Consider the following 144,179-nt stretch of genomic DNA (forward strand, 5'->3'; position numbering starts at 1 on the left):
ACTGGGATCTTGCGCTGCCGTACGCACATTTGCTTACGATTCTTCGCACCATGACGCTGCCGGTTACTCTCCATTTTTTCTGCAGTTTGACCGAGAACCAACATTGCCTCTAGACACCGTCATACCATCCCCTGGAGTACCGACCAGTGAATATGCCATGGACGCTATCACTCGGGCCGCTCACGCACGCGAAATCACCCGCACTCGCCTTCTGACCTCTCAAGAGAAGCAACGGCGCTTGTATGACCAACGACACCACGACGTACACTTTCCACCCGGTTCTTTGGTCCTGCTATGGGCTCCGACCCGTCATGTTGGCTTGTCAGAAAAACAGTTACTCACTACACAGGTCCGTACCGAGTTCTTCGTGAGGTTGCTCCTGTAACATATGAAATTGATCCTGCCACCCCATCGTCTTCATGTGCCTAACAGGCTACCGATACTGCACATGTTGCGCGCTTGCAGCCCTACAACTCTCCTAGTGACGTTGACATTTAGATGCGCCGAAACGGCGCTTGTGACACCGGGGGTTATGCTACATGCATATATATTGATATTCTAGGCGGCGACGCGCGCGTGTGCCTGACGAGGAAGACGAAGGGTTGTCTCCAATCAACCGCTGGTGGACCGGTCACGCTATTACCGCTGGTTTTGAATACATCTAATCCCCAGCCTCGTCGATACGGCGTCTCTTCTTTTCCGTAACAATATATATATATATATATATATATATATATATATATATATATATATATATATATATAATATATATATTTGTTATGGCGTTTATTAGCCGGCACACAGCGAGTCTACACAATGGCGACAGTAACGGCCAAAACACGGGGGTCTCCGCGCGAGCGGCGTTCTCTTTGGGCAGACCCACTAGAAAGCACATAAGAGTTCGACCCACTTCAGTGTTCGGCGGCTTCTGTACAATTACCCCGGGGTCGAAGAGGGAGCCGCCAGGCGACCTAACAGCTTGTCACTACGAGCGGGTCATAGACGCTCCACGTTGACTATGTCGCGCCCGCGGCGGCGCATGTCCGAAGATTGTTCAATTGGCTCGATAAGATAGTTGACCGGAGATGTGCGCTCGATCACACGGTAGGGACCTTCATATTTCGGGAGTAGTTTGGAAGAAAGTCCAGCTACAGAGGTCGGGATTGAGAGCCATACAAGGGAACCAGGAAGGAAGGTGGGCTCAGAAGTGGCGGAGCCATCACGAATACTCTTCTGCCGCTCTTGCTCATGCGTCGTAAAAGTCTTGGCAAGCTCGCGACACTCTTCAGCAAGCCTGGCGGTCTCGGAAATAGGTGTACACTCAGATGGATCCGGCGTGTACGGGAGTATCGTGTCGATGGTGTGTGACGGGTGCCTTGCGTACAGCAAAAAGAAAGGTGAAAAACCAGTCGTGCTCTGAGGGGCGGTGTTGTAGGCGTAAGTGACGAAGGGCAGTATGGTATCCCAATTCGTGTGGTTGGCGGCGACGTACATCGACAGCATGTCGCCGAGGGTGCGGTTAAAGCGTTCGGTCAGACCATTCGTCTGCGGGTGGTAAGCAGTAGTTTTGCGGTGGACAGAATGGCACTCCGTGAGAATGGCTTCGACGACTTCTGACAAGAAGACACGGCCTCGATCGCTGAGAAGCTCCTGGGGTGGACCGTGGCGCAATATAAATCGATGTAGTAGGAAGGACGCAACATCACGCGCAGTAGCCGCAGGGAGAGCGGCGGTTTCGGCGTATCGCGTTAAATGATCTACGGCGACGATGGCCCAGCGGTTGCCAGTGGACGTCAGAGGAAGTGGTCCGTACAAATCGATACCTATGCGCCCAAACGGACGGTCAGGGCAAGGTAGCGGTTGCAGACCGGCTGGTGACATGTGTGCGGACGGTTTGCGGCGTTGGCAAGCGAGACAGGAGCGAACGAACTGCTGGACGTAGCGGTACATCCCGCGCCAGAAGTAGCGTTGTCTAATGCGATGGTAGGTTTTGAATACCCCAGAGTGCGCGCACTGTGGATCAGAATGGAAGGATTCACATATCTCCGACCGCAGACTGCGGGGTATCACGAGTAGCCGGCCATCGGCGTCGTAATTGCGTCGGTGTAGGAGGCCGTCACGAATGGCGAAATGGTGAGCTCGACGACGCAAGGCACGCGTGGATGGCGTTGCGGACGGATCAGAGAGCAAGTCGATCAGTTGGGCTATCCAATTATCTTTTCGCTGTTCGGTAGCGATGATGTCAACATCAATGGCAGAAACAACAACCGAGGATACTGAGCAGAGCACGTTAGCTTCAGGCAGAGGGGAGCGCGAGAGGGCGTCGGCGTCAGCATGCTGGCGTCCGTTGCGGTAGAGGACGCGGATGTAGTAGTCTTGTAAGCGAAGAGCCCAACGGGCGAGGCGGCCTGAGGGATCCTTCAATGATGACAGCCAGCATAGTGCATGATGGTCAGTGACAACATCGAATGGGCGACCATACAAATAAGGTCGAAACTTTGTAAGAGCCCAGACGATCGCCAGGCACTCTTTTTCCGTGACGGTGTAGTTTGTCTCGGCTCTTGTGAGCGTACGGCTTGCATTTGCCACAACATAATCAGGGAACCCGGGTTTGCGCTGCGCCAGGACAGCGCCGAGGCCTACACCACTGGCGTCCGTGTGCACTTCTGTTGGGGCCGTAGGGTCATAGTGGCGGAGAATAGGAGGAGACGTCAACAAGTGGCGGAGCTTCAAGAACGCGTTGTCGCACTCTGACGACCACGAATTGAGGGGCCCGTTACTTCCGAGGAGCTTCGTCAGCGGTGATATAATCGTGGCGAAGTTTCGTATAAAGCGTCGGAAGTATGAGCACAGGCCCACGAAACTACGCAGTTCTTTGACGGACGCAGGTTTTGGGAATTTGGCCATGGCCCGAAGCTTGGCTGGGTCAGGAAGAATGCCATCCTTGGACACGACGTACCCTAGGATGGTGAGTTGGCGTGCTGCAAAGCGGCACTTCTTCAGATTTAGTTGCAAGCCGGCATTGCTCACACGTGCGAAAACTTCTTTTAGACGTTGGAGATGGGTGGAGAAATCTGGAGCGAAGACAACAACGTCATCGAGGTAACACAAGCAAGTGTGCCATTTCAAGTTGCGCAGTACGGTGTCCATCATGCGCTCAAATGTCGCAGCTGCATTACACAGACCAAACGGCATGACGTTGAATTCGTACAAGCCGTCGGGTGTGATGAAGGCAGTCTTCGGTCGAGCGTCATCAGCCAGGGGTACTTGCCAGTACCCCGAGCGCAGATCGAGAGAAGAAAAAAATTGGGCTCCGTGAAGGCTGTCAATTGCGTCGTCGATGCGCGGCAGTGGGTAGACATCCTTGCGAGTGATCTTATTGAGCCGTCTGTAGTCCACACAGAACCGCACAGAACCATCTTTCTTCGCAACAAGAACAACAGGAGACGCCCATGGACTGTCCGAGGGCCGAATGACGTCGCGTCGGAGCATATCGTCAACCTGCTCGTTAATTTGCCGGCGTTCAGGAGGCGACACGCGGTATGGACGTTGCCGTAATGGTGGATGGGCACCAGTGTCAATACGATGCGTAACAGTGGACGCGCGACCGAGAGAACTTCGCCCGACATCGAAAGAAGAACGGTATTCTTGCAACAGGTCTAGAAGCTGAGAACGCTGCACTGACGTAAGGTTGTCATCAATGAATGGGCCAAATACATCAGGAGATGATGGGTCAGAAGTAGAAACAGCACTGATGGTACGTGAATCGGGACAACGCGAGTCTTCGGGTACGTCCAGGACTTGTGCGTCGTCGACTGCATCCACTCTGCCGAGACATTCCCCTTGAACCAAGGTAACAGTGTACGGGGATGGGTTGGTCACAAAAATAGCGGCGTTGCCTTGGGTGATTTGCACGGTCGCGAAAGGTACTAGCAACCCTTTCCTCCTGGAAGCACGGTAGGATGGCGAAACAAGTGCAATTGTGTCGGAGAGACCGGTGCAGTAGACCGATACGCCCATCGTCGAGCTTGGAGGCACTATAGTATCGTCTTTCACAAGAATCTTGTTCAGTGTCGAGGGACCGTCTTCTGGCGTCAAATGCGAGAAGGGCGAGAGTTCAATTTCGGCGGCGGCACAATGAATGACGGCGTCGTTGCGGGAGAGAAAATCCCATCCCAAGATGACGTCATGAGAGCATGCAGGAATGATGATGAATTGGGCGACATACAGAACGTCCTGAACGACAACGCGAGCTGTGCAGCCTGCTGTAGGATTGATACGATGTGAGCTAGCGGTACGAAGGGACAGTCCAGAAATCGGCGTCGTCACTTTTCGAAGCAAGCGGCAAAGGTTTTCGCTCATAACTGATACCGCAGCTCCAGTGTCAATAAGAGCAGATGCATGAACACCGTCCACAAGCACGTCAATGACATTAGATGGGCGGCTCTGAGGGCTTTCACAATGCGATAGCGTCGCAGTCCTTGCCTCTGGGACTGCGACGACTAGTTTTCCCGCTCATGAGCAGAAGAACTTGGCCGCATGGGGGACAGAGACCGACGTCGTGGAGACGGCGACCTTCGAGCAGACGGACTTGGGCGAGACGACAGTGGCACAGACGGCAGTTCCTCGTTATACGAACGGCTAAGGTGGCCAGCAACAGGAGAAGTGGGAGCCGGCTGTAGTCGAGAGCAATAACGGGGTACGTGACCGGCGTAACCACAAGCAAAGCAGATGGGCCGGTTGTCGGGTGTGCGCCATCGGTTTGCCGGGGTGGGTCTCGCCCGGAACGGTGTCTGGAAAAGCTGCATGGTGGGCTGAAAATGAGGCTGAGGGGTTGCGCCAACATATGCAGCCGGCATACCCGCTGCAAAGGACGGAGGTCGTGCGGCAGCTTCGGCGTAAGTCACTGGTGCAGGCGCTTGAACGACTGGAGGTGGCCTTGCGACCACTTGGGCGTAACTTGGGGGTGCAGGGGCCGGAAGTTGTTGTGGGTGGTACGCAGGCATGACCTCCGCTATTTCCTGCTCAATCGCTCGGCGGATGGGTGGAAGAATGGTAGTGGCCGATTGTTGAGCAGCCGGTGGCTGGGCAAAGGGCAGGAGAGAGAACTGCCGCGCGATTTCCTCACGTATGAAGGACTTGAGATCTGCCAGCAGTGCCACCTGATCACAGCTCGCTTCCAAGCCTGCAAGCCCTGCATCTCGTGGTGTGGAGCGACGGGTCATCGAACGCTGCCGGCGGAGCTCCTCGTAGCTCTGGCACAGCGTGATGACCTCAGCTACTGTGCCTGGGTTTTTGGCAAGCAGCATCGTGAAGGCATCATCGTCAATGCCCTTCATGACGTTCCGGATCTTGTCTGATTCGGACATGCTGTCGTTCGACTTCTTGCACAAGTCCAGGACATCTTCAATGTAACTGGTGAATGACTCACCGGCCTGCTGAGCGCGTTCGCGTAAGCGCTGCTCGGCTTGCAGCTTGCGAACGGCAGGGCGGCCAAAAACGTTGGTGATAGCAGTCTTGAAACCGGACCAGGTTGCAAACTCGGACGCGTGGTTGGTGTACCACAAACTTGCAACGCCCGCAAGGTAGAACACCAAGTTTGTCAACTTGCCGTCCTCGTCCCATTTGTTGGGGACGCTCACGCGCTCGTAAATGGCGAGCCAGTCCTCCACGTCAGTGCCATCGGCGCCCGTGAAGATGGGTGGATCGCGGATCCTGGGGACACCGGGACATGGGGGTGGCATGGGAGGAGGCGTTTGCTGAGAGGCGTCGTGGGACATGGTAGATTGCAGCGTACGTGAGCGTAGTTCCAAGGGCATCGAAGGGGATCGTAGCACTCTCCAACAATTTGTTATGGCGTTTATTAGCCGGCACACAGCGAGTCTACACAATGGCGACAGTAACGGCCAAAACACGGGGGTCTCCGCGCGAGCGGCGTTCTCTTTGGGCAGACCCACTAGAAAGCACATAAGAGTTCAACCCACTTCAGTGTTCGGCGGCTTCTGTACAATATATATATATATATATATATATATATATATATATATATATATATATATATATATATATATATATATATATGGGATATGGCATAACTCATCCCCTGATGAAGGGAGGACCCCTCCCGAAACTGTTGGGAAATAAATATATTTATCCATGTTGACAACGCTCCCGTTGTGCCATATCCCCCATACCTTCACAAAGACTAACTGGCCCATTGAATTATTACTCCCACTATATATATATATATATATATATATATATATATATATATATATATATATATATATATATATATATATATATATATATCCCTTTCTGACGTGCAAAACGAATGAGCCGGGCATGAAGAAGAGGAGCAATACAAGAGCTGGCTCAGGTTACAGACGGGATCACTACGCGACCGTCAACCTCCCTTGCAAGTCAACATGCTTATACCTTAACCGTTGCCGTTCTGTGGCGGGCGTTCCAGGTAAGCCGACCAATATCACGGAGCCACTACCACTAGGTCTACGCCGAAGCTGACGCATCGTTCGGCTGCTTTTAGGCCTACCGGAAAGTCGAATGTTCAGTAACGGTGACCCACACTCATCTTCGACTCCGCTGTCGTGGACAAAAGGAATCTGGTGGCGACTTAGGCCTACCGGAAAGTCGAATGTTCAGTAACGGTGACCCACACTTATCTTCGACTCCTCTGTCGTGGACAAGAGGAATCTGGTGGCGACACAAGTCGTTATGGTCTTTGTCAAGAAAACCCGGTGAGTACGTGGAGGAATGGCTCCCCCATTACAAGCAATAAAAGCGCGTGAGCAACTGTAATGGCTGCAATACCACAGCTCTGAGAGCATGTCGCTCTCTTCCCGACATAACACTGTTGTGGTTCGAGAACTGTGAAAAATTACTAACAACCTGAGATCTCTTCATTAACGAAATCATAGAACGCTTAGGAGATTTGACCATAAAAAGAAGGCAGCCAAACTAATACGTGCTTCCTCGTAAAACTTGCACTGCGTACGTAGAAATGATGCTCCAAGATGGTCAATCATCATTCGTCTGAAGATGACAAAGTTGGGCACTTTCGGTGAGTCATGTCTGAGGATCTTCGCAGCTGCTTGAGCGGTAACGATGGTCTCGCTCTAGCCTACTGTTTTCAGCCATCTTCTGAATTCCGGTAACCTGCTATTGACACATCTTCCTATTTGGCTTATTTAAATGTGCCCACCGGACAGAGGTACCGAAGAATAACTAATTTCTACTTTACATTCTACGGATCGCGATTCATGCTGCATTATCAGCGCTTTTGACATTTTGCGTTGCGATAGTTTCTATGTATTCGGCTACATATATTAATTAACTTGTTCGTGGCTGAAAAAACTTCCCCAATGTGAAACCTATTCGCTGTGTTTTTAAGCCATGGCACAAGCCTGTGTATGTAGGCGATGATAGAGGTTTTTTTTAAGGTTCTCTCATCCCATTAATCGCTTGGTCTTTCGGTTTTATTGCTTGTAGTAGCTTCTGAGCAACATTTTGAGGTATGTGTAATCTACATGAGTACATTTTTCGTCTTTTGTTGCGGCTCCGCTAGTCTGGTCATGCGACAGAATTGATATGTAAAAGATTTTCATTGCAATAAGATGATAAGATGTAGTAAGTAGGTACCTGTGCTGTTTGCGCTTTTTCCTTCCAGTTTACGTGTCTGTGAGCGCCTTCTCCTGTTTTATTATGCCTATGGACCTGCATCTGTTGTTTCCTCTCCGTTGGACATGTGCGGCGTCGATGACTGCAAAGTCCATCAGCAGTGACAGCGCCGACATTCCCTTTCCGACGGCATGACACGACTGACGCACATGTAGGAATAAAACCATGAATCGGCTTATACCCATTGTCACATCTGTATAAGCACCTGTGTTTGTTATTCAGGTTTTCATACATCATATTCGATTGACACTACGTAAGTTTTTGATATGCTCATAAATGCAGTTACACATGTGACCACCATAGTTAGGAGGAGAGGTAGTGTTACGAGTCTGATTTCATATAACTCACTAAATGCTATGCAACTATTGTGGAAAACGGCTTCAGGAAAGAAAAATAATGTTTTGAATATTGTACAACACCTTTTGTTACGTAAATTGTCCTACTTTCCTGTTTCTCTTTCAAGTAATCATAATGAAAGTGTTTTGAAGAATAGAACGACAACCGCAAGATGCTGAAAAAATTTCGCCATCTCGATGCAATAGTTGCAATGGTGCTTGCACATGTAATGATCCATCCGAACACTGGTCAACAAACACCTGCCATTCAAATAAAGTCAGTGTCACACTTCTCTACCAGAGTTGTACTACGTGGACAGCTTGTTCAACAAGCGTCACTTGGGTTTAAACACCTTCTGATGCCCCAGAAAAAAAAAGGTGTGCTAGCCCATGGATCATGAGGCAAGAAATACTCTACCTTTACGTTGCGTCTGCGGAAAGTCGTTCGCTCGTAACGCCTAAAGAGCATGCAATATTTCCTTGCAATGCATCACATAAATTTTGCTGTGGAACAACTGTCATACACGTTAGATCGGACAATTGAACCATCTTCAGATGGCTGCCGACATTCAAGTGCCGATAAGCATGAAGGAAGAGAAGGAAACATTCGGTTTTTGAGAAACTGGAAATCAAACAAGCAGCACTCTCATTTAGGACGAAAAACTAATTAGCACTCAAAGGCATGGAGATTAACTGAGATTAGGAAGCAAGGTTCGCTTGGTATAATCATATAATTTGATGAACCAATATTGGGTTTGGCTCACGAACACGGTGCGGAGAGTAATCGAGTGAGCATCGAATGCTTGGCTCATTGAATCTGTAAGCAGAACTGTAATGCAAAAAGCGCTTGCTATCTTTTGAATCATCTTTCTTGCTTTTTTATTCACTGTGTTGTACAGTGTTCAATTTGCAATGACTCGATTTATAATGACAAACTGCACTCTGATAACTCTAATTGTTTCACTTTTATTTGCTTTGTTGTCATAAGTTCATTATAAGCGGAGAAAATTATGGTTTGACGTTTCATAATAAAATTTTGTGCCGAAAGCTCAGTGCCTGAAGCTAAAAATTTTAAAACGCATTTTTCGTAGTTTTCTCACATTGGCTCAATCAATTTTTCTAAAACGTTGTATGGTAGATCTACAGCACAAACACATGAGAATATACTGTGCCTTTATCGACTAGAATCCAGGGAGGACCTAGTGGACGCTTTGAGAATCTATGACGTCGTACTATTTAGTGCGGAAATCTCAAAGTGACGTCTACACTCGCATTTTCTTTTCGCTCGTTTTCTCGTTCACCAAGCGTCGAGCCGTGGTAAGAGTCGCACTTTCGGGATCGTAAAACAGTGCTTGATTAATACGCGAAAAATCAATTTGCTTCCTAGTGTCTCTTCAAAAATTTAACTCCCTCCCACCTGGGCTACGCCGAAATTCGCTGGCGTGCATCCCAGCAGCGCACCATCTCTGACGCCCCGAAGCGACAAGAATATGTGTGTGTACACATTAGCTGACACACTTTTCTAACTGTTGACGTCACCGTAAGTTATTCAGTTTTGACAATATATTTATGATGTGTTCAGTCTTACGTTCGCGTATGGAATCGCTTTTCTTGGTACTTTGTCATGTGAACGCAAAAGGTTGAATTGAAGTGAGCCCCTTTGCAGAGGCAGCCGTTATCGCTGCGGTTAACCTTCGAAATGACCTTGCTTCACAGCCACTAATTTAGTGAGTTCTCTGCCACCATGCCCAGCTTTGCAGAAATAATACGTTTTTACCTAAAACCTTCACTTCAATTCATTACCTTAAAGACCCCTTCGTAGGGGTAATATTAAGAGGTGGGAATACATGAGTAAGTGATTTGCATGAACATGACCAAAAATAAAAAAAACTGAAAGAGAAAAATACATGCGCTATGCATTTGCATAATACTTAACTGAACACTGAAGACCAAAAATACAAATGAGTATATAGGGTGATGTGTTCATTACGTGAGCACAAATACCTATATACCTAAAAACTACAAAGTCAAACTGAAATAAAAATCACTGCATATTTACGAAGGGAATGATGATGAGTGAGGCGAACCGTCCATCACCCGTCCCTGCTTCCGTCCGTCCGGTCGTTCTTGCTTCCGTCTTATTATGCTTGCACCAGTCATATATTTCGTCATCAGCTGACGTAACGTAACACAAAATTTGGTATATGTGGAACTAGCAAAAGGGCCGCAAGCGCATCATGAAAGGCCCAATGTACTCCAAGGTAGCGTTGACGTGCGCTCGCTCGGCACAGCGAAGCTACGTTAGAAAAACACGAGCACTCTATATATAGTCTGACACCAGGTGCGACCAGCGTCCGTCGGCGCAACCTGATGGCAACCGGCGTGACATGCGACAGGCTCCATTTCGTGCCGATGCATTATCCAGACAACATTGCATACTCTCTTTTCGTGACGGAGGGACGCCGGACGCGCTGAAACGCGCATGCGTCAAAGCAACGCAGCGTGGCGTGCACCTGCAGGACTGGCGCTTGGCGTGGCAACGCCGGCGTGACGCGACGAAATGAACACCGCCGTGCACGCGCACCACGTCATGTCAAAATGTATTGCCACCTTGACTGTGGCATGTAGTCATGTTCTCACATTACACGCGTGTCATAATTATCATGTATGCACCAGCCACATACCTTCGTCATCCATTGACGTCACGTAATACCAAATTCGGCATATGTGAAGCAAGCAAAACGACTGCGAGCGCATCATAAGTGTGGCGTGTAGTCATGTTGTTACATGACATGCATGTCGTGATTGTCATGTTTAGATGTGTCATTTACCTATGTCGTCCGTTCGCGTCACGTAATACCGGGTTTGGTACATGTGAAGTTAGCGAAATGGCTGCGAGCGCATCATGATCGTAGCGTGTAGTCATGTTGTTAGATGACACGCATCACAAGTTTATTGTTTCCACCAGTATCTCACTTTTGTCATCCATTCACGTCCCGTAATACTAAATTTGGTATAAGCGAAATTAGTGCAACCCCTCCAGCGCATCATGAGCGTGGCATGTCATCATGTTGTTACATGATATGCATCTCATGATTATCATGTCTGCACCAGCCGCATACCTTTGTCATCCATTCACGTACTGTAACACCATATTCGGTATATGCGACGCTAGCGAAACTGCCTCGAGCACATCATGAGCGTGGCATGTAGTCATGTGGTTACATAACACTCATCTCATGATTTTCATGTTAGGGTCAGTCGCTGGAGTTCGCCATGCAATCATGCCATACCTTATCAGTTTTTCAACCTGCCATGTAATCGAAACCACTGTAAGAGCTGCAGAATCATGAAATGCAAATCATGGCATTCACGACATAATTGACATACAGGTCATAATTTTAATGTTATCACAAGTCCAATATGTTCTTCATACAGTCATGGTATGCCATACCAAGTTTGGTGTTGATATAATTATTAGAACGGCCAGGACAGCTAAAAGTCGTAGGTGGCTAAATAGTTAATAGATAGATGTATAGATAGATAGACAGATATATATATATATATATATATATATATATAGATAGATAGATAGATAGATATATAGATAGATAGATAGATAGATAGATAGATAGATAGATAGATAGATAGATACGCTCAAAGTCGCCGAAGTTCGCTAAGAAATGTTTCGCATTTAATAAAGATTATTATTTGTGTCATTCATTGCAAAAAGTGCGCCGTGACACTCTCCGTAAACGCACACGAGCAAGTGATGGCAACGACCTGGTTAGGCAGGTTGTTGCACACTGCGGCAGCATGGCAAAAGTATGAGGTGGAAAAGGCACTAGTGCGCATGCAAGCGTGGCCCACTAGAAAATTGCGTCGTGTTCAATGAGATGTTTTGGCAGCTGAGATGATATAGGGTGGTTGTTTAAACGAGGCGTGATAGAAACTGTGGAAAAGTGAAAGGGTAGCACTGTGCCACGCGCGTACAAAGAGAAAGCAAATTCAATTCTTTTAAAGTGGGATATGCTAGCGTCGTATTAATAATTAGATTGAATAAACTTTGTGGTGCAGGTTCGTACGGCTTCGAGTGCGTTGATGAGATATGTGGGATGAGGATTTCATACGGCGAATGCATATTTAAGTTTCGGTATGACTGTTGCCTGGTAGGCCACTAGTTTTACAGCTTTGGGGGCGCGTTTGAGATACTGCTTGAGAAAACCGAGTATTTTTGGGCAGACGAGTAAGGGTCACTGAGGGATGTGTGTGCATCAGGATTGGATGTTCAATATGGTAACACCCAGGCACTTGTATGACTGCTCAGCACACACAGGAATGCGGAAAGTGGTGTATTGGTAACGAATTGGTACGCGGCGGCGAAAAAATAGAACCAGTGTGCACTTATTAAAATTAAGATCCGTTAACCAACGGTCGCACCATTGTTGTGAATATTGCTGTCGTTCTAAAGTAAGTCTTGATTTTATGGGTGAATAATTGTTGGATTAATGTCGCAGTCTTCTGAGAACACGTGAACGTTACAAGGCACGTGCATAGGTAGGTCATTTATGGGAACGGTTTGTCAGGAACGCTTCTACCATAACCAACAGTCGGGATAAATATTCGCAAAACAAAGTTTCAGTAATAGGCGTTCGGTTGGCACATTATAGAATACTTTTGTGAAATCTAAGAATATCGCCTTTGTTTAGAGGTCACCATCTAAGTTGGTGTGAACATGATGCAGAAAAATGGCCAGTTTCATTTCGCAGCAGAATTGTTTTAGGGACCCATTCTTTGAAAAGTGAAAGTATTTGGTCGAGTCAAGAAACTGCATGATATCCGTGTTTATTGCATGTTTCACGAGCTTACAGGGCACACTCCTTAATGAAATGGGGCAATAATTAGGCGGTAAGTTCCTGTCACTTGCTTTGTACATGGGAACGACCCTCTCCACTTTCCAGTAATATGGTATTTCACCAGTCAAAAGTGACTGTGAGTTTAGCATTGATGTCATCATCGCTGGGTGATAATGTCAATTTAAGCTTGTCAATTAACGATTACACATGACCTGGCAAAAATGTAGTGGTTGGCATAACTCCTGTTGTATTGAAAAATGGGACGTGGTAGGCTCTTTTGTAAATACGAATAGGCTGCATTAAAAAGTATTGCGCGCTCTATATCGTCGCGCCTTCTTCATTCTAGAGCGTTACGCTGTGCCCATCTTGAGGATTTATCACCTGCCAGAATTTCTTTGTGTTAATAGTTTCCGAACGTCTTCCTCAAAGAACGTACCTGTTGCCCTGCTGTAAGGCGTGTGCGTTCAGCAGCGTAGTATCTTACTCATGCAGAAGTGTTGTTTCTGCATTGTGTAGCGCGATACAAGCGTTATGTTTGTTTTCTAGTCTTTTAAAAGAGTTAATAAACTGTGGTTTTTGTTCATGCATCCCAAAGGAAGTTTTTGGTGTACACCTATTTGCTAACATGTTTATTTTTTCTTTGAATATCACCCAAAGCTCATGAGTGATGCGGTTATGAAAAGTATCTTCAAACGAAGGTGGAAAATTTTGCAAATGTTCACACATTGCGTAATCATTACCTTTGTTGTGTAGGTGTATTGTTTTTGATTATAAGTGATGCAGTTCTTGCTCCAAAAACTGCATCGCCTAGATTTCGGACGAAGGTTAGAGGAGAGGCCGGCAATCTCAAGCGGAGATGAGGAGCGATGGTGAACGGCGTCTGGTTGACCGGACTTTTTTGCAACACACACACACACACACTCACACACACACACACACACACACACACACACACACACACGTATATATATATATATATATATATATATATATATATATATATATATATATATATATATATGTATATATATATATATATATATGTATATATATATATATATATATATATAGTAGCAGGTGAGGACACGAACATACGATATGTAAGCGTGGGAGTCAGTTCTTTGATTTTATTTATTTTTGCGGGACCACTGGATAGTTAGAAGATAATAAGTATAATGTCTACATGCAGGAATACATCGTATAACTTTAAAATGAAACTATCGAGCTCCATTTCTTAATTTTTTTTTCAATCTACAAAATTTAGCTGCTCAGTATATTCGAGGCCGCTCAGTTCTGCTCGTTCAAGTAACCTATTCTCTGCATGCTCGTATTTTGATCGGCTGAGATTTTGACGCGTTGCAGGCAGGTTCTGCGGTGTTTCTTGTAGGCGTCCAGAAGTGAGGAATCCTTGGGGCCCCACAAGGTGTGTGGCCTGACCGCTTGCTTAATATCCTGGAAAAAAATGTTGATTTATTGAAGTGTGCTGAAGAAAATCTTGAAAGATCCCGCGTATTGTGGGAACCAATTCAGAGGCCAAGCTAGTTGTTACAATAATGCTGGTAAGCGATTGAAGGCGAGACAAGACTGATCGCTACTTCTACCAGATATTTATTGCGACACAAACACGCGATATAGGTAGTCTCTTCGCTCATCAATTAGTAACGTCGCATGCTTAAGCACTGGGCTGTTTTTATGCCCTTGGTGGTTTCAGTTGTATTTCCACGCTCTTTCTGTTTTTTTTTCTTTCAAGCCAGCGATGAAAGGCTATGTTAGCGCGCATATGGAAACTGGGTGACAAAGCAAAAGTATTTGATATCGAGCAAAGCATCTTTTGACAAGCATCATGAACGATCTCTCAAAGACAAAATAATTGGGTGAAAAATGTGACACACGTGAAAAGAACACTACCGCGAGTATGCCCAGTTACCATTTCATGAGGGATGCGACTACATGTATGTCGTGTTTGCGTCACAGCAAATATCGGTTGAAAGTAGCGCTTTGTGTGTCGTCTTCTTCTTGACGTCATTGTGCGCTTGCTGGTTTCATGTAGAAAGCAACGTCATGCAATATAGTCAGCCAACGCCTCCTTTATTTCTTTTAATGGCAATGCAAACGTGCGCTCTTTAACGAGAGCCGTTGGTACGCCATAGTTGAAGGCGTGGTTTCAAGGTGACGCGACATATAGGGTAGAGCTAAAGCCCTTAAAACTTCGCAGAGCAGTGACACACTCGTTCGGCGCCCTCGTTTTTCCTCGGTCTCCTCACAGTCGAATTCTCTTTTCAGACGTGTTGCCGCCTGCCTTGCTGCTGCGTAGCAGGCGCCCTTTCGCGAAGAGAACGCTTGCTCGGCAGGCATTGCGCTGAGATCAATCGCGACAGCCGTCTAACTTATTCTAAACGCCAACACAACACTCTTAAGGAGTGTTGTGTTGGCGTTTAGAATAAGTTAGTTTACACATAGCAGTCATTGGCCAACACTCTTAAGGAGTGTTGGCCAATGACTGCTATGTGTAATATCACGCGCAGCGCGTGCGTGTTATGAAGCCTTGATCGAGTCACTTGGCGTCCCAGTGACCAGATGTTAACGCACCACCCTTTAGTATGTATGTTATTAAACATAAAAATCTGGTCGTTAGTGAAAACCCCAGTTTTTTGTTGGCCCATCGTTTTGTGCGTCCCCGAATAAGTTTTAAAGTGTAAATAGCATCACTCAAGCGCTCATTTGCGACTGCTATGACTTACCTTTCTTTAAGCTGGCGACATAGCGCCCCAAAGGGCAGTGTGACTGTCTTTCCTTACTCAGAGCTTGGGGGTGCGAGCTTCACCATGTGTAAGGTACACGACTGTCATTCAGTCCATGGAAACAAGACCTCGCGTTGATGATGTCGACGTGGGATGGCGATGTGGCCTACGGCCAATTTTACCGTTCGGTGAGGCTTCTAAGGCCTTAATAATGTCTAGGAAGGTGTACATCATTCATGTACATTCAAACAGCTGTGGTTGTTTCGTCAAGGGGCTAGATGCACCAATTATATTTCGGAAGTGTGCCTTGTAAACGTATCTCACATACCAACTAGATCGCTGAAAGAACGAGCTAGCGTATAAATGAACTAGCATGCCAGCGTACGCGATTGCGTCGCGAAAGCTCCTCTCGCGGATATAAACCTTCAGATGAAATAGCAAATAAACTATCACGCGCAATGGCACGTATGTGTGAGGTTCCTAAACAATGCACACATGAATCGAAGGCATGCGTGCTTTGCGTGAAAGAGCCACAGAGTGATTTCTTCTGAAATATACGAGGAAGCAACAATAACGAGCGCAGACTAACAATCTTAATGTGAGTTGTTGCACAACAGGTTTGATTATTGAAAACAGCAGTGTGACATTTCTGAAGTTTCTCAATCAGAATTTCAAGCGTCTTTCCGTGTACATGCTAAGCGCACAAACCAGTAACGCAAACTTAAACCAGTTGGCGTATAAGGACAACCAGAACACGTGAGCATGTAATATTGTTTACAAAAAAAAAAAACAACCCCGCCCCCGCAGAAGCGTTAATGAAACGTGAGTGGAAGATCGGGACGTCCTGCACAATTAACTGCGACTTGTCTGCGGCGTCAGAGCAGGCATTGAATTGAGCAAACATCGAACCACACTCATAATGAAAGACGCGCAAATTACTTTGCCAAGTGAATTCGAAAATGTCGGCCTGAAGTTCTCAATTCTGATGCTATGCAGCCATGTCTTTTGTCGCAACTAGTTGCGCTTAACCAGCGGTATCATAAACTGCTTTTGGCCGTCACTAGATTTGTTCTGGCATCAGATCTATTCACGGCAACGAACAGCGACGTCGTTCTTGGGTGAAAGGTGTTTCACAGCACAAAGTGCACGTAAGAACAAGTTTGTATTCGTCAAAACAGATGCGCTGTGACCCTAGAAGGGGGGAAGTGATTTAAAATGAAAAGAAGGGATAAGTGAGCCCCGTAACTGTCTCTCAGGAGCAGGACACCTCAACAGTAGCTCACGTGGGGTGGGGTATGGAGGGAGTAAAAGGATTGGATTAAAAGGTAAAGAGATAGAGAGAGAGAAAGGAAAGAGTGAGGCGCCGGAACAGCTAATGACGGAAGTGGGGAGAAGATACAAAAGATGGAGACAGTCGCAGGAGTCCGTGGACGGAGACCATTGGCGAAAGCTCTTGTCGGTGACAGGTGATGGCGTAGGGCGAGTCCAGCCGGCCATATTCACGCTGTCGTCGGGGATTGGCGTCAGGAGATGGTGCAGAGCAAGCCCAGTAAGCCAGCGCTGCGTTGTCGTCGGAGATCGTATGGGTACAACCAGTCGGCACGAAATCCAGCGAACGAGGCCCGCCCCTAGAAGTAGGTGCCTCCAGAAATTATGGTGATCACGAGTTACCGTAAACAAAGGAACACAGCGAGAGGTCCCACATGACGGCATCTGGCTAATACCAACGCGGTGCTATCCTTGGAGAGACCAGAGAAAGGCTAAAAGAGAGGGGGCGCGTGAATAACCACATACGTCTCTACTTTGCGAAGTTTAAAGGGCTTTAGGTAAAGCTGCCTGCGTTACACGTGCATCTTAATGCTTTTTCACGGAGATGCGATAGGTGTGTTTCTCTCGCTCCGTAAACATCAGTTTAATAAACGTTCTCAGATCTGTACACAAGTGCACAAACTTAACTTCATATGATCTAGTAATCGTTTGTTTCGGTGAGTTGGTTCATGGTCAAACTTTTCGGGTGCAGTGCTGTGAAACACACGGACAGGAAGATTCATGGCAAATGCAGCCGTCACAAGTCAGCGCCCGTTAAGTCTGCTATACTCGGGGACAACTTTTTGTGGCAATGAAGGGAAGGAAGGCTACGTGGGCGGAACTACTGCTCCTGTACTCCTCCACGATCCCAATGGGCATTGGAACTCCCTCGGACATCCGAATAATGCCTGAACGTCCACGTCATAAGCAGATGTCCATCTGAAGGACACTAATGTCGGATGAAATTTTAGCGTCCGTTTGGCTTTCTCCAGCGGACGCCCCCGTGACATAACAAGAATGACGTATTGTAGGTATATATATATATATATATATATATATATATATATATATATATATATATATATATATATATATATATATATATATATATATATATATATATATATATATTATAAAATATATATATATATATATATTAAAATATATATATATATATATATTAAAATATATATATATATATATATATATAAATATGAAAGCAGATGCGCTTTCACATAACAACTGTTTATTGTGCCGACGTTTCGACAGGACCCCTGTCTTTTTTCCTGTCGAAACGTCGGCACAATAAACAGTTGTTATGTGAAAGCGCATCTACTTTCATATTTATAACCTTGCGGCAACCGAAGTTATTCTTCTGCATATAAGCCTTATATATATATAGAATGAAGTCTTGATAGTCTTCGTTGCGACAGCGTTTGATTGAGGAAAGACCTCGCAAAACGAACGGACAGAGCCAGTACACAGACGATGACGGTGATGATGGCACAGAGTGGCCATGAGGAAGAGGCTAGCAGATGATGGTGATTATAATTATGCAGGCATGAGAACAATGTAAGTAACAAACGCCCACAATATATATATATATATATATATATATATATATATATATATATATATATATATATCCACACACACCGTGTCCCGCATCGTATACTTTGTATTTGGTATCTCTTTATGAAGCCATATCAGTCGCAATATATTCTCGCGTGTATATCAACAATTGTATATTTTTATTTTACAATATATGAATATTTTGTGCCGGTTATTACCACTGTTGTTCATTTGTTTGTTCCGAATCGCGTTTAATGTGTACCTTGAATAGAAGCCTCGGAAATTTTTCGCGTTTAAAGTTCCACGTTTCTTTCCTTTTTTTAAAAATCAAATTATTATACGCTTTACGTATTCATTCAGTCTATATGTACATATATTTACATATTTCAATGTCATAACAAAGCTTTTTCGTCAGCATTAAGGAATTAGGATGCGCAAATGCGGTGTGCGTCTGCGCGGCTGCAAGCGCTCTACTTGTTTGGACGTGTTATTCGCTGCTCGACCGACGACCGCCTGACCGCCTCTTGAAGGGTTGTGTTTGCGTCGATTTCTCTCGTGTGTGAAGTGTGCTTGCGTTCTGTGTTCGTGCTTTGTGTTCTGGAAGTGCTGCTGTTTACGAAAATGCGCTACACTCTGGCGAGGACGTGTGGCTTCGTATCGTGGAGCACTCGCCAGGTATGTACTACATTGCTGCTGTCGGCGCTCTGTTAGCACCATGTTCGCCACCTTTTTCGTACCATGTGCATGATAAGTGACCTTTTGTGTACGTGGCGAGCCCGTTTGTCTGTAGCATTTATTCAGGGTGAAGGCAAGGTTGTTCGAACTCAACCATGGACGATTGTTTTTTGTATGGAGTGTGAAGCAAGGATGCACACACAGCGGGATTTCGGTGGCAGATTTGAGCTGAGTTGGGATGGCGCCCGCCTCTGTCGGCATTGGTGTTGGAGCGGGCCCTGCTCGTGAGTGGCCACTATTTTTGTTAATAGTTCTGGGGCGTTTGTTAGCTCTAGGCGTTATCATGGCTAGGGCGCGTAAGCCCGCCGTATTTATTGCGCGCTATTGAAGTGAACGTGGCTACGGCAGTTTGATACGCTGTACATTTTATTTTGAACTGCTACAGTATTGTTATCCGTCATGACTACTATCAGAGAAGTTTTTTTATCCTTGCGAGTGACCGAATGTATGCCGGTGTGTGCATCCGTGCCGGCACACGCCTTTATAAACTAACGTGAAATACTTGAGTTGATGCGTGTTCATGTGCAGCGTGTTGCATCGTCTTATGTAGGGCTCGCGAAGGTGGCCTTAAGCTTAGGTAGTCATGCTGCCTGTTTAGTAAAATTCGAACTTGCGGTATACACCTGCAACATAGATTACCCGATGCGGCCACAACCCGTGCATTTTAAGCTATTCGTTAAACGTGAACTGCATATTCGAAGGAATACTTCATGGATAAATGCCGCTGAATCGCTATACCTTACAGTGCGAGCACAAATTCGGTCATTAGTTAAAGTGTTCGAGCACCACAGATTTTACTCCATTTGTTTTCGCTATGTTTGGATTTCGTTATTTTGTTTTGGTTTAATAAATATTGTATGCGCCTCGCCCAACCTTGGTGTTGAAACCTTGCTAAACGTATTTTCACGTTTTTTTCATTAGGCAGCCTGTGATGCTTAAGTGAGGCGTGCTGCATTTTTAGCCAACAAGAATAATTTAAACTAATCACCATAATTTAGCAGCAAACATTAGTAATTTAGTGGCATTATAGATGTAATCGTTGCAATGTGAGCAGCTTAAAAAACGCCACGTTAGTTGCATTTGAAGTCAAATTCTTATTTTAGTTTTATATGTTCTCTACTATGGATAATTGATGAACTTGCATACCATCTTGTGTGTGTTGAAGTATTATTGAATTTACATTTCAACGCACTATGCTCGAGTGGTATAAGCATGATTTTGACACATGTGTGATGTGAAAATTGCCTATTATTTCCTAAAGTTGCGACGGTGTTCGCCAAGAACATCATGAAAGTTTATCTTGTAACATCTCTAGTTTGTGTTCATCCTGCTAGTTTAAGACACATTGTTTCAAATCATTCTAAAAGACTAAAAATGCGAGTTTTGCCGAGAGACTCATGTCTTTAAATTGTTTTTTCTCTGTTTCCATCGCAGCCTATGCACGTTCCTTGTGCAAACTGAATGTTAAAGAATTCTGGACAAGCCTGTCATCAGTGGCAGCTTGTGGAAACATTGGCTGCAGATGTACAACAGCTGCGCATGGCTTCTGTTTCCTATGAAAAAGGAACTTCACTGAGCCACCTGGTTGCTTTATTCAAGTAGCTCACATATTCAGGATGCTCAAAATTGAGCCTTTTGTTTTTCTTCTAAAGGTCAGTGCTGAAGGTATGTGTGTAAAAGCCACCTTTGCAGATAGCTATGTGTTCAAGGGGACACAATGTGCAACAATACTTATTACTGTCAGCGATGCCGTTGAGTAAGCTGCAATATTGAACTTATTAAAGACTGCAACAGGCCCCTATGCATGTAATAAAAGTTTGAGCCAGTGACATTTCTGCAAAGATCCAAAAAGTTTGTGCATGCCTGTGCTTAGATACCCTGCAAGTAAGTTTAGTTGCGGCTCGCATCATTACGCACGCAGGAGAGTGAGTACTAGCACACAGCTGCTACTCATTGATGGGCCGCGTATAATTTGGCCTTGGGTCGAAGTCATAGGCAAACATCATAATATTTACCCTTTTACTACCGGGTGGTGATAGCTAGCAGTGACTGCTCGTCCCACCAAGGAGTAATAGTTTGCTGATCCTCACTGCCTTGCATGTGTCTTGATGAAAAGCACAATTGAACTTCGGAGCGGGATATATCGAAGCATAGACATGCTCGAAGAATTGTTTCAAGTCGTATTGTGTAGAAACACAACAGCCACAGACTTTTCTGTGCAAACATACCCACTTATTTTAGCCAGCACAATTTTATTATTCTTAGTTTATTAGGCAGCTGACAGCGTTATTGTGTTAGAGTTCCCTTGGTGACATAACTGGTTTAAAAAGGTGGTTTTCTATTCTTAGGGTTGAATTTTACTGCAAGTAGAAAGCACATATCTGAATGAGTCTGCGCTGCTTCCAAAGTTTTACACAGCATACATTTTTTTTCAAAATCTACTTAGTAAAGTGCCTCAAGACTTGTGTGTCATGTGCAATTAGTAACTGTTAAAATTGAACTTTTTGCATTGTGATAACGCAGTAGTAGATCAATGATTTTATTTTCGTTCTAAAATTTGCTAAGTATTTTATTTTAACGTGTTTTTGTAACATTAGTTTATTGTCTTCTGGAATTCAATGACATAAGTGCAATCAAGCGGTTCGCTACAGGCATACTTAATCATACCTAACTTTGCCAATACCTACCCATGTGTAATACGTGACAAGTCTATAGAATTAAAGGGGAATGGTGACATTTTTAAAACAACATGATGAAATTTGCTGGCCTCATTTTGCGTAATATTTAATAGGAGTTCTAATTGCAAGGTTTGACTTATTCAAAACCATAATATATGATTATCAAAAATGCCATAGTGAAAGACTTCAGAAATTTTGACTGCCTGGGAAATGCACCTATGTATAACTCAAGCCTTTCTTTATCAATGAAAATTGCGGCCACCATAGCCAAGGTTCAATTCCGCGGCCTTCAGTTCAGCAGTCAAATGTTACAGTAAGTGTATTGCTGGTTGGGAGCTGTAGTGTTGCTTTCAATGATGGATGCTAATTACTGCAGTTTGTTGCCAACCAGGTATCTCTGCTAGTGCGCTGACGGCGTTTGTCACATTCGTAATATACTATGATGTCAGATTCCTAATTTATTGCAATATTGAATGGTTGCCACATGAGTAGGTTCTGATGTTATGATTGTCCTGTCTTTTATACTCTGTAAGACTGCATACATTTGTCATTTGCCTATAAAGCCTAGCAAGTCACTGTGATATACTTTACATAATATTATACAACAGATGACTAATTGGGGTGTGCAAATCTTATCTAAGTATACTCTCCATAGTGTTTCGAATGCCTTGAAAGGAGGATTCTGGTCAGAAATTACTGTTGTGATGAGTTTTTTACGTAAAAAATTTGTTTTTGTTTGAGAAATAAATGTATTCTCAATGACCTGGAAAAACGCTGAAAAAGTTAAAAAAAACTTTTACAGTGACAATGATATGTTCAAGCTTTATGGCGCTAAGGCTGATGTGTTAACCTTATTTGTTTTCAACCACCAGCTGATGTACATTACCTGCTCAAATATTGTCTGTAAAATGCTCTAAACTGCGCAGTGTAGTTGAAAAAGTAATTTTGCAGTTTCACATGCTTGTTGATATACATTCCACCTATAACAGCCTCCATTAGCAGCACCATACAGGCTATCAACTGGCCTAATTTCTGGTTTGCATAAAGGTAGGCTACTTATAAGACATATACAATACACAAACTTGAGCAGACATTAACATGGTAGCAAAATTATGGCAGTCGGAAGACTTACCAGATGGTTACATATCAAATACATACGGGACAGTAACAGATGGGGCACATACATAACGGATGCTATGAGGAGACAGGAAGTCGGCGGCCAAATTGTTACATCTTGGAGACATACAGATTGCGTCCTCACGCTGCCTCGGGGAAATGTGATGGCACAAGTCATGATGCTTTTCAATTAATGGCAGTTCCAATATATCAGTTTCCAATGCATAGAAACATGTTCTTTTGTATGAATAAATAAATGTGAAAAAGTTACAGTTAAATGCGAAAATGTGAAAAATTGTTATAGTTCGTAAGTTCTCACAGGAAGTGGTGTGTGAACTCTACGACATATTCATTGGGTAAATCACCAACTAATATTGGACACATAGTTGGACATTCATTTTTATTTACTATGGTTGATTTGTGCAGCTGGTCATATAAATAGAAGAGGTGCGGTGCAAAGACAAACACGGGAACAAATAAAACACAAATGGTGTTTGTCTCGTTGCCGCAAGAATGTGAACGAGACAAGACAAACACCATTTGTGTTTTGTTTGTTCTTTCGTTTGCACCGAACCTCCTTTATCATATATGACCAGCTGCACCAAGTAAGCATTATTAATAAAAATGAATGGTCGACTAGGTGCCCACTAATGGTCTGTGATTTACTCAATGCTTATTTAGCAGAAGTTAGATTACAAAAACAATACAATAAAACGGCCTATATGTCCGTTGAACATCCGCATATTCGCCCTGGACACCCACAGGACTCCCGATGGACCGCCAGTTAGTATGCGCATTAGAGTCCTGCGGATGTCCACTGGACGCCGATCGGCGATTTGCGGACGACCGGTGGACGACCGAGACATCCGGAAGCGGTTGTCCAGTGAACGTCCATCGGTGTTTAAATTCCCAATGAGATGTAGTCCGCTTCGGCTCGCGTTCCGAATGACAGCCGCGTTCATATAGTTCCACTGCACACAATGTTATACGCCTGCTTACACAGCCATTTGTGAGAACAATTCGACACAAGCTAACCTTTGGCGAGTCGTGGGAATAGCTGGAGGGCGACGAACGCTCACCTAAAGACGAGGACGCCATTTTGGTAGTGAGGTGCACGTAAAACGTGCGACGTTTTCAGAGGCGCAAAAACGCGAAGTGACTTTTCAGAAAGCAACAATTAAATAATGCTATCTTGTCGGCGCCTGCAGCGTCTTTTTATAAACAGCATCTAGTACAAAATAGTGTTGTTATTTTTTTACTACTTTAACACAGAAAACACGGACGCATTCGTGGCACTATATTCTAGAGTGGTGGCACAAGCCCACTTTGCCTCCGTAGCCTTCTCTTCATTGCCAGAGAAAGTTGTTCCGAGTATAGGAGTCTTTGCGTCCATGTGTTTCATAGCACCTCACCTCAACAGTTTTACTTGACGTAATTTCTGTCGTGAGGTAGCGCATAAAGGGTTCTCTACACTATGACCACAAAGCACTCGTGGAGGCTAGGTGATGGGCGAGAGCTGGAAAGCTCTACAGGAAAGATTGGTGAAGGGCGAAATAGGGTGCATATGGCTGGCATTGAAAAAATATAGGAGGCGCTAAGTCAGCTAATACAAGTTTTTTGTTTCATTATTTAGCTTTGAGTCAAGTATTACAATATGGCAAGGCTAGCTGACTTTCCGTATTGTTAAAGTTTCAACACAAAGTGTGTATGCACAACTGCGGGGTGTATGCAAAGGGTGTATGCACAACGCTTATGCAAAACTTGCGCAGGCGTTGAATTGACAAAACTGGACGATTCTGAAGACTGTCCTGATTGATTCTACGCTTTCGCTAGGTGGTGCATGTTGCTTCAAAGTCATCCTTTAGCTTTAGTTACAGGTGATGCTGTGCTGTTCATACGTTGATTCTTAGCGTAGAGAGGTACAAGCAAAACCGCAGTCACAGACATGACGTGGGTGTCCCAACTATAGAGACCAAAACTAACCCTGAACCCCAGCGTTTGAACCTCTCGTATACCTATGGGCACGTTGTCGTTGGCCTTCCATTGCTTCGGGACCTTCTTGTAGCCGCCGTTACTTTTTCGGTTCTCTAGTATTTAGCTCTTCGCTCTCGGTGTTTTTGGTGCGCCGCTGCCGCTTTGCAGCCATCATTGTTGGTCTAAGTGCTTTGATTTGAGTGGACCAGTGGTGTAATTCATCCAATTCACGTGGCACATTTCTAGGGCTAACTGTTGACTTTTTGTTTTTTACTGGTAGTGGGCTTTCCTCAACTTGTGTGGCACATTCCCTTCTGTGATGTTATTTTGGTTAGTCGTACAGGAAATGATTAGCTAAACAGCTTCGCAGTTAAAATTATCATTGCCATTTTTTTGTCAGCCGTGAACTCAAAGCACCCAAGCTTTAGCATTACTAGGTGGATCAACGGCCATATCTAAGTACTTGTTTAAATGATGTCCGCTTGACTGGCACTTGCCATGCTCTCCATAACACAAGGAAAGACACACGCACTCACGCACACACACGCGCGTAGTACATAACACGAGTGCGCTCTGTCTTCGTCTTCAAACGGCACGTCGCAAGTGTCAACTATGTATGTAAAACCATTTAGCCCCTAATCTGACATTTCTATTTGTGCTCTAGCCAGGCACATTAACCACAAGCTGATGTTTAGAGCGCAGCTTGAGGCCAGACGTTACGTCTCCTCTCGCATTAAAGAAGAGAGGTAAGTTTTGTAAAAGGGTACCTCAGTATATGATGTACTGATGTGCATATAATAAGCAGCATGGCACGCGTAGTTTAGTTGCTTGTAATAGCTTACATATAATGTAAAGGTGAATGTATGGAACATAATTTGTGCCCTGTTTAGTTAGTAGGGGTGGGGTGGAGGGAGTAATTCTACACCCACCCTTTTCCTCTGCTGCACGCATGGCAATAGTGTGGCATAATAACTGGGGGAAGTTTTCTGGCACGGACACGTCTAACGTGAATCACGTTTGTATGTAATAGTCTGATTCCGCAAGGACGTCATATTCATCCGAAACATAGTTTATCGCCCATCGCTGAAAGCAGCCTTTTAACACTTTTCACGTATCTATTGAATGGCTTCCCTAATGGAGTTTATTGCTAATGGAGTTTATTGCTTTACAAATTGACCGTCACAATTTTTTTGAGAATCCACCCGAATATATACACTAAAAAAAATTGGAGACTTGCAGCATGCTGTAATTACTTTCTCTTATTCTGACGAGAATATTCGAAGCTAAGCAGAGGCATGGCACGGGAACAATAAGGTACGTGGCGCGCTGCCCACTATTTTTTTCCTTCTCTGTTTTTTTTCAAATCATCCAATGACTGTCAGTTTGTGTGAATTCCGTGGCAATGGGAGTACACGGCATCATTTGTCGGGAGAATAGTTAGCAATCATCGGGTGATATAGAGAATCAACTGTAACTTTCGGGCTATGTGCTGCACTATAACCTTCGGCGCGCGTGTTGTCAGGAGCCTCGATTTCGTGCGGAGAGTGTTTTCTGACTACGCTGCGCACTGCGTCATCACTGCACACGGTGCATCCGTGTTGCAGGGATCCTTTGAGTGTGGTACCAGTACTCAGCTAAAAATATTTTTCATCGAGTGTGAAGCTGATCTAAACGAGTGTACTATAGCTTTAGTAATGATCGTTATGGTTACGCACAAGACTAAAGTGAGAATGCCATTTACTTTAATCGCTGCACTATGCTCAAGGGGCAAAATGCGCGAATAGATGACGTACAGGCTCGCTCGCATAAGCGATTGCGCCGTTCGTTGCGCAAAGCGTTGCGCTCATAACAAAGTGGTGCTAGCCTACGACGTTTTAGTGTGAAGCTGGTTAAGCTCAAGGTAAAACGTTGAGTGTCCGCGAAAAACCCCCGCGTTGTTGCTTATCAGGCACGATTGCATATCAGTCACGCCCTTCACACAGCCACTGCACCGAGTTTGCCCGCTGTGCCAGCTGACCAACGAAAGGCATACGCTTCTACCACGGATGCCACACGTTAACACGTTAGTTGGGACGCTGGATTAAGGACATCTTTGCATGGTCTGTGACCTGTTCGACTCTCCTTGGTCCCCACGAAAGAAACACCTAGTATCGGAAAAAGTCACGCTAAGCCCCTAAGATCAAGCAGTTTCGACATTTGTTAAGATTTACATAACACGTGTAAACTTACTTTCTAACCCTACTTTATTTATTTTTGTTTTTAGTGTGTCATGTACTTATCATTAGTGACCCTCGTTCTGGTGATGGTCTCACTGGCAAAATTGTGAGCACAGAAGGACTACTGTACTAGGGAAACAATGAAATAACTGAAAGCTGATTGCACCTTGGCTGTTGTGGACTCTCTACCTTACGCTGCACAATAGCACCTGTCGTTATAGCGTGTTACTGTGAAAAGAACGGGTGCTGCACCAAAGTTAATGTTTGTATTATAAAACTTACTTAAAAGAGACTATGTCTGAATTTCAGTATGCTTGTTATCCTTCTTCCCCCGCGCTTCTGTGCACAGTGTGCGTAAGTTTAAAATATGTTCAGTTCTTTAGAAAACTGACACGGGAATGTTTTAATTTTTCAGTGTATAAGTATTTACACAACGCCCACAGAAAGCTGACCCAATCACGTTCTAGTATGCTGCTTTGGGGGAACAACTGCCATTTGTTGCCAGAGCACGACAGCGCACTATTTTGCATGAAATGTCTCATACCCGATTGTTTTTCCGGTAAACAATGATGCTGACGACACCAATGAGGACCAGGCAAGAGACCACAGCCAGGCTGCCCAAAGAGTTCGCCCACAGTGGGAACTGGTAGCTCCCCATCATGGGAGTGTCGCTCACCACAGGACTGATGACTGTCATCTGGTAGAGATGCGAATAAAACGTCGCCACTGAATCGGCTTCAATATGCCAATCCAAGCTTGTAGCTAGTTACGGAATGCCTGGTGTTTATTCGCTAGGTAGTTTAGGGCCTTGCTTCTTTGTATTGTATAATAGTGAACTTTCTATTATTCGTATTGCCACTGACTGTTTTATGTTGTCGTGAACAGGAAAATTTATTAATGTCTCAGTCTTAAAAAACACTCTAGGCTTGCATTCCTACTATAGGCTGTATATACGACCTTCTTCTTGTTCGCTCGAAATTTTGACCATTGTTGATTCTGCCAATTATACTTAGTTTAGGAATACACCTTTAGAACCCCCGTGGTGTAGCAAGTGTGCCAAAGAGTTAGCAGTAAGATGAACAAACCACTACAAAATATAATTTATATGGTGCTCACCAGGAGAATGAAGGGACAGACGAACCTCCACAGAAACAGGGACGTGCTGCTGACGCGAGTGCCGCGGAGGAACTCAATGTCTCTGGAGACGTTGTGAGGACCTGCATGTGATTGTAATGTTTCAGTAAAGTCTAACAGCAACAAAGTTTTTTTCGGCTTCAAAAAGGTGGCCATATTCCTATGAAAACGTTTTGTAAGCCGATCCAATTATTTCGTATGTTTCCTTTTGGAAACTTTGTGTTTTCCGTGGAAGTCCTACAGAACCGTTCAGAAATATTAGAATAATATAGGAACTGTTTCAATGTGTAGGAGATTCAATAAAAATTGCTTTGTTTTAAACAGGGAAGCTTTTATGTGGCGCTCCATGACACACGGACACGAGAAGGCACAAAGGACATCTGGACAGCCTTGTGTGGTGTTTATATGTAACTTCTCGTGTCCGTATGACGTTGTGTGCTACATGAAAGCTTTTCAAAGGAATCACCATTAAGCCCACTTTGCAACTTTCAAATAGTAAAGCAAAATTAACACCTAAAGCTTCATTCACGACACATCTATGTTATCGATGGCGCAATACAAAACTGAATTAGCTGCTTATGTGCGAGGAAGGCCTCACAATTTTGGATGGTATCAAAAGATGTATGAAAAAAAGGACCAAACGGCGGCGTTGCCAATGACGTCCGTTTAAACAGTGAGTTTTGGTGCTCCTTTCATGAGCACGTTTGTTCTTTTGTTCTTAGAAGTTGGTTACCTTTGGCTGGCAGACTTATTATTCCTAATTCTTCACCAGGACTGCCTGGCATGTATTACACAAGGTAATGGTGTATTTTCAGTTATTATATGACCTCATTTATTATTGCAGGAAGATCAAGCATTGAATGTTTGAGACAATGAATATTACATTTGTAGTCCTTGGTGTCTGGCTATGCAGTGCCATGGTAGCAGCTTTATTGGGAAGGGGGCGAAGCTAGATACCGAAGCGATTGCGGCTGCCGTGTCTCGGCAAGGCAGAAGCTAGGGAGTTTCAACCACCTCAAGTCTCTCTTCTTTATTTGGGCAGCAGCTGGCCAAGACCGGCGTGACGCTACAGGTTCAGCGCTGTCAAGGCTGCGGTTGATGTGATATGCTATATTTTATGACACCTCACTAACCGCAACAGTGGCGGAGTGGAACCATTTTCTGCGTAGAGTAGACCACATCAAGTCTCAAAGCCTAACTGCAATAAATCTGAGGGTTAGAAAGAATATCGCGTTGTCTGAAGATGTGATGCGTGTGTCCTCATAGGCGAAATCCTTGTGCCATTGTAGTCAGTGTTCTCCCCAAACTGCGGCATTGGTTGAAAATTACTGGGAAAGGCTCTTACATGGTCACCTAATGCGTATGTTGAGCATACAGCAGATGCTGCAAAAACAGTGAAAAAAAGAAGAAAATCGATGCCACAGAAACAAAGCAAAAACTCAGAGAAACGCACCGAGCCTTCTCAGATTCCTATTGGCACGCTTTTCAAGCTGTTTCACTAGCCTTACCAGCATTGCGAAGTTTTGACTTGTTTTTGACAGGTGTATTTAGCAAATAACGAAAGCTATTTTCCAGAAAAGCGCTGAGCAATTTGCATGAGCAATCAGGCCGCTGAAGTATGTTGCGTACAATAGAAAAGGTATTGCACAGGTACATGTTTTGAAATAAACCGGCAACGCTTCTTGAGCAGGATCAGAAAACGCTGCCGATCGGTAGTCGAGGCTCGCGGAAACACGCCTGTCAAATATTATAGCACAGCATGTGGCCTAGAAGTAAAATCAAATTGTCAAAATCAGATAAAAACACTTTTTAGGCATTGGACGCTACATGCTCGAAATCAACGTTCCTGATTCAGCTGCCACCCAGTACAGAAAACTTCGTGCGTCTTGTGTGGCGAGAGATGAATGCAGCGACTCCATCTGCGCGCCAGGCTTGTTTTCATGGGAAGGTGCGCTTCACAGTGTCACTAATTCATGCCACCGTGCATGAAGAACTGGCGAATGCAGGTATTCAGCCCATATGTGCCTTAAGTCGTGCCATGGTCAGCCCTCGGTCATGCTACTTCTCACAACCGACTTATTCCGGGTACTATTATCCGAACCAGTGGCGCACACTTGATGATAGGCTGTTACATTTTAACTGCAATGGGGTAGGGCACAATTCTCGATGTTGTCGCTATCATCAACCATCGTCTACTCGTGCACCATACCACCCAGAGGACACTCGATTTTCCCCTTTGCACACCCACGAAGAACCACCAAACATTTAATGCCCGAATCTTGGCCCCACGTTACGACCACTCGCCGTCGCCACAAACCCATCAATGTTCTCGGTCACGCATGCCAAAACGCTCCCCTTCGCGTTTGCCCCGCCATCTCTTCTCGGAAAACTGACCAATGCAGCTCGTGAAGCTGATGCTGCATTGACTTATAGACTCAGAAATCCTTAACTCTGGAAACTCAAGAAATCTTCTTGGAAATAGAAGTAGATGGCGTGCCTGTTTCAGCACTCATCCACGCAGGTGCCGAATATCGGTCATGAGCACCAACCTTTCTCGTCATATCCGCAAAGTCCTTGCGTCCATATAATCACCAGCTGTTCGTGTCACTGACGACGGTACGACTACCGTCCTTGGAATGGGTACGGCACGTGTGAGCATCGGTGACCACCAGACCTCAGTTATCTTTGGTGTTCTAGACGAGTTCCCCCTGACCTCATTGTCGGCCAAAACTTTCTAAGCATTCATTTTGCCCTTATCGACTTTTCTTCTGGTCTGTCACAGTTAGAGCTTTCTGCTATGTCTGCACACACTATCGTGCCACCACCCCGTTCATCTGCACTACAAGTTCACTGATGACCGGGTACCAAGACTTAGGTTTTCTTTACCACGGACCCAACTGTACGTGATGGCGACTACCTGATTACCACTTCCTTGGACGTCCTTCAGATGCGACATGTAGCCGTGCCTAACTTGTAAAGGCGCGTGTAAACAAGAGGGACACGACAGTGACACGACCCTTACGAAGACACAAGGCAGACGCAGACGGTTGGCTCACATGTCGCCTGCAAAGAAGTCGCCAGACCGCCTGGTCACACTAGGCTGACGACGGCGACGACTCCTCAAAAGACAGCATGTCGTCATCGTGTAACATGATGACAGACCGAAAACATCAGCAAAACGCATCGGCAGACCTGTTATTGGCGTGTAATCGGGAGATCTGCAGCTGAGAGAACATTTGCCCATGTCTCTGCTTCAAACGACTACGCAGTAAGTAATCTTGAAAGAGGTAACAATGCCCTCTCGAAAACTTCCACAGCGTTTGAATAGGCGTCTTGCGCACCCCCCAGAAATCCTTCCTTCGCTACTTTTTGCTTGTCTCCCCACCTCTTCCCTCGACGCTGTGGAAAATTACGAGGGCTGCACCGCATAGCCGGAGAGGGACAATGACACAGCAGGAAGCATGACTGAAAATGAGTTGTAAGTGTGGAAGGTTAGTCGGTGTCTTCCTATGGGCCTCCAGTGCGACTAGAGGATTGACCGACAAACTGCTGTGAGCACGACAAGGCGCGGCAGGAGTGTTCAAGAGACCATCAGCGAACTGTTCGTGTCGTTGCAGTCTGAATTGAACGACGACAAAACAGAAGACACTTACAAAGAGAGTCAAAAGGCCGAAATCGGTGTCGTGCCCCTATATTGTAAAGGCGCCCAACTGTCTCTGCAAACAACGCTTTGATACCTTTGCTGAACTAAGAACATTGCCCACAACTCCTTCCGGAAGATATGACGCTGGGTACAATATTACCTTTCGACACAGTAAAATTCGCGTTTCTTCGCTACAAAGAAATAAACATTATTTTAGTTCTAACAAGCAAATTTTTGACCACGTAGATTAACGCACATTGACGGACAGGGCACACAGAATAGTTCATCCACCATAGGTTTGCCACCAGAAGCACCGCAGGCCGGTTTTTGCGATTTTCAATAACTATATAAAAATATAAAACCAATTTCACGAGAAAAACAGGGTTAGTTCTAGTCGCTTTAAGGAACATTCTTTCCACCCGTGCAGACTTCTTATTTCATGTTCTGGTCATTTCTCAGTGTCTTTGAAGAATAGCGCGACGTAACTCTGTGTTCTCTGTATAACTAAGCTTGGTAAGAAAGAGTGTAAAATCGGTGCCATAAGGGCACTTTTTATCACAATGAGGGCAATCTGGATCGCTTTTGTTTATTGCGATCAACTTTATGACAGCTGCTACATGGCCCAAGCTAATCCTGTTCAAGCTTGGGTCAGATGCATTGCACCAGGTGTTGCTTGCGTGCCATAAAGCGCCCCGGGCAAAACTTGGGGTACAATTTTTATGGAGCCACTTATCAACAATGATATTTGTACAAGAGCTGCTCGAATGTCAAAGACTTTGCGTGACACTACAAAACTAATTTTCTAAATATATCGTGCAATATTGAGTGTGTGAGTGAGAAATTATTCGAAGGCAGAAAGGTCGGCCCGAGCTGATCGTTCGATAGAGTTTTTCTTGCACTTACCAAAGTTGCCGTGTGAGATTCTTAACCTTCGGTTTTATTTCTGATGGCTCCCACTCATAGCTATCCATTTGCAGGAAAGCATCAACCGCGTTGAATGCGCCAGAGTTTCACTTTTGGCACCTTATGTTTTCCAGTCGCTCCTGGCAATGGTCGATTACAGGAAAGAACACTTCATTTAACCACGAGGTTCGTGCACGCTGCGACGTAGTCAAAAGGATTGCGACACTCATAATCAGTTTTGTTCGCGGTGCTGCAACAGCTCCGACGGTGTGAGAGTTGAACTAAGCGCTGAAGGCAATGATCGCCTGCTTCCCGTCTGCTTCTCCCATAACTACGTGTTGTCGCTGCGAATCTTAATGTATGCAGTCTTTCATCATCATCATCATCATCATCATCATCATCATGTGCAGAACAAAGACCTCTCTTATGTTCCACCAGTCAACTCAATCCTGTGCTTGCTGCTGCAATTTATATTACCAAACTTCTTATACTTATCTGGCCACTTAATTTTCTGTCTACCCTTAACCCGCTTGCCTTCTCTAGGAATCAAGTTAGTTACCCTTAGTGACCAATGCTTATCCTGTCTACGTGCTACATGCCTGGCCCATGTCCATTTACTCTTCTTCATTTCAACTATGATAGCCTTAGCCCCGGTTTGTTCTCTAATCAACTCTGCCCTCTTCTCATCTCTTAAGGTTACACTCACCATTTTCCTTTCCATTTCTCGCTGCGTCGTCCGCAATTTAGGCTGAGCCCTCTTTGTAAGTGTTCAGGTTTCTGCTCCGTAGCTAAGTACCTGCAAGATGCAGCTGTTATATACATTGCTCTTGAGGGATAGTGGTAATCTACCTGTCACGATTTGAGAGTGCTTGCCAAATGTGCTCCACCCCATTCTTATTTTTCTAGTCATTTTGATCTCGTGGTTCAGCTCCGTGGTTATTACCTGTCCTAAGTAGACATAGTCTTTTACAACTTGAAGTACACTATTAGCAATTTCGAAACGCTGCTCTCTTCCGAGGTTGTTGTACATTACTTTCGTTTTCTGCAGATTAATTTTAGGACCTACCTTTCTTCTCTTCTTGTCTAACTTCGTAATCATGATTTGCGATTCGTCCCCTGAGTTACTCGGCAATGCAATGCCATCGGCGAAGCGCAGGTTACTAAGGTACTCTTCATTAACTCTTATGCCCAGCTGTTCCAATTCTAGGCCTCTGAAAACCTCCTTTAAGCATGCGGTAAACAGAATTGGGGAGATTGTGTCCCCCTGCCTTGCACCCTTCTTCATTGGTATTCTGTTGCTTTCTTCATGAAGCACTATGGTAGCTGTTGATCCCCTGTATATTTCCTCCAGGATGCTTATATACACTTCATCGACGCCCTGATTCCACAGTGTATGCAGTACGGCTGATATTTCAACTGAATGAAACGCCTCCTCGTAATCTATGAAGGCTATGTATAGTGGTTGGTTATATTCGGAGTATTTCTCTATTACCTGATTGATAGTATGAATGTGGTCGATTGTTGAGTAGCCTGTTTGAAATCCTGCTTGTTTCTTTGGTTGATTGAATACTAATGTTAGCAATTACCTTTGTAAATAGCTTGTATACCACAAAGAATAAGCTGATCAGTTTTTAATTCTTCAAGCCTTTGTAACGTATTTTTTATGCATTAGGATGATATTAGCATTCTTCCAAAATTCTGGTACTCTTACCGTCAGACACCTTGTAAACAGGGTCCCTAGTTTTAGGGGCGAAGCTCCTTAAGACCTCACGATGTCCGCCGTCTCCCGTCTGTCCGTAACACGTCTTCATCTGTCTGACATATATGAACCACTTTCCACGTAACGTTCAACTTATAAGCAACAGAGGGCGTTGGTGGTAAGCGTTTTGTATTTAACCTTCAACTTATAGGCAACAGAGGGCGCTGTGGTTAATACCTCCAAGCTGCGCGGACGTGTTTTCGCGCGCTCCACCTGTTCAACGGTTTCAAGGTCGTGCAAGGTTGTGTAAGGTCAGTTGGTGCAGAAGCAGCGTGCAACCAAAGATAAGCTTCTATTCATTTCTTTGTGTTTGTGAACACCATAATTATTTTTTCGCTCCTAATCAATAATTAGCGTTGCGAGCACTGTAGGTGTGGGACACGGGCAACGTTGTAGTGACGTTGACCACGTGAACGGGCTAGGCGGCTGTTTTGAAGAAGGTCGGGGCGCTCGGTTAGTTGTTAAAGAGCTAGAGCCGAACACGAAGGGAACCTAGTGAGAGGCTACTAGCGAAATCGAACACGTATGTAGGTGGTGTAGGCGGCAGCTTCAAACAGTTGTTGAGTTAGGAGAGTTAACGGAGGTGGCTGTATAGCGGTATTAGGGTTGAACGTAGGCCTGTCGGGCACTCGGTCCGATGGTCGAGCGGGCGATGGCTAAGGAGGCTAGGAAAAACATGAGCGAGTGTGAGCTGGTGCAGTGCGAAGAATGCAAGCGCTGGTGCTACTTAGATGAGACAGCATTCACGAGTTTGCCGACGCACAGAAGGCGAGCTTCGTGTGCAGGCTTTGCGAGACCCTGAAGGCGGCCCTGCAGCGCATGGAGGCTACCATCAAGGGGTTTCAGGGGGAGCTTAGGGCGGAACGGGAGCAGAGGATAGAACTCCAAAAAGAGCTCGGAGCGTCGCGTGAGCGGGAGGAGGCTACCGGCAGCCTATTAGAGCAAATGAAGGGCTACCTTCAAAAAGAACGGGAAGGGCAGACCGAGCTAGAACAACGGGTAAAGGAGCTAATGGCGCTTTGCCCCGGCCCCGAGCGGTGTGAGACGGAAGGCGTGGGTAGCGGAGAAGGCGACAGGCGGGAAGGAACACGCGAGAAGGGAGGTCAGGGGGCCGCAGTGTCTGGCCACAGCACGGAGGCTCGAAGAACATACAGCTCGGTGGCGCAGCAGTCTTCAAGCAGGGCAGAAACACAGGACAGACGGCAGAGAGAGAAACAGGTGAAGCAAACAGAGGCACCATCAAAAAAATTGCCCGCAGCTTCCCTCGGGGGAACACTGAGGAGGATGCGGAGCATATAATTGGTTAACGGGGTGTTAAAGTGCGACTTACTTGGGTCGATGGCTAAATTGGTTAACGTGGTTGTGAAATGGGGTGTTAAATTGCGACTTACTTGGGTCGATGGCTAAATTGGTTAACGTGGTTGTAGGAGGGGGTGTTAAATGAGTGAACACGGACACACGTATGCGAAAGGGCGGCGCTGGTCGAAGGGACGTCGATCATTGTGTTTGTGGATTCGTTGGAATTCATTTCACCGCGACCTTGGACGTCGACGCGCCGTACAAACCAACCGACAAGCGGCAACTGAGCGAGCGAGCGCCGACCTTGAGTATATATACAGCTCGACGGCGCATGCACTGTCAGCTGTTGAATGTTCTCGAAGCGCGACGCCACATGCGCGTCCACTGGAGAATCAGGAGAATTGTAGATGTCGAACGCGGTGTGTAGAGGAGGAAGGGTGCACAGATGGTGGAGGAGTGAAGCACGCGCGGTGTGTAGAGGAGGAAGGGATGCACAGATGGTGGAAGAGTGGGCGACGGCGCGACGGCGCATGCGCGCGCGTCAGCTGTCGAATGTTCGAGAAGCGGTGCGGACGGCGCGGACGGCGCGGACGGCGCACTACAAGGCGCGAGTATAAGATGCTTCCGCATCTAAAACAAGAAGCTAGCGATTGGAGCGTAGAAGGGTCCTAGTGGTGGAGGACTCTAACGTGGCCAGGGTTAGGGATGGCGTCTTCAATACAGTGAAGGAAGATGGGAGAGTCAGGGTGGAGGCACAGTCAGGGAAGAGCATAGTGGATGCACTGGCAAAAGCTCAGGAGGTTGTAGAAAACAGCATGAAGGGCGAAAATCTAGTCATTATTCATGCTGGGCTCATTGATGTGTTGAAGGGCAAGGATCAGAACCTTCAGAGAAAGGTAGAGGATGGAATGCGTAAGCTCCGAAAAGCCTCTGGGAGTGTGCATATGACCATATGCACAGTCCCAGAGGTCTGGGGGCACCCTCGTGGGATAGAAAGGAGGGTAGTGGAGGCCAAGTGTGTGATCAAAGGTTTGAGCCGGCAACTCGGATACAGCCTAATGGAAGTTAACCAAGATGTGTACGAGCCCGGCGCTCGCCCCTTTGCACAGGACCGCATTCACTACGGTGGTGCGACACGCAGGAGGGTCAGTAACAGAATGGGTCGCCAAGCCATGGCTTTTTTAGGGGGACCCAGAGCCCTGAGGCCAACAGTATAGCCAAAGACGGACCTAAAGGGGCACGAATATTCAAGCCACACGAAGTCCATGAGAGAAGAAATCGACGTAATCACAAGGGCCAAGCTAAGTCAGACATAGGCTAAATTAACATGCAGGGTGGCAGGAATAGGTTAAAGTGGGAAGAGATAGAAGAGCAGTTGAGGCAGGAGAAGCTGATGGTATATGGGGTTGTGGAGACACATCTTCGGGACCTGGAGCAACCACCCTGCAATCCGGACTACATATGGGAATATTGCAATAGAACAGAAGGCAACAAAAAGGGGGGTGGAATTGGTGCATTTATACATAACAGCATGGGTTGGCAAAGAGTCAAGCAGGGATGCAAGAACATTTATGACTGAAAGGGAAAGTGGCAGGGCAAATGACACTCCTTGGTTTCGTGTACTTGTGGACGGGAGCAGAGGCCAGAGAGGAAAACCAGGCAATGGTAGCCGAGGCCAGAGTAGGAAAACCAGGCAATGGAATCAAATGGCATTCAGGAGTTAGGAGGAGAGTGCGAGATAATTATACTAGGAGATATGAATGCACACATAGAAGATGTAGATGGGTATACTGACTCAACAGGTAAAATGATAATGGATATGTGTGAAAGCCATGATTTGATCATTTGCAACAGTACCGAGAAGTGTGAAGGGCAAATAACATGGGAGGTAGGAAGGCTGCAGTCAACGATAGATTACGCACTGATGTCTCATAGGATGTATGATAAGCTCAGGGGAATGCACATAGATGAAGGTGGCTCCAGAAGTCTGGGTAGTGATCACAAACGTATCAAGCTAAGTTTTGGAAGAGCAGCAAAAGTGGGAAGGAGACAAGATGAGCAACTACAGGAAAATTTTTATTCAGAAAGGCAAATGGAAATTGCTACTAAACAAATTGAGAAAGCAATCTCTGAGGATAATAAGAATGTGTGGACATACACAAATCTAATCAGACTGTTTGGGACAGAGCTTGCTAAGGCACATGACAAGTCACCTCGGTAAAGAAGACACAAGCCCAAGAGTTCGTGGGGTGAGGAAGTTAAGAGAGCCGTAGCAAAACGCCAGGAAGCCTCTAGGGAACGCAGATATGCTAAGCAACGGGGTGAATCGACGGATGATGTTGAAAGAAAATGGGAAATCTTTCTAAGCTCTAGAAGGGAAGCATCCTTCCTGATCGATGAAAAGATTAGAAGAAAGGGTGCTCAGTGGCTGGCAGAAGTACATAAAAAGGACAGAAAGGCAGCTGTGAAATTTCGAAACTATCTAAACTCCCTAAGAAATGAAACAAACCGAGAGCAGAGGTTTGTAACTACAGCTCAAGGTGCTAGGCTAGAAGAGGACGAAGCTATTGAATATATAAGAACAAGGGTGACAGAAAATTTCAACAAAGAAGTGCCTTATGCACCGCAATTCACAGGAATGGATCAAGTGGCACAATGGCTCCATTTTCACAACAAGAGCGGGAAAGGGCTGAGAAGAGGGTTCCAAGTAATATATCAACAGGTCCAGATGGCATTCCAGTTATGCTGATAAAGACATTGGGTCCCATGTCTAAACAGACTTTGAGAGAGGCAGTGAGCAGAACAAAAATCGATGGTGAAGTATCTGATGGATGGAAACTTAGCAGGATGAGCATGATCTATAAAGGAAAGGGGGAGAAAGCTGACATAAACAACAACCGTCCTATAACAGTGACATCAGTGGTCTACAGGCTGGTGATGCAGATTATGAAAGAAAGACTGCAGGCATGGATAGAAGATGAGGGGTGCTGGGGGAACTGCAGAATGGGTTTCGGAAACACAGGAGGTTGGAAGACAATTTGTTCCCACTGACGCAGTGCATCGAAATAGCAGAAAAGGAACTCCGGCCCCTGTGGCTAGAATTTTTGGATATCAAGGGAGCGTATGATAGCGTGGTTCCAGAGGACTTGTGGAGAATACTAGACACACTAGGTGTGGAAGATGGAGTCACTAATGTTTTGAAGGAAATCATAAAAGTAACAAGGTAGTTATAAAGTGGGAAAAACAAGTATCCAAGGCCACAGAGGTGAAACGGGGACTTAGGCAGGGGTGTCCACTGTCAAACTTGTTAATCATGATGCACCTACAAAGATTAGAGGCCGAATTAGAGGGAAGTGAACTTGGCTTCAACCTGTATTTAGTCAAGCAAGGAACACTCATTGATCAGGCACTACCAGCATTATTGTACGCAGATGCTATAGTGATAATGGCCGACAACAAGGAAGATTTGCAGAGATTGATGGACATCGCGGTAATGAGGGAGATAGGTTAGTTTTTGGATTCAGCAAGGAAAAATCAGCAGTCATGATTTTTAATGATAACGAAGGTAGTGAGCTTAGAATACCGGAGGTCACACTAGAGATAACAGACAAATACAAATATCTGGGTGTATGGATAAGCAATGGGACCGAGTACCTAAGGGAACACGAAATATACGTGACGACTCAAGGTAACAGGAATGCAGCAGTGATGAAAAGTAAGGCACTGTGGAATTACAATAGGTATGATGTTGTGACAGGAATATGGAAAGGGGTCATGGTTCTAGGGCTGACGTTCGGCAATGTGGTCTTGTGCGTGAGATCAGATGTTCAAGCAAGATTAGAAATTAAGCAACATGCAATAGGTAGGCTTGCTTTTGGAGCTCACGGGAATACACCAAATCAGGGAGTACAAGGTGATATGGGACGGACATCATTTCAGGGCAGGGAAGCTAGCAGCAAGATAAAATTTGAGAAGCGATTGAGAGAAATGGGGGAGGAGTGTTGGGCTAGGAAGGTTTTCGGCTACTTGTGCATGAAGGATGTCGATACGAAATGGAGGATGCGAACCAGGAAATGAACTAGTAAATACTAAGAAAACAGCAGGTGGCCAAACCAAAAAGAACAATCGGTTAAGAAGAAAGTGAAGGAAACAGAGACTGACATGTGAAGAGTTGGCATGACTAAGAAGTTCGCACTAGAGATCTATCGAACCTGTAAGCAGGAAATGGCCAAAGAATGAATCTATGATAATACTCGGGGTAGTTCTCTACTGTTTGAGGCCAGGACGGGTCTATTGCGTACCAAGACATATCGGGCCAAATACGAAGTGGCAGACACAGTATGCAGTGTGTGTGGAGAGGAGGAAGAAACAGCTGAACACTTGATAATGTTCTGTAAAGGGCTTAACCCTATAGTTCAGGATGATGGCGCAGAGTTTTTCAAAGCACTGGGGTTTAGGGACAGGGAGGGCGAAATAGACTTTAAGCGGGTAGACTTAACTAGAAGGAGGTTAACTGACTGGTGGCTTAAGTCAAGGCACAAGTGAAAATTAAACCCTTCACTGCAAAGTAAGAATTCTCAATCTCACTATTTAAAGAAAAAAAAAGATAAATCTAATAGTTAGTTCACTAAGTATTACGGCTAGGTGGCGTTACTCGCCGCCCGATCTAAATGGTACAGCCACATCCATCCATCCATCTATCCGTCGATGTGATGGCGCTGCTGTCAACGCTATATATATATATATATATATATATATATATATATATATATATATATATATATATATATATATAACCGCGTTCTATAGAACACATTCTCTTCTCTCGTATGGACGAAGACAAACGCAGGAAAGCGCGACGTGCTGAGTATCAGCGTCACCGTCGTCGGGAAGCTACTGCGGAGACAAAAGAGAAGGAAGCGGGTGCGAAGCGGCGACGGCAACAACTAAGTTCTACACCACAGACTAGGGCCAAGGAAGCAAAGGCTAAGCGGGAAAAATGCCAAGCTGACGCGCAGTTGAGACAACTTGAAGCGGATGCAAGGCGGCAATATGATAGCTAATGAAGCTGTGATTATGAAGTCAAAACGTAACCCAGAACTCGGAACCTCATATCATCTATAAAGAAGAATCACCGCTATATCACAATCAGTATCAGCACTATCTCTTTCAATAAAAAATATATAAGTATCACAACGACAACTAGTCTCAGTACTATCTCAAGTTTAATCACAATAATCACCTCAGAAAGCTTGGCCCTATAATTATCTTCAAGCAGCTTGAAATGCAGTGATTTTTTTCTAACACAATCTGTCCTCCATTTTTCAGCAGGTATGATGTTACCTGACCTTCACCAGCAGCTTTGCCTCTTTGCAGGCTTTCCAAGGCTTTTCTGACTTCTATCATTACTGGGGGGGGGATGTCATCTGGGTTACTGCTGGTTATTATATTGAAGTTGTGGTTGTGCTGGCTACTGTACAAATCTCTGTAAAACTTCTCCGCTAATTTTACTGAGCTATCCATATTGGTAGTTACTTTGCTCACCTTGCCCCTTAGAGCATACTCTGGTTTTCGCCAATCCCAAGTTTTCTCTTCACTGCTTTGACGCTTCCTCTTTCCTTCAGAAGTTGTTCAATTCTCTCCATGTTATACGTTCTTACAACGGATACCTTACGCCTATTGATCAACTTCGAAAGCTCTACCAACTCTATTTTGTCAGTTGTACTTGAGGCTTTCATTCTTTATAGCTTCTCATTGAGATTTTGTTTCCTTGGTCCACTTGCCAGTGTTCTGACTAACTACAGTACCTCCAACTTCCACTGCACACTTTGTAATGATACTCGTCAGATTATCATTCATATCGTCAACACTAAGGGTGCTTTCCTCTTTAAGAGCCAAGCACCTGTTCTGAAGAGAGACTGTGAATTTCTGTACTCTCCCTCTCAGTGCTTGCTCAATCATTGGCTTCTTGCGTATCAGTTTCTTTCGCTCCTTCTTCATGTCTAGGTGAATTTGAGACCGTACCATTCTATGGTCACTACATCATACCTTGCCAAGCACTTCCACATCCTGCACAATGCCTGGGTGTGTACTCATCATACAGTTTATATTGTTCTTATTTTCGCCATTGGGGCTCCTCGATGTCCAATCACGGTTACCTCGCTTTCGGTATAAGGTATTCAAAATCCGTAATTTATTGCGTTCTGCGCATTCTAATAGTAGCTCTCCTCTAAAGTTTATTGTACCGATGCCACGATCTCCAACAGCTTGGTCTCCAACCTGTTTCTTTCCTACTTTTGCATTCAAGGCTCCAATCAACGGTGTTTTTACCTTACGCATCGCCGATTACATGTCTTTGCAGAAGCTTTCAACTGACGCGTCATCATGGCTAAACGTAGGCGCCTAAGACTGTACCACCTTCATTTTGTACCTTTTATTAAGTTTAATTGCGATACCTACCATCCTTTCATCAATGCTATATATTTCCTCTATGTTGCCAGCTCTCTTTCTGTGGATAGGGAGCCCCACTCTCTGTTCTCTTCTTTCAGCCAAGGCCCGATGGCAATGAACGTGCCTGTTCTATAGCACTGTAGAGGCCTCATCTGTCCTCTTAACCTCACTGAGCCCTATTACATCCCATTCAATGCCCCCTAGCTCTTTGAATAATACAGATTGGCTTGCCTCACTAGATAAGGTTCTGGTGTTAAACGTTTCTAATTTCAGGTTCCAATGGCGGCCTGCCCGGATCCAGAGATTTTTAACACCCTCTGCTACGTTGCAGATCTGACCACCGCCATGGTCAGTTGCTTCGCAGCCGCTGGGAACTGAGGGCCTTCAGTTAATTGACCTATGTATGTGGGAGGTAGCGGCCATATACTGCACCAGGGTGGCCAAGCCTTCTCTGGTGAGGGAAAGCGTTACCGTTGCGGCCACAAGTGATGCCGCACCCCAGGCCTCCTGATGCATTTCCATCACCACGCGGACTTTTTAAAATCCAGTCGGAAACTGCGTGACACCGAGATTCGAACCATGGACCTCTTGCATGCGAGGTTGATGTTCTTACCACATTGTAATCGCTGCTATATGTCATATATTGCTCCTATTGAAACAGCGAAGAGTTTGCTTTTTTAAATTTCTAGCTGTTTTAAAGAGTTTTTATTGAGCTAAACGAGAATTTCTCGTTCATAGCGCTTTGAACAAGCTCGCCCAGTAGGTGCAGATGACAGCGAAATTGAAATTTCTCACGCAGATCGTGATGCGCGGATCACGATAGTTTTGATCCCGATCACGCATGATCGCGATTAAAATTGACCTTGTGACACTGGGATTATGTGCTGACGTCACATGCACAATTTATCGCATATCAACTACGCAAGCAGTGCTTGCCTTAGTACGAGTCGACAACCATTCTGTAAGAGGAATGAGCGTCCATAGACCTACGTTATAATACCTGCTGATTGATCGATTGATATGTGGGGTTTCACGTCCCAAAACCACCATATGATTATGAGAGACGCCGTAGTGGAGGGCTCCGGAAATTTTGACCGCCTGGGGTTCTTTAACGTGACCCAAATCTGAGCACACGGGCCTACAACATTTCCGCCTCCATCGGAAATGCAGCCACCGCAGCCGGGATTCGAACCCGCGACCTGCGGGTCAGCAGCCGAGTACCTTAGCCACTAGACCACCACGGCGGGGCGATATACCTGCTGACCATCCACTAAATTTATTTAAATATTTAATGGGATTTAACATCCTAAACCACCGTAAGATTATGTGATACACCGTAATGGCAAGCTCTAGAAATTTCGACCACCTGGCGTTCTTTAACGTGCACGCAAGTCAGAGCACACAGCCCTACAACGTTTTCGCCTCCATCAAAAATGCAGCCGACTTAGGCGAGATTCGATCCCGCGACCAGCGGGTCAGCAGCCAAGTACCTTAGTCAGTAGACCACCACGGCAGGGCGTCCGCCTGATTTACTACACGCCTAATACTATAAAAAATTGTAATCACTTATGCGCGAAATTGTAAAAAAATATGGCGCATTTCTCTGTCATAGGAATCGGTATAACACGAAAGAAAACGTCTCCTCCCAGTAATAGTTAGTTTAGTGTGTATTGGTGTAAGAAGGCTTATACAATGCCTGATGGTGTTTGGCAGCTAAAGCACCATTTAACGTAAATGCATCTACATGGACGTTTACCAATACTTCTTCATACTGACAACTAGCATCCATGATTGACGAATAATTAGTGATTAAACATGCACTCCGGTCGTGGATATCTGCGGAAGCTGAAGTAAACGCTAAGAATGGGACAAAAGAAAGCGGTGCGACAGCCAGAAGAACATGACTGATTGTACGCAAAACGTGGGCTAAGATCGCTTACTAGCGGCGTATTAGAGTTATTGAACACCACTGTCCGACGAGAGGGAAACGCGATGCGCGTAGTGTCATTCCTGTAGCTCAGCCATGATTTTTGACGGGGCGAACATAAGCGAGGAAGTCGGAGACATCCTGGTGAAGAAAGCACATTGACCTATTTGTTCAGAATTGCTTTTGATGTGCAAGAATGCTGTAAGCCTTGCCAACGCTTTGGGTATACTTACTACCAGGCGATGTATTAAAGCGTTGACAAAATTGCGCTCCTATTAGAAAAGAACCCAGCCGCATGGATGCATAGAATTGACGCCTGAAAGAAAGTGATCGAGGTTGTCTCAGTCATGACGCATTGCTACACTTTACTAAGACGACTGCGAGAAGGCAGTGGTAGATATAAAAGGGCTGTTTTAAAGCCTACAATTGTGACAGTGGGGCAGTGGATAGGGTACCCGGCAGCTGTTGTTTCTGACCGAGTGGTCCTGGGTTTCGATAAAGTTTTTTCTCTCTCTCTCTCTCTTCTGGGTTTCACTCAAGTTCACAGAAGTTTTTCAACAAGAAATAAATGGATGCTGGCGTCCGTCTCGGTTTCGCTGACATATTAATTTGACGCATTTTGTAGCAAACTTCGGCGATTTTGAGCACCGAAATTTGCTATCTATCTATCTATCTATCTATCTATCTATCTATCTATCTATCTATCTATCTATCTATCTATCTATCTATCTATCTATCTATCTATCTATCTATCTATCTATCTATCTATCTATCTATCTATCTATCTATCTATCTATCTATCTATCTATCTATCTATCTATCTATCTATCTATCTATCTATCTATCTATCTATCTATCTATCTATCTATCAAACCCCCTACGCCTTTTAGCTTTCCTGGCCATTTCGATAGAGATATCAATACCAAAATTGATTTGGCATAACACGACTGTGCGACGAGCATTAGTGACTGGTCATCACATAAAATTTATGACATGTTTGTCATGAATGTCATGATTTACATTTCATTGTATTGCTGATCTTGCGGTTGTTTCATTCACTGGACGTACTGCAAAACTTGTATAGTCACATGACTGCATGGTGAACGTAAGAGACAGACGCCTACGTAAAAATCATGACTTGCATGACATGTAAGTACTACACGCCACGCTCATGGTGCACTCGTGGTCGTTTCGCCAGCTTCACATATACGAAATTTGGTATTGCGGGACGTGAACGGATGACGAAGGTATATGACTGGTGCGCACATAATAATCATGAGATGTCTTTCATACAAAAACAAGACTATGTGGCACGCTCATGGTGCACTCGCGGTCGTTTCGCTAGCTTCACACATACTAAATTTGATATTACGTCACGTGAATGGACGACGAATATATATGACAAGTCAAAACACGGTAAAAAGCACGTGCGTGTCTTGAAAATTATGACTACAAGCTACCCTCAGCGCGCTCGGAGCCGTTTCACCATCTCCACATATACCAAATTTTGTATCACAAGACGGCAATAGACGGCGACGGTAAATGGCCCGACGAAACATAACAACCACGACATGTGTGTCATGCAAAACATGACTACATACTATGCTCACAGCGTGCTCACAGCCTCATTTCGCTAGCTGCACATTTATCACGTGACGTGAGTAGACAACGAAGGTAAATGACACGTCCAAAATCATAATCACAATAGGTGTGTCATGTAAAACATGACTACATGCTAGGCTCATGGCGTACTCGCGGCCGTTTGCTATGTCGACCTATGCCAAACTTGGTATCACGTGACTGTAATAGATGACGAAATTAATGACACATCCAAACATGATAATCATGACATGCGTGTCGTGTAAACACGACTACTTGCTACGCCTATAGCGTGCTCGCCGCCGTTTCGCCTGTTCCATATATACCAAATTTCAAATTTACGTGACGTGAAAAGATAACGAAGGTATATAGCGCGTTCAAACATGATAATCATGACATGGAGGTAATATACAGCATTATTTAGGTCTGCCTCGTGACGTCGTGCTGATTTTAAAGTGACATATGAACTTTCATCATTTGTGGTTCGCATATAATCTATTTCTACTGTACGAGGGATGTGCCAATTTTTTTCCCTCGTGTATATGACGTCGCAAAGTACATAAAACAGATTGCAAAACATCTACGTGAAAAAAAAAGTCACAGCTTCGCCGGAGAGGCGAAGCAATGAACGTGATAGCAACAAATTGAAAGATCACGTGCAGAATAGAAAGCGGATCTAAACATGCCCCGCGTTCCTTACACACAACTGACGCACAAAACGTACTCACAGGTATGGATGCACACGAATAAGCGTCTTATTTGTTAGTTTGCTGTGTCTGGAAAGAACGCGCTTTTCGCAAAAGGAGACTGCAACGATTGTAGTGACCTTTGTGCACCCGGTAACTGCAGCAGAACTGTTCCAAGTAAAGCCCGAGGCAAGCCAAGGCGTATGACCTTCCCCTCCTCGCCACCGCGAAATAAGGGCGTGTGAGGGAGCGTCGCTCCCCTTCTCCAAGCCGGGCAAAGTACGCGTTGGAGATTAGGGCGGGCGCCGCGCGCTCATTGCACCATCTCGCTGTTAATGCTGAAAACACAATTCCCCCCCCCCCCTCTGAGAGGCTCAGGAGCAGCGGTAAGTGGTAAATATAAGTAGCTTGCCGTTTGAACAGTGGAAGATGTGCTCCATAGTGGCTCAGTGGTTTACGCCTCGCTTTGGCGACGCAGAGGTCCCACGTTCGATTCCGCGCACTGGTGTGCTTATTGCGGATATTTTTCTTGCGTTTTTATATAGATATAATTACGTATACATATACGGTTCATGAATTCAACGCCCACGTTGACGACGACGCCAGCGGCAAAATTCTGCGGAAAGTCTCCGTATGATTGCTATCACAATAAAAGTTTCAATTACAGGCGGCCAACGTACGAGCACCCACTCCACAGCGCGTGACGCGAAACTACTTGGGCACGGAGCGCACGTCATCCAACTTGCTCTTAGCTCAGTAACTTGAGCGCGTTTTTGTCCTCAGAAGCGAGATGGCGCGAAGAGTGCGCCTTGTGCAGGCTGTAAAGGTCCTCGCCACGCACGTAGCGACGTGCGCGTGTATCCGGGCGCGTGTACTAATCTCGACCGGATACTCTCAACGCCTCGTGCTTCCACCACAAGTTTGCTCCGAAGTTACAGTGTCTGAAGAGAGCACAAAGGTGACTTCAGTCACTTCCGTAGCCGCGTTTACCAAAGGGGCTAGCTGCTCACAGACGAAGTAAGAATTGGGATCGTTCGTGCTGGTCTGTGTATTTTTGTATGTTCGTTTCGTGCGTCTTTCTGTTGCTGTGAGAGTTGTTAGTCGGCGCTTTTCCTGTTTATGCTCATTTCGTTCATCCTTTCTGCTTGAAGTGCGTGCTGCACATTTTGAGCTGCTAGCCGTCGTTGACGTGGCTTTCGAATGCGTTGATGTAGCATTCATTCCTTGGCCCTTGTTCAACCATGCAAAACACACACTGAACTGCTTCTGTGAAGATACTTTTCACTTTCATGTTATACTGATTCCCAGACGTAGGGATGAGTGACGCATTTTGTTGATCTGATGTTGTTTTATGTTTGTCAATTCTTTGACGCAAGTGGGTCACTGAAGTCTAGAGGACCTTGCCACAAAACAATTTAGTGTTAAAAATTGTCGGAACAAATTAGAGGATCAATATTTTACAAAAAATATTATTTGAGAAGTGTAATAAGAAGTGCCAATTGAAAGCAGTTGGAACTTCAACACATCCACTTTTGTTATTCTGGTTCATGAATTTTGCGCTATTTGATAGTTCAATGGAGTACGAACAAGCACTTCGCCACTTTTAGCGCACAAAACTATTACATTGAAAAATGAAGTATAAGAAACAGTAGCAATCCGCCTTTTACAAAATGCCACAGCGCATGTAGCCCTCCTTTAGCGAGAGTGCCGCAGAACACCTCTTGTTCTCAAAGGCTTTTTTTTCTACTGATACTGGTTCTCGCGGCCCCTGCCAAAACCCTACCAAAACGGCAAAGGGCAGCCCAGGAAATTGAAAAAGACGGTTAGCAGAGCCCAGAGACGAAGATTTTATAAAGCCCATGGACTAACCATTGCCACGGCGGTTAAAAAGGTGGTGTACAGGCAGCTCACGTGAGAGAGACCATTTGGCAGAGCATTCTACAGCATAAGACATAACTTTCGCGCCAATAATTATATACAAACCGTATATCCAGACGACGGCCACGATTCCATACAGCGCAACGATGGGGACAGCCAGGCCGCCGACATAAGCATCGAGCAGGTTGACGATGTAGAAGCCATTCTGCATTAGTTTTGAAAGTTCTTGCATAAATAGAGAGAAGGGCCGGCAGACATTTTTTTCGCTGGTGACAACTATGTTTCAGACTTGAAAATGCATTGTGCTTCGAAAGTTTTAGTGTCACACACATGTCAAGAAACCGGTTTACTGTCTTCAATTCTTACCTTACTACATCTATATTTTCAATGAAGTGCCTTTAAAAAGCATGATAATAATAAGCTCTTGGCAGTACTGATTTCGAAAGTAATAAAAACTGACTCTTATTGTCACTATACAGATACATATAGAAATACAGCCATATGTACAATGAGCGACGTGCTGACCTATAGGTTTCACGGTCATTTTGCGTGCCGACACCATTTTTATAAAGTCGAGGTTTTTAGGGCCTACAACAAAGAAAGATTTCTCATCGACTGTAATGCATAATTTGTGTTCAATTCACAAAATTTCAGACTTCAATCTAGGTCTCCCCGTATTTAAGGTTGAAGGCCGGGTGAGTTGGTGATAGTTCATGTTTACTCATGAAGCAGCGCACGGAGGCAAGCACAAAATGAACGAAAAGAACCCTCGAAAATTGTTTGTTGCACAGAAAGAACATGGTTATTACACAAGATGATACTATGCCACGTGTTACAATGACGATCAAGTTACAGTACATCTTTTAAAAAGCCCACTCAAAAATCACGCAAACTATTCGATGCTTCTAGCGATGTGTAATGCCTCGACAACTTCTCTGATTACCTGATATGTGTGAATACAATGTATTTCAGTCTCAAGGAACAGCAAGGAGCAGCCACAAATTAAGCAATGCTATCTAACGTAAGAGTAAGCATTTTTTGAACATTCTCAATGGTTCTCAGTAAGCCTTGTATTTAGCTGTAAGTTCGGTGCACATATTTCCACATAACATGGGCACACACCATACCCCCGCATTTCAGCACTTAAAGAATTGAGAAACATACTTAACGGAGCACCCCGAAATCTATACCTTTTGACGATCGCTTTCTATCCAGCCTGACACAGACTTTTCCGAGTTATTTTGGCACAGCAAAAAAAAAAAAAAAAACGTTATGTAGGCTGTATCTGCCGCCTACATTCTTTAGAATATGCGATATTTTGAGTGCATACAGAATTGAGACACATTTCTTTTTCTTTTTTTTAAAATAGGTATATTTTGGAAGATACTTCATAGATAAACTCCTGCATACACGTCGAACGAATTTGTGTGCTGATCTGCGCAGGACATGCTTGTCGTAACCACCAGTATCAGATCTAATAACCTGTCTATTGAAATTATTGAAAGGGAATTTATTAATGACGTCTAGTAACAGGCACAGAGTCGGTACAGATAGAATCAGAAGAACGACCTCAGCACCCACAGCTCGTGCACAGCGCTCAAGCTTCGCACCAATAGACAGTCCCACCGATGATCGCCTTCCTCCTTCACCACTACAACATCCCAGTGGTGAAGACAAGCCGTCGTGGTGACTCAAGGTATCGAGAGAATAGGATGGCCGTAGCAGTTCCTGAGGCAACTGACGTGGACCCTATCGCGACAAAGACGGCGCTTTTCCTTGAATGGCTCAAGTGGCTCAATTACATAGGTGACAGAAAAGGGGCCCTTCATGACGCGGTAATAGCCGGTATATTTCTGTGCAAACTTGAGAGTCAAGTCAAGAGAGTGGAAAGGCAGTCGGAGCCACACGAGAGCGCTGACGGGGAAAGTGTCCTGGACAAGATCACGGTCATGGCGATCTCTTTGAAAGGCTTCATTATCTATGGTTATTGGGCGTGCAAGCTGACGACACTCTACAGCATATTGTCATGGAGTCGTGACGTGGTTGAAGGCAGGAGACTGGATGGTGAGCTGAAACTCTTTATTTCCCTGAACCTGTGCCCGGCAAACGGAAAGTAGGGCTACAGTAGCACGCTTGATCTGATAGCGGCGAATGCAGCGTCAGCCATTGATGAACTGACAAGCGGTAAAGAGTCAGCATTTATACCCTTGCCATCGAATATTCTAGCGTTACCGCTAGTGGTGACGTAGGTTCCCGAATAATCTGTGACGTTCTCGAAGTGGGCGTAATCTTAACAAAATGATCTACTGAAGCCTAGAAGCTTCTCGAACATCGTAGGCATGGTTTGCGCTGAACGTAGTTTAACGGGGTGATAACAAAACTTGAGGAAAGGAACGTGACATCGCCCCCATCTGAAAAAGGCATCGTCCCGATGCTTTAACAAAAGACGAAGGTAGAATAATAGAGACAATAAAAAATGAGTTCATCAACAACAAAATACAGTCTTTTGGTTCGCGCACGGAATGGCTTGAGGCGCATATGGACGACTTCAGGTCGAGCACGGCGCCGTTGAGAGTTCGTAATGCCGTCTGGAACAATCTCGTAGTCAAGTGGGCCGAGATGTTGAACTACTCTGTACGGTCCGAAGTACTGTCGCAGACGTTTTTCACTGAGCCCGCGTTGGCGTATCAGCGTCCATACCCAGACACGGTCCCCGGGCTGGTACTCAACGAAGCTTCGTCGAAGAATGACTGTAACGACGGCTGTCAATCGCCTCCTGATTCTTGAAGCGCAGGTGGGCGAGTTGACGAGCTTCTTCAGCGCACTGAGAGTAGGCGGCGACGTCGAAGTGGTCTTCGTCAGTGACGTTTGAGAGCATTGCATCGAGCGTCATTAGAGGTTTTTAGTTTGACGTTTTTACGCTCCGCTTAGCAGCTAAGCGGAGCGGGAACGCGAGTGCGCATGCGCCCTCCGCTATGGCTTTAAGCGGGTTACCGGAGCGGGGAATACGGTCCGAAGTACTGTCGCAGACGTTTTTCACTGAGCCCGCGTTGGCGTATCAGCGTCCATACCCAGACACGGTCCCCGGGCTGGTACTCAACGAAGCTTCGTCGAAGAATGACTGTAACGACGGCTGTCAATCGCCTCCTGATTCTTGAAGCGCAGGTGGGCGAGTTGACGAGCTTCTTCAGCGCACTGAAAGTAGGCGGCGACGTCGAAGTGGTCTTCGTCAGTGACGTTTGAGAGCATTGCATCGAGCGTCATTAGAGGTTTTTAGTTTGACGTTTTTACGCTCCGCTTAGCAGCTAAGCGGAGCGGGAACGCGAGTGCGCATGCGCCCTCCGCTATGGCTTTAAGCGGGTTACCGGAGCGGGGAATACGGTCCGCTTACGAGCAGCCTAAGCGGAGCGCGGTGCGTCGCTGCCGTTTTTCCAAGCGGAAGGGAGAAGGATAACGCGCGCGCCCTCTCTCGTGCGTGCAGCAACTTTGCTCATTTCAAGATGGCTTCCTCCAGAGATGGCACACTTTCCGCGAGTGCTGTAGCTTCGCCGTCACCTGCCCGGCGCAAGCCGCGAAAACACAGTTTCAACGATGAAAAATAAAAACGCCGCCACCACACACGCGTCAAAAGCGCAAACAACACACAGTGAATGCTTGCAATAGATCTGGAACGAAACCTTGCTGGCTTTTGAGCGGCTACTATCAAATCAGAGGTTGCTTATTTGTCAAAAAATAGACGGTTAATGCATTGAAAGTAGATTTCTAAATACTTCATGAAAAGATAATTTATACGTTATTGATGTGCTTTGTATACGTGAAAAATATGTTTTTATTTTTGTTTACCGACGATGAAAACGACCAGAGGGCGCTGCATCTGCGAAAGGTCCGCTTCGCTGCCGGCAACGAATAACTAAAAGAGAAAAATCAGCCACCGCTCCGCTGCGGCTTCGCGGGTGCTCCCGGAGCGGGGCGGACCACAAAAACGTCAAACTAAAAACCTCTATTGCCGAGCTCCTGCCATTGGCCAACTTGCATGGCGTGATCTGCGTCGTTTCTTGAACGGCTGTATATCAGCGATGGTCTTATTAATAGACGTTCATTGAGGCCGTTGGTCTGTGGATGGTAGGTGGTGGTCCAGCGGTGACTTGTCTGGCTGTATCTCAGGATCATGGTGAATTGTGGTCAGCGGTGACTTGTCTGGCTGTATCTCAGGAAGGCTGAAGTTGACCTGGTGAATAAGGAAACTTCTTCCGCTGCTGACACAATTACCATGAGCGAATACATCTTTGTACAAATATGAACATACCATGCCAGTCCTTGGCGTATCCGCTCATAGGTTCTTTAGCGCACGAGCATGTGCATGTTGCGTGACAGCGTGGGAGTATTTGCAAACATCGGACCCCATATGGCTGGTCATGAGAAGTAGCCATTTACGACAAGTCACTTGATAGTTACGACGATAGAGCAAGACGTCCCGTATTGCGAAATGCGTTGATTGGCGGCGAAGAGCGCAGACGTATCGGGAAGTTGATGAGTAGGAGAGGGTAGCCCCGCCGTGGTGGTCTAGTGCCTAAATACTCAGCTGCTGACCAGCAGGTCGCGGGAACGAATCCCGGCTGCAGCGACTGCGTTTTCGAGGCAGGATGAAACGCTGCAGGCCAGGTGCTCAGATTTGGGCGCACGTTAAAGAACCCTGGGTGGTCGGAATTTTCGGAGCCCTTCACTATGGCGTCTGTCATAACCATATGGTGGTTTCGGGACGCTAAACCACACACATCAATAAGTCGGAGAGCTTCTTCAAGAGAGAGACAACTCAAGGGTCCTCTTTTGCTGTTCAGATGACATGTCTGTGACGCTACCAGCAGTGAAGGAAAATTGAAAGGTGGGAATTTCTGCTTCTACAGATTTGACCGGTGATCATGAGAGTACATTTGCGTCAGAGTGCTTATGCCTTCGTCTTAGACGACGTGAATGCCGACTTTTTGTAGCCGAAGTGCCCAACGTCCAAGCCGACCAGAAGGATCTTTGAGTGACGCCAACGTGGAAAGTTTGGACGTACAAATAGGGGCGAAACCTGTTAACACCCACACAATCGTGAGAAAATCCTCGGTGACAGAGCTGTTTCTTCCGTTAGTGAAAGCATGGCTGGCATAGACGACCGCATACTCCGAAAACTAGGTTTGCGTTGCGCGAGTACTGCAGCAAGGCCGACGCCAGTGGCATCGGTACATACGTTGGTTGGCGCAGTTGGGTCGTAAGGGCGTTGGACCGGTGGTGAAGTAAATAGTTGGCGTAATGTAGAGAAGGATTTATCACAGGTTGGTAGCGGGGCGTTGATGGAAGCAACGTTCCAGACAAACTGACGAAAATACGAGCACAGGCCCACAAAGCTCCGACGTTCTATAACTGTAGACGACTTTGGAAGTTCAGAAAAAGCACAAAATTTTTAAGGTCGGGGAGGATGCCGTCTTTTGAAACAAAAAGACCGAGGATGGTGTGTTGTCGAGATTTAAAAGGACATTTATTCAGGTTAAGGTGAAGGCTGGTGTTGGTAAGGCACTGGAGAATCTTACGCAGACGAAAGACATCCAAAGGGAAATAAGGTGACAAACGACAACGTCGTTTGTCACCTTATTTCCCTAAATAAAAAGCATATTTGCTATTTGAGAGCACGTAAAATGCTGTCCATCATTCGCTCAAATGTTGCGGGCGCATTGCGAAGTCCCAGTGACAAAATTGTAAATTCATAGAAGACACTTGGTGTGACAAACGCTATTTTCGAACGATCCGATTCAGCCATAGCAACCTGCCAATAATCCGAACGCGGGTTGAGCGAGAACAAAATTCGGCAGCTCGTAGACAACCAAGGGCATCGCCTATGCGGGGAAGAGGGTAAACATCTTTCTTCGTAATGTTGTTTAGGCACCTGTAGTGTACGTGGAACCGCCTTTTTTTCTTGACCAGTGCAACTGAGGCGCAGCAAGGTCTTCAAGAAGGCTGGATGACTTCACGCTTCAGCATGCCGTCTACTTGGTCTGCAATGACGCGACGCTCCACCGGGGACACACGTCAGGGGCGCTGTTACAAAGGAGTATTTATCCCAGTGTGAATGGTGTGAACAATGCTCCTAGTTCAGCCTAGCGCAGCATGGGAGAAGTCAAATGAACGTCTGAACTCCTGCTGCAGGGTAAGAAGCTGTTCTATCAGATCCGGAGCGAGCCGGCTGTTGATAGAACGATGAAATGCATCCGCAGGCATGCTGGCGGAATCAAGGTGAAGAACCAGTGCGTCCAGCTCCAAATTTGGCTTGATATTGAAGAAATCAATGGGTACAGCAACACCGTCATCAATAGGCTAGATGTGGCCGAGCGCCTTGTTGTGGCGCAAACTGAGGGGGCACGAGATGGGGTTGGAAACAAATATTTCAGTAGTGTCTCGATCAAGCGCCAGAATGGCGAATGGCAGCGACGTGTCGTGGCGGCTACCAAAAATATCGGATGGCACGAAAAAAAAAAACGATTTCGTCAGAAAGTGGAGCACAGTAGCAGGAACGAACATGAAGCTGAAAGAAGAGAGTTCAGTGTCCATTGTGACGACAAGGTTGGTTGCACTAGATACGGTCGCATCGACGGAAGGTGCATCACAAAACAGTGCCAGTTCCACTGCGGCCCAAGCGCAGTCGACAACGGCATGATGGCGTGATAAAAATCCTATCCCACAATGACATCATGGAAACACGAAGCCAGCACGAGCGGGTGCACGTTAAAAAACCCCAAGGGGTCGAAATTTCCGGAGCCTCTCTACGACGTCTCTCCAAATCATATGGTGTTTTTAGAACGTTAAACTACATATAAAAATCATTCAAGCCAGCACGAGAAACTCAGTGGTGTACAACACGGCCCGAATCATCACTTTGACCATACATGCCGCAACGGGCTCAATTTGTTGTGCGCTCGCAGTGGCTAGAGAAACCACGTTTATGAATACAGCGGCATAGTTTTTGACTGATCATGGATATCACAGCACGAGTGTCGATAAGCGCTAGTGTTCATACACCTTCGACATTTACATCAAAAAGATTGGTGGGGATAGGCGAAGACTTACACGAATAAGCGATGACGCAGCTCGTGCCTCCGGAGCTGCCGCTGTAAGTTTTTCGTCTCAACGAAGGTGAGCCGTTGGCGCATAGGTGACACAGAACGACGACTTAATGAAGAAATAGGGCGAGATGGAGAGTGTCGAGGAGCAGTGGTTTGGGTATTGGGAACAGCTTGCGCGTCGCGTTCGTATGCCTCAGGTGGCATGTGAGGCACGTTGTCGAAACGAGCAGCCGTACTTGGGTGCCTCCGGATTCACCGCGAAACGCCGACGACATAGGCGCACAATGCGTCATTGAAGTGCGCAAGTGTGGCGCATGGGCCGATTGTCAGGAGTGCGCCAGGAATTTCCGTAGTACTGTTGGGTAGTAGCTGAATACAGCATGGTAGAGGGTCGTATTGCTGGCGGGGGCGACAGTATAGCAAACGACGCGTTGACCTTGCCGCTGCAGCCATAAAAGTTAGTGGCACGGCGACAGGTGTTGGTGGAGGGGCGGACGTCGGCAATAACAACGCCACAGGGACATGATTGATTAGCCTATCTATTTGATGGTCAGCGTTAGGCAGTTGGTTGGTACTGTAGTCCGAGAGATATGAGAGGCTGTTTAGCGACTTATTCGCGTACATATTCTTTTATTTGCGCAAGCAGGGCGTTCTCTCCATCGACGGTCAGTGCAGTGAGAGAGTCGTCTGCTGTCGTCGACCTCCGAACTGAGGCACGTTGTTTTCGAAGTTCTTCGAAGCTCTAGCACAAGGTTACAAGTTCAGACACGGTACTTCGAGTCTTCGCCAGCAACATTTGAAAGACATCATCGTCTATGCCTTTAAAGATATGTCTGATCTTGTCTTGTTTGGTAATTTGGGGGTTTAGTCACCTGCATATATTGATAACATTTGCGATATAGCTGGGGAAGTTTTTGCCCTGTATTTGGGCACGTCCACGTAGGCACTGTTCGGCACGGAGCTTGCGCGCTGCGGGGTTGTCAAACACAGCTGCAAGGGTGGTCTTGAAAGCGGCCCAAGAGAAAAACTTGGCATGCTGGTTTATGAACCACATGTGAACGACGTCTTTGAGGCAAAATGAGACATACTCCAAATTCGAGGTGTCATCCCGTTTGTTGGAGGTGCTCACCTTTTTAAGCAGCCAATGCAACTAATCTTATACATCTTGGTCCTCGAATCCGCTGAAGAAAGGGGGATCTCACTGTACGCGCGATCATAAGTGGAGATTGGGCCATACTTTGCAGGGCGGTGCCTTGCTCGGTGGTGTGATCAGGCATTGTCAGCGCAGGGGGAGCTTCCGTCTTAGAAGCTCCAGTGTTAACTACCCCGTACAGTTCCACCACTTTGAAATTGGTTTTATTGACGACGCATAGTAGCAGGCAGAGAGCCGGTACTGACAGAAACAGCAGAATGGGCTCAGCGTCCACAGCTCGCGCCCGGCGCTCTCGCTTTGCGCAAAGAAACGGTCCCACTTGCTATCGCCTTGCTCCTTCATCACTACACTATCATTCTTTTGTCGGGACAGGATTTTGCCTAGGGAGCGCGGAGACGTAAGTAGGCTATGCTATTTTTAACGGTCTTTGATTGCCCGGAAGAGTAGTTAAGCAGGACCTTCTCTGATGACGGGCTATATATAACTAGGAAACATGGTTTCACTTATGTGATAACGATCAGTTTAAGAACTGAAGTTGACCGTCCCTTGGCCATTTTCGTGCAATTTTTTTTCGTGCATTTTATAAACACTTTCAAGGTATCTGCTTAAGCCCTGTCTGATATGTGGGGTTTAACAGCCCAAAACCACATTATGGTTATGAGAGATGCCGTAGCGGAGAGCTCCGGAAAGTTTCATCACCCGGGGTTGTTTAACGTGCACCAGAATCTGAGCACACGGGCCTACAGCATTTCCGCCTGCATCAGAAATGCAGCCCCCGCTGCCGGGATTCGACCCCGCGACCTGCGGTTCAGCAGCCGAGTACTTTCGCCACTAGAACACCGCGTGGTGGGGCGGCTAAAGCCCTGTCAAGCAGACTGTGTTCCCCAAAAAAACTGAGTATTTGTCAACGTGTCTCACCATTAGTAAAGTACAAAAGCCAAAAAATGTCAAAATCGGAAAAAGCAGAGCAGCAAAAACAGAAACAGAGAGCAGGGTTTCAGCGCCTCAATGTAAAACACAAAAGTGATGGTGGTGTTGGAGAGCACAGAAATGACGGAGGTGTTCAAGAACAGAAGCACTTTGTGTTTATGCCGTATGTTCATGGGATTTCTCAAAGATTGAAGAAGGTTGCGGCAAGGATCGATGTCCAATTGGTCTGTACTGCACCCAGCAAAATCACGGGTCTTTGTAAGAGGGTTGTGCAGTTCAGCATGATAAGCAGTAAGTGTGATATAAAACATGTCATGAAAAGCTGAGAGTGTAACACATGTGTGGTGTATGGCATCCCGTTAAATTGTGACAGGCTTTACGTTGGACAATCTGATCGATGTGTTTATGTTCGGCTGAGAGAGCATCAAAATATTCTACCCTCAGGAAGTGGTAGAAACTTGCCATTGTACTACAAGTGGTGTGATTGTACGCCCATTATGAGAAGGCGACAATTTTAGGTAAGGCTAAGACGCAGCATGGACGGGGAGATTGTTGAGGCATTCCGTATCTGAAAACTGGGTCCTGACAAATGTGTTAGCGCACCTTCATTTTATCTCACAAGGAAAGAATGTTTGTTTCTAGCACGAATGTGATTTGCATAGATAAGCTTAGTTGGTTTTTTAGGTTTTTGGTTTTGTTATCTGTGCATGCGTTCTAAGGACTTGGAAGTACTTTTTTTGTGCCACATTGTTGTCTCTGCCACGTATCTGCTTTCTGTTTCTGTTTATGCTGCTCTGCTTTTTCCGATTTCGGCCTTCTGTGACTTTTGTAGTTTACTAAGTATAAACCAACTTGCCCAAGAAGACTCTCCTGAATGTCTAGATATGTTTTTGAAGGTCACTTCAAATGAAATCCGTTTTTTTTTGTTCACGTACGCCAGAGGAATGGTGCGAAGATCGGGGCCACTTTCAACCAAAGCGTATTTGAAGTCTTTGAAGGTGCAACTTGTCATTCCATTTGATAAATGTAGAGCACAAGTAAAAGGACTGTACTTCAAAGGATGCTGCTACTGATAGGTCGAATTCGTTAACAAAACATTTCGTCATTGTCATTAGTAATGAAATGTCTATAATTTCTATCTATAAGGCTCTATCTGGTCCCCCTAACGTTGAATCAGTTTGGTGCAAGCTAATAATAAATAAGCAGAATTTAACCATATGTGGTATTTATCGCCCTCCTGATGGCCCTAACAATCTGTTTGACGATCTCTCACATTTCATACATGAGTATCACCTGGATAGTTGGAATTTGATACTTCTAGGGAACTTCAACATCACCGGCATTCACTGGCCTTCACTTACGTATTCCGCTTCTAGTGCCCCTGTCTGTAGGGATCTAGTTACATTTTCCTTGTCACATAACCTCATACAACTAGTTCATGAAAATACTCGGCAGAACTCCATTCTTGATTTAGTGTTTGTTAGTAACAGTCTTGCTCATTTAGGTGTCACATACGAGATCTTAAAAGGTATCTCTGATCATAATGCAGTCAGTCCTCTTGCACATTCACTGTCCCATTTCACATGAACGTTTCAGCTATACCACATTTCATGATTTTTCTAAGGCTGATGATACGGCTATTGTTGACACCCCAGCAGATAATCTTGATCATTTTGTGTCGCTCAGTACCGAGTGTCATGTTGACGTGCTTGTCGATTACTTTGAGTCGCTAGTGAGGTCATGCATAACTTGCCATGTTCCACTGAAAACAAAAAAGATAAACAATAAACTTCCTTGGATTAACCGCGATATCTTGCACCTATCACGACGTGTTAGCCGGCTGCGTAAAATTAAACATTCTAATCCCGAGGCTCGCGCCTCCTTTGAAAAAGTTAAGGATGAACTTCGCACTATTACTGAAAATGCTAAAGATTTCTATTTTTCAGTGCAACTTCCTCAACTACTAAAATCAAATCCTCGAAAGTTCTGGACGTCAGTATCGCCTAGTACGACTGGCAGTACCTGTTTTAAGATTAATGGTGCTATAACCAACGACCCTGATGTCATTTCGAATGCTTTCAACTCGTACTTCCAATCTGTTTTCACCCTCGATAACCATGCTGTTCCGGAGTTTAGGTATGTTGCTCAAAATAATAAACTAGAAAATATCGCAATTAGTTGTGATGGTGTCTTAAACCTTATCCTCAAACTTGATACTAAAACATGTACCGGTTCCGATGGCATTCCCAATTCTTTTCTCTCACGGTACTCTTTATGGACAGCAAAATACCTTACCTTAATTTTTCGGAAATTCTTGGACTATGGTGTAGTACCACGATCACGGAAATCTGCCAAAGTACTTCCCTTGCATAAATCAGGTGATAAACAACTTCTTTCTAATTACAGACCAATATCTCTTACACCTTATTCTTGCAAGATGTTAGAACACATCATTCACAAACATATAATCAAATTTCTTGACTCTAATAACATCCTATCATCAGCTCAACATGGTTTCCGTCGCGGATATAGCACTGTAACACAATGACTCGATTTCATGCAGGACGTTGCTTATAACTTAGACCTAGGTAACCAAATAGATGCCATTTTTATTGATTTATCCAAAGCTTTTGATTCCGTCATTCATTATAAGCTATTGCTAAAACTAAACCTCATTCTCGATGACCCTCGCATTGTTTCTTGGATAGCTAGTTTTCTTCATTCGCGCTCACAATTCGTTTCGTTCAGCTCGACAGATTCATCTCCCATCGACGTCACATCCGGTGTTCCTCAGGGATCCGTTCTAGGCCCTTTATTATTTTTACTTTTCATTAATGATTTACCTCAAAGCATCTCATCTAAAATAAGACTCTACGCAGATGATTGCGTCCTCTATGAAACTATCAACTCCATTGACGATCATTACCATCTCGCGCAATCAATCACGTCTTTTAGCAACTGGTGTGACACGTGGCAAATGAACGCTAACTGCACTAAAACAGTCGTAATGTCTTTTACCAATTGGCGCAACCCCTTCTCTTTCGACTATTTTCTAGATGGCACCCAGCTCAATAGAGTTTCACAATACAAATATTTAGGAGTAATTCTAACCGAACACCTTTCATGGACTAGCCACATTGATCATGTACGTTGTAAAGCGCTAAAAAATTAGGTTATTTGCGCCGCACTTTACCTAACGCCCCTCGAGATACTAAACTGCTATTATATAAATCACTCAATCGCCCTGTTCTCGAATATGCATCCGTAGTTTGGTTCCCTTACAAACACTGTGAAATAAGCTTGCTAGATAACATTCAGCGAAAATCTATCCGTTTCATTTTTCATAACCATAGCCGCAACTTCTCGCCGACCACAGCCCTTCAATCATTAAACATCCCATCACAACTCTCGCGATACCAAAACGAAGCTTTAAAATTTGTATACGGAATTATTAACTCCTCCTCCGGCCTTGGTCATGGTAACCTCATCACATTTACTGATGATAGTTGTACCCGCAGTTCCCACGCTTTGAATGTAACACCTTTCTTTGCTCGTACTAATACCTTTAAATACAGTTTTTTTCCGCGTGCAATAGAACTGTGGAATTCCCTGCCTAGTAGCATTCGCTCCTTACCACTAACCGACTTCATAGTTGCTGTCGATGAATATCTTACTGACGCGTAATTAACTTCATTTTTACTTTTGCTTTGTTACGAGTGTACTTGCTTCACAATTTGTATTATTTGTTTATATTTTTTCTCGGTTGCCTAGTATTATATAACGTCCCATTCCTGCGATAGCCCTGAAAAGGGCTGCAGTATGTATAAATAAATAAAAAATAAAATAATCTGTCAATAAGAGACATTGTGAAATGTTTTAGTACAAGATTAGAACGTCGATTCTTGAAAAATTAAGATTACAGGGTTTAAGGCTGTCAAGAATGCAACCAAAGCATTTGAGTTTGGTGATTCGATACATTAAGGTGAACAAGCCGTTTTTGAAGAAAAGTAGAAACACTAAGTTGCCATGATTCCCTTTCAGATACATTAGACCTAAAAGAAACATCAGGCTCATGTGTTTCAGTTACAAAAACAGCTCAAGTCGCTAGGTTTCCGTGCATTTCACGATGTAAGCACACTTATCGAAATTACGGTACAACAGTAGAGGGACAGCTTTCTTCCTAATTTTGCTAGCTTTTTTGTAGAAGGGGCCCTGCCACACTTTTCGAGCATGGGAAGAAAACGCTGCCGATCAGTAGTAGAGGCTCCCGAGAACACGCGAGCCATACATTATAGTGCAGCACGCAGCCTGACATTCAAAATAAATTATCAAAACAAGCAAGAACTGTTTTCCCTTCACTCAAAAAATGACGGAAGATGCTAATAAATTGCTCGTAGAAGGCCATCTATCAGCCACTGGCTGATTCGAACATGGCTCAGTAGTTACAGGGATCGCCAGAGGAGGCCGGGACTTGTGCACGCGTACGCGCGAGATCACACAAAAAAATCCGCGTATTTGAAGAAAAAAGAAGAAAGAAAAAAAGCGCAATGTCTCGAGGCGCGCGTGACGTATTTTCTTTGTCTGTGCATTCCTCTCAGCTTACACTCCAGCGCTGTCGTCGAGACGTGAGAAGAGGGAATGCGATCCCAGCGTGTGACAAATATTTGTAACTCCGCTCATACTGGCCGGTTTCCTAAATGTTTTGCCTCGTTAAATGGGGGAGGCAATGAGCTATTTTTGCGAATCCACTGCATGGTTACTTGAAAAAGAGCCTCCTCAAAAGAAAGAAAATTATTTTTAACTGCAGTTACCGCCTGTGTCTCCAACAGCCGATTGAGTAAAGTAACAAATCAACTCTCCTTGTCTAAGATTAGAACTAGAATATTGCTGATGCCAAATTTCACTAATTTTATCACATGTTCTTGCTTACCGCTTGAGGTTGTCATCCTCGTCAGTACAACCACGCATTCCGCGGTGAAGCATGGGCGCTCTTCTTCTGACACACGTTGAGCAAGGTTCTTGATGAGCGCCACTTTCTTTGCTGAAGGATGGTTCAAAGCAGAGCTTTGGACCATCTTTCACCAGAGGAGCATCTTCGGATTGTGTCTGTGCTGGCCGTCCTTTATACATCATTGGACCGGGCTGGCCTGACTCTAGCAAGCATCAGGACCATGACAAGAAGCGAAAATGCGGGCCGGGCACATCTCTAGTATTCACAATCATCTTTATCTCATCTGATTACTTGACTTTATACTTCAATCTGCCGTGCTTGCTTTAACTTGGAATTCGGTGTAGCCCTTCACAAGCAGTGGTTATCTCTTCTCATAACAGTAAATTTTTTAGACACAATTATTCAGTGACTTGCACATCCCTTATTTTACACCTATATTTATCTTTCCCGTTATTTTCTGCATCACCCTATGTTCAGGTTCGTTGTAAGATATATGTTGTGCTTCACATAATGTGCGTGAACAAAAATTATCTTCATTTAAAATAGGTACAGAAATATTCTTGCAGAAGCAAAAACTAAGTCGGGCATACACATCGCTGCATTTATTGAAGATAATGCCGTCATACTTCCTTCTTTCTTGCGCTGTTTGGTGCTTGCCTTTTCACACCCTGGCTTTTGAGGGGCAATGCATTGCGTGAGAGGATTTGTGTGCCTTACGCTCACTCTGCTGGCTGTACATAACTTTTCTATCATTAGGAATTCACCACAGAGTCTTTCGGTTGAAAGTAACACATAGAGCAAGACTTAACTATAAATTTATTTCATAAGTACTGCGCAAGCAGCGAGTGTTTTGCTTTCGCAACAAAAATGTAGAAACTAGCATACTTCATCACTCTTTTATTGCCATGAAATGGCATTTATTGTGGATTCATTGAGCAACCACCTATGTAGGACATCATCTCTGCGCTCTCGGGTGTGGACGTGGAGGCCTCTTAGTTCTGGATTTGCTGTCTTCACGTTCCCTTTGTTTTGTTACGTCCACTTCTATGTTTTCGTCCACTTTTTGTTTACGTTTAAATTACACTTCTAGTAACATGATCTATACTTGCGCTGCAATATTATCTGGGGGTTCTTATTCTATAGTAAACTCATGATTTTAAGGACGGTTTCTACGCGCCTTATTTTCAGCCCATCCCTCTCTGTGGATCAATGCAAATAACAATTGAAGTATACCCATAATTGTCATCACCCAATTGATGCGGCTGTGCAGGCGTTGCTTCTCCGGAGACGCGCCATGAAACGAAAGGAATGTGAGAAGCAGCGCATGGAGCTGAAGGAAGGTGTGACAGTGCTTGATACCAGGCACTCATAAATTATCATCGCACTGGTCTATGGTTAGAATAAGTGCACAGAGTGTAACGATGGGGCTCACGAAGAGTGTGCGAAAAGCTCAGGAAGCGAATTTAGAGTGCTGCTTATGAAGAACGAAGCAACTTTAATTTCTGTCAGATGTGTCGTTTTCTATCACCCTGTGCTTCACTGCAAGGCTATTGAAGATTTTTTTATTTATCTTCTGCTGAAAGTCTTGAATGTTGAAAATATGCGTCCAGTTATGCGCCGTGCATGGTACCCAAAATTTTGGTTCAGTCGCTTTATACTAATGAGTGAAAATGAAAAAAAAAAGTTGGTCTCGTGCACATTGGCGTCGTGTTTAGTCTGCCTTCTCCCATCAGTGAAGTCATACGATTTCACTATGCGGCGTCAATGACATTGTACGGTTTTCAATATAGTGACGTAGTATCGAGAAGGAGACTTTAATAAAGATAGTAGTACCCGTGAAATAGTTCTATATAGACGGCCAGTTGGTTTTGTTTAGCACGAGTACAACTCTCCTTAACAAAGCAATACAGTCTAAAGGAATGGAACAAGTACAAAGACTAAATCTATTTTTTATCAGCGTTCACTATTACGAAAACTGCTCACAGTGCTCAGAAGACAGGGTTCGAGTTCCGAAGAGTGGTGTCAGGATTACCTGGGAAGACAGTAGGCAGGACAGCAGAAAACAAATGAAGCAGTAAGACAGCACGATGAATGTTTGCTTGGTCGGCAGCCGAGCTTCCAAGTCAGTCAGCATCTCCTGAAGTGCGCTGTTAACCAATGCCATCTGAGATAAATACGGAGAAAATTCTTGTGTTATCGTAAAGGGTTCAGTGAAGACGATAGTCTGCTATATGTTGGCGTAATTTGTCATTTGTGTTGTTTGTAATATATACATGACACGGGTTCGGATGCTGCCGGTGGCAAAGGATTCTTTCAACCACTTTTCTTTTTTCAAATCCAAATTGAAATTACTTCTAATAACATTTCCTAATCTTTTCCTGGGATCTTTGTTATTTATCATGACTGTTGTTGGTCTAACAAAGAAAGCGAGCACTGAAATTTACGCTTTATTCTTCCATGCACGTGTAAAGTCTTATACAGGTTGTTCTAAGAAATATCCCCTATTTTTCAAAAATTACAGAATCAAAGTGTCTGTATGCTAGGTGCGGCTTTCCTTTTACTGTGGCAGAAGTGATATTCCGATGCGTACACACAATAAATATGGCTGTAAATATAGAGATCAACGTAGTTAAATCAGTTACCAGTGAAAATAAGTGGTCAAGCCTAATGAGTGAATTCCACTTCTTTCTGCGAATAAAAGAGATTATGTTTGCCACTTAGCCACTTTGAAATTTCTGAAAGGTAAACGTCGTGATTTGATGAAATCTGGTCAATTTAGCCGGCAAAACTAAAACCATCGCTCCAAACAGTGAATCTAATGTTCACCTCAAAAACACCCTCAATTGCGACATTGTTTACCTCCCATCGGGGAAGGAGGATAAGTGAGCGTTGATAAACGGCCATGCAGCGGCAAAATGCGGCCACGATACAATGTACGCAAATTAGTGGTCGATAACGGCGAAGGTAACAGCGATGTCATTGAGGCTGTTTTCAAAGAGAATGGTGCGTTGGTTTTGGTTTCACATGCAAAAATAGCGAGAGTTGATCGCTCCATGGCACTATCGATGCCCGTCTTTCAGAAATTTCACAGTAGTTACGAATTATTCGCAGGAAGCACTTTAATTCGCCCATTTGACGCAACCACTTATCTCTACTTGCAAAACTAATTGTGTCGATTTTCGTAAATACTACAATTTATAATATCTGCACGCCTATGGAGATGCAATCTGCCTCAGTAAGGGGAATGCCACAGGTAGCACGGTGATACCTGCTTTTTGCAATTCTTTATAAAGAGTGGACACTCTTCATGAAACACCGTCTACATGCGCTCATTCTTTTTAATCATGCGATAAAGCCTGTTTTAAGATCTCTAATTAAAGAACAATATCTACACTACTATTGTTTTCTCTTGTTTTACATGTGTTTTGCAATGGTAGGTGTATGTTATGGAACAAATTTTCGAAGCTTTGTTGTATTGTTTATATTGTGTGAACTTTCTTCTGTTCTCCGTAATGACATTGTGCTCTTGTAATTGTTTTTTTGCAACGTAGTTGCGTTATGTGATGAATGTAAAGTGTGGAACAAGAAGCTTAGCCAGGTGGCTAATAACGTCGCCTTTCCTCTTGTGCACCACTACGATCATGTATTGTCAAGCAGAAAAACAAATCATTGGATAAATAAATCAGTTAATAAAAAAATAATATCATAAAGCATGTGCATCCCGTTCGTGCTGCTCCTCACTCCTGTTGCAAGCATTTGGTTGGGTGCTCTCTAAATATGGAAATAAATCTCAGAGCTTCATCTTGATAAACGAGAATCCACTCAGGTGCGAAAGCAGATCAGCGAGCACCTCTTGAAGCACTCTGTGAACCAATGCCAAGTGAGGGAAACGCTGCTGTTACACTACAATCTAATGACAAAGGTATTACGACGAGCATGAAAGCACCAGATATAGCTTAAGAGTGGCCAGGGGGCAATTCAGAATTCGTAAAGGTAGCCGCAAAACCCCACGGGACACAGCAGGAGTCACCACGAAGCGGCACTCTCAACGGCTCGTTTAAGTAGAAATACATAGATGAGAAAACGCGTCAACCATAAAACAGCAAAATAGGATAAAACGACCGGGCAATCTTCAGTGCGCAACAAGTGTCATATGAACACAGAAGCGGTGAGAAAATGTACATAAAAACCGGGTTCTAGAAATAACGCGAAAAGGAACGTAATGTTGCGGGGTTGTGGTGTCAATGTTGCGAAGTCGCAACTAAATATTTTGGGTGATAGATGAGGCGTAATCGTTCAGCTGTTATCATGTTTACGTTGTGCCATGCTGCCCCTACCGGGTCCATGCCCTGCGCATGCGTGCCATACAGGCACATGTATATATTCAGAGTAAATAAAGAGTACGGGGGCGTTTTTCCGTTCGTGTTCAACACGGTGTCATTCGTTACGGAAACCCGACATGGTGTCATAAGGATAGCGCACTGCTTTTCGAGCTATGGCGAGTGCAGAAAATACGGGTTTCTGCCAGCCCTTCCCGGTACAACCGCCAACGAGCTTCAACTTTGACAAGGTGTCAGAGCGGCCGGCGTGGATGCAAGACTTCGATGATTATCGATTCGCTACTGCCTCAGTGAGCGAACTGGGGAGGCCCAGGTATTTACGCTGATGTATACGATGGGGTGACATGCTCGCAACATATTCCAGACATTTGAATTATCAGAAGAACAGTCAAAGGGCTATCAAGTGGTGAAGAAACGCTTCGACGCATACTTCGTTGCCACACGGAATTTGCTTTACGAAAGTGCGTGCTTCCATTGTCACCACCAAGCTGCAGGTGAATCGGTGGACCAGTACGTGACGGCGTTACCTAGGTGCGACTCTTGCGTGATGAAAAAGAGGATGATCCTCGACCGTTTCGTCGTCAGACTACGGGACTCCAAGCTGTCCGAGGCCCTACAAATGGACGCAACACTGAATCTGAAAACTGCACTGTCCAGGGCAAGAACGAAAAAAGCGGTACAACAAGATCTTCACAGCAGTGCGTACCACCAAGCAACCAGCCTTGAGGTCGACGCCGTTCATCGAGAAGCTATCGGGTGGGCAGAGCACCAACGGGTCAACAAAGACGTCCGAAAGTGTGCGGAGTGTGGCAGAGCCCGTCATTGGAAGTCATCGTGTCCTGCAAAAGGAGCAATTTGCTACGGGTGCCAACGACGGGGACACTTCGCTGCGGTCTGCCCACAAAGGCAGGACTTCACGAATGCCGAAGCAAGTGCATCCGAGGTAGGCCTGTGCAGTAGTTGCCGGAGTCATGCTTCGAGTGAGCAATTAGATTGAAGGGGTGTAACGTACTTTGTTGAGACTTTAGCTGGTACGTTTGCAAGAGCTCGCTTTGTTCAAGCCGCTATTGACGGGGGGACCATATCTGCTAATGTCGACACAGGGGCAGAGGTCAACGTAGTTCCAGCATCCTTCTCTCGTGTACCGAAAGATCTACAGCAGTTTAACGTAATTTTGAAGGGGCGAGGCAGTGAAGTGTTAGACCTAAAAGGGAAATTCGCTGCCAATATTCTGTGGAGACGATGTCAGGTTAGGCAGGACGTTTTTGTGGTTAACTTGGCGAGTAATGTCATTTTAGGCTTGCCAGCAATAGAAGCTTTAGGAATTGTGAAACTTGTAGACGAGGCCTCAGTTCATCAAACTGTACAAACGCGCTTCCCTTCTCTGTTCCACGGTTTAGGTACCATGAAAGGAGAATACTGTATTAGTCTCAAAGAAGATGCAGTGCCCTATGCTATTCATACAGCTCGTCGTATACCCATCCCGCTGAGGAATGGCGTGAAATGCGAGCTACAGGAAATGGAAAGAAACGAAGTCAATCGTAAAGTTGAAGGGCCGACCGAATGGTGTGCTGGCATAGTGCCCGTCTTGAAGACTTCCGGGCAATTTCGGATCTGTGTTGATCTTACGCAGTTGAATAAATCGTGAGTGTAAATCGTGAGCGGTTTGTGCTCCCCACTGTTGTTGAGACACTTGCACTGCTTAGCGGACCAATGGTGTTTTCTAAACTTGACGCGAACTTATGATTTCATCAAGCTAAGCAAGGGCTGTCAGCTACTGACAACGTTTATCACTCCTATTGGACGTTATTGATTTGAGCGTCTGCAAATCGGAAAAACATCTGCTCCTGAGTATTTTCAAAGCAGATGTGTGAAATCCTTAATGGAGTGCCGGGGGTTGTAAACCTAATGGACGATGTACTGGTCTTTGGTTCGTCTCAGAAAGAGCATGATGAGAGACTGTTCCCGATTTTAAACCATTTGGTAGAAGCCGGCGTAACCCTGAATCGGGAAAAATGCCAGTTCAGTGTAAAAGGGCCTTGTTTTTTGAGATGCCGAGTGAGCAAAGATTACATACGACCGGACCCAGCTAAAGTTAGGGCCATCAGTGATATGAAGCCACCGAAAAATGTAATCGACATGTGCCGATTCTTCGGTCTCGCAAATCATTGTTCGCGGTTTGCACTCGGCTTAGCAGATAAGACCGCGCCGTTACGTCAGTTGCTGCAAAGAACAAGGAGTGGAATTGGAGTGCACCTTAGCAGATGGACTTTGACAGCGTAAAGCAGGCCATCTGTTCTGATAGATGTATGGCAAAGTTTGATCCGCATAATCCAAACATTCGTTCTGCAGACGGATCTTCGTACGGTTTAGGGGCAGCTCTGCTTCAGGTATAACCAAACAAAGAAAGACGGCCAGTTGTGTGTATTTCCAGATCACTGACACCAACAGAAATGCGCTGTGCGCAAATTGAAAAGGAGACCATAGCTCTAACCTGGGCGGCCGAACGTCTTGAAAGTTAAGTGCGTGGGCTTTACATAACGCTAGAAACAGATCACAAACCGATAGTCACAGTGCTAGGAAGGACCCCGCTGAATTTGGTGCCGCCGCGCGTTCAGTGATTTTGAATGCGTCTGATGCGATTCTGTTTCGAGGTAGAATATGTTCTAGGGAAAAACTTGGAAATTGCTGACGCACTTTCTAGAGCGCTAATGCAACAGCAAAACAGTAAGGGCGTCCTTCCGGTTGAGGAGGTCAACTCATTTGTTTCTGGGGTGTTGTCAAAGTTGGGCGAGTTGGACCAGGTTCGACTGGTTGCCGAAGAACAGGCAAAGTACAAGACCTGCTTATGTTGCGCCGTTATCTTCGTGAAGGATGGCCGAGACCAGCTTTGATGTCAAGCGTATTCAGGCCATATTGGCAGGATCGTGCAGCTCTGAGCTTCTGCAAAGGAAGCTCATGCATGGCACGCGCCTCGTTGTGCCACAGTCACTCCAGAATAGAATGTGAAGTCTGATTCACGAAGGCCATCAGGGTACCATGAGGTGTAAGGCGAGAGCAAGAGAATTCGTTTGGTGGCCTGGTTTAAGCTCTTAGCTTGCTACCCTGATTGGCGATTGCCGCATTTGTTCAGTTTTGAGACCAGCTGAGTGAACCTATGATTCCAACCCAGACACCTAATCGCACATGGCAAAGGATCGCAGCAGATATCTTCCACCTCCATGGCCGGAACTACTTGCTTTTAGTGGACTATGTATCGCGCTTTTCTGAGTTGTGTTTGCTGACATCTCTTACCAGCACCAGCGTTGTTAGTCAGACACGGTATTCCGGAAGTGCTGGTAAAGGACAACGGTGCTCAATTTGTTAGTGAGGAATTTAAGGCGCTCGCGAGGGCTTATGGATTCCAGAGTGTGACGTGTAGCCCGAGGTACCCGCAGGCAAATGGGGAGGTAGAACGAATGGTGAAAACAGTAAAAGGGCTACTCTTAAAGTCTCATGATCCCTATTTGGCTCTGTAAGCCTACAGGGACACCCCGGGACTACTAGGCAGAACGCCAGAGGAGCTGCTCATGGGACGGCGGCTTCGTACCACCCTGCCTCTCCATCCAGAGAAGTTGATTTGAAGGACGCACAACCTAAAAGAGGTGCGGGAAAAGGATGTGGCTGTCCGGGACAAGCAGAGACAAAATTACGATCGCCGCCACGCTGTCCGCCACCTTGTCCCATCGGCACCCGGACAGTGTCTGTGTTACGGACTGCAGACGGGAAGGCTTCCTCTGTCGGCGCGCTAAACGGCCGCGGTCGTATGTTATTGGTTTGGAAAGCAGCCTCCAGATCGAACGCAACAGGAAATTGCTAGTCAAGCAAGCGCCAAGCAGAGTCCCAGAATTCTACGACGCGTCGTACGACTTTACCCCTGGCTTGGAAAGCTCAATTGCCAGCAGCCAGCCCAAGCTCCCCCCTGCGATCGCACAGACGATCGCAGCAATGTTCAACTTCCACGAATTCCAGGCAAATATGTCACCTGATTCGGTAGAATTGTGAGAAAACCAGACCATTATAGTATTTCTGAATGTAGTGCTGTAGGTAGCTTTTGGACTTGTGTGTGCAGGTAACTTTTGACTGGTGTGTGGCTTTTTTCGTTCTGTTCGGTTAGTCTTAATGCAATAAGAAATGCTTTTACGGTGTTCTTACAGTTCTTCTGTTTAAAAGGGGAGATGTGGTGTAATCTTTCTGCTGTTATGATGTTTAGTTTTGCCATTGCGCCCCTACCGGGGCAACGCCCTGCGCATGCGTGCCATAGAGGCACATGTATATATTAAGGGTAAATAAAGAGTACGGCGGTGTTTACCCGTTCGTGTTCAACACGGCGTCGTTCGTCACGGAAACCCGACAATAGAGACTGACGGCGGACTAACGCAGTTGTCACCCATTAAGCATCGGATCGCCACTGGATCTGCAATCGCTCTGTTTAAACCTGATATTTTTTTCTTTAAGTCACCCGTGATGCCCAGGCCACTCCTGAAAGCTAACGCGTATCGGCTAGCGTTTACGAGGGGGGCTGGTGGTGCCATAAACGGTGAAGAAGGAAGCTGCGTCTCACCCTGATTACCCATTCCGTCTGAAGGGGGCATACCTAATGCTCGCTCTTTCTCTGCCTAGAATTTAACTTTCAGATATCAAAGTAGTGTTTGCTGCTAGCACATTGAATCGCCAAAAACGAGCCCCCACCAAGCCCTAAATAACGCGCAAGTAAGTCTCCCGGCTTGCCCGGTATATAGCATGAGGTGCACGCAGGGTGCAGCCATATAAAATGGGAGAAAGTGTTTACGTTTCAGGTCCCGAAATCACTATAAGTATGTGAGATGCCATAGGGTCGAGTTCCGAAAATTTTGACCTGATGGCGTTTAGTGCGCATCTCGATACTCTACTACTTTTGCTTCCATCAAAAATGCAGTCGCCGTGGCCGGCATTCAATACCGCGACCTGCATTTAGTACCACAGCTAAGGAAAATCTTTAAATGACACGTCTTCAATTCCAATAACCACTCCTTCATACCTTTTTAGGTTCGTTTATATTGTCACATGTCACTGTGTATAAGCCATTCACTGTGGCATGCACTCGATCACGAGTCGAGTAAGAAGAGAACGTTGTTCCTGGTCCGGTTCTGGGGATACGTCCAGTCCCAGTCGTCTGCAGTGTTAAGGATGACAGTCGTTCATAAGATACTTCAAAGCAAAAATTTTGGGCTGTCTGTCTGTCTATCTATCTATCTATCTATCTATCTATCTATCTATCTATCTATCTATCTATCTATCTATCTATCTATCTATCTATCTATCTATCTATCTATCTATCTATCTATCTATCTATCTATCTATCTATCTATCTATCTATCTATCTATCTATCTATCTATCTATCTATCTATCTATCTATCTATCTATCTATCTATCTATCTATCTATCTATCTATCTATCTATCTATCTATCTATCTATCTATCTATCTATCTATCTAGCCGCCTGTGACATTTTGCTCTCCTGGTCGTTTGAATAATAAGACCTATATCGAAATTGGCATGGCATACCATGACTGTATGACTAGCGTAACTGACTAGTCATAACATGTAGGAAGATGGCTACATGGCACACTCATGATGCGCTCGCAGTGGTTTCGCTGGCTTCACATACACTAAATCTTGTTGTATTGGGTGACGTGAATAGATGACGAAGGTATGTGGCTGGTGCAAACATGATAATAGTGACATTGGTGTCATGTAGAACATGACTACATGCGAGGCCTTTAGTGTGCTCGCGGCCACTTCTCAAGCTTCACATGTACCAAGTTTGGTGTTACGTGAATAAATGACAAAGAGGTAAGAATAGTGCAAACATAATAATCATTACCTGTGTGTAATTTAAGCATGACTACATGCTACACTCATAGCGCGCTCGCGGCCATTTCGCTTGCTTCACATATACCAAATTTGGTGTTGCGTGACGTGAATGGATGACGAAAGTATATGAGTGGAGCCAACTTGAGATCAGGTTATGCATGTCATTTAAGAACATGATTATATACCACGCTCATGGTACAATCACGGCCTTTTTGATAGCTTCATATATACCAAATGTGGTATTACGTGACGCGAAATGACGATGAAGGTAAATGACAAGTAAGTAAAACATGATAATCATGACATGCACTTCACCTAAAGCCGACTACATTCTATGCTCATAGTGCGCTCACAATCGTTTCGTTAGCTACATATATACCAAACTTGGTATTACGTGACGTGAATGGACGACGAGCTTTATTGACAGGCGCAAGCATCATAATCATAACATGGAAACTATGAACGGTCCAATTTGCGTCCGCCTCATAACGGTGGGCTGATTTTAATGTTACATTTCAACCTTCTTCATTCGTGCTTCACATATCCTCGGTTCCCACTGTACGTGGGATATACCAAGTTTTTCCCCGTTTTGTTTTCTAGCCATGCTTAAGACTTGACACTTTTTAGATTTAGCGGCAAAAAACACAAGTCATATTTATCGTTAGCCTCTACGGAGTGTTTCAATTCATCACTGCAATACTGGGCCGTTTATTATACCATGCAAAACTGAATCGAAATTAAAACACAACAGTGTCCACGCACGAATTTTTTTTACTGAAAAATGCGTCATATGCTCCGTGCTTTCATGTACCATATAGATATTTCATAGTGCCATTCAGCGTATTCAACGATATTTTGAACACGAACCACTGTTTAAGCGCCTTCGCATTGCGTGTTGAACCATCATTATCATCATCAGCCTGAATACGTCCACTGAAGGACAAAGGTCTCTCCCATGTTGCGCCAGTCCACTCGGTCCTGTGCTTGCTGCTGCCAATTTACACCCGCAAACTTCTTAATCACATCTGCCCACCTAACCTTCTGTCTCCCCCTAACCCGCTTGCTTTCTGTGGGAATACAGTTAGTTACCCTTAATGAATAGCGGTTATCCTGTCTACGCGCTGCATGCCCTGCCCATGTCAATATCCTCTGCTTGATTTCAACCAATATATCCTTAATCCCCGTTTGTTCCCTAATTAACTCTGCTCTCTTCTTGTCTCTCATGGTTTCACCTACCATTTTTCTTTCCATTGCTCGCTGCGTCGTCCTCAATTTAAGCTGAACCCTCTTTGTAAGCCTCCAGCTAAGTACCAGCAAGATACAGCTGTTATATAGCTTCCTCTTGAGAGATAGTGGTAATCTACCTGTCATAATTTGAGAGTGCTTGCCAAATGTGTGCCACCCTGTTCTTATTCTTCTAGTTACTTCATTCTCGTGGTTCAGCTCCACGGTTATTACCTGCCCTAAGTAGACATAGTCTTTTACAACTTAAAGTGAATTGCCTATCTCGAAGTGCTTATTGCCTATCTCGAAGTGCTGCTCGCTTCCGAGGTTGTTGTACGTTACTTTTCTTTTCTGGTATGTTGAACCTTACCTGCTAAAATCCTCGTCGGGCTGCTGTATGTGTCCGTCAGCAGAATCAGGTGCCTTCTTCTGCGTAATGTATGGTCTTGAGCGAGCAAAGTGTTTTACCGTAGACTGCGGGGCTGTGAGCTGGCTTCAAGATTATACACGTTATGCAGCGAACAAGCTTTCTTTTTATATATATTGATTACTGAAATAGGTCATCTGTTTTCTATAAAGAGAATCCAGCAGGAAGGTTGAACGTTTTATAACAAAACAACGAGGTCAGCCATTTTCTTCTAGCCTATGGGGCCAGAAAAACTGGGGTGGGGTTTCATTTGAACCCTTTGAACCCTGGATCATCCGCCCTTGGTTATATTTACTGTCTTATTTTTTTTAGTAGTTGAGCGTAATATTTGGTGAGGCCTTGTTGATTTTGTAGATTTCTCAATTTTTTCTTCTAGCATGCTCGCCGATTCCTCCTCGTTCTCTTGGTCAGCATAGGTCTTCCAGCGACAGCGCGAAAGCACTCCTTCACACGTCGCGTATCTTTAAGGCTGATGTTGCGTTTGAAATGAAGGGAATAAGCTGGTATAACAGCCCTTCCACAATTTTAGGAGACTAAAATAGATGAGAAAAGCTAATACCATCTGCAAGCACGTGAGTTTCGGCTGGATTTGCAACCCATGTTTGCTGTATGCACACGGTGGAACAAGCTTGCCCCTAGAAATAAGAGAAAACGTGAAGTCTTTTGTTGGTACCACTGCCTTGTCGATTCCGAGAATGCCTTTGTTTTGAACAACTTTGAAAGAATGAACTATTTATAGATAAGCTCGACCTTCCAGTATTGAAACGGTTTGTTTTGTAATCCAGGCAACAAAGTTGCTACCTCTAGACATCACTCTCGATCGGAGGAGACGCCAGTAGCTTCGTCAACGTCGCTGTTCTCCATGGTAACGTCAGACAAATCGCCACCACTTGTCGACACACTGCTCTCAAAATACGCGGTTTATCTAAGTTACTTGGGTCGCCTTTGTGCTTCAATACCAGAGGTTTAGACAAGTGTGCAGAAAAACTTGAGGAACAGCACCAGGCGTAAGTGTCCCCCTACCACATAGAATTTCGACAACGTTTCCGCGTGCGATGTGCTCGCAGCAAAGGATTAGGTCCTCGGATTCAAAGTGTAGGTCTTGATTGTCACCCGGAAAGCTTGAAGTAAAATAGCAGCTGTCCGGGCCTTGAGAACCTGTGGGCCATTTCAAGTTCTGAAGCAGTGACGCCAATCTTAGCCCCTTCGACAGCCCAACGCACTATAACTATTAGATGCGAAGCAGCTCTTTGACTAGCCTGTTTGACGCTGTCCCTCCATACACGCCATACTTCTCTGGCTGCAAGTGTTTGGGCGGGGCCAAATAGCTCATGCCGTCCCTCACAGTGCGTGCGCGCGCTTTGACATCGCGATCTCCCTAGCCTGGCACCACTCGCCCCGTGTCATCACTCTCGCTTCACCTTCTCCACTGCTCATAGAGTTCCAGCACAGATCGAGTGAACAGTGTTTCAGCGATGAAACTTAGCCTTTCTATTTCAATAAATGTTTACTCGAGTAAACGCTACATCGAGTTTCGCTTCAAATCGTTCTTCCAGCACCCGCGTCGACGCCCGTTTCCACCGGGTCAACGCTGTGCGCACCGCTCCTGCTTCGCATTCCTTCAGGGTTCATTTGAGAGATATGGTCCATAATTTTTTCTTTAACTGCTAATTCCCTGGAGCCTGCCTGATTGTGAACTACGGTCACCGACATAGCTTTTCTAATAAAAGTTATTAAAAACTGGCTGTATATCACCTGCTGCACTGCAATCTATTTCTTTAAAATATTCTTCCATCCCTTTGAAAGCCTAATAATAACTCCTCAGGTAGTATTGAATAAAATGCGAGGGGTTTGTGTATGAAAGGCCTGTTCACATAAAAATTATATCATTTATGTCAGCTGTGCCAGCTGTAAACCTTCCAAGCTCAGTGGCATAAAACATAGCTATATTGTGATACTAATTGGCGCAAGACTGCCCGTGTGGCCTGTCTGTTTTCCCTTAGCCGCTCAAAAAGAAGCACAATCAATTCAAAATATATTCGTTCACGCTGTGTATTCACAACGCTGTGTATTTATACGATGTGTATTCACAACAGGCTCGTTCGCAGAGAATCGTCCACGTCCTGAAGGTGCAGATGAGCGCTATTTACTTCAGAGGCGTAGGCAAGATTTTTTTCGGGGGTTAGGGGCACCGCCATTATCTGAAGAAGGCGCAGAATAGAGAGGTGTGGTCGAGTGTTATGTTTTTCTTTGTAAAAAATAGCGGAAAAAAGTTTTTTTGGGGAGGGGGGAGGGGAAGACTGGCATAAACCAGGTGTCTCACCCATTGGCCTCGCCACTGATTCATTGCAGGCGGCAAACAAAGAATCATACAATAATTAGGCACAGGCGGCGCCCTTATTTATTGCTAAGTAGTATTAAGTCGGTCCTCGTTTTGCTTATTTAGCTAAAATCGCCGTATTCGGAAACAAATTTACCGGTGTTTCGCACGCAGAGGTAGCAGTCGGCACTCCACCAATCCCAAATGAAGCCCCAAGAATACCCAGGGACTTTAATCCCAAAGCGACAGCAGTGCCACCACTGCGCGGGATATAGAACGGAGCCTTTCCTCGCAGCTGCGATGGTGCGCGCTTATTCAACTGACAGTACCTGAAAACGTTAGTACAGAGCGCGAAGTGGCCTTCGTTCTCTGCTGAATTACGAGCATGATAAGCGCGTGCGCAAGAGAGACTACCCTCCGTGGAGGTGGTGCTTCTTGGATACGGCAACCTTTAGAGCGTGCCCCATGCTCTGGACATTTAGAGCGACCTTTAGCTTTTCGCGCCATCTCGCTACTGAAAACGGAAATGCGCTGAAGCTTCGAAGTTCTGAGGACAGTTAAACGGTTCTTGGTGTATATAAAGGAGTGCCCTTATCATGTCAGACAACATGCGCTTTGTGGCATAGTGGTTACTGCCACGCGTTGAAAATGGAGAGAATGATGTTTCAATCCACACGACAGATGTTTTTCTTCTGGTTTTACTTTTCGTAATAGCTTAGTTTATAATTTTCAACGTGATTTTCTGTGACAGAATTATGTCAGCGGAGCCGTGGTGAATACCAGCATAAAATAGTTTCGCGTTAACACAGCTTGACGCATACGTGAAGAAATATATATTGGAATACAGTTGTGTGAAACATTGCACGAAAGATCAACGTCATCGTCTGGAAAGTCGACTTGTTTAAGTCAAATGGGCCTAGAGCATTGGAGTCGTGAAAGTTCGTCGTATTATGTATGTGCCTTTGTGAGCGAAGAGAATGATATGTTGGTGGTGCGTGTGGCAGCATTTACGGTAATACAACTGAGCGCGTCCGCTGCACTGTTAAAGCGGTCTTTTACATAACCTATGTCTATGGTGAATACGGTTATGAAAGCAATGTGAACACGGTAATGAAAGCAAAGTCTCTAGGGGTCTGCGCGGCACTGCAAGAACGTATAGCCGAAACAAGGGGCTCGTGTCTGGTAAAAATAGCGAATTCTCGCCCTTCAACGAAGTACCTGAAATGCTCTACCGCAGGGTATGACGCGAGGAGATCCCACCTGTAAGTACTATATCGGCGTTGAGAGTCACAAAACTCGCGAGAAAATGAGGAAATTTGAGCCCATGCACCGTTGATCCATTGATGAAGAGCTGTCCAACTTCTTCTAAAGAAGCGTCCTCCAGGAGGCTAGCGGGAGTGGTTGCTGAAGGGTGGCGCAGGATCGTGGCCTCGGGGAGTCTGGTTTTAAATGGTGGCAGAATCCTGATGCGCGAACGTGTACCAGGAATATGTGGCTAATTCGGCTCTCGAAGTCGAGAGCAGTGCTTCCAGAGACTGCAGTAGTGTAGAACATGTAGGGATGAAGCGTAGATAAAAATTGACGAGCCTGAGAGGCGCGTGTTCGATGATAGCTTAAACCTTGTCAGGTAGAGCAGTGACCTGATGTCCGAATATTGCTGGCTCTCAGACTGCCACTTTTGAACAGTGATGGCAAGGCCGCAACTACGCATTTGAGTGAAAAGCTGACGTAGACGTGCGTTGAGCGTCTCGGCGTCCTTGCGGGCAAGTGCGAGCTACTTTTGACTTCGTCTATGAAACGCTGAGATGTGTTAGCTGCATTTCTGAAGCTGAAAGAGATTCGTAAGTACTAATAAAGCCTAAATGGGCAAATATTGCAGATTTAGGAATGTCAGCAGGCTCAACAGGAATATGCTGAAAAGCTTTCACGAGATAGTTCTTAGAGTATACTGTTGTGTTGTTACAAAAAGAAGTGTAGTATTGCGAAATAATTATGTTTTAATGGTAACTACATCTCCAATGGTGACTGCAATGAGAGCCCGGTAATTACCACAGGGCCACCAGTGATCGTTCTTCTTGAGAACTCTGTGTAGCGCTGAGGACCACGAGCTTGACGACGGGCGAATGATTTGCTGCTGTAACATATGCTCGAACTAGTTGCGAGCAATTCGCAATGTATGAGGCCCAAGTTGACAAGGGTGGCAGGGAACCGGTGGCCCTGTCGTAATGATGCAGTGGGTCACAGCAAAACTTAGGTTACTGATGCGCTGGAGACTGCGTAGTAACCTCCAGAAACTCGGTGAGAAGAGCTATATATAATGACCTAGGTGGTTTCGCTAAAGTGGGCTTTAGAGCCGTACCGCGTGACGTAAAACCATTCATCGGTAAACCGGTATATCTATCGACATGGAGAAAGTGGTTCATATCCACGAGCAGATCAAAATTCTTCGGAAAATTGGTACGCAAGATTGCTAGCTTACGTCTGCTCTCCATAAGAACAACTGTAGTTTCTTCTTGAGACCAAGATCAAGGGGCAGATACTTCTGTTCGTAAGTTGCAAGGTGCTTGTTTTGGTCTAGTTTGTACTCCAATGAACTTGTAGTGGCGTAACGGCGTCCGATGCAGACGAGCCGTCGTCGCTGGTTAAATGAGCAGACGAAGACGTAGAGTTGAGGACGGAAGCATGATGTCAAAACAGAGCAGCGGCCATGGTGTCCAGCCAGCCAGAAGCATACGAACTTTCTAGGCGCCTCACACCACCAGCGCTCCTCAGCATTTTCTCTAGCCGGGTGGCCACCACAAGCAGTACGCTACAAACTGTTAAGTAGTGCAAACTTCGGGGACGAAAGACAAAGACGTCGACAAACAATGCTAAGCTTCTAAATAAAATTTACTGAAGAAACACATGTATATTACACAGGTAACCATGTGTCTGCGGAGCTTCACAACCACAAAAACACGATGCCTAAACCGATAAGCTTCAGCTCAAGAGCAGTTATGTAGAAAAAATAAAAAAATAAAAGTTCTCAAAATATGACTTCTCATGGAGATGTCGATTGGCTTGGAGGCTCGAAGTTTGCTGACTTCTGCTCCAGTGTCGATGAGCAAGCGAATATCTGTGGTTTGGTCGGTGATATGAAAGCAGTGGCTTGATGATTGGCCTTGATCGCTCACCGCTTAGTTGACGATCAGCCTAAAGGTTTCCCATGTGCCATGAGAAGGGCGGAACACATCTGCGAGCCATTGCATGAAAATTCCGGTGATAGTAGCATGTGTTCTGCGTTGAAAAGCGGTGCTAGAACCGGTGAACGGGTTGCTGCTGAACAAGCTACTTGAGAGATAGTCGGGGTAGATGAGGCTGTGGATTTATGTAGAGAATGCTCAGCCACTTCAGACGCATGTTGGTGACTTCAGCTGCAAGATATTTTGCCATTTATCGAAGAGAATCTGCTTCAGACGTTGGATAGGCGTGGCGGCGTTTACGCCGACCAGAGCAACGTCTATCAAGTTCGGCCATTTCTGCCAGCTCCGACAAAGTCTTATCCTGAAGTGGGACAAGTGTTACATATTGTATAGAAGATGAGAGCGACGTTATCATCATCGGAGAATTAGATCACTGTTCGGAATAAAGAAGATGCCGACGGGTGGGCTTCGCCATGGGCACGGCGGCTCGTTCTTTCCTCAACATTTTGATGCCATGAAACCCGGGAGGAAGGACCCTCGGAGGTGAGATGGAGCGGCCTTCACGAAGTTCGACCACAGTCGCAGCCTCGAGAACTTTTGTGAAGCCGCCGTTGGTGTAAGCTTATGTGCGAGGCCTAACCCTAAGGGTGAGCCAGGCCACGGAGCGTGATATGTTGACGATGCCCAGAGCTTCATCATGCGATGCTTTGTGATGGGTAGGACGGAGGTGCCTACTTCGCCTCGGTGCGTGCCCGGCCAGTGATTTTCTACTTTTCCCGACCCTTGGCCGGATCATGGAGGCCCTAATCAAAAGGCATAGTCAAGTACGAAATACCGTCACGGAAGCCATCGCCAGCATCAAAAGTCTCCTGCATCTAGAACGCCCCCATATAAGTGAGCTGCGGAATATTCACCACGTTTTGACCGACCAGTTTCAGCTTCTCAAAGGAATTGATAAACAGATAGAAGACATGGTGGATATCAGCCACTTAGAAGCCGAAATGGAGGAAGCCAATGTTTATGTGCGTGAGATTTTTCTGGCAAAAGTCAAAGCTGAATATAAGATTGAAGATTCGCTAAAGGCTCGGCAGGCTCACTAGCAGAAGATAAGGCAAAGGATCAGAACAAAGTGGCAAGCGGAAGTGCTTTCTTCGCCTGTGGCGCTAACATTTAGCCAATGCTTTATCGATTGCGATATTGTAACACAACAGGTAATAGCTTAACCCCACGACAGATAGAACAATGTGTTGGAAGAAAAGAAACCAATGTTATCACTACAAAAAATACAACACGAAGCGCCATCACTGATTAACAATCTGAACGTCTAGAGACCTATTAGATGCCTTCAGAGCCCTCGTCTACGTTCAATGCCCGTCAACTTAACATGAGAGTGGCGGCTCGGGTGTGTGTGGGCGAAGAGGCTTCTAAAATCGAATAGCGTGATGTCTTTGGAAATTCAGGAGAAATTGCAGAAGATACCAAAAATAAGTATTCACTGAAGTTGGCAATGTCTACTGTGAGGTAGTCCTCAATGCCGTGCTTACATGTTACCGGAAGAATCAAATCACAGCCATAGCAACAAGCGGGAGAAAATAGAAGATGAAATGGAAAGGCCACGAGGAAACAGAAGCCTACTGCCTGTAAGGCTCATGAGTGTAGCCCTAAGAGAAAACTGTTGACACCGAGGAAGAGAAGAAGGTGGATTGTGCGGGTTGCATCACTGCCGATGCCCAAAACCAAGACCGAATCACAGCAGCTAATTATGCAACTCAAGCCCAGGCGGAGGACGAAGGCAGGTGCTCACAAGGTAAAGTCAGCCAAGACTATAAGGCCACGGAAGAGGTTCCCCAAGAAAAGCAACCTAAGATCTTCATGTAACAGCCTTCATTGGTAATTTAGATACCAAAGAAACCTGCTCAGCGACAACAGACGTGCATCCATGTCAACGCACTCAATAGCACGAATGTGGCACAAGCGCCGAAAACACCGCTGGAACATCAATTGCAGGAGAAGACCCGGATGACACTACTAGGACTGACGTGAAAATCTTGCTAATACTGACAAAATTTTTGTACTTGGAACTCATGTGAGCGTTCAGTTTTCTTTGTCGTCAGGCAACACGGGGGGGGGGGGTGGCAGACAATGTTACAAATTGTGTAGAAGACAAGGAGTGACGTTATCATGATCGGGGAATCAGATCACTGTTCGGAATAAAGAAGAGGTGGACAGGTGGTCTTCGCGATGGGCACGGCAGCTAGTTCTTTTCCTCAACAACAAAAGTCAATCACATGATAGGTGATTGACGTAGTAAAAACACGTAGCTTTGCCGAAAAAGCTAAGCAATGAACGCGAGAGCGACAAATTGGAAGGTCACGGAAAGGATGGCAAGCACATGGAAACGTGTCCCGTGTTTCTCACGCACAAAGAACGAACGAAACATAATCACAGGTACAGATGAATGGGGATAGCTTTTCAAAAATGGTACAGAACCTGCAAAACATGTATAGCCGCTGGATACCTAGCTGTGTCTCAAGAAGATTTATCGGTGGCTATGTATACTCGTGTGCATGTTGTCAAGTGCAGTTTGCGACTGTGGCAGGGCTGATTTCACAAAGTTACTTTCATCAAAAAAGTGAAGCAACGAATAGTGTAGGGACGAATTGCAATGTTATACGAAGTAAGGTTGGCAGTCAACTCATTCATATTTTATCTCACTTAACTCTGTGAAACGATGGTGTAAGAGAACAAGACCACTGAAGGTACGCTTTTGGCACCGTTATTTCGTGTTGAGAGCGCAGCCCCTAGAAGCTCTCGCCTCCTGTGGAGGCACAAGGCACGTGCTAATTGTCGCGGCGGCGGCGATAGCGTGGCCACACTAAGCACACCTCCCCCATCTCGTTAGCTCACGTGATAAGAGCGCGCACAGACTACCGCGGCCGGAAATGCGATGTTCGCTCCGCACAAAGAGGAGGCTAGCCCATCTTTCCACGGGTATATATACACACTTATAAATACACGTGAATGATGGCGGCGGTGGCAAAAAATTCCGCCATATCCACGAAGTGAATGATGATGAGTGGGCGAAGCTCCGGAGGTAAACCTGGTAAACCATGAATCCTCTGTACATTTTGCCCACTCGATTTTATTACATCGCTCCCCCTAGCGTACGTCGCCGCACTAAATCGAACGATTGCCTTCAATCAATGACACGCGCCATATGTGGCATCATTCCTATTTTATAAGATCTCGCGTCTTTCATCAACTACAAGTACCGCTTTCTAGTTTATAACATCTTGCATCTTTTCATCATCAGCTACAAGTACCACCATCTAGTAAACACTACAAGAACTAAACGAGAGGTGGCTACATACAGGAGACGGTACCGCCATCCAGTGAACACTGCAAGAACTAAACTAGAGGTGGCTACATACAGGAGACGGTACCGCCATCTAGTGAACACTGCAAGAACTAAACTAGAGGTGGCTACATACAGGCTACAGGGGATGCACAGCCCACGCCCTAAGGAGCTTCGCCCCCCCCCCCAAAAAAAACAGCCGAGACTGTCTATACAATCAATATCGCAATGAGCACTTATGTGGTTCGGCTGATTCCCAAGCAGGTGTTGCACGTGACGTAGAGTCTGTGTGGCATGGTGGTCACCGAGTTCTTAAGCACTCTTACGAAAATGCCAGATATTGCCCATATATTTTGTATATATGGGCAATATATGGTATGTATATATGGTTGTATATATATGCCTTACAAGATAAACTAAAGCCACATATAAAGTCACATATCGCCATTTATTAATTCATGTAAGCGGTTTTATATGTGGATGTAAAGTTAGATATGGCCATATACAAATTTATATATTTACATATAAGCTTGGCCTGAATGTGCTTATATACTCTTACATATGAGAGAACTTATGTTCATATCAGGGTACTAATTTTGCTATATACTGCTATATCTGAATGTACTTGTATGTATATAAGGGCTATTTTTACACTATAGTATATACTGCCATACATGAATTCAAATCGGCTACGAATCTATATGTCCGACAATTTTCAAAATTAAGGAAAATGAAGCATGTGCTCGCAGCCTTCACAGTTAGTCGTGCATTATTTATTTATTTACATACAAAAGGACCCGGGAGGGCATTACATAGGGAGGGGGAATTAGGACAATTTTCAGCATGTGTACAATACATTAAATGTTGAGAGGCATCACTATATAAAGCCTAAACGAAAAAAAACTACACACAACAGCAGTGATAAGGAAAAAAAGCGTATATATGAACTATGCAGAAGAAAAGGTACGTTGATAAAAACACAATAGTCTCCAAATAACCAAGTGTAGGCGCAAATAACACACACAAAAATATTCAAGTAATTCACACGAGCAACACCACCGAGTAACTACATTAATTGATTGCAAGTTCTAAGAACACTTTTAACGCTTTCACAAAGGTTGAAAATTTTGTTAGAGTGGATATATCAGCTGGCAAGGAATTCCAGTTAGTTATCGACAGGGCTAAGGGCGAGTTTTGGTATTTTTGTTCTCGGGAAGATGGGATTAACTTTGTTAGGGTGATCAACATGGGCTGAAATTTGTGATGGGGATGGATATGCTTGCGCGCAAACTGGGAGTTGCTGTAGAAGAGTGAGTGGAAATTAGATAGCCTTGCAAGTTTACGGCGCATGGCAAGGGAGGGCAGAACAAGCGATTTCAGTAAGAAACTTACGCTTTCATACCATGAGCATGACGACGTTATAAAGCGCGCAGCTTTGTTTTGAATCGATTCAACCAGGTAAGTTAAATTTCAGTGTGAGGATGCCATATGATTGAAGCATACTGCAGCGATGGTCTTATCAGGGAAATGCATGAATGGAGTCTGGTTTCTTTGTTGGCAAGGTAAAATTGCCTTTTGAGGATGCCAAGTTTTCTTATTGCTTTAGTAGTAATATGTTCAATGTGAGTGATCCAGTTTAGATTGGCTGTGAAAAATATCCCAAGATATTTAAAGGATTGTACTAATTCAATTCGAATGTCATTAATGGCGTATGTGTATGCAAAGGGATTAGAGCAAAACTAAATTTCAAGTGCTTAGTTTGTCTTACATTAATTTCCATCTGCCACGTGTCACACCGCTCAGCCAGCTTATCGAGGTCAGTTTGTAAAATGGTATTAGCGGCAGGGCAAGCCATTTCTTCGTAAATTACACAGTCGTATGTAAAGAGCCAAATTTGCGAATTTATGTTACATGCTATGTCCTTGAAGTATATTAAGAACAAAGAGGACTTAGAACCGAGCCTTGTGAAACACTGGATAAAACACTTGTAGGGCTAGAAATGTAGCTCTTTAGTTTTACAGATTGGAAGCGGTTAGTAAGAAATTCCAGTATCTGTTGTATTGTATTGTTTTATGCTTCAAATTGCGAATTTTTAGTCCTAAACATTTGTGGGGGACCCTATCAAATGCCTTTGGGAAATAAATAAAGATGACATGGACACGACGGGAAGAGTAAGGTGCAGAATGAAGGTCAGTAATTAGTTAGAAAACTTGCGATTCACATGAGAAGTTTTGACGAGAACTGTGTTGCTTGTTTAGGAGCAAGTAATTTAAATTAAGATAAGTCATTATATTTTTGAATAGGATATGCTCGAGAAGTTTGCAGCATATTGACGTCAAAGAGATTGGTCTGTAGTTATTGGGCTGAGTATTATCCCCAGATTTGAATATTCGGATTACGTAAGCAGATTTCCAGTCCTCTGGTAGACAACCTGTATCTAAAGATTGTTGAAAAGTTAATGCGAGCAAAGAGGCTGAGAAGTGGCTAGTTAGTTTTGAAAGCTTCGCGCTAATACCATCAGGCCTGGGCTTGATTTAAGAGCTAAACGACCTATTGCACAACCTACACCGTGTGCAGTAATTGTGATAGGAGAAAGTTGAATAGATATAGCTGTGGAAAATTTAGGTTGCTATCGAGCGATCTATCGATTGCGTGAACTTCGGAAAAAAAGGTCAAGTTTTCCAGCACAGCCTGCTAAGCTCAGGGTGTTGCCATCCTCTCCACAGAGTGCTAGCACTGACTCTCTTTTCTAAAGATTTACAGTGCTCCAGAACTTCTTAGGGTAAGTTTTAAACATGTTAGGTAGAGTGTCATTGTAGTACCTAATTTTTGCTTCAGAAATATCTGCTTCACTTTGTTTGGAAACATTTTTATAGTTCTGCCAGTCCTCCAACGCGTTCGTTCTCGGCGCTTTAGTGTACGCTCTTTTTTTTCTATTAAGCCATTTTTTAATGTCACGGCTGAACCGTGGATCGTCCGCTCTTTCAGTTATTGTAATCACCGGCACACAAAGATGTTCTATTTCTTTTAATTTGTCACAAAATAGGCGCCAGTTTCGTTCAGTAGAGTGATTAGGAAAGTTAGATATAAATTCATCCGAAAAAGGCTCTAGCAATCTGTTAAGCTTATCTGTCCTTGCGCGTGCGTAGGTAAATATATCCTTTCGGACGTTTGTTTTCTTGGCATGTGGAAGAGGCAGGGAGCAGTGTACTGCCCTATCATCACTTATTTCTTTCAAGATCTCAACTTTAGTGCTGTCGGGATGATTGGTTATTATAAGGTCTAAAATGTTGCTGTCACATGTTGGTTCCTGCACAATCTGTTGTAGATTGTGATAATGTAGAAGGCACATAAATCTAAGCTGTTCATGGCGATTAGGATGAGCAGGGGCAGATTGATTGATTGATTGATTTGTGGAGTTTAACGTCCCGAAACCACCATATGATTATGAGAGACGCCGTAGTGAAGGGCTCCGGAAATTTTGACTACCTGGTGTTCTTTAACGTGCGCCCAAATCTGAGTCCACGGGCCTACAACATTTCCGCCTCCATCGGAAATGCAGCCGCCGCAGCTGGGATTCGAACCCGCGACCTGCGGGTCAGCAGCCGAGTACTTTAGCCACTAGACCACCGCGGCGGGGCAAGAGCAGGGACAGATAAAGTGGATCAGTTGATTGAAGGATAGTTAAAGTCGCCGCCAAGTATTAGGAAACAATTAGGAAACTTGAAAAGAATGGAATCAATGGCTTGCTGAAGAAGCTGCTACCATGTATTAGAAAACAATGAGGAAACTTGGGAAGAATGGAATTAATGGCTTCTTGAAGAGACGTATCATTAAATGTACTAGACAATAATAATGGTAAAAGACGTATCATTATATGTACTAGACACATCAATCATGTCTTTAAATACAGAAAAGAAATTACTTTTCAGATGCGAAGCATATCTTAGCGAGCTTCGGCGACATTGAGCATATCTATCTATCTATCTATCTATCTATCTATCTATCTATCTATCTATCTATCTATCTATCTATCTATCTATCTATCTATCTATCTATCTATCTATCTATCTATCTATCTGTCTGTCTGTCTGTCTGTCTGTCTGTCTGTCTGTCTGTCTGTCTGTCCGTCCGTCCGTCCGTCCGTCCGTCTGTCTGTCTGTCTGTCTGTCTGTCTGTCCGTCTGTCTATCTAGCCGCCTAAGACTTTTAGCTCTCCTGGCCATTTCGTTAATGGTATCAATACCAAATTTGGTATGGCCAAACATGAATGTATGAAGATAATAACTGACTAGTCATAACATGACTACGAAGACATATATATTGTAATGAATAAATTAATCTGAATAACGGACGCTGTGCTGGCAATGAAGAAGACGATGATGATCGGTGGCTGTAGTGGTAGCTCGCGCACGCCGCTCGCCATTAGACAGACCTGCCTGATAAAGCACATTTTGCCAAGCTGCGTCTGAACCTTTTTCGACGTACAACACCTCTATTTTAAGTGGTGGAGGAGCCGGGGTTCCCATCAACCTGAAACTTCGCAACCGGACGCTACCCTCACCGTTAACCAAGACTGCTCCTGGCCCTTCTCAAGCTGCCTTACCACCGACAGTCTACTGTACTGGCGTACTTCGGCAACGCGACCCACCAATTTTTCGCGGCAACGATGAACAAGACGTCGAGGACTGGCTCGTCGACTACGAAATCGTAAGTGCTTCCAACAAGTGGAACGCCTGCGACCAGCTCACAAACGTGCGCTTTTACCTCGCTGATGTGGCCAGCCTCTGGTTCAAGAACCATGAAGGCGAAATAACCAACTGCCCCCCCTTCAAGACCACCATCGCCGTGGTCTTCGGTCGTCCCGCCATGCGCCGGCTTCGCGCAAAACAGCGTCTCCGTAGTCGAGTCCAGCGCAGAGGCGAGACCTTTACAAGTTACATTGAAGATGTCTTGTCTTTTTGCAAGCGCGTCGATGAATCTCTAACCGAACGCGACAAAATCAAGCACATCATCAAAGAAGTTGACGACGATACCTTCCAGATGCTCGTCGCTAGAAATCCACAGACCGTCACCGATGTTGTTCAGCTCTGTCAGGAGTACGACGAGTTGCGTAAGCAGCGTGTCTCGACGCGCAGGGCCGCTGAAGATACGGCTGAAGTTTCCGCCCTCGTGCATGACGTCGCTGCTGATCACACTGTCTTACTGCCCCACATCAAACAATTCACTCGGGAACAAGTTGCGCGTCAGCTTTCTCTTGTGGCTGAAGCATCCGCGCCAGTGACCTCGTTAGACCCCCGTTTACGCCAGGTCATTGAGACACAGGTCACGCAGGCACTGCCTCCATCGCCATCCGTCCCTACGGCGCTGACTTACGCTGCCGTCGTTGCTAGACCCCCCGCACCACCTGTCTCTGGCGCATACCGGGGCACCGGGTCCTCCTACCCTACGACGCTGCCTACATGCACGGCCCCCCATCCCGTTTCGCCCCCTGCACCTTCTGTCGTTAACCCATGGCGCACCTTGGATAACCGACCCATCTGTTTTGCATGCGGTTTCATGGGACATATAGCACGCTACTGTCACCGTCGCAACTTCCAGCCTCCAGTCCATGGGAATTCTGCAAATTACCAAGCTGCCCAGAATCCCCAGCGACCATCTTCTTCTATCACCGACTCATTGTCCCCACGACGCCCTGTCGATTCTCGCCGGTCATTACCACCCCGTCGCCGGTCTGTCTCCCCGATGCTTCGGCGCACGAGCCCCGCTCAAGAGGAAAACTGACAGCCGCAGTTCCGGAGGCAAGAACTGCGTCGTCGTCAAACTTTCTAAGACCTCCTCTTTGTCCGACCAACGAAATTGATGTGCTAGTAGAAGGTGTTGCTGTATGTGCACTTGCCGACACAAGCGCCGTCGTTTCTGTAATTAGTGAAAAACTATGTCGCGATTTGAGAAAAGTTACAACGCCGCTTACGAATCTTGCTCTGCGTACAGCCACCTCCCATTTCATCGCGCCGACAGCTCAGTGCATAGCACGCGTTTTTATTCAAGATGTTTGATATGCCGCAAACTTTGTTGTTCTCCCCCGTTCATCTTACGACGTCATACTAGGATGGGATTTCCTTTCTACCCATCAGGCCCTCGTCGACTGCGCTCGTGCTGAACTCACGTTGATGAATCCGTGCCTTGATATCGACCACCACAGTCCCTCAAAAGTGTTTGCCGCAGCTGACGTCCGCATCACGCCGTTGTCCGCCGTCCTAGTGCCTGTGTTTTCTCATGCTGCCACTAACTCGATGGTCCTGTCCCAACCAAGCTAGTGTGCAACACCGAACCATCGTCCTCTCGTTTGCCGTCATCAACTTTTCTAATGGTTCGGCGGTACTTTATGCGTGCAACGTTTCTGCTTGCCCATACGTCCTGCTACGCGGCGAGTGTCTGGGAAGCCTCGAGACCTTAAATTGTATTTTCGAAGACCGTTCTATCCAGACAAGCCATTTTTACCGACTTGTGCCATTACACCCTCAACTGACGCCAGTGAACCTATAAATGTATTCCGCAAGTCCATTGATTGCAACCTCACGCCTGGGCAGCAGAAACAGCTGATAAAGTTCCTACAGCGTTTTCGGGCCTCGTTTGACCACAATCAGCCTTCCTTAGGTCGAGCGTCATCTGTTGTTCACCGTATAGATACCGGTCAAGAGACGCCATTACGGCAGCGTCCATATCGTGTGTCAACTACCGAACGCCGTGCCATCAATGAACAGGTTAACGACATGCTGACACGTGGCCTAATCGAAGCGCCAAGCAGTCCCTGGGCCTCTCCAGTTGTGTTGGTGAAGAAGAAGGACGGATCCATCAGGTTTTGCGTGGACTACCGACGTCTCAACCGAATCACGCGCAAGGATGTCTATCCGCTGCCACGCATTGACGATGCCTTGGACTGCCTACTGGGAGCCGAATTTTTCTCTTCTTTAGATCTGCGCTCTGGATACAGGCAGGTACCCATGGCAGAGGCCGATCGCGAGAAAACAGCTTTCATCACGCCCGACGGGCTTTACGAAGTCACAGTCATGCCCTTCGGCCTCTGCAACGCACCAGCTACTTTCGAGCGAATGATGGACTCTATCCTTCGAGGCCTCAAATGGAACGTTTGCCTTTGTTATTTAGATGACATTGTCGTCTTTTCAACTGATTTCGCAACCCATTTAACCCGCCTCGAGAAAGTCCTCGCGTGTATTTCTGCCGCGGGGCTGCAACTGAATCTCAAGAAGTGCCATTTCGCCGCTCGAAAGCTTACGATCCTTGGCCACGTGGTTTCAAAAGACGGCATTCATCCTGACCCTGCCAAACTTACAGCTGTTTCAGCGTTTCCCAAACCGACCACCATGAAAGAGCTTCGAAGCTTCATAGGCCTGTGCTCTTACTTCCGGCGCTTCGTCCGCAATTTCGCGACGATCATCGCTCCTTTGACCAAGCTCCTCGCCGGCTCTAGAGACATTTCAGCCTGGTCTGCCACCTGTGACGATTCTTTTAATAAACTGCGCCGCCTCCTCACGTCGCCGCCTATTCTGCGACACTACGACCCATCGGCACCCACAGAGGTTTACACCGACGCTAGTGGTGTCGGGCTAGGCGCTATTCTTGCACAGAAGAAAGACGGCTTCCAAGAGTACGTGGTTGCCTACGCAAGCCGAACTCTTAGCGAAGCCGAAATCAACTATTCCGTCACTGAAAAGGAATGCCTGGCCATTATTTGGGCGATAGAGAAATTTGGACCTTACTTGTACGGGCGTTATTTTGACGTCGTGACTGACCACCACGCCCTCTGCTGCTTGTCCTCACTGAAGGATCCAAGCGGTCGCCTCGCCCGATGGGCATTACGCCTCTAGAATATAATATTCGCGTTGTCTATTGCTCCGACCGGAGCGATAGACCACGCGATCCCGTTCGCCCCCACTCCCTGACCCGGACTGCTGCGAAAGTCTAACCTGTGATGCCACTGCCGTCACCATCGCAGACATGCCAACTGAGCAACGCAAGGACCCTTGGGTTGCTTTGATTCTAGACATCCTGGCTGGGCGGACGGCTTCCCCCCTTCTCGCACGTTGCGTCGGCAAGTCGAGCACTTCGCCACTCGCGACGACGTGCTGTACCGACGCATTTACGCACCCGGTGGACTTCAGTGGCTACTCGTGATTCCACGTCATCTGCAATCCGAAATTTGTTCCACATTTCATGACGACCCCCAATGTGGACACGCAGGTTTCCTGAAGACTTATTCTCGCATACGTCTTCGATATTACTGGCGTGGCATGTACCGTTTTATACGACAATACGTTCGGGCCTGCTCGACGTGCCAGCGACGAAAAACTCCCCCTTATCACGCCAGCGGTACGTTGTTACCCTTACCATGCCCATTCCGACCATTCGACCACGTCGGCGTCGATATCTATGGTCCCCTTCCCAACCCTGCTGACGGTAACCGCAGGATCATAGTTGCCGTCGACCATCTCACGCGGTATGCCGAAACTTCATCCCTTCCCTCGTCTGCAGCAAAAGACGTTGCGACTTTCGTACTTCACAACATCGTATTACGTCATGGAGCACCTCGGGAGTTACTGAGCGATCGTGGTCGCGTATTCTTGTAAGACGTCATCACAGCATTGCTGCGTGAGTGCCATGTCGTTCACCGCACTGCAAGCGCCTATCATGTCCAGACCAATGGAATGGCAGAGCGCTTCAACCGCACCCTTGGTGACATGCTGTCTATGTATATCTCGTCAGACCACTCCAATTGGGACCGAGTGCTCCCGTTCATCACGTTTGCCTATAATACCGCCATTCAAAGCACTACTGGGTTCTCTCCGTTTTTCCTCCTTTACGGACGCGAACCTTCTTGCACTATGGACACCATTCTTTCGTACAAACCTGACTCCTCAGAGTCCACGACTTTGTCTCAAGCCGCTACATACGCTGAAGAATGCCGCCAACTGGCAAGATTATTCACAACCCAAGACCAAGGACGCCAAAAGCACTACCATGACGCATCAAATAATACTACTTCCTACGATCCAGGTTCACTCGTCTGGCTGCATGTCGCTTCTGCTACACCTGGCCTTTCTACCAAGTTGGTCCCCAAGTATCACGGCCCATATCGTGTGCTACGAAAAACGTCACCAGTGAATTACCTCATTGAGCCACTGGAACCATCTTCTGACCAACGTCGTCGGGGCCAGAAAATTGTCCACGTCTCTAAACTTAAGCCCTGCTACGACCCTCCCGTGTTTACTTGTCCATAGGTCGCCAGGATGGCTCCTTATTTCGCGGGGAGTAATTGTAATGAATTAATGAATCTGAATAATGGACGCTCTGCTGGCAATGAAGAAGACGATGATGATTGGTGGCTGTAGTAGCAGCTCGCGCACGCCGCTCGCCATTAGCCAGGCCTGCCTGATAAAGCACATTTTGCCAAGCTGCGTATGAACATTTTTCGACGTACAACACCTCTATTTTAATATCAATAATGTCATGGTTTATATTTCAAGGTCTTCATGCTCTAGCAGTGGTTGCGTTCAAATGCACGTTGAAAAATTGGCACGGCATGGCATGACTGAATGATGAACTCGAGTGACATACCCTAACGTGGAAACCATGACAAGCATGTCATGCAATTCATGATTTATGTATACGCACCACGCTAATGGTACGCTCGCAGTCGTTTCGCTATCTTCATTTATGCCAAATTTCGTCTCACGGGACGTGAATGGATGACGAAGGTATGTGGCTGGTGCAAACATGATAATCATGAGATGCGTGTCATGTAACTACATAACTACGTGCCTCATCGATGACGCGCTCGCGGCCATTGCGCTAGCTTCACATACACCAAATTCGGTAGTATGTGACGCGAACAGATGACATATGTATATGACACGTCCAAACATGATAATAATGACATGCGTGTCATGTATCAACAAGAATACAAGCCACGCTTAAGATGCGCTCGCGGCCATTTCGCCAGCTTCACGTATGCCAAATTTGGTATTACGTGACGTCAATGAATGACGAAGTTATGAGACTGGTGCAAACATGATAATCATTAAAGGTGTGTCATATGAGAATGTGACCACATGCCACAGTGAAGGCGCCAATACATTTCGACGTGACGCGGTGCGCAAGCTCGCAGAGGCTCATTTCGTCACGTCGCGCCGGCGTTGCCACGCCAGGCGCTGGTCCTGCCATATACTCGAGGCGCGCGCCGCGCTGCGTCGCTTTGACGCAAGCGCGTTTCAGCGTGCCCTGCGTCTCTCCATCCTGAAAAAATTGAGACGCAGTGTTGTGTCGGTAACGCATCGGCGCGAAATGCAGCATGTCACATTTCGCAACGGTTGCCGTCGGGCGGCGCCGACGGACGCTGGTCGCGCCGTTTTCGCCTGGCGTCAGAAGTGCTCGCGTTTTGCTAACGTAGCGTCACCGTGCCCAGCGTACGCGTGCGTCAACGCTACATTGGAGTATATTGGGCCCTTCATGACGCGCTCGCGGCTGGTTTGCTAGCTCCACGTATACCAAATTTGGTGTTACGTGACGTCAATGGATGACGAAAAATATAACTGGTGCATACATGATAATCCTGACAGGCATGTCATGTCTGAACTTCACAACATACCACGCTCATAGCGTGCTGAAGACCATTTCGCTAGCTCCAAGTATACTAAATTTGGTATCGCGTGACGTGAATAGATGACGAAGGTAAACTACACATCCAAACATGATAATCATAACAGGGAAATCATGTACGGCATCATTTTCCTCCACCTCGTAGCGTTGTGCTAAATTTAAAGTGGTATATCAACCTTTGTCTTTCGTGCTTCGCATATAATCGATTCTGCCAACTTTTTTATTACCAGAAACACGTTTCTGGGTCAAATAGGAGAATATCTGTCCTCTGCAAGTAACCTGGTTCTACTTTGAGGTTTAAAACAATTAGCCCTTGGCAATTACCATAGAACAGTGAAATTCACAAAATTCACAAACGAAACTGAAACCGAAGCCCTGACGAGTTAACTAAAACAGCGAGACGAAGAAGTCACTCTTCACAATGGCGATTGCAGCTTTCTGCATCTTGTTAACGTGAGTGCGCCAAACTAGCTCTAGTTGCAAACAAAACCCGCCCAAGAACGAAGCAAGTTCAATGGCTGATGAAGCGGAATTGCTCATTCTGGATGACTAAAAGGAGCGTGGCAGTTGTGTTAATCCGAGTTGTGGTTTCGCCTGCGAAATAGGCAGACTTATTCGTTCGCTAGTAATTGCCAGCAACTACTTTCGCACAAATCAAAACGCGGCAGCGGGCTCTTGGCAAGAAAAGCTGCGATTTCCCCGTTTGACTGGACCACTAGCCTCCCCTGAATAAAAAGTTAATCCACTCAATATTCCTCAATTCTTTTGTGAATAATTTCTCTCTACTAAGCTTATGGTGCCTGGTACCACAAAAAAAGTGTGAAGGCCGCGTGTTAATATCTATTTTTTTGTTTTTTCTGAGGGTATTCTTTAATTGAAACACCCTGTAAAGCGCGCTTATAAATTTATGTGCTGTAAAAAGGATATGTGAGTTATGGCTAGTTGCATTGATAATTGGTATAAGACCTTTTATGAGGAATGTAAAATTTGCCCACTGCACCTCAGAGAGGTGCACTCACAAATAAGTGTGTGTGCATGTATGTACACTCGTATGTACACGATTAGAGGGAACATAGCTCTTGAGAGGGCATAACTAAAAACGTGAACGTTGATTTTAACTTATATCCCATGATTTATGACTATTAATTAGGCCGTACGTCCTTTTCATTGCCACACAAAAAGTTGTCTAGGCCACAGGCAATCTCTCTTCGCATGCTTCACATGGTAACATACCCTAGCCCCGTAACCTATAACCATTACTCCGATATTTTAGAACTTTGTCCAGACTGCCACAATCGCAGTGATTTTAACCACACGCTTTGGAGGTGCCCCTCTTTACAAAGAAAACAAATGAAGAATTTTCCGAAAACTCCTTTGACATAATGCTCACGAGTCCAGTTCTCCTACAACAATTCAAAGCTGTCCAGAAGGCCCACGATGCGGCGGTGAGGCTGGGCCTCCCCGTCCCTACGTGGGAGCGGCCCGTGATCCTACCCCTATAAAACGGGGGTGGAATCCTTCAGGACCCCAATAAAACTTTTTCATCCATCCATCCCTGAGTTCATGACACCGGTGAAGACAAAGTTTTTTGCATAATTATGTTTGAAACTATGGGAGAGTCCGGGCATATTAGTAATTATTACCTTAACAGATCATTTTGAGGCTATTACCACACCATCATACTAATAATGCTCTTCAAATGTTTTCATGCAGTTTTTAAAATACCGTAGCACCGACTTGCCAACAGCCATTATGCGTACTGATAACACGTATAGAAACGCCAAAATTGTGATGAAAATATAAAGGCCCAAGCTTCTTTTTCGCCTCAAAAATGACAGTCTCTTTCCAACCCCATGATTCAATATTTGTCTCTATTAGCTATGAAATTGTCTAGACACCATAATCCAAAATCCCGAACTTCACGGCAAACAAGAACTCATGCTGTTGAGTTGGGTTTTTCGACAAATGGAACATACAGCCATTCTTATCGATGAAGTTTGTTGATTTGATAGACTTGATTTATCAATTTTTCGTGTGGTAATTTTGCCGTTCAGATGATAGTGCTCGTTTTACTACTCTTTGAATACTTGCAGGCTACTTTTTTTTCTACTCATCATGGCTGGGCAGTCATAAAACTGCATTGTGTCTTAAATAAATCAAATAACCTTGTATTAGAAGAGACTCGCTCCATCTCGAGAAATGTTTCATATTTAAAATCTCTTTTATGAGTATTACAACCAAATCACTTGTATATGCCAGCTTTGTTAAGAAGCAGTCACTTTCATATCTACTAGACTATCATTTTAATTATGTTTATATCAAATGCTTCTTACTGAACGTAACTGAATAAAAAAACTGGTAATAGACGTGCAAACACAATTCATTATTAGTATTCAAGAGCAATATATCAGCTGTAGGTAGCAATGGATGTTATAGAGAACATTCATACGGCACACCTTAGCATTCCATAAACACACAAGCACATCGCTGAAATATGCAGATGCAACAGAAGAATTGTTGTAGCATGGTGCAAGTGTGTAGCATAATAAAATTGGCTAGGTAGCATTAAATTCAGAATTTTGTATCTACAAACTGACCTACGTTAAGATGTTCCTCGGCCAGAACGTGAAGCTTATGTGTACTGACGTCACAAGAAATACATTCAAGCTGTAGTTATTGTCTCACTTTTCGGCTATTGCTAAATGCAAAAGCTCAGTGCCGGATTATGGCTCAGCTAAACACATCATAGTATGCCTGGTAAACAAAACTGAAAAGAATACATGAGAAACACCAGTAAATAAATAAGTATACTGTGTACACTGTACAGCTATTGCTTCAGGGCTAATAGTAAGAACAGCACAAATATAAAATACCACGCGGAATACGTATTATATGAGGTGTATGTAGTGATCACTCTACAGAAAAAAAACTGTTTCATTGAAGCTCAGCTGCCCGATATTAGGATTTCTCAATATATAACATGGTTTATCTTGCGGAGCAGTTCAGTGTGCAAAAAAAAAAACATTTCACAGAAGTTCTGAAGGAATTTAAAATTGATTATATGTGTGAGAATTTTATACTCTGTGCGATTGAATGGTTTACAGTTGAAGTAGGTTGCACTTCAAATGAAAGGTTGAGCCCACAGTGTGCTTAAATTTCAGAGTTACAGTTGTTGTCACATCTGTCAAGGGTTCAGTAGACCAGAATCATCCATGTAGAAAGGGTTCAAAGTCTTGATACCCTTGGTGTGAGTTTGTTTTGATACAGAGCTCAAGGATTTGTTAGCTAGCATGCTTGAAAAGCTCAGTTTGTATTCTTCAGATGCCAAGTGTTTTATAGCCAACACACTCAAAGGGTAAGTTACGTTCAGCACCTGTACACTTCATGAGCAATGGTTCAATAACTTAAGTCACAATAAGGTCAGCGGTTCAATGCCTCACACGCCTTTTTTGAATTTGAAGGTTTGATACCCTATTCAGCGAGAAGCCTTGTGGTTGTAGCTACTGCGTACTTTGGAGTTCGATAGTTCCATAGAATTGCACCTAAACATTTGAGGTCAAGGGGTAAGTACCATATATGCTCAGAAAAACGATGTTTCGGGCCGTGACACATACCACTTCAGTCAAGGGTTAAATATATACGCTGCTAGTCATTTTTCATGCTCTTCGAATTCCTAGTGGTTAGTAAGAGACATCTTTTTGTGCAGTGCTTCCTCGCTTTCGAGTCTAACCAGAGGAACTTAGGTCGATTCAGTGCAGGCTAAGATACAGTGAGAGCTCGGCATGCTCGGTTATAAGTTTTTATGCATGAAATCATGTAGCCACTGCCCAAATGCAGATCAATATAAAAAAAACATTTTACCCCTACATTTATCAGCTTCATGGGTCTTTACTTAAGGTATTATTGCATTCTAAAACTACAAAGGTCTCTAAATTTAGATAAAAAATGAAAGAGAAAGGTCATGGCATGTACGAAGATAACCAGGCCACCCCAAACAGCTTTCTTGCTTTATTGAAGGAGTAAATGACTAGAAAAAGGATAAGAAAATAAAAAATGATATATTGAGGTATGTGCATGTGCATATAATAGAGTTCATCACTATACTGTCACATACTGGACAATATATGCTGCAACGCAAGAGGTCAGCCGCTTTGATATACGTTGCAGTAGGAGGATCTCTCAATACAATTATGAATTCCTCATCTTACACCAAACACTGTCGTTTGGGCGGTGTATGTTTTATACTGGCACCAAATTTTTGGCACCAAATTTTAAGCATAAATAATCTTTATTCACTTGGGCACCATTCGCGTTACTTATGAAGACAAAATATAGCAATAATGACACATTCATACGAGACCTGTAATAATTATCATATTACGTGATCAACCCATTGTCCTTTCTTGCAATAAATGGTCATGCAAGGATATTATAATTGTGCAGGTAATCTAAATGCAGTGACTTTCTGAAAAATTTGTGTTGTCTATTTTCAGTCGCTGGACATGCCCATCATTTTTCATCTCGTTTTTGCACTTGTAGCTCTCCTTATTTCGAAATATCTAGAAATATATAGGAGTTAAAAATAAATGCTTTCAAGCAAATTGCCGTATATCGTAATGAATTATAGTTGGTGTACATTTGTACTTGTTTAGTGCGCAATACGTTACTTGGATACAGCAGAGCATCAGAATATGTAATTTTAAATACAATGAAAAGAATGAATGAAACAATTTTATTGCAATATCTGGCTAGTGCTGGTCCGCGAGGCAGGCCACTCAGATGGAAAATGGAAGACCTTGTCTCCTAATAACCTCCCTGACTTGCTGGATAGCCCAGGTTTGGTCGTCTGAATTGAAGCTGAGCAGTGTTGTACGCCATCGCTCCTGGAAAGGTTCTGGGGAGTCTGTTTGCTTCTTGGGATGCCCCCATAGCATGCGGCTTAGGGAAGCTACCCCTCTTTTGCAGGCTTCACATAGTGAGTTTGGGTAAATTGCTGGAAACATTCTGTGTAGCAGAGCAAGGATGGGAAAAAATTGGTTTGTAATTCGCGCCAATATCTCGCCTATTTTTCATTTAATTTTGGGTGAGATGGAGGGAAAATCCGCCTCACGTTCGATATGATACCTCGTTTGTTCTGCACAACTGGCGATTCTATCTTTTATGACAGGTTCGGTTTCGGCAGCAAGCACATCTACCAACCACGGTATCCCTTGAGCTACGCAGCGGGTTAAATCTCGCGACAGCGCATAAGGACCGCGTCTCGTTGAGGTTGTAGGGGGCGGTGTTAGTGGGTGCCGGGAACTAGATTAAATATGTACGTTCCTCCGAGTCCATCAGTTCCTTGCTAGAATTTTAGGGCACTTTGCCAAATGTGTCCTCACGCAATATTCCTAATTCTGGCCTACGATTCGCTCAGGAAGAAGAGACATATCCGAGAGTGTAACACACACACAACAGCCACCCGCTTCAAACCGCCGACTATGTCATCCATGCGTTTTTTTTTTAAATTGTGGACACCCATCCTAGCACTTGGCTGCGTGATGAGTGAATTTTTGTTCGTTTTTTTCAATAAAGCTGCGGTGTTTAATTCAGGTACGACATGCGATCCTACCTATTATTTTGAGCACTTATTTTTGTTCGTATCTCGTCTACCGTTGCTCTGTTTTCTAGTGTTTCGCTATCACTTGTACTTTGATAAAGCGATAAATTTTTTGGGTCATCACCAACAGCGCGCCCAGATGCCTGCTTTTTGCAAAGCTGCACGACCTTGCTGTTAACATTTAAAACAGGACCGCCTAGAGACAAGCTTAGCAATTGCAGGTTTTTACCCAATGCGCTCTTGATGTGGTCGACCATCGTGCACAATCAGTGCTACGCCGTCAACTACCGGCGTGATCTAGCCATCACTCCGTGCTGACCCGAGACGCTCTAGTTGCGATCTCGCTGGATCGCTAATTCCGCAGTGAACATGGAATAACTACCATACAAAAATTTCTACTGTACAGGTGGTTTAAACCCTGCCACTTTATTCTGCAGGCTATTGCCGCACGTAGCGGTGACATCACCTCTGATCACGATGGTTTGTTATTTCATATTGTTTTAATCACGGAGGAAAGAAATTCCTCCATGACTTCAACGCAGTTATTATGCGAATTACCATTGTTCAAAAGAAAAAAAAAGCTGCTGTTTCATGGAAACGTTCTATAGTTTTTTAACGGACCTCCACTTAATGAAAAACGCACCGTACGTTAAGTATTGTAGATCAATGCTGCGGTGGATGGAAAAGTATAAGACTCATTGGCCATGCTTAAAGCCCGTCGTTGGCTAGAAAAGACAAAAGAAATGTACTGAGGTTCTATTTCTCTTACGTCTTGCAAATTACTCTTCAAGACAAGCAGTTATTGCTATTTAAACTACTTTTTTTAGGAAGCTGCGTTAAGTGAGATTAGTGGCTGCGTGTCTTCTATTTTTCAAATTCAGTCTGCGACCCAAAGCCATCCACAGTCAAAGTCGAATGGTATTTACTTTTTTTTTGTCAGCATCTCTTGTGCGCTCATTTCGTTTTTAAAAACATTCACAGCGAGAACATTATATCGCATCAGAAAGTGCCATGCCTTCATTCTTCGATGTGCAAAGATCGCGCACAAGTTGTGCGCTTGTTGGTGCGCTGGTCGCGGACGAGTCGTTCAAGGAATCAAAGGAACGTGTTGCACTACGGGCAATGGAAGGATTCCGCAGTGGGTAGCTGACGCCCGTGGCTAGTTCCTCCATGGCAACATGGAAGGTAAGTTGAACAAGTTATTATTCGAAGTACGCAACTTAGCAGAAGGATGTGGTATCGAAGGCGAACGAGGATTTGTAGAGACGCAGGCTTATGCCTCTTTGCGACGGACGGACATTTGTCATTGTCCACGCTACTGAATCGCTGTGACTAAGTTCACAAGGGGAGAGAGCCCGTGTGAAGGCACGTGTTGTGGAAGGAAATTAGTTACAACTGAGATAACATGCACGTGTATGATCGTCGATTTCTCTCATGAGCGTCGTACGGAGCAGGACGGAGGCGGCACTCGCATTGTACCAATAAGAAAGCAAAGCCGTAACGCTATTTACTGTGTAGTCTTGCGCTTGCATTCGTGTGAGATCTGATTCGTAGCTTGGCTGAGTATAGCTTGCCTACCATCCAAGTCGTATAATAAACTCAAACTAATGGTGCAGTGTTGACTAGGCGATTTGACACTTACTTGAGATAAGTAGACGTAATAATGCGAATAGTGAGCCGAACCAGTGTCTTCGGCCTAGCGTAAAGAGATGGGCGCGCAGTCGGTGCGTGCATATAACCTTCGCTTGTCAGTAGTATTGTGCAAACGAGCATCCACGATAATAAAAACTGGCATTTACAATGTCAGACATGACAATCTGTTATGGGCCGTCCAGCTGGCCCACGAAGCGGCCACCACGTACTCCCTGTCGGTTCCTACGTGGGAGATGCTCACTACGCTGCGCGTGCTGCAGGACTGAAAAAATGTTTTTTTTATTGCCTTTTATTCCATTCTGCCACAGTGTTCATTTTCATACATGAACGTACTGCCTTCATATAGTTGTATATATAACAGTGCTGTGTGGTTGTGGTGTAGTTAGCATTGTACTGCGTGGTTGTTTATGCAAAGATCTCAAGAGCCAGAATAATCTAAACAGACTGATTGGCTCATGAAGAACACAATTGTTCAAGCACAAACAACACCAGAAAATAAGGCAGAGATGCAGTGACAGGACCACCACTCTTGTGCATATTTTAGCCAAATGCTTTGGGCTGCTGCTTTTGCTGCCCATTCAATACTACAATGAAGTAAAACAGATTGTGCATATTTAAACATGGCTTGACAAAGAAAATATCATGCTGTTACATCGACCATCTAATAAAGGCCCTTTACATGGTCACTTGCTTTTGCTTCAGCTTTCTGAATACTGTTTATGTTTGTTAGTTATTAACATAAATTGCACGTCAAATGGGTGCTTCTTGCCCTCGTTAGATCTTCGAAAGTATTGCACTCTATTGCGAAATCTTGCCTTACATATATTGAATGCTGCTGTCTAGACAGTACTGGCAAGTGTATTGTGTCTCATTTCTCTCTTACTTATTGCTTAAAGTTTCACACTACCCACTTCGCAAGCACATGCAAACACGGTAGGAAAACTGAACCAACTTTCCTTTTGCTAAAGGTAAAATTGGTTCAGTTGCATATATAAACAATCTTTTCACCCGTCAGAAAGATTGTACACCTTACACAATATGTCTAATGTACACTGTACATGTAGTCCCAATTAGCGCTGATAAATTAATTACTTTAGTTATGCACTGTTTAAATGTAGAACTGAAGGAACAATATTGATTTTTGTGAGCTTGTTGCATTACTTGCCTATCCCCCCTATTCTTTTGTTCCTACTATAATGGACTCCTGACACCTAAATGAAAAACTCAATTTGCTTGTATCGTTTGAGAGTCCTGCAGGCGGGGCAATTCTGACCGATTATAAGCAACGAGCATTGCCTATAAGATATCCTAAATTGATTTTAAAGTAAAGGTGAGAACTCATCTCAGTTGTGAGCACTTGTTGACATCTTTTCTGGTTTGACGTAGACAGAGGCTCCGTGTGATGTTCCCGGAGTAAGGCGACTATTGTTCGGCTGCTTACGTCAGGACTGTTTTTTTTGCGCGGCACACGATCGAAGCACCTATATGGTTTCATTCTTTACCATCCTCGGGTCCCCCGATTTCAAAAAAAAAAAAAACAGGACATCCAGCGTCACCAACTGAAGAGCTTGATTGCTTGTAGTCTCACTCTCGTATTCACAAACCCAACTTAAACTTATGCTTATGATTTAAGTCAACATGAGCCATAAGTCCTCCCTTAACGCGTTTTAATAACCTAACTGGTAATAATCGCAGAACCTTCTTCGTACTTAAGTAAGGCTCGGTTAACGTAGTCCATGATGTATTTTAATTCTTCCTTAAACAGCATGGAGGGGAAGAGCAACTTTGCGCATTCCGTTGATTATGTAAAGTGCAAAAAAGGAATATTGAATGGCACAGCGTACACATACACGTCACCTCTGGGGCAAGGCCTGCGTGATCGACGGAGCCCGGTAACCAACCTACCACAAACAAAAATTTTCGTTCCATCCCCGCTTCACAAAAATTGCCATGAAGAACCTGCTCGCTTTGCTGTTTCTGCAAAAAATATTCATGGTCGTTGGTTTGCTGTGCTGCGTCTCGTGCAGCTGCTTATTGCATCGCGCTTTTGTGGAGTTGGCACGTTTTAACTTTGCAGCAATGGTCTTGTCAATCTCTCGTAGCCGACCGTGTCACGAGTATAGTCCAGCAGATATCTGCTATGTTTGCAAAAAAAAAAAAACGTTTTCTTTTACTGGCAAAACTTCTGAAAAGGCGAAAACACTTTCCTGGTTGTTTGGTAGGCCATATGCGGATGCACACTGTATTGGCTGTCAAACTCTATTGCAAGCTGCTTCCACATTTTTTAAAGACGAGAGTCTTTTTTGGTGACATTCGACGCAAAAACTTCAATCTGTTTGATTGTCTGTCTGTGCACTTGTCTGTTCGTCCACTACTAACAGCACCGGGTACTCCAAACGGCACCAGTCGATACGCCGAACGGCTGACCAAATCCGCAGCACGCACAAATGTTGCTCAAGATTCAGTGTTCATACTTGTGGGATTGTCAATTCGAAAGCAATCATTGCGCATATTTGAGGCACCATAAGTGCACGTATATAATTTGTATGTGCGTCTTTTACTAGAAAAGGCATACCTAAGTAATTCTTAAGACCGTAGCGTTTATCACGCTGCGCTAACCATGCAACGCTTGAACGGAAACGCCAGTGTTTGCAACGCTTTGCTAAGACGACACGGTGGTGGCACCTGCCCATCACCTTGCGTTCTACACCTTATCACCTCTTAGACTGGCGTGCACGGCTGTCTCAGAGCCGCACGTTTTGTTTTCTAAGAAAACTGCCAGGAAGCGCTCATGTCTCAGGTGTGACTCACTTGCTGCGCTCGTTCGCCTCCGCTGCACGTCCAAGGCACTCTAACGCAGCGCTCCAAGAATAACATTCATCAATTTTCTTGCGCAGAACATCAAATAAATGTTTTGTTCATTCTCTCAACAAGCAAGACTGTCGTCTTTCGAGGACATTTGGAGATTAACATGCAGATACGGGAGCAATTTTTTTTAATTTTCTGTGAAGGCACACTGCCTTTGTCTTGGTACTTGTTGACGAAATCTGCCAGGACATTGCCACTTCGTCGGGGAAGTTTACTTAAATGCACCATTTCACAATAAATGCATCTTCATAAAAATGATGTAATACTGTGCAATTTATTGAATAAACCAAGTGAAATTTTAGAAAAAGTGAAAGAAAGCGGCAAACAGTGAAGAAAGCAAGATAAAACTAATGAACACAAAAAAAACATACAAGACGTTGAAATAACAAGGGTTATCTGATGACCCCGCTGCATTGATGGGAGTTACAAAAAAGTGAGCAGCCCAAAAATGTTTTTTTTACTGAAAACTGCCGGTGCCTAAACCAAAATTTCGGCGGCTTGCATTTGCATGCTTCTGTGCATACTGTTGTTCGTTTATTGCCATGAAGTTTATTGCTGCTCTAGTTAATGATTTTGTAGAAAACGCTTGCCTACACGCACACTCAAGGGCTATAATTCACAAGTTAAAGGGACCCTGCGAGACTTTATGAGCATGTATTTTTATCGGTTCTTCTGGTGCTGTGGAACGCGCCGATATTGTTGCGCACATGGCAACACCGAAATTGACGATGTTATAATTTCATTTGACCGGACAAACTACCTTAATTTCAGACAAGGGCGACACACATCGGCTATTTTTCTCTTAGGAAATCACGACATATCCTGTGACGTGGCGACGAACACCGTTCGCTTTTAAACGGCAGCGATGCAATAAATAGCCTGCAATATTCATGTGGTGCACGGTAGCTAGGCCGCACGAGTGAATGCTAAAAGCAGCCTAAACCTTTCTTTAATACTTTTTGAGGAAGAAATCATTCCTGTTCTTGATGCATTTTCAGAAAAAACGAACACAGCCCTTAGACTGCGAATGTGGCTATGGTACGCCAGCAACTAAATATAGAAACGCATGCCGCGTTTTTAGCGAGCCACACATGTGACAGACGGTTGGCGCCGGCGTTGCCATAGAACGAGTTTTGCACGCAATCGGAGAAGTGGCCCCGCTTACACAGTGTGACAGTGGAAGCGTCTGCTACCCTACGCACGCGGTTCGTAGAAACTATGCTAACGACGTCATCTAAAGGAGCGGTGGTGAGGTATCGTGCGAAGGTCACAGTGTGGTGAACATTCCGGAATGTCTTTGTCAGACGCGTGTTATGATTGGAAGTGGTTTTTGACGTCAGCAGGCAAGTGAAATGCAAAAAAGAACGTTTCTCATTGTCGGCTGCTAGAGTTTTGAACTTAGATGACACATAACTCTACTTTTTGTGCACCAATGTCCATCATTCTTGTTGCATTCGTCTCAGTAATTGTCGCTACACACGATTCAGTGCTAAATAAGCCTATTCCAAAAGTGTCGCAGGGCCCTTTTAAAGACGCCTTTCATAGCGTGTGCTTATGAGAAGATAATGGATGTTTCTAAAACCCACCTTTTACTTTTTCTATAGATGCACTTTTCTCGTTCTTTCGTAAGTAGCCTTACCCTGATAACTTAAATTTATTTCATGAATACGGCAGTGAGACTATATTCGCTGTATTCACGAATCCACCTCAACTGATCGGGGTAAGACTACTTACGAATGGGCAAAAGAGTTATAAGAAAAGTACAAGGCGAGTTTTAGAAACATTCCTTATCTGCTCATAAGGACGCCTTATGAAAGGCGTCTTTAACACGTGAAGTATTGCTCTTGAATACGAGGGTAAGTAAATTTTTGCTACAAAATTATCACCTCAAGCAGCAATAAATAATCTTTATGGAAATAAACCACCAACTTTTAGAATGCACGGAAGCATCTAAATGCAAACAGAATTTTTTTTTTTTTGGTTTAGGCACCGCAAGTTTTCGGTGAAACACATGTTTTTGTCTCTTCACTTTTCTGCAACTCCCTTCGACGCAGTGGGGTCATCAGATCACCTTTTTTTATTTTGACATCTTGTATGTTTTTGTTGTGTTTGTTAGTCTTATAGTGCTTCCTAGAGTGTTTGCCATTTTCTTTCACTTTTTCTAAAATTTCACAATGTTCATTTATAATTTGAGCAGTCTTACAGCATTATTGATGAATGTGCATTTATTGTGGAATGATGCAATCAAGAGAATTTACCCGACAAAGTAGCAATGTCCTGGAAGATTTTATCAACAATTACCAAGATGGACGCCATGTACCTTCAGAAAAAAATTTAAAAAGTCACAGCTTTGCCGGAAAAGCAAAGCAATGTGCGCGATAGCAATGAATGAAAAGGTCACGCGCAGAATTGAAAGCAGATCGTAACATGTCGTACGTTCCTCACGCTCAAATGACGCCCAAAACGTACTCACAAGAACGAATGCACGTGAATAAGCGTGTCATTTGTTACTTTGCTGTGTCTGAAAAGCACGCGCTTTTCGCAAATGGAGACTGCAATGATTGTAGCGACCTTTGTGCACCCGATAACCACAGCTACAGTGGCTAGAATAGGGAAATGTGATGAGCGGCAAGCAGCGCCTACGGAGCGCACTGTAGCCTCTGAGGTGGAGCCGCGTGGGGGCGCGCGCAGTCGTTTATACGTTGTTTCCACGTTTCCGACAGGTTGGTCGGGCGCGTTCGTCCTCGTTTTCGTTTTATTCCGTGGCACTCTCACACCAATGCTTCTGTGTGCGCTCTCATGGCGCGAAAATAAAGTCATTGCTTCGTCCCGGGGTGCACTACAGGCTACAAGTCAGGTTGTTCGGTGTTAGTAAGAACAAAGCTCTGCACAGGGGCGGAGAGCGATCCCGCGCGCTGACAAGCCGTTTCAAGAAAACTTGGCTGTGTGCAAGCTGCACTTCGACGAGAGGTATGTACATCTTCCGGCACTTGGAGCTCACTGTGAACGGCGAAATGGTCCGCATAGAAAGGGGTAGGCCCATAGGCGTGATTGTCGCTCAGGGGGGGGGGGGGGGGGCGAAGGTTCGTTGCAGTGCGCCCCCTCCCTGTAAATTCAGTGTATGAGGCAGATTTTGCCCCACCGCCTCTTTAGATGATTGAAAGAGTGCCCCACTGCCTAGTCAATGTATAGAGCAGATTTAGCGTCCCCCTCACAGGTGACTAGGGGGGGGGGGGCGCTCACCCCCTTTGCCCCCTTTGTGCGGACGCCTATTGGTAGGCTTTTCGGTGAAGCTCTTCGTATTCGTAGACACCCTTGAAATCCCCTTTTCAAAGTGGTTTTGCTACAACGAGCTTCACAGTGACAGCTTGAAAGAGCCTTTTTTTTCTGATTAAGAAACAAAAACAAAAGAAAAATGTCACACTGGGCTGCGCATAACATGGTTCGAGCCTCACCAATCAAGTGAACACGTTTTTTTCTGCTCACCCATTTGCGTTTTTACACAAAGACACTCCACAAGGAGCGAGCATCTTCCCGTGAAAAGAAGTACCTGAAGCCCAGGCGCGTCATCTGCTCTCAGTCCAAAGGAAACAATGTTCTGTGGGGTGCCTGTGAAATATAAAACTTTTTTTTTGGTGGTAAAAAAAAGGCGCACGACCGCTGATCAAGTAGGCATTGTTGTAAACAGATAGTCAGTCACTATTGGGAAATGCCTTGTGTGACCAGTGTGCAGAAATTAAAGGTTTTCATGAAGATACCACTCGGGATTCTCGTCCCTGAAATGATGGTTCGCCGTAGAAGGTGTTGCATACAGTGGCTCGCAACCTAGTCGATCGTTCCACTCTTCTACCATTTCACATCAATAAAACGTTTTAGTGCCCTAACGCGCTCACTTTCAACACCCTGTCAATATTTCAGTTCAGGTGCGCACCCGCGTAGGCATCCAGTAATTCAAGAAGCTTATTAGCATATTTTCTCGGTCGCAGTTTGAAACCATGCACGAGCAACAAAATATATTTTAAATGTTTCGCGTTGCCCGTGTGCGTGGTTGATTCTCGTCTCATACATGCGCAGCGCATCGCCAGCTTGGGTGACGTGCAAACGTGCGCCAGCGCCATCTGGCGGTTTCCTCCCAAGGCGTTACGCGCTAACCGGCCCATTCATCACACTTTCCTATTCTAGCCACTGTACCACAGCATAATTGTTCTCGGTAAAGCCCGAGACCAGCCAAGGCGTACGACCTTCCTCTCCTCGCCGCCGCGAGGTAAGGGCGCGTGAGGGAGCGTCGCTCCCCTTCTCTAAGCCGAACAAAGTACGCGTAGGAGACTAGAGCGGGCGCCGCCGTGCGTTGCGGCGACGTGCGCTCATTGCGCGATCTTGCTGGTAATGCTGAAAAGACGATTCCCCCCGAGATGCTTGTGAGCAGCTGTAAGTGGTAGATAAAGTAGCTTGCCGTTTAACTGTGGAGGATGTGCTCCGGGGGGGCTCATTGGTTAACGTCTCGTTTTCACGACGCAGAGGTGTCACGTGCGATTCTGCGCGCCAGAGTGCTTTTTTTTCTAGATTTTTTTCTTTTTTAGTTTTCATATATATAGATGCGTATACATATACGGTGCATGACATCGACGCCGACACCGACGCCGACGTCGTCGCCGACGCTGGTGGCATAATCCAGCTGAGAGTGTCCATTCAATTGCTATCGCAATAAAACGTGGACGGAGCTTGCAATAGACCTTATGCAAAATTGCTACCATCTGTCAGCTGTTGTGTGCATAGCTGTCATGTGGCGTGTGGCGCAGTCCTCCTTGGGCGCAGTACGCACTGGTCTGCGTGTGTTTACGTATCGTGTGTTTAAGACATATTGACTCGAGACGTGCATTGGCAGATAAACACAATGCCGACGTATTGCTGCGTTTCTTAGAGCACACAGAGAGAAAATCCAAATACTGAAGGAAAAAAAGGTAATAAGCCGTAAACTTTGTCTCTAGATTTATTTTTCAAGCTGATAGTCTTTTCTGCATGAGCTCCAGCCACTGTTTCCGAAATACAATGTTTGCGTTCTTCTTTCTAAGCAAATAAGACGTGCAATAGCATTTTTACTTATGTTCCCGCAAATTGCTGCATGCTGATTTAAAGTAGTTTCTGCAATGTTTTTGCTAGCAGCTGCTTACCAAGTGAAGTAAAGCCACTTACACTCGCATGCTTTACGCAGAACCCACCATCACGCAATGGGCTTTATGGCAGCTGACTGAACCTGTCTGCATTTCTTTGCGTGTGTCAAACACATTGAAGGCTTGAAAAATGTGTGCAGTCATGCGCAAGTTATTCCACGAAACGGCTGCTAGTAACATTGCAGAGGAGAGAATGGAACCGCCTGAAACAAGAACGCTTTAGCACCATTCTTCCCTTGTCAGAATGAACTGCTGACGTGCACTTTCTTCTAATTCAGCGTGTGTCGTTACACAAACGTAATAAACAAACAACATTCAACGAAACGTAGGCACAAGCAATTACCTTCGATAAAGTTCGTTGCATAAAGGTGACTTCCGCGTGAAACTTAGGAGTCGCCTTCGCTTGGTAAACGGTTGATAGCAAAGATGTTGCAAAAGCCGCCTTTCTCGGGGTGCAGGAATTTCTGAGAACACGAATACTAATGCTATTTCACGCATTACTTGCATAGAAAGGAGACCGCAAACTCGTATTTAGGGAGCAGTAGCCAAAGCTAACGCTGGAAATGCCATCAGCTTAAAAAAAACAAGGGGCAAAGTTTACGGCTTAAATTTTCTTCTCCAGCATTCTGAGCTCCTCTCTGTGAGCTGCAAGAGACGCAGCAATACGTCTACGTAAACACACGCAAACCTGAGCGTACTGCGCCGCGCGCAGCCTCTAGCATTGTGGCTATGCACACAACGGCGGACAGATGGCAGCAATTTTGCATAAGGTCTATATAATTCAACAGCCAACACAGTGTGAATCTGTGTACGGCCTACCAAACAACTAGAAAAGTGTTATTTTAGCAAACATAGCAGATATCTGCTGGACAATAGTCGTGGCACGGTTGGCTACGAGACAGTGACAAGGCCATTACTCCAAAGTTGAAGCGTGACAACTCGATAGAGCTGCAATGCAATAAGTAGCTGCTCAAGACGAGGCTCATAAAACGCACGACCATGAATATTTTCCGGCAGAAACAGCGCAGCGAGCAGCTTCTTCACGGCAATTTTTGTGAAGCGGAGATGGCACGAAAATTTCTGTTTGTGGTAGGTTACCGGGCACCGTCCGTCGATCGTTCAGGCGTTGCCTTCGCGATGATGTGTATGCGTACGCTGTGCCATTCAATATTTCTCCTTTGCGCTCTACATAATCAACGGAATACGCAAAGTTGTCCTCCCCCTCCATGCGGTTTGTGGAAGCCTTAAGGTAGGTCATAGGTAGAGGCCGGATTTTTAGGCACTAAATATTGTGTTTTAGGCGTCAAACACAGGCAGGTAGAACACCATTTTAGGCCCTCAAAATTATATAATATAGGCCGAATAGATTTTTATGACAATTGCATTATCCCAAAACAATTACGTCGGCGACTTCTATCTACGGCAAGAAGCAAGCAAAAAAAAACGATATTTAAGATAAAAGAAAGGTGCCAACGATTGAACATAGGCATGTATTTCCCGCGCAATTCGCAGTATGTGGTATTTTGTTTTTTTTCTAGCATTGTGCGTCAGGTGTCCACCAATCAATTAACACTCTCATGGGTCTCTTCCGTTTCGCTGTGGCTGTGAAAGGCAGCGCAGGAGCAAATAACCAGACCACTGATACAGCAGAGAACAGGTATGCTAGCTCTAATGGCTTAGGACCCATTCCTCCCCTATCGGTGAATGTCTTAAAGGGCCCCTCACTAGCTTTGAGCATTTCGAGATGACAAGTGTAATTGTATACTGGGCACTCCGGATCACTCCTGTTAAGATTTGAAAAATAAAACGTCGGGAACAAACGCTTTATTTCTAATGAATGCCACTTGCCCTTCTCGCGGGCGTGTACCCCAAGATATAGGGAGTGACGTACTGCAAGAAATGGTCCTGTTTTTACGTCGCTCCTTTACATTGACATTGGTGGACTGAGGTCGCATACTGTGCGTTCTTCACCAGAACTTTGTTAAGTGCTAGCTGTATCTGTAAAAACAGACGAAAAATGTTCCGTATCCTGATTATATTCTGCATTTTAAACAGTACCTCATTAGGAGTGTTGCACATGAATTTATTCTACCTGGCATGTACAATTTGTATGTTCTATTGTGTAGCATGAATGAGCAGTACTTAGATTTGGGCTAGCTGCTTCATATCATTTTGAAAAGGAAGCGCAAAGACAAAAATAAAAGAAAAACACCTCTCTTTGTCTCAATGTCTTCCCTTTTTCCTTGTTTTGCACTGCCCTATCAGCGTAATGAATGAACGCTAAGAAAAAATAATGAGACGTGCGAGCGCAATCTCAGCTTGATATTATTTTTATTTTTGTTTTGAATAGCCTCAATATGCTCTTCACTAATTGGCCCTTGTTTAGCGTCCACCTCGATAGAAGAGTCACCATAGGGTGCTCCGCTGCTGACCTGAATGCCGGAAGTTCGATTGTGGCCGCGGTGGTCAAAGCTAGATGAATAGTAAAAAAAAAATTAGCAGCATATCCACGGAGTAAATGATGGATAGGGGGGTGAAGAATTCGTCCGTCGATTCGTTTTTGCTTCCGCCAATCATGCGTCCGTCTGTGTGACCATCCATGCGTCCATCCGCCCGTCCGTGTGTGCGTCTGTTCGTGCGTCCGTCCCTACGTTCATCCATGCATCCGCCCCTGCTTCCGTTCATGCGTCCATCCATGCATCTGTCTGTGTGTCCGTTCGTCCATCTCTTCAACACTTCAAGTACCACCAACTCGCTTCTTTTCATCATACATTCCCCATATAGCAGCATCGCCATCCAGCCGACATTCCAAGGACTAAACTGCAAGTGGCAAACGCACACTTTCTTACGGCTTGCGCTTCGTGTCTACTTTCCACCTTTAACCACCTCGAGTTCATGGTATATACTAGTTCACTGCATGCAGCCAAACGCTCGCTAAACGTTTCTAAAGCCAAGGAGGTTACGCCCAGCGAGTATAGCGTAGCAACCCTTTCTTGTCAGATAGTGCTCAATGTACATGCCAATGGCTGCTAAGGGGGAATGAGAGACAGGAGAATTCGGCTTTTACTTTATTACGGTTTGCGCTTCGTATCTACTTCCCACCTTTAACCACCTCGAGTTCATTCATGGTATATACTACTTCATTGTATTAATGGCACTGCGGCTGAACGCTCGCTAAACCTTTCTAAAACTAAGGTGGTTACACCCAGCGAGTATAACGTAGCAACCCTTTCTTGTCAGATAGTGCTCCACGTACATGCCATTGACTGCTACTGCGGATCGCAGCGTGCGCGTTAACTAAAAGCCGAATGCTCCCGTCTCACATTCCCCATTAGCAGCCGTTGGCATGTACACTGAGCACTATTTTTTGTTGTTCAACAACGCACAGAAGAAATCTCTCACCGGCACCACCTTGGAGGTCAAAATGTTATACCGGTTATCTACTACAATGGCTACGAGGGACGAAGGTGTGCCGCTATAAGAAACTTCGCCCCTAAAGAGTAGATGCCCGTGTACTGCGCACTGTCAATTGCACACTACTACTGCTATTACTACTACTACTACTACTACTACTACTACTACTACTACTACTACTACTACTACTACTACTACTACCCCAAATATTAAGGATAGAAGGCGTCTGAAAAACACCTTTACTTTAGGTAAACAGGCCGGCATTGTCATAATATATGGTGTGCGCGGGTTGAAATGTGCAAAAACAAAACAGTACGCCGTGCGGTGGTGACTTGTGTGTCGACCCTTTTGAATGTGTGGGCCGTGCGGGGGCGAATCGCTTATGTGCCGTGCGGTGGCGGCTTGTGTGGCCTTTTGAATGTGTGTGCCGTGCACACACATTCAAATGTAGGGGTAAAATGTAGGGGTAAAATGTTTTTTTTTTTAAATTTATCTGCATTTGTGCAGTGGGTACACGAATTCATGCATGAAAACTTATAACCGAACAACCCAGCATGTCGAGCTCTCATTGTATCTTAGCCGGCACTGAATCGACTAAAGTTCCTCTGGTTATACTCGAAAGTGAGGAAGCACTGCACAAACAGATGTTTACTAACCACTAGGGATTTGAACGGCATGGAAAATGACTAGCAGCGTATATATTTTACCCTTGACTGAAGTGATATGTGTCAGGGCCTGAAACATCATCTTTCTGAGCATTTATGGTACTTACCCCTTGACCTCAAATGTTTAGGTGCAATTTTATGGAACTATCGAACTCAAAAGTACGCAGTAGCTACAACCACAAGGCTTCTCGCTGAATAGGGTATCAAACCTTCAAATTCGAAAAAGGCGTGTGAGGCATTGAACCGCTGACCTTATTGTGACTTAAGTTATTGAACCATTGCTCATGAAGTGTACAGGTGCTGAACATAACTTACCCTTTAAGTGTGTTGGCTATAAAACACTTGGCATCTGAAGAATACAAACTGAGCTTTTCAAGCATGCTAGCTAACAAATCCTTGAGCTCTGTATCAAAAGAAACTCACACCAAGGGTATCAAGACTTTGAACCCTTTCTACATGGATGATTCTGGTCTACTGAACCCTTGACAGATGTGACAACAACTGTAACTCTGAATTTTTTAAGCACACTGTGTGCTCAACCTTTCATTTGAAGTGCAACCTACTTCAACTGTAAACCATCCAATCGCACAGAGTATAAACTTCTCACACATATAATAAATTTTGATTTCCTTCAGAACTTCTGTGAAATGTTTGTTTTTTGCACATTGAACTGCTCCGCAAGATAAACCATGTTATATATTGAGAAATCCTAATATCGGGCAGCTGAGCTTTAATGAAACAGTTTTTTTCTGTAGAGTGATCACTACATACACCTCATATAATACGTATTCCGCGTGGTATTTTATATTTGTGCTGTTCTTACTATTAGCCCTGAAGCAATAGCTGTACAGTGTACACAGTATACTTATTTATTTACTGGTGTTTCTCATGTATTCTTTTCAGTTTTGTTTACCAGGCATACTATGATGTGTTTAGCTGAGCCATAATCCGGCACTGAGCTTTTGCATTTAGCAATAGCCGAAAAGTGAGACAATAACTACAGCTTGAATGTATTTCTTGTGACGTCAGTACACATAAGCTTCACGTTCTGACCGAGGAACATCTTAACGTAGGTCAGTTTGTAGATACGAAATTCTGAATTTAATGCTACCTATCAATTTTATGATGCTACACACTTGCACCATGCTACAACAATTCTTCTGTTGCATCTGCATATTTCTGTTGTGCTTGTGTGTTTACGGAATGCTAAGGTGTGCCGTACGAATGTTCTCTATAACATCCATTGCTACCAACAGCTGATATATGGCTCTTGAATACTAATAATGAATTGTGTTTGCACGTCTATTACCAGTTTTTTTATTCAGTTACGTTCAGTAAAAAGCATTTGATGTTAACATAATTAAAATATTAGTCCAGTAGATATGAAAGTGACTGCTTCTTAACAAAGCTGGCATATACAAGTGATGTGGTTGTAATACTCATAAAAGAGATTTTAAATATGAAACATTTCTCGAGATGGAGCGGGTCCCTGCTAATACATAGTTATTCGATTTATTTAAAACAAAATGCTGGTTTATAGCTGCTCAGCCATGATGAGTAAAATGCAAGTAATAAAGGAGGAGTAAAACGAACACTATCATCTGAATGGCAAAATTACCACATGAAAAATTGATAAATCAAGTCTATCAAATCAACAAATTTCATGGATGAGTATGGCTGTATGTTCCATTTGTCGGAAAACCCAACTCAAAAGCATAAGTTCCTGTTTGCCGTGAAGTTCGGGATTCGGGATTATGGTGTCTAGATAATTTCATACCTAATGACACAAAATAATCATGGGGTCGGAAAGAGACTGTCACTTTTGAGGAGAAAAGGAAGCTCGGGCCTTTATATCTTCATGAAAATTTTGAAGTTTCTATACATGTCGTCAGTATGCATAATGGCTGTTGGCAAGTCGGTGCTACGGTATCCTAAAAACTGCATGAAAACATTTGAAGAGCATTATTAGTATGATAGTGTGGTAATAGCTTAAAAATGATCGGTTAAGGTTATATTTACTGATATGCCCGGACTCTCCAATAATTTAAAACATAATTATGCAAAAAACTTTGTCTTCACCGGTGTCATGAACTCAGGGATGGATGGATGAAAAAGTTTTATTGGGGTCCTGAAGGATTCCACCCCCGTTTTATAGGGGTAGGATCACGGGCCGCTCCCACGTAGGGACGGGGAGGCCCAGCCTCACCGCCGCATCGTGGGCCTTCTGGACAGCTTTGAATTGTTGTAGGAGAACTGGACTCGTGAGCATTATGTCAAAGGAGTTTTCGGAAAATTCTTCATTTGTTTTCTTTGTAAAGAGGGGCACCTCCAAAGCGTGTGGTTAAAATCACTGCAATTGTGGCAGTCTGGACAAAATTCTAAAATATCGGAGTAATGGTTATAGGTTACGGGGCTAGGGTATGTTACCATGTGAAGCATGCGAAGAGAGATTGCCTGTGGGCTAGACAACTTTTTATGTGGCAATGGAAAGAACCTACGGCCTAATTACTCGTCATAAATCATAAAATATATGTCAAAATCAACGTTCACGTTTTTAGTTATGCCCTCTCAAGAGCTATGTTCCCTCTAATCGTGTACATACGTGTGTAAATACATGCACACACATTTTATTGTGAGTGCACCTCTCTGTGGTTCAGTGGGCAAAATTTATATTCCTCATAAAAGGCCTCATACCATATATCAATGCAACTAGCCATAACTCACATATGCATATTACAGCACATTAATTTATAAGCACGCTTGACAGGGGTGTTTCAATTAGGAAATGCCCTCGGAAAAAAACAGAAAAATATTACTGCGCGGCCTTCACACTTTTTCTTTTGTACCAGGCAGCTTAAGCTGAGTAGAGACAAATTCTTTACATATAAATGCAGAATATTTAGTTGATTACCTTCTTATTCAGGGGAGACTAGTGGTCCAGTCAAACGGGGAAATTGCAGTTTTTCTTGCCGAGAGCCTGCTGCCGCGTTTTGATTTTTGCGAAAGTAGTTGCTGGCAATTACTAGCGAACGAATAAATCTGCCGATTTCGCAGGTGAAACCGCAACTCGGATTAACACAACTGCCACGCTCTTTCTAGTCATCCAGAATGAGCAATTCCGCTTCATCAGCCGTTGAACTTGCTTCGTTCTTGGGCGGGTTTTGTTTGCAACTAGAGCTAGTTTGGCGCACTCACGTTAACAAGATGCAGAAAGCTGCAATCGCCATTGTGAAGAGTGACTTCTTCGTCTCGCTGTTTTAGTTAACTCGTCAGGGCTTCGGTTTCAGTTTCGTTTGTGAATTTTGTGAATTTCACTGTTCTATGGTAATTGCCAAGGGCTAAACCTCAAAGTAGAACCAGGTTACTTGCAGAGGACAGATATTCTCCTATTTGACCCAGAAACGTGTTTCTGGTAATAAAAAAGTTGGCAGAATCGATTATATGCGAAGCACGAAAGACAAAGGTTGATATATCACTTTAAATTTAGCACAACGCTACGAGGTGGAGGAAAACGATGCCGTACATGACTTCCCTGTCATGATTATCATGTTTGGATGTGTCGTTTACCTTCGTCATTTATTCACGTCACGCAATACCAAATTTAGTATACTTGGAGCTAGCGAAATGGTCTTGAGCACGCTATGAGCGTGGTATGTTGTCATGTTCAGACATGACATGCCTGTCAGGATTACTGTCAGACAGACAGTATGCACCAGTCATATATTTCGTCATCCATTGACATCACGTAACGCCAAATTTGGTATACGTGGAGCTAGCAAACCAGCCACGAGTGCGTCATGAAGGGCCCAATATACTCCAATGTAGCGTTGACGCACGCGTACGCTGGGCACGGTGACGCTACGTTAGCAAAACGCGAGCACTTCTGACGCCAGGCGAAAACGGCGCGACCAGCGTCCGTCGGCGCCGCCCGACGGCAACCGTTGCGAAATGTGACATGCTGCATTTCGCGCCGATGCGTTACCGACACAACACTGCGTCTCAATTTTTTTAGGATGGAGAGACGCAGGGCACGCTGAAACGCGCATGCGTCAAAGCGACGCAGCGCGGCGCGCGCCTCGAGTATATGGCAGGACCAGCGCCTGGCGTGGCAACGCCAGCGCGACGTGACGAAATGAGCCTCTGCGAGCTTGCGCACCGCGTCACGTCGAAATGTATTGGCGCCTTCACTGTGGCATGTGGTCACATTCTCATATGACACACCTTTAATGATTATCATGTTTGCACCAGTCTCATAACTTCGTCATTCATTGACGTCACGTAATACCAAATTTGGCATACGTGAAGCTGGCGAAATGGCCGCGAGCGCATCTTAAGCGTGGCTTGTATTCTTGTTGATACATGACACGCATGTCATTATTATCATGTTTGGACGTGTCATATACATATGTCATCTGTTCGCGTCACATACTACCGAATTTGGTGTATGTGAAGCTAGCGCAATGGCCGCGAGCGCGTCATCGATGAGGCACGTAGTTATGTAGTTACATGACACGCATCTCATGATTATCATGTTTGCACCGGCCACATACCTTCGTCATCCATTCACGTCCCGTGAGACGAAATTTGGCGTAAATGAAGATAGCGAAACGACTGCGAGCGTACCATTAGCGTGGTGCATATTCATAAATCTTGAATTGCATGACATGCTTGTCATGGTTTCCACGTTAGGGTATGTCACTCGTGTTCATCATTCAGTCGTGTCATGCCATGCCAATTTTTCAACGTGCATGTGAACGCAACCACTGCTAGAGCATCAAGACCCTGAAATATAAACCATGATAATATTGATATATATATCTTCATAGTCATGTTATGACTAGTCAGTTATCATATTCATACATTCATGTCAGGCCATACCAAATTTTGTATTGATACCATTAACGAAACGGCCAGGAGAGCTAAAAATCGTAGGCGGCTAGACAGACAGACAGACAGACAGACAGACAGACAGACAGACAGACAGACAGACAGACAGACAGATGGACGGACAGACAGACGGATGGACGGACGGCACAGGTTGACCACTTTCTACCATCCCGAAACAAATGGCCTTACCTTATGGCTAAATTGCACCCTCACGGACATGCTCGTGATTTATGTGTCCTCCGACGACCATGACTGGGACCTGGCGCTTCCTAACGTGATCCTCGCGTACAATTCGCGCCAAGACACCACTGGTTATTCACCCTTTTATTTGCTCTATGGCCGTGATCCGACGTTACCACCCGACACCCTACTTCCAACCACTACAACGCCGTCAACCGAATATGCAGGCGACGCTATTGTTCGTGCCGACCACGCACGTCAAATCGGCCACTCTAGACTTTCGGTTTCGCAAGACACCCAGAAAGCCATCTACGACAGCCGGCATGTCGACGTTCGCTGCTAACCCGGTTCTATGATTCTCCTGTGGTGCCCAGTTCATCGAGTTTGCTTATCAGAGAAGTTGTCTCACTACTTGCGTCCTTACCGTATCATCCTTCCAGGTAACCGGCGTCATTTATGAGATCATTCCTGCATCTGAGACCACAAACCTGCCTGCAACCACACCCAGGGATGTTGCGCACGTCAGCAGGCTGAAACCTTACCACCTGCCCACTGAAGACCGTAGTTAATATGTACCGAGACGGCGCTTTTACCGCACGGGGGGGGGGGGGGGGTTAATGCTACGCAGATGACATATCAGCGGTCGGAAGACGACAACGAGGAAGTGGTGTGGCGATTGTGCGCGCTGTCCTCCATTTTAGTCGATGCTATACGCATCAGTCTCAGTATAGCCTCTAAAGACACACGCTTCATGTCATTCTACGTAACATTATGCTGCCTACGCGTATTGGGGGGTAGTTCGTGTTCAGTGTCAATCAGCCCCCTTCTATGAGATTCGATGACTGCGGCGAGGCGCCGCGAATTAACGGTTCATCATTATTTCTCGAAAGCTTAGGGTTCCCTCTGTGCACGCTCAATAACTGTAGCAGTGCACGCTCAGCAGATGTATAGTTCTTCATTGCCTGAATATGACTAGTGTGCCGAAAAAGCTCTTGAAAATGCGATCGCAGCATGATAGATTCACGAAAACCGCGATTGCTGACAACGACATGGTCTTTATGTGTTAAACGGGCCAATACGACAAGAGCTGCAGGACAACGACGCTAGAAGACGTTTGCTAAAGATGCCATGGAAACCAGGTGATACACTTTTTCCTTAGATATTAAGCCCTAACTGTAGTTGCAACCTATCTGGCTAGAAATGCTCGCCTGGCTGGTGTATTCCGAATATCAAGAGGGACCAATGTGCTCTTTTTCTGAAAGAAAGTTCTGGCGAGGGGATTTATGAAATTTTCAGTGCCCTTGCCTTCTTTCCGTTACCGCGATGAAAAAACGCGCTGGAAAATTTCAGAAGCCACAACGACTGTGACTACCACAAGAGCACTGGTCTATAAGCGTTTAAATTTTTGTTTCAATTGAAAAAAAAGGAATCAACATCATTCCGTTATGTCGTGTGACTCCTTGCTGCATTCAACTTTGCTTTTACAAAGTGATTTTTTTGTAATACGTTATGCTTACTATGTATATTGTTCTCAACTTTAAATATTAACTAGTCCGGCCTTGTTTCTCGAATTTGTGCATTTCCTGTTGTGCAGTATGTCGCATACTGCACAGCGACATAGTGCACAACATATATATATATATATATATATATATATATATATATATATATATATATATATATATATATAAGGGAAAGAAGTGTATACCTAAGGGCTCGTTTTTCCGTGTTTTCAACACAATAATAATGAGATATAACAGACAGTAATGCCAAGGAATGTACAGGGGAAGTTATTAACATTAATGGAATGTAAATAAGAAGAAAGAAAAGTGGATGAAAAAATTACCAACTGTAAGCAGGAATCGAACCTACGACCTTCGAATTACGCGTTCGATGCTCTAACCACTGAGCTATTACAGCGGTCCTCCCTCCATCCACTTTTTTGGGTTTATCTGTGAATTTAGAAGTAGGAGCGACAGTCAGCGCCATCTATAAGCCAAACAACGAGTGTGAAAACACTCTTATGCGCATGTTTGGCGTCACGTAGCACGTGAACTTATTATGAGCGGGCAGCTGATTAATTGTCCCTCTTATACAACCTAAACACACCAAGTCTGCCAGTACGAGACCCTCGTTCGATGAAATAAGGGAAAGAAGTGTATACCTAAGGGCTCGTTTTTCCGTGTTTTCAACACAATAATAATGAGATATAACAGACAGTAATGCCAAGGAATGTACAGGGGAAGTTATTAACATTAATGGAATGTAAATAAGAAGAAAGAAAAGTGGATGAAAAAATTACCAACTGTAAGCAGGAATCGAACCTACGACCTTCGAATTACGCGTTCGATGCTCTAACCACTGAGCTATTACAGCGGTCCTCCCTCCATCCACTTTTTTGGGTTTATCTGTGAATTTAGAAGTAGGAGCGACAGTCAGCGCCATCTATAAGCCAAACAACGAGTGTGAAAACACTCTTATGCGCATGTTTGGCGTCACGTAGCACGTGAACTTATTATGAGCGGGCAGCTGATTAATTGTCCCTCTTATACAACCTAAACACACCAAGTCTGCCAGTACGAGACCCTCGTTCGATGAAATAAGGGAAAGAAGTGTATACCTAAGGGCTCGTTTTTCCGTGTTTTCAACACAATAATAATGAGATATAACAGACAGTAATGCCAAGGAATGTACAGGGGAAGTTATTAACATTAATGGAATGTAAATAAGAAGAAAGAAAAGTGGATGAAAAAATTACCAACTGTAAGCAGGAATCGAACCTACGACCTTCGAATTACGCGTTCGATGCTCTAACCACTGAGCTATTACAGCGGTCCTCCCTCCATCCACTTTTTTGGGTTTATCTGTGAATTTAGAAGTAGGAGCGACAGTCAGCGCCATCTATAAGCCAAACAACGAGTGTGAAAACACTCTTATGCGCATGTTTGGCGTCACGTAGCACGTGAACTTATTATGAGCGGGCAGCTGATTAATTGTCCCTCTTATACAACCTAAACACACCAAGTCTGCCAGTACGAGACCCTCGTTCGATGAAATAAGGGAAAGAAGTGTATACCTAAGGGCTCGTTTTTCCGTGTTTTCAACACAATAATAATGAGATATAACAGACAGTAATGCCAAGGAATGTACAGGGGAAGTTATTAACATTAATGGAATGTAAATAAGAAGAAAGAAAAGTGGATGAAAAAATTACCAACTGTAAGCAGGAATCGAACCTACGACCTTCGAATTACGCGTTCGATGCTCTAACCACTGAGCTATTACAGCGGTCCTCCCTCCATCCACTTTTTTGGGTTTATCTGTGAATTTAGAAGTAGGAGCGACAGTCAGCGCCATCTATAAGCCAAACAACGAGTGTGAAAACACTCTTATGCGCATGTTTGGCGTCACGTAGCACGTGAACTTATTATGAGCGGGCAGCTGATTAATTGTCCCTCTTATATATATATATATATATATATATATATATATATATATATATATATATATATATATATATATATAATTTATAGATTTATATATATTGTAAGCATTATTCATACGCGTCATCTTATTATATGTACATACTCATCATCATCAGTCTGACCTTTGTTGTGGGGCAGAGGCTCGGCAGGTAAAAGAGGTGTCCTGCAGCCAAAACAAGTGGTAGAGAGTGCTTTCCGGTGCCCTGGCCCTCTCCCTGCAGCGCTTTGTCGTTATCTTCGACTACAAACCATCCCAAGAGCTCCAGTCAGGTTTGTTTACCTACGGTCATGTCGCCAGACGAGCACAACAACACGGCTCCATCCACCTCGCCTGCACCCCTGGCTACACCCCTGGGCATGCTTTCATGGCCTGTCACCGCCCCTCAGAAAGATCCCCCGATGTTCGCCGGCCTTCGCGGTGAAGACATTGAAGACTGGTTGGATGAGTACGACCATGTGAGTGTGCTAAACTATTGGCATGACTCTGTGAACCTGTCTCGCGTACCGTTCTCTCTGTGGGTGTCGCTAAGGCATAGTTTCTCAACCATCAGCTGGATTTCACAGACTGGCCTACCTTTAGGCAGCAGCTTGGTCAGATATTTGCCAACCCTTCTGTACGTGAAGACATAGCCAAACGGAAGCTTGCTGAACGTGTCCAGCACTTCGGCGAGTCCTATGCCTCGTACGTTGAAGATGTCTTCGCCCTATGCCGTCTCATCGACAGCTCGATGGTGGAGCATGACCGCGTTCGCCACTTGCTCAAGGTGCATTTGCACTGTCGCATTTAACGCTCTGGTGGCAAAGAACGCGACCACGGTCGCCGGTATTATCAGTACAAGTCAGTGACTCGATTACCTTCAACTTATACGTTTAGAACCTGAAACAACAAATCTCAGGTCAACGCATGACGATGAGCTCCGTGCGGTAATACGGTCCATGATCCGCCAGGAGCTGCAACTCCAGGCCACCTCGTCATCTTATGAGCTCCGCATGACGCCTTCTGCAGGCAGCCTCCGCAACATTGTGAGAAAGGAACTAGCGTCCATGACGTGTGAGCAAGTCCCGAGCTCGCATACCACTCCAAAGCCAACGTACGCTGAGGTGGTTGCAGCGTCACCTTCTCAGCAGTCAACACAGTATGGGTCAACTATGCAGCCTTCACTGAATGTCCTCGCCCCAATGGCAATGGCTCCTTCTTTTGAAGCCCTGCGTCCATCTCGACCAATATGCTATTATTGCGGAATACGCGGCCACATCTCAGGGTTCTGTCGTCGACGTCAACAAGACGAAAGGCGTGGCTATGGTGACTTCGAAAGAGATGAGTTTGCCCCTGCTCCACAACATCGCCACCCATACCAACTGTACTGATTCTGCTCCCCCTTTCTACAGCACTTCGATGCAGCCAGTACCTTCCGCTCCCGGCGCCGTCGCTCCCCATCACCTATGCGCCGTTCCTCGTCACTACTTCGTCCGGCTACCACGGCGTCTGATCATCGCCCGGAAAACTAAACAGTGCAGCTTCAGGAGGAAAAGCTGCATTTTGCGGACTGCATCGAACTCCTCCGGAACGCCCTCACATGTACTTTCAGTGTGTGTTGAGGCTATATGGACTGAGGCATTCGTGGACACAGGTGCATGGCTTTCAGTTATTAGTGTGGGCTTGTGTTCCCCTTTGCGCAAACTGAAGACACCGTATGGTGGCCCTCCCCTTCGCTGTGCTAATGCGGTTTTTGTTCAGCCTTCTGGTGTTTGCACAGCAGGAGTTTTTATTGTGGGCATCCTTCCTCAAATACAGTTCCTCGTTCTGTCATCATGTACCAATGCGCTCATTTTAAGATGGGACTTTCTCTCCCCAGCTTCAGCCATGATATCTTGCCGTGAGAGGGTCATTCGCATGTCAGATACTGCGCTTTCGTCGGATAACGATGCCAATAGCCAGCGTTTCGTCACCGCTGACTGTTTTATTCCTCCAGGAAATGAGCATATTCTGACCTGACATCAGATAAGATCGGTACTGGCGATGTGTTCCTAGCTCCGTGTGGACGTACATCTCTGGTGGACTTACCATTGCTCCTAGCCTGGTGCGCTTTTGTGATGGCAGAACACTAGTTACGGGATTTAACCCCACTTCATGCCTGTTGCACTGCCCCAGGGCGCCAGTGCGGTTTGCTCCACAGATACCGAACCACTTTCTCTTGTGCCCCTTCACGCTGACTCGGCACCTTTTTCTACGAGTACTGATGACCATGCTACAGCAGCTGCTTTAACAGCCATAATAAATCCCTATCTCACGTCAACGCAAAAGCAAGAACATTTGGGTATGGTTCAAAAACACAGCGCTTCATTTGGTGTATATTCCAAGCTTCTGGGTCGCACTTCTATCGCGTGCATCGAATTTAAACGAAAGGCAATACAATCGTACGCCGCCGCCCATCCGCAGAGCGGAAAATTATCGAGGACAACGTCGCTGATATGCTCAAACGAGATATTATCCGGCCTTCGTCCAGCTCGTAGTCATCACCTGCAGTGCTAGTCCGAAAGAAGGATGGTTCGGTGCGATTCTGTGTCGATTATCGGGCACTTATTAAGATCACGCGCAAAGACGTCTACCCGTTGCCACGAGTCGACGACGCATTTGACTCTCTAAAAGGCACTGAATTTTGCTCCAGCCTCGATTTACGGTCTGGTTATTGGCAAATACCTATGCACGAAGCGGACAAAGAGAAACTGCCTTTGCAACACCAAACAGGCTGTATGAATTCAACGTCATGCCATCCAGTTTGTGTAACACTCCTGCCACGTTCGAGCGCATGATGGACAGTTATATGCGGCCTAAAATAAAACAAAAACATGTCTCTGCTATCTAGATGACATCATCATTTTCTCCTCCTCTTTTCGTCAGCATCTTGATCGTTTGGGCGAAGTTTTGACGTGCATTTCTAGTGCTGGACGTCAGTTAAACACAAAAAATGCCATTTCGCCTACAAGAACAACAAGGTGTTGGGCCACCTTGTCCGCAAAAATGGCGTTCGTCCGGTTTCTGACAAGCTTGCTGCCGTGATACGCTTCCCTCGGCCAGAAAATCAGAAACACCTACGAAGTTCCTTGGCCTGGCATCCAACTTCCGCTGCTTCATTAGTCATTTTGCTGCCATTGCGTCGCCACTGCACAAGCTGCTGACATCCGGATCATCTTTCGCTTGGAACGACGACTGCGAGCATGGCTTTCAAGCCCTCAAGGATGCTCCGACGTCCGATCCCGTTTTGTGCCATTTCGACGAAAACGCACCTACATGTCTGCACACTGACGCGAGCGGTTATGGCATTGGTGCAGTTCTTCTACAGCGGGATTCCACTTCAGGGGAAACAGTTATAGCGTATACTAGTCGTGCTCTTACGGCTGGTGAACAGAACTACTCCATAGCTGAGCAGGAGTGCCTCACTGTCATTTGGGCCATACAAAAATTTTGACCCTATCTTTACGGACGCCGCTTCGAAGTTGTAACAGACCACCATGCCTTGTGCTGGCTACCGACACTGAGAAACTTGTCTGGTTGCCTCGGTCGTTGGGTGCTCCGCCTACAAGAGTGCGATTTTGACGTCATCTATAAGTCTGGCAAAAGACACCAAGATTCAGATGCTCTCTCTGGCAGCCCCCTCCCACTGTCATCATCAGGTATGTCAGCTGATTGCTTGCTCATCTGGTGGGCAAAGCACTGCGTCACCCCTCACATTATTGCACCTTGCGGTTATCGACACGCCGGCTTCAAATCGCTACACCAAGTTCACCACACGCCAGTGTGATGATCAATATTTCAATCGCATTACCCAACGCCTAACTGGCATATCACCTACACCTAATGCTAGATTGCACCAACAAATACAGAAATTTTGGCTCGATAACATGGTGCTCCGTCGTTACGTTTACACTACTGATGGACACCGCTGGGTTCCAGTACTTCCGCGTTCTCTACGTCATTAAGTCCTCGAAGCATTTCAGGGCGACCCATGTGCAGGCCACTTGGGATTTCACAAAATACAAAGCCGCAATAGAAACCGTTTCTTCTGGCCAGGCATCTCTACCTTTGTGGCCAAGTACGTTGCATCTTGCCATCTGTGTCAATGGCGGAAGCGACCAACTTCATCTTCTGCTGGCCTTCTGCAACCAATCCCGTGTCCCGAAACTCCTTTTGCCATGGTTGACATAAACGTACTGGGACCTCTCTCCATCACGCCAGCAGGTAATCGTTCGATTGTGACTGCTGTCGACCACCTGACACGGTATGCAGAGACTGCTGCACTACGCACAAGTTCTGCTTCAGACGTCGCAGACTTCTTTCTCATCTCCATTGTATTGCGTCACGGTGCACCTCGCGTATTCCTGAGTGATCGCGGCAAGAAATTCCTGTCCACCATAATCGAAACCCCGTTCAAAACCTGTGGCACATAAGACGACGTCAGCCTACCACCCCCAAACTAATGGGCTCACAGAGAGATTTCCTCGGACACTAACAGACATGCTGTCGATGTACATCGCACCAAACCACGACAACTGGGATACGATTTTGCCTTTTGTGACGTTAGCCCATAACACCACTGTTCAAAGAACTACTGGTTACTATCCTTTCTACCTCGTGTACAGCCGTTCACCGACATTCACTGACATTCACCATTGACGTCCCTTTCCTAAATGTGCCAACCGATGCCTCGGTAACCGTATCAGAGCAGTTCATCACAAGGCTCCAAGAATGTCAGCAACGGGCTTGCCTTAATACAGAAACCAATCAGCAAGATCGCAAGCAACGCTACGACAGCTCTCGTCGTGACGTCTCTTTCAGTCTGGGGATGAAGTGTTGCTTTGGACGCCCATTCGTACTCCAGGATTGTGTGAAAAGCTTCAGTCACGCTTCATTGGACCCTATACAATCAATGAACAAACGTCGCCAGTGAACTATCGTGTCACTCCCACCGACCTTCCTTCGGATCGTCACTGTCGTGGTTCGGAGATTGTCCCCGTATCGCGTCTGAAGCCATTCGTTCGACGTTCGTTTCCGTCTAAGACGCGACCGGGCTAGCCGCTTACGCGTGGGGGGAAAATAATTGTGAGTATTATTCATACGCGTCATCTTATCATATGTGCGTATTCATCACCAGTCTGACCTGTGTTGTGGGGAAGAGGCCCGGCAAGTAAAACATGTATCCTGCAGCCAAAACGCAGCTTTACAATATATATATATATATATATATATATATATATATATATATATATATATATATATATATATATATATATATATATATGAGATATAACAGACAGTATCTCATTAATATTGTGTTAAAACACGGAAAAACGAGCCCTTAGGTATACACTTCTTTCCCTTATATATATATATATATATATATATATATATATATATATATATATATATATATATATATATATATATATAAATATATATATATATATATATATATATATATATATTTAAATATATATATATATTTATATATATATATATATATATTTAAATATATATATATATATATATATATATATATATATATATATATATATTCTCTGTTTATTTTCTGTAGCCTTGTTTGCCACACCACTGAACAGAAAAGCTTGTGCTCACTACAGCTGCGCACACTGCATTTATTGTTACGCACTTTTAGTGTGGTGTCCACCAGCTGCGGGTTCGAATTGCAGTTTTCGCGGTTGAATTTACGAAGGAGGCGAAATTGTGGCAGGTCGACGTGCATTCGGGTGCACGACAAAGAAACCCGGCTGGTTGAAATTTCGTAACCCCACCACTACAGCGCCTCTCATAATCATATGGCAGTTGTGGGACGTTGCACCCCACATATTAATCAATCAATGAGGCCTATGGCGTGTATAATTTTATTTATCAGCATAAAATACATGATGCGTTTGTTAGTAGGCCTTTCTAAGGTTATGGTTGGCCTGCACGCTTGCATGCGCTGTACCTTCTTCATTAGACACTTGGAAGCGCCTTTAGCCGTTAGTGCTTAGTAAACATATGTTATGTATCAATATACTTTACACTCGCATACAAGCAAAGTTTGGTAAATAAGCTAAATATTTTGTCTCGCACGCGCGCGGGCGCGTGTGTGTGTGTGTGTGTGTGTGTGTGTGTTTAAACATTGTCAGAGCGTGCGGAGGTTCAATAGCAATGTTATTCTCTGACTTGAGTATATCTTAGCGTACGTACGAATAGTCACACTGTAATATGCGTGAACGGGGCCTAGCAGACCTTGGAACTGTGTCTGGGTTTTACCAATAAAGCGAATATGTGCCCAGTAAAAATCATTGTTGTGATAAACCTCCGGCGAGATAAGTTTCGACGGGTACACGTATGACCACCGCTGAGTACACTCTCATCACTCCAGCACAATTCCCGTCTCCGAGCCAACCTACAATACTCGTGGCCGAGATTCCTGCCTAAAATAATACAGAGGCCAAATCTTTGACAAACACTGCGACACGTTTTCCCGTGTGCAGACATTATTCACTGTAAAGCGCCCAGAAAAGGTACTGTCATAGTAGCACTGCTTAGTTTCTAAATCATGTCAGTGTGAAGCGACGAAAAATAAGTGGGAAGTGCGAGAGGGGGGAAGGGGATCACGCGAGAATTTTTTGGGGGAAAAGTTGAAACACCCCCCCCCCCCTTTGGCTGCGCCACTGCGGCTAGGGTATTGTTGAAATGGCTCACCAGTCTTTTTCAGCTTTTTAAAATGCTCAAATTTTATGAAGAGGCGCTTCGCAACCGGTCGATTGAATTTTTACATCCAAACGTAATATTTATTCCTTCGACTATGCTTTCTGGGCATTATATTGCGTAACATGGAGCATATGGCGCATAAATTATGGCGTAAAATGTATTCTGCGAATTGTGTGTTTCTTGCATGCATATATGTCGTTAATCGGAAATTAAGGCGCCAACTTTCCATGAAAGCCCTTTGGGCTTAGGCAAAGGGAAACGCGCTGCGTTAATTCATGACGATCAAGGAATTTCATTATGCAACAAACAAAAGTGTCCTAGGCAGAAAAAATATTGGCACACTTGCTTTGGGACATCAAAATGTACGAACCTGTGCTGCCAGACTCTGCAGGAGGAATGCAGCGAAGAAACAGCCGCTTGCCACTCGCGGATATGTGAAAGAGCCCAGCGCCATGGGGAGTGCAACGAAGGGCACAACTTGACCTGCGCCGAGGAAGACAAGGTACAATCAAGGAATACGCTAGCGTGCAACCAATTTTTTTTTGTGATATTTCCAATCGGTCGGCGACGATGGGCAGCCGTGCAGCGCGCAAAAAACCTTCGTTCTTTAATGTTTCACCTACCTAGTTATTTTCCAACCAAGCGTGAGCACTTCCTATTTTTCTGTTCTTAACGTTACCCAGAGGTTGTGGAATAGAATCTCGCGCGCAGATTCTCAATTGAGATCGAAATGCTTCAGGCCTGTGTACTTAAATTTGGACATATTAAAGGCACGCTAATAACAGTGATAATGCCTGGGTTTCATCCCCAAAGCACGATATGATTAAGAGAGACGCTATAATGAAGGACTTCGGAAATATGGACCCTCCGGTGTTTTTCAGCGTGCACTGACGTCGCAAAGTATACGGGCCACCAGCGTTTCACCTCAATCAAATTGTGACCGAAGTGCGAAGTCCCCCACCAAGGCATTTTGCGTAATCATATCTGGGTTCGGGGCGTTAAACGCCACTTAGTGTTATTGTAATTCTTAAGGTGACGAGCGTTTGAGCAATGTGCTTCTAGCGATATAACCATGCTACTCCTATTGACCGCCACCTTTAGTACAAACCCAGCTGTACACTGTTCCATGTGCGCCGTGGTTCCTTTTACAGCGTTATGGAAGTAGCAGTCTGACGGCCGTACTTCATGATGACACATTTCTTTCTCGAGGTTTATTATTGCCCAGTTACACTGCAAATGTTCCCGGGCAAATTATACTGAATAACCATGGACAATCTAGGTACTCGTAGAACCATCTGATGCAATTGCGCGCCCAACGCGATCACTAGAGTTTCTTCTAGAAGTTACGTGGATGCTAGCGATAATGCTGGAATATTCCATGGCTATTACGACGTTCTTCACTACTTTTTAGGTTACGGACCACTGGCGCAGGGTGTGCCGATAACCGTGTACAGCGTACAACGCTTGTTATTACCGCGCTTTCAGTTTCACGGTCACAAGTTCAGCCAAATAGTGTTTCACCTTCAAAGCTTACTGCTGTCTTGGAGCACGTCGCTATCACAAGACAATATGAGCTGATTGCCTGAAAGTTAACAATGCTGCAGGAGATAATTCGCATGTTGAATAACAAGAAGACCAACTCATGGCCTTGCGGAGATGTCAACGGCAGGTGCAGCACCGCAAGGTGGCGCACAAAAAACTTGGCACTTTTAAGCAGGAAATTGCCAAGGAAAGGATCTATGATAATACTCGGGGTAGTTCTCTACTGTTTGAGGCAAGGACGGGAGTACTGCGAACCAAGACATATCGGGCCAAATACGAAGGGGTATGCAGTGCGTGTGGAGAGGAAGAAGAAACTGCCGAACACTTGATAATGTTCTGTAAAGGGCTTCACTCTATAGTTCAGGATGATGGCGCAGAGTTTTTCAAAGCACTGGGGTTTAGGGACCGGGAGGGCAAAATAGACTTTAAGCAAGTAGACTTAACTAGAAGGAGGTTATCTGATTGGTGGCTAAAATCAAGGCACGAGTGAAAATTAAACTCTTCACTGCAAAGTACGAATCCTCAAACTCACTTTTTAAGGAAAAAAAGAAATATAGTTTTAGGTTCTATAAGTATTATGGCTTGGTGGCGCTAGCCACCGCCCAATCTAAAGGGTACAGCCATATGCATCCATCCATCCATCAATCCATCCATGCATCCATATCATTCCGCACCCCATGAACTTCTGCAGTAAACTGTGCTTCCTGAATTTCGTGACATAGGACGCAGCTGGCGCAATAGTGACTGAATGAATGACGCTACCACGTCTGGAGATTCACGATAACAGTCACAAGCTGAGTTGACACCCTTCGCCTCATGATCTTGCTGCGCCACTCAAAGAAATGCCACCTGCATCTTCCCACCGGGGGCACCCGAGTAAATGCGCCGCAGAATGGCGGGCTCGAGTATCACGTGATTGTTGTGTAATTGATATGGTTTGAGAATGCCTAATCTTAATTCGTCTTTATTATTTTTATTTATTCGATGAAGCAGAAGCGTTGCCTTCAACGAGTTGTGACACGCTGATGATGTGCAATCTAGTGATGTGTGATTATGTGCAATGTTTACACCCTAAAGAGTGTAAAACTGGTGCACGCATTAAAAGCACCCTTGTAAACACCTCTTCTCCACTTCTCTTTTAAAATAAAGGGTGTTCGTGAAATTACTATTCTTAAAACATCCATTTACACTGATATATTATGGATGTTTTGAACAAAACCAGAAATGCATGCTATTTTCTGGCAGTTTTGCTTATACTATAGGCATACATTACCATCCTGATGCCAGCAAGGCACCTAATACTAGCTGCTTCCGCGTATAGTAATGAATTGAAAAAGGAGGTAAAGTAATGCGACCGAAACACAGTGTTCATCAATAAAGCCTGCGAACTACGAAGACGGAAGGCACAACAGGAGTGCTGCTTGTGCAATAGAGGAAGGGCTAATTGGCTTGTATCTGTTTCTCCCATCTGTACCGTTTGTGTAATTAGCGAGCCCTCACAAAGTGCACTAACTTTCCCGACTCAAGGTAATGCAGCGCAAAATGTCGTAGCCATGGAACAACCCCCCCTCTACCCCTCATCAGATCGAAGCTTCTAAAGCTGGAGGTTAAGTGTCTGCCTCATGCACGAAAACCATCCGCATAGCCGACCAGCCATAGCCTTCACTTCAATGGGACATCCTGTCTCGTAAGAACTACGAACATAGACAAATATTTCATTACTGATGCGAATAATTCTCTCCATGTGTCCTGAAAAGTGCGATACGAAAATGAGGAAGAGAACAGCGACCATGAGAGAAATTCAGAAAAAGGACGTTTTGGTGACCTTGACGCAGCCTTTCTCACAATTATGGGAGCCTTGTTGCCTAAATTTCGAACAAAGCTTTCTCAGGGGAGCCGAAACGCGTTCTTTCAGTTGTTGGTTTTCTTTGGATCCACTTCTTTTAGTTTAAACTTACTTCTCGAGCACATGTGCTTCGGTCAAATCTTGGACTTCATAGACAGCGAGAAATCAACAACACTGAAATAATTTCAGCCACGGTCTTGTTCCAAGGACTTCAAAAAGTAAAATTATGTTGTCCCGATGTGAAGACAGTGGTAGTATAGAATAGGTTTAGAAAGTAGCAGGAGGACGGTCTTTTTATTTACCGCCTGCTAGAGCGCTTCTCCTCTTTCTCGTTATTGCTTGCTGCATAAAAGCGTGCAGATGCGCTTATGCGCTGTCGTCTTTGTCTTCCTCGCAGCACGCACGTGGCAATAAGTTCTCATCGAATAGTGTGACGCCCGATGCGTACAATGTTTCGTGGAGCAATGTCTTCCCTGAAATAAAGAGGCTGATAAAGTTTCGCCTGTGTGACCATTACTGCGCAGTTCCTATAGAGCTGTGCAATAATCATGATTCATCAGCTTCGCTATTTAACCAGTCTTCACGGCGTTAGGTCGGTGAAGGTGCGCTAACTTTAGCTCCTGAATATTACAAATGCGCGCTGTGACTGGCAGCTCGTGCTGGCCGCAATGCACTGTCATAATGTTCACTGCGATTCGAATACACTGTTAATCAAGAGTATCACACTACCAATGGCTTTTGCGTTGAGCGTTTTTGCGTTCAGCGCTTTGTTAACTGCGTGAGGACGAGAATAACGCCTTCAAACAATTTTTTACTAGTTGGCGACAAATCAGCATTTGTTTACCTAGCAAGCATATATGTGTGAACTGTTCCACCAGGATCATGGACAATTGTGAGTGTGGACAAGTTTTTCTGTGTTTAGAGTAAAAAGCAGAGTGAGCATGCATGGCCGTGATTCACTGAGGTATTTGAACAGACCTATTGCGGTGCCCTTTGTTGGCAGTTGTGCTCGTGATGAACATCAATTTTGGTTTATTAATCAATACTTGGGCGGGGATGGCACCTGTTAGCTCTAAGCGTCAACCATGTCTAAGACGCATATGCTTGGGCATGTTGGTATTTCATTTGCTTGATTTTTTATCGCACAAAAGAACCAAGGACGGAAAACAAGGGCGTGATGTCCATGTCATTCTTTTCGGTCATACTTCGTTTTCTGCTCTAAAACTACTGTGATAAGTCGGGTTGACGCATGGGGTGGCATTGATTGATTTGATTGATATGTGGGGTTAACGTCCCAAAACCAGCATATGATTATGAGAGACGCCGTAGTGGAGGGTTCCGGAAATTTCGACCACCTGGTGTTCATTAACGTGCACCCAAATCTGAGCACACGGGCCTACAACATTTCCGCCTCCATCGGAAATGCAGCCGCCGCAGCCGGGATTTGATCCCGCGACCTGCTGGTCAGGAGACGAGTACCTTAGCCACTAGAACACCGTGGCGGGGCCGCATGAGGTGACATCACAGCATATTGCTTCGCGTGAGGTGCGCCTTGCGGAGTTCGCGTGTCCGCAAATAGACCCAGTTTTGTTAAATGCGTCTTTAACAATGTTTTCCTTCACCCGCAAGTAGGCCACCTGACAATGCCCGCCGCCGTGGCTGTGTAGCGGATCGTGAAGCTGGACTTGTGTTTGAACGGACCTTTCTTTTGCGTATGTTGCCGACTTGCCGTACTTGTACAGTGGAAATGTTACTTTGAGTATAACTGTTACTGTTCGAGAAAAATTTAAAATATTACACCTGTTTCCATCATTTGTAACTTTCACAATATTCTTGTTATTCAGGGTTGCATTGTCCTCGGTCCGCTTTGGAGTTTAGCCATTGGCATGTACATTGAGCACTATCGGACAAGAAAGGGTTGCTACATTATACTCGATGGGTGTAACCTCCTTAGTTTTAGAAAGGTTCAGCGAGCGTTGAGCCGCAGGGCCATGAATACAATGAACTAGTATATACCATGAATGCATTCGAGATGGTTAAAGGGGAAAAGCAGATACGAAGCGCAAGCCGTAAGAAATTTAAAACTGAAGCCTCCTGCCTCTTATTTCACATTAGCAGCCACTGGCATGTACATTTAGCACTATCTGACAGGAAAAGGTTGCTACGTTATACTCGCTGGGCGTAACCTCCTTGGTTTTAGAAAGGTTTAGCGAGCATTGGGCCGCAGTGCCATGAATACAGTGAACTAGTGTATACCACGAACTCAAAGTGGTTGAAGGTGGGAAGTAGACCCGAAGCGCAAGCCTTGAGAAAGTGTGCGTGTGCCACCTCTCGTTTAGTCCTTGGAATGTCCACTGAATGGCGGTGCTTCTATATGGGGAATATAAGATAAAAAGATGCGAGATGATGGGACTTGGAGTGTTGAATAGATGGGCGAACGGACACAAAGACAGATGCATGGATGGATGCATGAAAGGACGCAGGGGCGGATGCATGAACGAACGCAGGGACGGGCGCACGAACAGACGCATGGACGGTCACACAGATGGACACATGGACGGACGAATGCTTCGCCCCACTCTCCATCATTCTCTCCTTGGATATGCTGCCATTTTTTATAAATTGCCCAGCTGATGAAAAAAAGAAAACTATCGCTTGCGTAGCGCATGGTCCCTCAGCTTCGATGGAGTTTTTATTTGCTTGCTTGTGCCGTCGCGTTTTTTTTTCTGCCACGGTTAATCTAGGCGCTGGACATTGCTAAGCTGCTTAAAGCAGCTTTTCTTCCCCTGCTCAACCACTTACTTGAAACGGCATGCGGTACAAATAAGCTTCATCAGGACCTCGTTTTCTGTATTGAAGCCCAAAATTAAGGCAAGCACGATGATTCATTCAACAATGATGTTCACGCTTCTTAGCTGAAGTGCGCATTACGTGTGTCGGCCAAAGGGATCCAAGAAATCACATAAATGACGCCGATGATTCAACAAGGCGTCACCAACACATACACATCACGTGCAGCCGATTGGAGGAGCAGTCTAAAAGTAAAAAAAAAGAAAGACACAATTACCTAGTTTTCAGCGTAGACCACGGCTTTCTCAACTAAATCCCACGTCTCGCGTGATTTTGTTTGTGACTTGCAGGTGCCCATCCCTTTGGGTTCTAGACTTTATCGCCTCCTAGACAGGCGCGCGTTTTTTCCGCGGGCACGCACGCCTTCCTTCGTTTTCGAAGATAACTGCCATATGGCACTCGTTCCGAACGTGCCTCGATGCGCTCGTTCGCCTTAGCTGAACGGGTTGAAAATCTCTAACGTAGCGCTTACAGAATACTATTCACCAATTTTCTCACGCAGAACATTATATAAACGTTTTTGTTCATTCTCTCTCTAAACGCAAGTGTATGGTATTTCGACGGCAATTGCAGTGAAACATGCACATAAGGGGCTAATTTTTTTTTCACGCAAGGCACAAACAATACAAATACAAAGCACTGCAAAGAGTATAATATGGCAAAGCGTCTTTTCCAGACAGTTCAAAGAGACGACGCGCTCCCGCGTTTGGGGCTCGACGAAGCAATCGTCCATGCGTCCATGGTGGCGTCCATGCTGCCTGACGAGAAGAGCCAGGTGAGTCGTCGCAAGTGCTGCGTCCTACGGGTGCCGGAGCAGAAGACGCGCCGTGTACGAAGTCGTTCAGGCGTTTACGTCCGACAAGGCACCTCTGGCAATGTTGCCCTCCCAAACGTTGACGTGCAGCCAAACAGACGTGTCTCCTTCTCTCGAGCGTCTGGTTCCATCTGATCAGCCAACGTGGCCCGCTCTTTTATTCTTTTTCGCGTGCCACGCGGGCATGCGCAGCGAGGCAACACTAAAGATGGAGGCACGTGCTTGTGCACTTAGCCGCCACTCCGTTGTCTTCTTTGAGGCATCGGGGGATCCCATCATAACTGGCTTCGGTGCTAAGCCGAGCCAGATGCCGACAGTTTTGAAGTCTCGAAATAAGCTGGTCGGTTGTAGTCGAAGTGTCGGTCGGTGTGCGGAAGAAGGAAGCATCGATTGTGAATGCCACCGAATGGCTGTGAACAATGTAGAAGGGTGAGTAACCAGTAGTGCATTGGATGGCGGTGTTATGATCGAACGCCACAAATAGTAAAGATTTCTCTCAATTGTCGCGAGCTGTCCCAAAGTACACGGATATCATTTCAATTATTGTGCGATGGAAGCACTATGTGATACGGTTGGTTCGAGGATGATATACTAATTTGGTATTGTGAACCGTGCCAAAATTTTTAGGCATCTTTTCAATTACTGTGGACAGGGGAGTCATGGTGCGATTACTTAAGAGGACACGGGGTGCACTGTGACGCAAGACAATGGCGTCAAGAAAGAAGTTTGTCACGTCATGCGCTCAACTGGAGCGTAGAGGATTTGTCACCGCGTACCGCGTGAAGTGATCAACGGCTGTCGTGATCCATCAATATCCTGCAGATGTTACTGAAAGAGGTCCAAGCAGGTCTATTCTAACAACATCAAAGTGTTCCTCTGCACATGGCATTGATTGCAACAAACTAGCAGACGGTGAAGTTGGTCGCTTGCGCCGTTGGCATACTGTGCAAAAAGAGACCGACTTTGCAACAGACGTACAGAGGCCAGGCCTGAGGACACGGCTCTTAATGCGATTGTATGTTTTTTTTTTAAATCGCGAAGTGGCTAGCTGTTGGGTCGTTGTGAAAAGCCTCAATAACCTGCGCGCGAAGCCAACATTGAAGAACGGGAACCAAATGATGCCTATCATCACTACAAAGATATGAATATAAGATGTTACTTTCAATGTTGAATCGCCTGAGCTGTCGGCACAGCCTGGCGTTCGGTGGCGTACACTTGCCACTGAGGCCTTCAACAATACACTTGCAGTAGAAATCCTGCTGCTGACCGGAAGCCAATTGAGTGCATGGATTGGAAGATAGTGGCCCAGCAAAGGTGAGTTACAATAGCGTTAGTTCACATGATGCCTCATCATGATGTGGCGAGGCATGAATAGGCTTGCTCTGACTAGATGGTAGCAGGAGAAGACAACAAGGAAGGGCGTCGGCGTCTTAGTGTTTTTTACTACGTTTTTCATCGTCATCATCATCAACTTGACTACGTTCACTGCAGGACAAAGGCCTCTCCCAGGTTCCGCCAGTTAACTCGGTCCTGTGCTCTGAGCTGTCAATTTATACCCGGAAACTTTTTGATCTCATCTGCCCACCTAACCTTCTGTCTCCCCCTAACCTGCTTGCCTTCTCTGGAAATCCAGTTAGTTATCCTTATTGCCCAGCGGTTATCTTGTCGGCGTGCTACATGCCCAGCCCGTGTTCATTTTCTCTTCTTGATTTAAACTATCATATACTTAACGCCCGTTTGTTCTCTAATCTACTCTGCTCTCTTCTTGTCTCTTAACGTTACACCTATCATTTTTATTCCATTGCTCGCTGCGTCGTCAATTCAAGCAGGACACTCTTTGTGAGCCTCCAGGTTTCTGCTCCGTAGCTAAGTAGCGGCAAGATACAGCTGTTATATACCTTCCTTTTTAAGGATAGTGGTAATCTACCTGTCATCATTTGAGAGTGCTTGCCAAATGTGCTCCACACAATTCTTATTCTTTTAGTTACTTCAGTCGTGTGGTTCGGCACCGTGGTTATTACCTGCCCTAGGCAGACATCGTCTTTTACAAATTGAAGTGGAATATTATCTATCGCGAAGCGCTGCTCTCTTCCGAGGTTGTTCTACATTACTTCTGTTTTCTGCAGAATATTTTAAGACTCATCTTTCTGCTCTCCTTGTCTAACTCCGTAATCATGAGTTGTGGTTCGTCCCCTGAGTTACTCAGCAATGCAATGTCATCGGGGAAGCGCAGGTCAATAAGGTACTCTCCATTAACTATTATCCCTAACTGTTCCCACTCAAGGCCTCTGAAAACCTCCTGTAAGCACGTGGTAAATAGATGGAGGAGATTGTATCCTCGTGCTTTACACCCTTCTTGATTGGTATTCTGTTGCTTTCTTTATTAAGCACTATGGTAGCAGTTGATCCCCTGTAGATTTCTTGCAGAATGTTTATATATACTTTATCTACGCCCTGATTCCGCAGTGTCTGCATGACGGCTGATATTTCTACTGAATCAAACGCCTTCTCGTAATCTATGAAGGCTATGTATAGTGGTTGGCTATATTATGAGCATTTCTCTATTACCTGATTGATATTATGAATGTGGTCGATTGTTGAGTAGCCTGTTCAAAATCCTTCTTGTTTCGTTGGTTTATTGAATTCTAATGTTTTTTAACTGTGTTGACAATTACCTTTGTAAATAGCTTGTATACTATGGAGAGCAAGCTGATCGGCCTACAATTCTTCAAGTCCTTGTCATCTCCTTTCTTATGTATTATTATGATGTTAGCGTTCTTCCAAGACTCTGGTACTCTTCCCATCATAAGACACCTCATAACAGGTTGGCTGGTTATTCTAACACATTCTGTCCTTCATCTTTCAGTAGATCGGATGTTACCTTGTTTTCATCAGCAGCTTTACTTCTTTTCACGCTCTACAAGGCTTTTCTGACTTCTTCTATCATCACTGGTGGGGTGTCATCTGGGTTACTTATAATTCTTATAGTATTAAGGTCGTGGTTGTCCCGGCTACTGTACAGATCACTGTAAAACACCTCCACTATTTTAACTCTCCTATCCCTATTGGTAGTTCTTTTGGCTTCTTTGTGCCTTAGTGCATACATCCGAGTTTTGCCTATCCAAAGTTTCCTCTTCACTGCTTTGACGCTTCCTTAGTTTTTCAGAGCATGTTCAATCCTCTCTATCTTATACCTTCTTACATCGGATACCTTGCGCTTAATTATCAACTTAGAAAACTCTGCCAGTTCTATTTTGTCGGTTCTAGTTGAGACTTTCATGCTTTTACGCTCCTAATGAGATCCTTCGTTTCCTGGCAAAGCTTGCCAGTGTCCTGTCTAACTGCAGCACCTCCAACTTCCACTGCACACTTCGTAATGATACTCGTCAGATTATCATTCATTGTATCTACGCTAAGTTTAGTTTCCTCAATAAGAGCCGAGTAGCTGTTCTGAAGCGAGACTCTAAATTCCTGTACTTTCCCTCTCAGTACTAGACCATTGATTGGCTTCTTGCGTATCAGTTTCTGTCATTCCTTCTTCAAGTCTTGGTGAATTCGAGACCGTATCATTCTATGGTCACTGCATCATACCTTGCCAACCACTTCCACATCCTGCAGGATGTCTTGGTGTGCACTCATTACAAAGTATATTTCATTCTTGTTTTCGCCATTAGGGCTCCTCTATGTCCATATACGGTTTCCTCGTTTTCAGTAGAAGGTATTCAAAGTCCGTAAATTATTGCGCGCTGCGAATTCTACTAGTAGCTCTCCTCTGGCATTTCTAGTACCGAAGCCATAATCTTCCACTGCCTAGTCTGTAGCTTGCTTCTTCCCTACCTTGGTATTGAAGTCGCCCATCAGTGTCGCCATTGAAGTCGCCCATCAACTTGGCAGTAGCGGCGAGAGCTGTGTGCACGGGCTAAACCTTCTGGCACTCTTATCGCAGGACATTTCAAGCAGCCGCACCAAAAGCGTCCAAACGGTCCACCGCTTCTCCGAAGCAATCCAGGGTCTGGTACCAGGAGGCGTCATTGTCGGCTGCGCCGGCGCCCTGTCTCCAGGATCAACGTCACGCTTTGCGCCCTACAAAAGGAGCTACATGGTTGTCGCAGCTTTCACTTGGCAGTAGCGGCGAGAGCTGTGTGCACGGGCTAAACCTTCTGGCACTCTATTCACAGGATATTTCAAGCAGCCGCACCAAAAGCGTCCAAACGGTCCACCGCTTCTCCGAAGCAATCCAGGGTCTGGTACCAGGAGGCGTCATTGTCGGCTGCGCCTGCGCCCTGTCTCCAGGATCAACGTCACGCTTTGCGCCCTACAAAAGGAGCTACATGGTTGTCGAAGCTTTCACTTGGCAGTAGCGGCGAGAGCTGTGTGCACGGGCTAAACCTTCTGGCACTCTTATCGAAGGTTAGTGTTCCAGATATATTGGGTATTTTATTACCTTGTTACATATCTACGGTTCGTCGCTGCTGCCAAACAGTGAATCCGGAATTTGTTGTATTCTTGTGCGGGAATTGAAAAATGGCTAAAGACATTGCTAAACTCAAGGAAGAAATGAAGGCAGAACTGCTAAAGATAAAAGAAGAGATGAAACAAGAGATAAAATCTTTTCGTGATTTCCTTGAAAGGAATTTACGGAATGAAATCCGTGAGCTAAAAAATGATCAGCGTCAAATGACGGAAAGCCTCAACTTTGCCTTCACTTCAATTGAGGAGCACAAGAAGAAACTGGACGATGTGATTACAAAGAACAGGGATCTTGAAAGCGAAAATGCTGCTCTTCGTGCTGAGTGTAAATGTCTTGAGAGCAAAGGCAGGGATCTTGAAACAAGGCTTGTTCTTGCTGAGCAGTACTCGAGGAAGGCAAACCTCGAGATACAAGGTGTACTGAAACAAGACAATGAATTTGTTACTAACATTGTCTCTAAGATTGGCAGTGCCATAAATGAGCAAATACCTGCAGGTGATATAGAGGTCTGTCATCGGGTGCCGAGCCGAGACAGCGGCAGAAGTAATATCATCGTCCAGTTTAAGTCTTGTGCAAAGCGAGACAGCATTCTAAGGAAAGCAAAACGAGCTCGTCTAACTAACAAAGATGTCGGACTGACCAGTGAAAATGCTATCTGTGTGAATGAGCATCTTTGCCCAGCCTTAAAGAAACTTCTAGCTCTTGCTGTGAAAAAAAAGTATGAATACAAATGGAAATCCGTCTGGTCATTTAACGGGAAAATCCATGCGAAGCAATCTGACGATACGCCCGCCGTGCACGTTTCGAATGCGCATGATATTGATAAGATTTTTTCGGGGTCGTCATATGCAACTGCGTAGGCGCAAGTGACAGGCAGGGCTGAACACTGCGCCGTATCATCAAAATGGATAACGACTGCGCATACATTAATTTAGCGTCACCTTCTGCTATTAAATCTGATTACCCGTCATGCCAATCAGTATTGCATATTAACACTCGCTCTGTAATGAATAAAGAGGACGACATTTTGCTTTTTTTAAAGCAACTCTCATTCAAAGTGGGTGTTCTTATGCTGTCTGAAACCTGGTATACGAACAACAGTAGCAAGCTGAAACTGCCTGGATATGCCAGTTTCTTTTCCAATCGATCAGATAAACGTGGAGGGGGTGTTGCGTTTTATGTGACTACAGAGAAGAAATGCCATTTAGTTCATGAATACTGCGTGTCAACAGAAGATTACGAAATGCTCACTGTCTCCGATCACAATGAAATGTTCGCTTTTGTTTATCGCCCACCGGGTGGAAATATTAGGCGTTTCCTAGCATATTATGAAAGTTTCCTGGACTTCACTTGCAAAAACAACTTTAACTTGACATGCGGTGGCGACTTTAACATCAATATTCTTGATGACAGCACTACTTCCACGAAATTTGGTACATTGCTGTTTTCGAGTGGTTTCAAAAATTTAATTACTACACCAACTCGCATTACGTGCGGCACATCGTCTTGCCTTGACCATTTAATAATAAATGCAGAGACAAAGATTTACACCACTGGTACCGTTGCTTCGGACATTAGTGACCACCTCCCTGTTTATGCGCTATATGAAAATCAAAGAGGAATTCGAAACCGTGAGGTAGAAACATTCACTGTTCAGCGAATAACAGATAGTGGGCTGGTTGCCTTTAAAACTGAGATAATGGCCCAAGACTGGTCTTCTGTCTTGGCATTAACGTCCGTCAATGAGGCATACAATGAGTTCATAGAGAAATTTATAAAAATATACGAAAGGCATTTTTCTATGAAACAAGTAAAACCACCAAAAAAAGCGAGAAAGCCATGGGTAACCAAAGAACACTTGAAAAGGATTTCGCGTAAAAATTCCTTGTATCATTCATTTTTGAAGTCTCGTTTGCAAATACAATTAAAGGAATTTAAAGCTTTTCGAAACCAATTTAATTGTGAGCTACGGCGTGCCAAACGAGCTTATTACGAGCAACTTTTTCTGTCCGCCTCACAGCAGCGGCCCGGTAAGACGGAAAATAATAAACGATGTTCTTGGTCGTCGGACCAAACAGTATTCCAAACAGTATACTTCATGACGGTACTGAGTTGAAAGGCGAGGCCCTCGCTAATCACTTTAACCAACATTTCATTAACGCTGCTATTCCGGCTCCCTACCCCACCTGCGCTGCAACGTCGGGAATAACAAACTCAAGTCTTATTGTCGAAAGCATTTTCTTCCAGCCTACTGATGAATACGAAGTCGGCGCTACATTTCAATCCTTGAAAAATACTAATGCGTTAGACACCAACAACCTGCAACTAGGCCCTATTAAGCATTGTATAACTTCTATTTCTCCTGCTCTTGCTCACATATTCAATTTAACGCTTCAATCGGGCGTATTCGCACAGGCAATGAAATACGCCAGAGTTTCGGCAATATTGAAAGCAGGTAGCCCTAATGACCCCAATAACTAGCGGCCAATTTCGGTGTTACCTGTGTTTTCTAAGGGGCTAGAAAAAGTTATACACTGTCGCATGGTCAATTTCTTCGATAAGTTTGGTATGATAACTAACGCGCAACACGGATTTAGGAAACACAGGTCAACAGAAACAGCCCTTCTGTCAATCAAGGAAACGATAATAAGGAACATAGAAAGGAAATCCTATGCGCTGGCGTTATTTATAGATTTTAGTAAGGCATTCGACTGCCTAAGTCATAACATTTTATTAGACAAACTAGAATGCTACGGAGTACGTGGTAGCTGCTTATCACTGTTTAAGTCTTACTTAAGTGACAGATACCAGTGTGTTTACGTGAACGGTCACAGGTCGTCTTGTCTAATAAACAAACTTGGCGTGCCTCAAGGAAGCGTTTTAGGGCCGCTTTTATTTAATATCTACATTAATGACATTGTGAACCTTAATACTAATGCTAAATTTATTATATACGCTGATGACAGCACTGTCATATTGTCTGGGAACGACGTGAGCAACTTGACAACGGATTGCAATGAACTGCTAAGAAAGTTATCTACCTGGTCTCAGCTAAATCAACTTAGGATCAACGCGAAGAAAACTAAGGTAATTATTTTTCGCTCCAAGAACAAATTGCTTCCGTTAAATAATACTATTGCTTTTGAAGGTCAAAAAATCGAAATAGTTGACAGTCACAAAATCCTTGGCGTGCACTTTTCTTCACAACTTACTTGGGACATGCATGTAAATTACCTATGTGAAAAGCTCTCCTCTGTGACAGGTGTCTTATCACGATGTCGTAGTTTGCTACCTACAAAGGCCAAAGTACAGATTTATAATGCTTTATTTCATGCCCACTTAAATTATTGCGCCTTAGTGTGGAGTACAACCACTATAACTAACATACGTAAAATTCTGATGCTACAGAAGAAGATTATTCGCTATATTGACAACATAGACTATTATTCTAGCACCAGAGAAGCATTTCCTAAGTACAACATTATTAGAATTGACAACCTTTATACTTTTCGTTTATTACATACTGTGCGATATGCTTCTGAATCCCTCAAGAACTATATAAAACAGTTGGCATTGTTAGAACGTCGTAGAATTAATGTGAACACAAGGAACCCTGAGACATGGTCAGTTCCATATTTCAGGACGCACTACAAACATCAATCGTTGGCATATAACCTACCATCTGCTTTAAATAAATATAAAGACATTGACACGGTCAGTAAAAAAGACTTCCGCTTATATTTCGTTCACTTGTAATATCACATACTGTGACTTTCTGTGTAATTGAATTGTGCGTAACTTATGTTGTTTCTTCAACACAGTCTTCTGCTTACATGAATTTCTTGCTGTGTTATATGGCCAGTGTTTTCTTTTTATTTTGTCCCGAATAGCTAGTATTGCTACATTGGTACGGTGTTATTATTCTGTG

At 45.0% G+C, this 144,179-nt stretch overlaps 1 protein-coding gene and 4 non-coding genes across 5 annotated transcripts; all 5 read right to left on the reverse strand.

The window, feature by feature from the left end:
* Nucleotides 1-14,007: 14,007 nt before the first annotated feature.
* On the reverse strand, nt 14,008-65,064 carry LOC142772148 (sodium- and chloride-dependent glycine transporter 1-like). The gene is made up of 5 exons (XM_075874286.1): nt 64,674-65,064; nt 48,613-48,712; nt 28,346-28,446; nt 27,774-27,926; nt 14,008-14,341 (listed from the first exon to the last, which is right to left on the reverse strand). The coding sequence occupies exons 1-5, from the start codon at nt 64,803-64,805 to the stop codon at nt 14,177-14,179; spliced, it is 651 nt and encodes a 216-aa protein (XP_075730401.1). The 5' UTR covers nt 64,806-65,064; the 3' UTR covers nt 14,008-14,176.
* Nucleotides 65,065-120,348: 55,284 nt separating this feature from the next.
* Nucleotides 120,349-120,421, reverse strand: TRNAT-CGU (transfer RNA threonine (anticodon CGU)). Its single transcript has one exon. It is a non-coding gene; the product is annotated as a tRNA-Thr (tRNA).
* A 383-nt stretch (nt 120,422-120,804) lies between these two features.
* Nucleotides 120,805-120,877, reverse strand: TRNAT-CGU (transfer RNA threonine (anticodon CGU)). The gene has a single exon. It is a non-coding gene; the product is annotated as a tRNA-Thr (tRNA).
* A 383-nt stretch (nt 120,878-121,260) lies between these two features.
* Nucleotides 121,261-121,333, reverse strand: TRNAT-CGU (transfer RNA threonine (anticodon CGU)). Its single transcript has one exon. It is a non-coding gene; the product is annotated as a tRNA-Thr (tRNA).
* Nucleotides 121,334-121,716: 383 nt separating this feature from the next.
* On the reverse strand, nt 121,717-121,789 carry TRNAT-CGU (transfer RNA threonine (anticodon CGU)). Its single transcript has one exon. It is a non-coding gene; the product is annotated as a tRNA-Thr (tRNA).
* Between the last annotated feature and the right edge of the window lie 22,390 nt (nt 121,790-144,179).

The sequence above is a fragment of the Rhipicephalus microplus genome, chromosome 9, assembly GCF_043290135.1.
Source record: "Rhipicephalus microplus isolate Deutch F79 chromosome 9, USDA_Rmic, whole genome shotgun sequence".
In the NCBI taxonomy this organism is placed as follows: Eukaryota; Metazoa; Arthropoda; class Arachnida; order Ixodida; family Ixodidae; genus Rhipicephalus; species Rhipicephalus microplus.

Coding starts and splice junctions, on each gene's coding strand:
- LOC142772148 (XM_075874286.1), bottom strand. CDS start 64,805: ATGGCATTGGTTAACAGCGCACTTCAGGAGATGCTGACTGACTTGGAA. Junction 48,713..64,673: donor CCTGCCTACTGTCTTCCCAG/GTAATCCTGACA, acceptor AAACTAATGCAG/AATGGCTTCTACATCGTCAA. Junction 27,927..28,345: donor TCTGTCCCTTCATTCTCCTG/GTGAGCACCATA, acceptor CATCTCTACCAG/ATGACAGTCATCAGTCCTGT.